Genomic DNA, 119,041 nt, shown 5'->3' on the forward strand with positions numbered 1-119,041 from the left:
CATTTGGTTTATTAAGCGAAAGTCTAGCTTGAGAGACACTCGCTGACAGAGGTTAGATTAAAAGGGCTATATAGGGGATCAGCTCCCATATATGTATTGTTTGACAGTGTTGGGTGTGTGAGTGCTCTAAATTGTCTTTTTACTGTTATGATATGAAAATTATGACGATGTTGCATTTAGATAGCTATAGAGATTATGGTTAAAATTGATATTTTACTCTCTGAGTTGAACGCTCACTCCTGTTCATCTATTTTTTCAGGCTACAGGAGGATTATTTGTTGTGGCTAACTTGTTTTTCTTTTTCACAGGTCCATTAATAATATTTAATGTATTTTGTACAATTGAGTTAAATTTTAGACTCCGCATATGTTAGAAGCACTTATTTTTATTTTGGGCCTGTATTATAAAAGTTATGTTGGACCTGTAAAATTATTAACTGTATGCATGATGAGATTGGATGAGGGAGCTGAGCTCCCATTTGAGTTATGACATTTTGAATATATGGAGGGTGAGCTGAGCTTCCCAATTGTCACGACCCAACCCATGGGCCGGACCGGCACTAGGACCTGGGCCAACCTAAAGCCCCCGAGACCCGTAGTAAGCCTAACTATTCACTTAACCCAACTCTAAGGCCCATTTGGGCCCAATTTCAAGAAATCAATCGGACAGAGTCCGGCCATAAAGTGGACCTTTCAACGGGGAGTTTTTGACTCACCCGACCTGTAAACAAAATATAACATTAATTGGGGAGCTCAACTCACCCTCCACATACTCATCATCATAAAAATAAATGGGAGCTCAGCTCCCTCATCCAATCCATCAATCATGCATAGAATATTTTTACAGGTCCACATAACAATTATATTACAGACCCGAATCATTTAAATATTTCTAACACATGCGGAAAATCTAGGAGTAAATAAAATTACACAAATATTGAATAACAACCTGCGAAGAAGAAAAGCAGGTTAACCACAATAAAATCCTCCTGTAGCCTGAAAAAAATATTGAACAGGAGTGAGCGTTCGACTCAGAGAGTAAAATATCAATTTTAACCATAATCTCTATAACTATCTAGAACTAGTGCACCCTGTAGAGTGAAATGCAGCATCAGCAATAAATTTACATCATAACATCAAAAAGGTAATTTAGAGCACTCACGCACCCAGCAATATCAATCATATATATATGGGAGCTGATCCCCTATACAGCTCTCTTTATTCCAACTGTGCCAGAAAAGAAATCAGCTCGGACTTCCACTTAATAACCAAATTGGGGTCCCAGCGAAGAACTCAAGCCGTGTCTACCCCGAAGGACCGGGTCCCAGCGAAGATCTCAAGCCGTGTCTACCCGTCCTATCCATAGTCCACACCACATCACACGCACGCCAACGCACGCACACTGCTCCAAATTACCACAACAACATACATGGCACTTTCACAGTTATGAATGCAACATAAATCGTGCCTAAAGTTTATCTACATAAATATATGCATATAAGTGATGCATGGGCATGCTTGAACATATAATAATAGTGAAATTACAATTAAAATTAATATTTTACTCACAGACTTGACAACGGTCACTGTGGCAGCTGGGAGGAGAAAGAAGGCGGTTCCGGCTCATCTGACAATTACATTACAATTATTTAATACAAATGACTCAATACAAATCAAGAAAAGACCAAGTACGTCCTAAGTCATGCTGAAAATCCGGCAGAGTCTCCCCTATACCTAGGACCTACCCAACCTGCAAAAGGGCTCAAAACGCACTTCTATATTCACAATCCATATATCCACAACTCAATCACATCACACAGCCCCTCCTGGGCCCATCAAATCAATCATCCATCACAATATGTAAAATTTCAATTTAGTCCTCATAATTGATCATTTTTGCAAGAACTGCCCAAATAAGCTCTAAAAATTCTAAAACATTTTCCCGCGGTCCTTAGCAATATTACTAGGCTATTGCAAAAAGAATCGTAATTTTCTGAGCTACCACGAATATTTTATGAATTTTTAATCCTATTTAAGCACTAGAAAATTACGAAAAAGCAAGGTTCGGGTTTACCTTTGCCGATTCCGACTTCGTGAACGTACTCGGGATGTCTGACAATGTGGGGTAGCCAAAACCTCGGTCTAATTCAGAGACTTTTTCGGTAACTGGTCTGTCTGGCCCGAAATTTGCAGACCTGGTTAACTGTCGAATTTCCGCGAATTGAGGATACCTACATGAAGCCCACAACACGGGGGTTAGTACATAAATTTTTCAGAATTTTCTAAGCTCATTTAATGCTCGGAAAAACACTGCGAAGTTCCGTGGGACCCACCGAAAAATGGTGTCGGAAAAATTCGAAATTTATGTCGCCGCGAAGCTCTCAACGAGTGGAGCGCTCTGGTACTCTCGGTTTTCTCGTGGGATTCACGGTTTGCGAGAAATCTAGCCCGAAAATCAAAATGGGCTAAAACTTCCTGGACAAAAATTGGACAAACCGCTATATAGATTTCGGTGTTCTTGGTGTCTATGGAAAGCTCTCGACGAGTAGATGATTTTAGACACAAGACCCGATCCAATTGGTGGCCGGATCGGCCGGATTTTGGCCGGAAAGTCGAAACGTCGCGCGCACGAGGGAGGGACGTTCGCGAGCATTTTCCGGCCGTTTGGGGCGGCGGCCGGGACAGTGGGGTCGGCCGAAATGGGAGGCAGGGAGGTGGTGGCCGTGGTCAAGGGAGGAGAGAGAAAATGGGAGAAAGAGAGAAGGGGGAGGAGACGCGCGCGGGAGGAAGAAAAAGGGGAGGGAGCCGGTCCGATTCGACAGGTCCGATCCGGTCCGGTTCGATTCAGCCGGTTAGATTCGAAATACAAAATTTTAAATTTTTACTCTGCCTCGGGACCGAAAACGAGGTCCAAAAATTTCGAAAAATTTTCAGAAAACTCAGAAAAATACGTAGACTCCAAATATATTTTTAGTTTTGCCACGTGGTCTTTACATTAATTTTTAAAAATCATCAAAGTTTATATTTTCAGAAAATCGAACCCGATTTTTAAAATTAGAAAAATCTCAAAAAAATTCCTAAAATTTAAATAAAATTAAAATACCAAAAATGCTCATAAAATAATAAAATTTAAAATTTTGGGGTGTTACACCAATTTATTATATATTGTGTTTACAGGTCAGATGAGTCAAAAAACTCTGTTAAATGGTCCATTTTATGGCCGGACTCTGTCTGGTTGAATTCTTGAAATTGGGCCCAAATGGGCCTTAGAGTTAGGTTGAGGAATAGTTAGGCTTACTACGGGGCCTCGGGGGCTTTAGGCTGGCCCAGGTCCTAGTGCTGGTCCGGCCCATAGGTTGGGTCGTGACACTTATAATAATAATTTTTTTAATTCCGATATAATATGTTACAGTTCTTCTATTTGGAACTTTCAAGAATTATGCACAGCGCTAGTTACAGCCACTATGTGATTGTGAGGCTCTCATGGCAACGAAATAAACCAAAATTTGTTGTGGAGAAAAATATCAAACTAAAACATGTAGTTTGAAAATCTGTCTTAAATTATTGGTCTGATCTACTAAGCAATTTCAATTTATCAGTTAATATTTACATTTTTATTATTAAAAAATAGAAATTATAATAGATTACATTTATCATATCATGTCACTTTTTTATATTATTTTTAAATTGAAAGAATATTAAAAGATTAGTTTAAATTTTATATTATTTTTAAATTAAAAGAATATTAAAGGATTAGTTCAAACGACAAGGGAAATTTATTCAACTTGAAAAGTTTGAAGCTTAAATCCATCTACAAATATATATGACACATTGAACTTTTAAAAAGCCTCATGACACACTTCAGCTCCTATAAATATCTCATGATATATATCAACTATTATAAAGTGAAATTAAGATACCTTTTGAATTCTAGTCATCAGACTGCCACATCAACAGATGAAAAGATATTTTAATTTTATATTATAAGAGTCAAAGCATATCATGGAACGTTTGCAGGAGTAAACGTGTGTCATATGACATTTTAAAAGTTTAAAACGCCACAAAAATTTTTTAGTAAAATTCAGGGATTAACTATATTATGCCTATCAAAATTAATAATCGTATACTTTATAGATTCATTCCTAAACTGAGTTAGGACCATTTAAAAAAATAAATAAATAAAAACAAGAGGCATGTGCATAGTCTTAGCTAGTCTGCATAGCCTCTCTAACTTGCTTTTCTGAGCTTTTCTACTCATAAACTTTACTAGCACTCGCAAACTTAGAAGCTCCTCAACACATGCTTGACCAAAATTAGCAATTAAATAAGGCCACTGAAATAAGTCCAAAGTTGGACTTTCAAAACCTTTCCAAGTCTAATTTAAATTTGGACGCCTCTTGCTATCGAAATTCTTTTTTTCTTTTTTTCTTTTTTTTTAATTCCAACTAAACTTCCACTATAAATATTAACAGCAAAATATTCAATTTAATTTATGTATTTATTAAAAATTTTAATTTAGTTAATTTTTAATTTTTTTATCTAATTTAATTTAACAATTTCAATTAAAGTTCAATTTAGCTTAAAAATTAGAATTTATAAACTAAATTTTTTAATTTTTTGATTTAAATAAAAGAAATCAAGAAGTTTAATTTCTTGATTTTAAAGCTAAATTTCTTGATTTAAGCCCCAAATTAAAAAGTTTAATTTATTTTCTTAATTTTTAAGCTAAAATAAGCTTAAATTAAAATTTATGGACTTAATTGGATAATAAATTAAAATTGGGCTAAATTAAACTTCACATTGGCTAAATTGAGCTTTAAGCCCAATATTAACTTCTAATTCTAATTGACTTAGGACTCTCATCTTTATTCCTATTCCAATAGGGAATGGGAATATTATATAAGGAGATAACTTTCATGATTCATTCTATTCATTTTTCTTCTACTTTTTATCAGGAACTGAGCGATCACTGCGAGATGGGGATTAGGCAAGTTTGGGCGTGTAATCTCATGGAAGAACTGCAAAAAATGGATGCGGCGTTGCACCACCACAAGGTGGTTTCCATGGACTCGGAGTTCCCTGGATTTCTTCGGAAAACGCCTCGCCTGTCTGATGAGTTATCGGCATTCGCTGATATGAAGTTCAACGTTGATAACATGAAAGTTATCCAACTGGGTATTACACTTTCCGATGAGAATGGAATTATCGCTGGAACTTGGGAGTTTAATTTCAAGTTCTTGATAGAAATGGAGGTTTTTTATGATCCTAAGTCCATTGAGTTTCTAAAGGAAAGTCGAATTGATTTTGAGGAGCTGAGGATTAATGGGATCGACCAGCTGTTTTTCTCAAACATGTTTACTCATGTTTTAAGCAGACATAGAGACTTGAAGTGGCTAACTTTTCATGGGCTATATGACTTGGCCTACATGGTGAAGCTGGTTACCAAGAAACCACTGCCCGTATCTATGTTGGATTTCACTGAGATTATTGCCACGGTATTTGGGTGCTGTGTGTTGGATGTCAAGTACATGGCCCGATTCTACGATGACCTGCACAGGGGTGAGCTTGGATTGGAGAAATTGGCTAAGATTCTAGGAGTCAAGCGAGTTGGAGGGTCTCATCAAGCAGGATCTGATAGTCTATTAACAGCTCGTGTGTTCGCCAGGATGAAGACGATGTATGGGATAGAGGAATCTAGATTTGTGGGGTTCTTGCATGGCGTCACCACTAGGATTTGCGAACCAGTGCGTACGCAAGTCCTTCCTACTTTTCCTCTCTACTGTGAACCAGGGATTCCTCAGCTATGTCAAGTGCTCCCAGCTTATCGCTATTGTCCGCCAATGATTCATGGTGTCTTCCTCCATCCACCGATCATTCAGCATCAGTATAAGGTTCTGTAGATTCCTTGTACAAGGATGTGATTTTTTCTTCCAGTAACAATATGTTATTTAGGAATTTGTTGTAGTTTTCTTTTATATATTTTTATCATAGCACATATATGATTGAAATGCTTACAAACACAATAAACAAAAATTCTTATTATGTAATAAATATAACATATTGACATATGTAAATACCAAAAAAATTTGATCATAAATGCAGTTTATGATCCATTGTTTGAGGGAATTGGTCTGCCTGTAGACCCACATCTGCGAATTCTAGAAAAGAAGGTATGTGGAAGAGAGAAGACATGCAGGCTCAGTATCCACATTGTTTACTCCACACGGTTTGTAAATTTCGGAGATGAAATTTCTTTTAAGGGAAGAGAATTGTAATATTAGGCCCATAAATCATGTTACGAAGAGCCCGTAAATCAATCTAATAAGGCCCATGAGTAGTCTCAAGAAAAAAATAATAATAATAAGATAAAAGAAGCTAATTGAGACAAATGGTTCTCGTTTTTCTTCCTTGAGCAGAAAAAGGGGAGAAGCAAATCAACTCCAATTTCTCTTTCCATCCCTTCACTCACACCTGTATAAAACCAACCCAAAAAACCCATAAAATCTTTAGTTAAACAATCAATTTCAACCAAAATTCTCACATCAAACCCATTATCTTCACCTTGTAAGAGCTTGTAAATTTTCTTTTACTTCAAATGGGTAAGTTTTTCCCTCCCTTCTTTTTTTAATTTATTAAAGTTCAAGTTGATATTCCATTTTCCTTATTGTGATTTATATGGCATAAAGATATAAGAGAGACAAGTTTTACATTAGATTAGAGGATGGGGTTTTATTTTGAAATAGTAGATTTCCTTGGGTTAGTAAATAGCTGATTCTAGCTAGGTAAGTTTCTTTAAGGAGATGAAAATTTAAAAAAATTGTGATTCCATAATATGAGAATTTGATTTAAGTCCTTTAAGTTAAATGTTTAAAAAAAATTAAAATTAATTAAAGTACCATGAGGTTGATTTTAGAGCTATTAATGAATATTTTTTTATGATAATAATAATAATAATAATAATAATAATAATAATAATAATAATAATAATAATAATAATAATAATAATAAAAGAAAAAATAAATTCCTACCTAGTAGTGTGCTTTCTTTAAAAGGGTGAAATTGGAGGTTGTTATATCTACAAGGGAGAATTAGATTCAAGGTTTTATATCTTAAATGCTAGGTTAAGAATGAAGAAATTAAATAGGATGTGGTTGATTTTTGGCACTATTGGTGTTTATTAATTGTATTTAAACTAAGAAGAACTTTGATGTAATATATCACTGAGTAGTTGTACTCACCCTTTCATTTTTTTTCAATATTTCAGATTTCTTTTGCTGACTCCACTACTATTAGCCTCTCTTTTAGTGTTGTACACTCATTCACTTCACCAACTCCAAAGTCTAGTGGAAGTCAGGCCAATATATTGTTTTTGGATATTTCTTTTATTTTTAATTTATTGCACATAAGTAAAGACAGTTAGGAGATCTGATCTATAAATATTTTATTTTGATTCTCACGGAGAGGATTCATGTACATTTGAGTATCTATTATTGTTTGATGGGCACAGAGCCATATTATATATATCATATGTATTTCAACAGGTTCCATGGTTTCTTTTAGTTATAAATTTAGGAGAAACTCTGTCAGTTTTCAAGGTTACACCAGTTTCTATAGGTTAGGGACGGGTGTGACACCATGTCCCTGAAAGTGTTTATGGTTGTGATAGAGTGTTTAGTTGTGATTCTGATTTGGCTTTAGCAATGAATTGAAATTGGAATAAATTTTTAATTTTTTGATTTTTGAAATCAAATTTGAAATTAAAATTTAGTTTTGATTTTGATTTAGTTCTAAGTAATTTCAATATGGTTAATTTGGTTTTGATTTTGATTTTGATTTAGTTCTAAGTAATTTCAATACGATTTTTGTTTCATTTCAATTTCAATTTTGGTTCTAGTTCTATTTTAAATCTTTATTTTTTTACTAAAAGTTATAATTTTTTAGATTCATTTTAAAATAGTAAAAATAATCTTAAATTTCTAATATCAAAACAACAATAAAAATAATAACTCTAATATTAAAATAAAAAATTAATATAAAAAATATATTATACATATTTCTTGATAAATAAAAATATTATATTGTTTTCTATATATTTCTTAATCATATATATCCTACTTAGATTACTTAGTCATATTGCTCGGTTAAAAGGTCAAACAGTCAACTTGAATTGGTCAAAGGGTGACACGGCTGGCCAAATGTCAGAGCAAGACATGACTCGGTCAACATAACCGAATAGTAGCTCAAACCAGCATAATGGTCTACATTGCCCTGATAGCTTGAACAAACTAACTAATAAGTATCATATATCTAACGTGAGTTATGTTCGTCAAGGATTTTGGGACCACAGTCAAATAAAACTAAGAATCTTGTAGCCACCTACAATAGTCAATAAACATTAGCCTATATATATGAGAGTAATGCCAAAAATCAAGTACACTTGCTTTGCTCATTTCATTACAACATTCTCTGCATACATTACTCTTAAATTCTTATCACTAACTTAGAGTTGGAATAGTTGTCCAAGGGCAACTGACCTCATATTTTGATTCACTTACAGACTTATATCATTCTTAAATCGGTCAAATTAAGGAGCTCACAGCAATATCATATACATTATAATCTTAATTACGTGTGCGCGCGCGCGCGTGTATATATATATATATATAATTTTATTAAAATTATAAATTATATATAAAAAATATATGTATAAAATTGATTTTTCAATTTGGTTTCATTTTTTCACGGTTTTGGTATGATATTGATTTGATTTTTAATGGAGAACCAAAACTAAATTAAAACAGTAAATATAAGTTTGGTATGATTTTCATAATAATAATTTTTTTAATTCCGATATAATATGTTACAATTCTTCTATTTGGAACTTCCAAGAACTACGCATGGCGCTAGTTACCGCCACTATGTGATTGTGAGGCTCTCATGGCAATGAAATAAACCAAAATTTGTTGTGGAGAAAAATATCAAACTAAAGCATGTAGTTTGAAAATCTGTCTTAATTTGTTGGTCTGATCTACTAAGCAATTTCAATTTATTAGTTAACATTTACAGTTTTATTATTAAAAATGGAAATTATAATAGATTATATTTATCATATCATGTCACTTTTTGTATTATTTTTAAATTAAAAGAATATTAAAAGATTAGTTCAAATTTCATATTATTTTTAAATTAAAAGAATATTAAAGGATTAATTCAAACGACAAGGTAGATTTATTCAACTTGAAAAGTTTGAAGCCTAAATCCATCTACAAATGTATCCTAAGCTTTATCCTCAACATAAGTGCAATAAGAGTGCTTGTAAATATGTGTGAGTGTGAAAAGTATAGTATTTATTATCGAGCGCGTGTGATTAGCCTATCTGAACATCCTTTTTAACCGCCAAACAAAGTTTATAATATAAGTTAATTATAAAATATCAAAATGGCCAAATGTACCATTTCACACCTAAATTTTGTAAAAAAAAATATCATGACATTTTGAATATTTAAAAAATTTCATGACACACTTTAGCTCCCATAAATATCTCAAGATACATATCAAAAATAAAATTAAGATATCGTTCGAATTCTAGTCAGTAAATTGCCACATCGGCAGACCAAAAGATATATAAATTCTACATTATAAGAGTCAAAGTGCATCATGGAACATTTGCAGCACTACAAAGATTTTTTAGTAAAATTCAGGGGTTAACTTACATATTATGCCTATCAAAATCAATAATCGTATACTTTATAGATACATTCCAAAATTGAGTTAGGACCATTTAAAAATAATAATAATAATAAAAACAAGAGGCATATGCATAGTCTTAGCTAGTCTGCATATAAAGCCTCTCTAACTTAGGAGCTCCTCAACACATGCTCGACCAAAATTAGCAATTAAATAAGGCCACTGAAATAAGTCCAAAGTTGGACTTTCGAAAGCATTCCACGTCTATTTTAAATTTGGACGCCTCTTGCGATCGAAATTCTTTCTTTTTTTTTTTTTTTAATTTTAATTCTAACTAAACTTCCTATATAAATATTAACAGCAAAATATTCAATTTAATCTTTGTATTTTTTAAAAATTTTATTTTGTTAATTTTTAATATTTTTATCTAATTTTATCTAACAATTTCAATTTCAATTAAAGTTCAATTTAACTTAAAAATTAGAATTTATAGACTAAATTTTTTAATTTTTTGATTTAAATAAAAAATAAAAAAATTTAATTTCTTGATTTTAAAGCTAAATTTCTTTATTTAAGCCCCAAATTAAAACGTTTAATTTATTTTCATAATTTTTAAGTTAAAATAAACTTAAATTAAAATTTATGAATTTATTTAGGTAATAAATTAAAATTAGGCTAAATTAAACCCCATCGTGAGCTAAATTGAGCTTTAAGCCCAATATTAACTTCTAATTTTAATTGACTTAGGACTCTCATCTTTATTCATATTCCAATCAGGAATGGGAATATTATATAAGGAGACAACTTTCATGATTCATTCTATTCATTTTTCTTCTACTTTTTATCAGGAACTGAGCGATCACTGCGAGATGGGGATTAGGCAAGTTTGGGCGTGTAATCTCATGGAAGAACTGCAAAAAATGGATGCGGCGTTGCACCACCACAAGGTGGTTTCCATGGACTCGGAGTTCCCTGGATTTCTTCGGAAAACCCCTCGCCGGTCTGATGAGTTATCGGCATTCGCTGATATGAAGTTCAACGTTGATAACATGAAAATTATCCAACTGGGTATTACACTTTCCGATGAGAATGGAATTATCGCTGGAACTTGGGAGTTTAATTTCAAGTTTTTGATAGAAACGGAGGTTTTTTATGATCCTAAGTCCATTGAGTTTCTAATGGAAAGTGGAATTGATTTTGAGGAGCTGAGGATTAATGGGATCGACCAGCTGTTTTTCTCAAACATGTTCACTCATGTTTTAAGCAGACATAGAGACTTGAAGTGGCTAACTTTTCATGGGCTATATGACTTGGCCTACATGGTGAAGCTGGTTACCAAGAAACCACTGCCCGTATCTATGTTGGATTTCACTGAGATTATTGCCACGGTATTTGGGTGCTGTGTGTTGGATGTCAAGTACATGGCACGATTGTACGATGACCTGCACAGGGGTGAGCTTGGATTGGAGAAATTGGCTAAGATTCTAGGAGTCAAGCGAGTTGGAGGGTCTCATCATGCAGGATCTGATAGTCTATTAACAGCTCGTGTGTTCGCCAGGATGAAGACGATGTATGGGATAGAGGAATCTAGATTTGCGGGGTTCTTGTATGGCGTCACCACTAGGATTTGCGAACCAGTGCGTACGCAAGTCCTTCCTACTTTTCCTGGCTACTGTCAACCAGGGATTCCTCAGCTATGTCAAGTGCTCCCAGCTTCTCGCTATTGTCGGCCAATGATTCATGGTGTCTTCCTTCATCCACCGATCATTCAACATCAGTACAGGGTTTTGTAGATTCCTTGTACAGGGTTTTGTAGATTCCTTGTACAAGGATGTGGTCTTTTCTTCGAGTAACTATATGTTATTTAGGATTTTGTTGTAGTTTTCCTTTATATATTTTTATCATAGCACATATATGATTGAAAGGCTTATAAGCACAATAAATAAAAATTCTCATCAAGTAATAAATATAACATATTGGCATGTTTAAATACCGAGAAAATTTAATCATAAATGCAGTGTATGATCCATTGTTTGAGGGAATTGGTCTGCCTGTAGACCAGCATCTGCGAATGCTTGCTTTGATCTGACTGCAAAGGCTAATTACTTGCATATAACTCCACCATTGTAGACAAATGCACTTGCAAGAGGCTCTGAAGGTTTTGCAGGTTGTTATATCTATTGATGGAAATTTGTAACAATACTTGCTTATTTTTTATACTAATAAAGTTAATTCTCTGTTTGGATACTAAGAAAATTGAATCTTTTTTCTAATTTTCTTTTGTAAATTTCTTCAATTTTATTTCATTTCATGGAATTTGATTTTATTCCTGGAAATGGGGCTTTGCTTGGAACAGCGGAGGGCATTATGAATGGATAGTGCCATAAAGGCCTTGACGAGTGTGATATGTTATATTGAGTGTGTATTATTATGGTTTTATATCGAGTTTTTAATTAATACTTAATCTTATAGTAATATGACTTTAGCATTAGTATAACTCAGCATCAGTATAGGGTTCTGTAGATTCCTCGCATAAGAATGTGGTCTTTTCTTCAAGTAACTATATGTTATTTAGGATTTTGTTGTATTTTTCTTTTATATATTTCTATCATAGCACATATATGATTGAAAAGTTTGGAAGCTCTTATGAAGAGTAGGATTTCTATTCAAGTAATAAATATAATATATTGGCATGTGTAAATGCCGAGAAAATTTAATCATTTTTCTGATTTTCTCTTGTTAGTTTCTTGAATTTTATTTTATTTAATAGAATTTTATAGAATTTTTGGGATTCTTGATTGGCGCAGCAATCATAGGTTTGAGGTATGTTTGTTATCCACAACAATCTTTATGTTTGCGTCTGTATACATAACAAACTTGTGTAACCTTGCTATTTCCAGCAAATCAAAAGGAATCTAGAGGAAATTCGGCTTAATTTGGTCAATGTCGAAAGGCAACTCAGATTAATTCTTTCAGCTCTAATCCTTACTGGCATGCACCACAGTTTTTTTACTTTTCTCTTCTTTGGGAAGTGTTCTTAATTCTTGAATTTTTATTGAGGCTACTTTTATCACTTCTTATAACCAAATAATTTTAAAAAGCCACGAAACAAGAGAGGAAAATTTGACAAAAATGATACCCAATTGCGATCACTAATCACGTTTGTATGATGGGTAATTTCAATATATGAAAGTAGCTCAAAACCCAACGAAGATGCAAGATGGGGAATGGAAAGAAGGGAAATCCAATCAATGCATTACATGTACTTCGTAGCTTTGCTTTGCTTTTCTTTTTTGACCTTTTCTTTCTACTGAGTCGATAACCGGGTCTGTCTCTAGCTAGCTAGTTTCCTCTGAACTATAATACAGTATTGGAAAGGACAGGGTAGTCGCGTTGAACGCATACTTGTCAAAAGAAGTTCTTTATTTTTAACTAGCCTTGTTCAGAAGAACCACCTAAAGAAATTCTTTCTCGGAAAACAAAAATCATGGCAACCGCTCAATGGTATTCCAAGGGAAGATATCAAATCATATTGCTTACCACTGATGCATACATTTTGCATAGTCATTTAGGTCTAATTTCATAGCTATTTTATTCTATTATTAGTTATTTTTAGCTAATTTCATTAGTTAATTAGTTAGTTTTTCATAATTATCGATTTTGGATTAATTTGTATCTTTTACTTTGTTTTGTAGGAAAAATGGTGTTTTTGAAGGACTGAAGAGAAATTTTGCCATTGAAGAGTGACTTCTACAGCCAAAGATGTCAAAAACAAGTTTTCAAGCTGAAATATGCATTGACCAAATTGTGCATAACTTGCCGCATAAGCTATGCAGATCTGCATAAGGAGAAAAATCACTGTTCCAATACCTGCCGAAATGTGCATAAGGAGACTACATAGCTTATGCACATTCTCGCCTCCCTTATGCACCTTCACGGAATTGTGCATAGCCTATGCACCAAGTCATGCAGTTTCGCATAGGTGAACCAGAATCAGCCGAAAACTGCATAAGGGACTGCATAACTTATGCAGTCCACTTATGCAGTCCCATAAAGAGTTCATTAATGAGCTGGCAGAAGATTCCCTCAGATAATTCCTCCTAGAACATACCATTTTAGGGCTCCATGTCAGAAAAATGCTATAAATAGTCTCATTTTCCCATTTTAGAGGGGGGGAGACAAGGAGCAGAAAAGGAAAGGAAGAGGAGAGGCAGAATTTGAAGAGTCACTTTCACCTTCCACACCATTTTCAACCAAGATTTGCAGATTTCTTTCTTCCCTTACATTTTTCTACATTTCTAGTGTTTAATTTCTTATTCCTTAGCTTAGATTAAAGCTTTATTTCCATTTAAACTCAATATATCTTGTAAGCATTATGGATAGTGAGTAGTTTTACTTTTGATTCTAGAGTAAAGGATGTAATATTTGAGATATTTTGTGGATTTTGATTGGGTAATCCATATTTTGTGGTCTTAATGAGTTTTATTCATTTCTTGTGTGCTTAATGACATGCTTAGTGTAGGATCCCATTAAGTGATGTTCTTAATCCATGGTTGAAGCACCGAAAGGAGAAGGCCCTGTGATAGATAATCAAGAAATTGGACTTAATTAACTTAGACCTAGAAATAGGCTAAGGATTAAGAGGATTCATAGATTAATTAAAGAACTTAATGGGTCTTAATTAACTCTAAGTCCACAAAAGTAGGATTAGATTGATTAAGACACTCTTAGTCTCACTCGAAAGGGAATTCAAAGGATTTAAGAATTAATCTCCTTAAAACCCATTAGTTTCATAAGATTGGATAACCAATTTAAAATCCCAAAATAGCTCGAATATGAAATCCCGAACTCCGGAATCGCCTTTTCATAATTGTTAATTTTTAATTGAATTTAATTACTTGCCATTTTAAATTTTGCCATATTTCACTTGCTTATTTTAAATTGATATAATTTTAGTTTAATTGATACATTGTTGGATAGATTATTAATTTTGCACATATAGATTTCATACTCCAATACCCATCAATTTGTCTCTTTAATTTCAAAAATAGTTCAATTTAGTCAACTTTTATATCAAAAATTCAATCATTAACTCAACTCCTCGTGGGAACGATATCTTTACTGTATTACTTGTACGACCCGTGCACTTGCGGTTGGCTCACATCAAGTTTTTGGCACCGTTGCCGGGGAGTTGTTTGTTTAAGATTGAATTCTTGATTATTTTAGTTGTTTTTAGTTTTATTTTGTTATATTTTCATTTTGTGTTTGTTTGTTCTTTTTCAGGTACTTTTAATCTTTTATGAGAAGAGCTAGAAGCACAAGTGACACATCCTTATTGTTCAATCCTGAAATTGAGAAATTTTGTAAGGCCAACAAGAAAGAAACCAGAAAAAGAAAAGAAGCTTTGAGAGAAACCGAAATTGAAGCAGACATGGCTGATGAAAGAATGAGAATTGGTGTTAATGCTGGAAATGATCGAAACAATGAAAATGCAGCCCAAGGTGAAGAGGTTGTTAATGCTAATGTGCCTAGGGGAAGTATGATGGATCATGCTTTTCCTCGTTTTGATGACTTGAGAGAGAGCATAGCAAGACCAAGAATTGATGCAAATAGCTACAATATGGATTTTGGAGTTCTTCAAATGATTCAAAGTTCTCAATTTGGAGGACATCCGTCTGAAAATCCACACACACACCTGAAGAAGTTTGCTATGATTTGCGACATGCAAAAACAACCTGGAGTGTCTGATGACGCAGCAAGATTGAAGCTATTCCCGTTCTCTTTGAAAGATAGAGCATTGGATTGGCTTGACTCTTTACCTCACAACTCCATTACAAATTGGGAGCAACTCACTGATGCATTTCTTGCACAATATTTTCCACCTGGAAAAACTCAAGAATTGAGGAATCAAATGATAGCTTTCAGACCAAGAGAGGATGAAACTCTTTATGAATCATGGATGAGATGGAAGGAATTAGAGAGACTATGCCCACATCATGCCATTCCGAAATGGATGATAAACCAGAATTTTTACACAAATGTCACTCCTGCAATCAGAGGAATTATTGATGCTCAAACAGGAGGAGAATTTATTATGAAGCATGAAGATGAAGCTTATGAGCTATTGGAGAAAATTGTAAAGAATACTCATCTTTGGAGTAGTCCAAGAGGACCAGCTCCAACTCAAAAAAGGCAAGCTGCTGGGATGTATGATCTTGATCCATTCAACATGATTAATGCAAAGTTTGATGCACTTACTAATGTTTTGGCTAAGAAGATGGAAGATTTGAGTATGTTGGTTAGTTCATCATCATCATCTGGAAGTTCACAACAAGTGGCTTATGCAGAGGGAACTACCAGCTGTGGAGTAGATTATGGAGAACAAGCTGCATATGTTAGTAATTATGGAAACAAGCAAATGGGGAATCCTTATTCTCAAACTTATAATCCAACTTGGAGGAATCATCCCAACTTTTCATGGGGAAATCAGCAAAGTCAAGTTCCAAATCAGAATTTTCAACCACAATAGCAGCAAGGAGTTCCATATCAGCAAAATAGGCAATCATTGCCTAATTTTCAGCAGAAAAATATGAATCCTCCTCCAAAACAGCAAGAACAAAGTTCCACCACAGAAGCTTTATTACAACAGATTCTTGCTAACCAAAATAAGCATGATGAGGAGATGAGAGAGATGAAAGCAAGGCTAGAACAGATGCAGACACATAACAGAATGCTGGAAATCAGATTGCACAACAAGCATCTTCCTCAGGTACCAAGTCTTTTGGAAAACTACCAAGTCAACCAGAAAACCCAAGAGAGCAATGTCATGCCATTACACTGAGAAGTGGTAAAATAGTACATAATGAGAAGAGTGAAAAAAGTGAGAAGAGAGAAAATCAGGAAGATGTTGATGAAAATGAAAAACAAGAGAGTGAAAAGAAAGAGAGTGCAAGAAAAGAGAAAGAAGAGAAATACATACCTCCAGAGCCTTACAAGCCACAGCTTCCCTTTCCACAGAGATTTCAAAAAGCCAAGCTTGATAAGCAATTTGGGAAGTTCTTAGAGGTTTTGAAGAAGCTATACATAAATGTGCCTTTTATTGATGCTCTTTCCCAAATGCCTTCTTATGCTAAGTTTCTAAAAGAAATTCTCTCAAATAAGAGGAGATTTGAAGATTATGAGACTGTAGCCTTAACTGAGGAATGTAGTGCTATCCTCCAAAGAAAACTTCCTCCAAAGCTCAAGGATCCAGGGAGTTTTTCAATTCCATGCCACATTGGGGAATCATGTTCTATAAAAGCTTTATGTGATTTAGGGGCTAGTGTAAGCCTTATGCCCCTCTCCATTTATGAGAAGCTCAACATGGGAGATCTTAAGCCAACCCACATTTCTCTTCAGTTAGCTGATAGATCAATTAAGTATCCTGAAGGGATTTTAGAGAATGTGCCTCTGAAGGTTGGGAAATTCTATATACCTGTTGACTTTGTCATCTTGGACATGGAAGAGGATTCTAATATCCCAATCATTTTGGGGAGGCCTTTCCTAGCTACAGCTGGTGCTTTGATTGACGTGAAAGGTGAGAAGCTTACTCTCAGAGTCGGAGAGGATCATTTAGTCTTCAATATTGGCAATGATAAGAAGAAGCAACATGAAGATGTAGACTCTTGTTTGAGAATTGATATAGTTGATGAGTTAGTAAAAGAGCACTTTAGAAAGAGCTATCTGAAGGCTTCTCTTGAAAGTTGTCTTATCCATGAAGGGAGTATCAATGATGAAAATCTAAAAGAGGCTGCATTTGCGCAACATTTAAAGGGTAATCCACCTTGTCATATGGCATCAATCTTTCAACTTGAGCAAGTGGAGAAAAGTGAGGTCAAGCAACCATCTCTCAAAGAAAAAGATACACCAAAGGTTGTCAAGAAAAAAATGGTCGGATTTTTAGACAAAGCAACAAGGATCTTCTCATGTGATGGAAAGAAAATGAAGTATAGATTCATTGAAGCACCTATTGGAAACAGAGGCAATAAATTCCAATTCCAGCCACCATGAAAAATGACAAAAGTCCAGCTAAGGACTATAAATTAGCCCTCTTGGGAGGCATCCCAAGTCCTTTTATTTTTATTTTGCTGATTTACTTTTACTTTCATTACTTTTGTTTTTATCTTGAATCTCCCCAAATTCAATTTTTGACATTTGTTGAATTTTGTCCCTTGTAGATGTATTTCAATGGAGGAAGGTTGGTGAACTGCTGGGGAGTGACCCTTAACCTGAAATTATGTTCTTTAAATCTCCTACAAATTGATTGATTTTTGCTTTGCATAACCGGTCACGAGTGCTACTGGTTTATGCAGAGAGGAAAAATGAAATCTGCAGCAAGGAAAGGTCTGCAGCAGATGAAGTATGTCCTTGGGTTGTTACCTGGTTTATGCAGAGCGAAAAAATGACATTCTGCAGCAAAGAGGGTGTCTGCAGTAGATGGCTTACGTTCTTGGTGAGGTTGGGTGTGTAACTTTTAAGTAAATGTGCTTTTAATGTTAATATGGTGGTAAGTGATCCATTTTTGCAGTTATGAAATTATTTGGGTTGTGGAATTCAAGGTGGACAATATTGCATTTTTCTTGGCATGACTTGGGGAGTTCATCATTTGTGAATAGATAAAACTTTATGCAGATTTTATTGAGTTTTAATGTGCTAAATGTTGATTTGCAGAATTTGAGTTAAAATGGCATGGGTCACAAATGCCTTTTATGCAGGATCCATCTTCTACAAGCTTGTGTGATGCATTTTTGATGAACTTTGTATATATTGATGTGTTTTTGGTGAAAATTTCTCATGGTTTATGCTTCATGGAATTATATTTCTTCATTCTAGAGTATTTTTCACACTTGCAATTCATGTTCCATTGCAATCTTAATCTTGTTGAATTGTGCATAAGCAACTGCATAGCTTATGCAATCCTGCATAACCACAATTCTTGCCATTTTTCACCCTTATTGCAAGTGCATAAGGAGAGTGCATAGCTTATGCAACTCTGCATAGCCTAATTTTGTCAAATTTCATATCTTTAGAAACTTGCATAAGCAGAGTGCATGACCTATGCACATTTGCATAACTTCAAATTCCTCATTTGCTCTCTCTGCCGAAGTCTGCATAAGGAGGGTGCATAACTTATGCACTTCCGCATGACCAAAAACTCTGAATCTCCAAACTTGCCGAGGGGTGCATAAGCAGAGTGCATAACTTATGCACTTTTGCATAACCAGAAACTCCAAAAATTCAAACCTGCCGAGGGGTGCATAAGCAGAGTGCATGACTTATGCACTTCTGCATGACCAGAAATCCGAAAATTCCAAACTTGCCGAGAGGTGCATAAGCAGAGTGCATAGCTTATGCACTTCTGCATGACCTCACACTCTGAATCTCAAAACCCACCGAAGAGTGCATAAGCAGAATGCATAGCTTATGCACAACTGCATGACCACCAACCCCAAACACCAAAATCTGCCGATACCTGCATGAGCAGAGTGCATGACCTATGCACTTCTGCATAACCACCTTCCATAACAATCAGAACCCACCGAAACATGCATAAGCAGAGTGCATGACTTATGCACTTCTACATAACCACATTTTCCAAACACCAAAACCCACCGAAATGTGCATAAGGAGAGTGCATGACTTATGCACAACTGCATGACCACCAACCCAAGATTTCAAAACTTGCCGAACAGTGCATGAGGACAGTGCATGACTTATGCACTTGTGCATGAGCTATTTCTCTGAAGTTCAAATCATTCTGAAACATGTATAAAAGAGTGCACAGGTTATGCATAAATCACTTTTCACTTATGCAGTTTCTACACAAACCCGATTCAATTCAAATTTCTTTTCGGCAATTCTCTCTTCCCTCCTCCACCTCCCGATATCCCTGCTCACCCCTTTTCCCCCACGACCTCAATTCTGGCATACCCTTTTTCTCCACTCGCATTTTCGTCGGATAAACCCTAACTTCTCCCTGCATTCTCATTTCCGCCCTCATCTCCTCCATCTTCACTATCAAGAACCATGGAGTCGCCTCCCCATTCCCGTCCAGCTTCTCCTCTCGAGGTCTCACCATTGTCAACGATACCTCCCAATCCTGATTCCCCTCCACAAGCGACACCCCCACCACCTCCCACAACCACGTACAAACGAAAAATCCGATCGAAATCTGTGTGACCCATGTCCTCTGCCCCTCCTCTATCCAAACGCAAAGAACCACCCACCCCATTGTCGGAACCACCACCCAAAAAGCCAAAAACTCCAGCCTCCACACCCTCTTCCAGCAAAAAGACAATTTCAGTAGCTTCACAGGTATCAAAGCTACCTTGGCCTCTTCCTGATACAATTCAAAAGGCAGCTTTTAAGAGACTCAAGGATAAGAGGGTACAACCCACTAGGTATATTTCTGCCGATTCTCTACAATCTCTTGGTTTATTTGACAATGTAGTTACATATCTTGATGGTATGGATTGGATGGAATTTGTGCATAAGTAGGAGATAGTTTATCCAACTCTAGTTTTGGAGTTTATTTCTTCATTCTCTACTACCCTCAAATTGCATGATGTAGACCATAAGCCAATTATGAAATTTAGATGTTTGGGGCAAAATAGAGAGCTATCATTGGACCAATTTCATAGCATTTTTGGTTTTGCAATTGATGGGTTATTTCGAGTGCCACATACTGGAGTAGAAGTAGCAAATAAGGGTATTTGGAATGCTGCCCAATTTTGGAGAATTATCACAAACCAACCTCAAACTTTCTCTGCTGGAAGATCAAAAACCTCCCAAATACTTGACCCTGCACTTAGGTTTATTCATAGGCTGATTGCTAGCACCATATTGGGCAGAGGGACTAGTTCTGGTGCGGTGGGGAAATCTGAATTATTTATGTTATGGTGTGCTTTCCACAAGGTCAAGGTTTCTCCTGGTTATTTCTTTTGTGAGCATGTGTTGCATATTGCCACTAAATCCATAGGTGACATTGTCCTGGGTGGGCTCATAACAGTTATAGCTAAGCATTTTGGTTTTAATCCTGAAGAGCACCCAATACCAGCACTTGTGGACACTTTATATTTTGATACTGCACACTTAACCAAAACAGGGTTCAGTTTGCCACATTCTGACATTGCACAACCTGCAGCAGAAACTGAGCCCATTGCACAACTAGAAGCCTAACCTTTTCCATCAGTCCCACAGCACTCCACTGAACCTACCCCACCCCCTCAGTCTGCACAGGAGACCCCAGCAGCTTCTGCTCAGCCCATACCTCCTACAGCTGAACCTTCCTCATCCACAGCCCCTCCTGCATTCAACACTAAAGCCTTATTCACCTATCTTGAAAGGCTTAGTGATGATATATACTTTGTGGATAGGAAGCTTGACACTGGTCTTGATACACTCAAGGATCGTCATGATCAACTATTTGACCTTGTCATGGAAACCAGGGACAAGCAGAAAGAATTGAAGGAGATAGTGAAGCAACTCATGATCTTTCTGGGCATGCCACCCCCACCTCCATCACCTCCTCCAGCACCATCATTTCGACAACAGGCAGCAGCCACCAGCCCCTTAGCAACATCTTTGGACAAGGGCAAAACAATAGAACTAGATTAGTTTTTGTTTTACTTTTGTTCCAACTTGTAGGACTTTTCCTTTGTAAATATGTTCAAACATTTATAGTTTGTTTTGAATTATGTTTGTTTGTTTTGAATTAGTTTGTTTTAAATTCTGTTTTTCTTGAAGTTTCCTTGGATAGCTATTACATTAGTTTTCTTTGATTTTCATTGCACTTATTGCCCTTCTGTACATATTTGCCCATACTCTGTATATATTTCAATGCTTTTACTGCTGGTTGTACATTTCCCCTTGCTAATCCTCATGCAGCAGCTTTTGTATACACTGCACAGGCTATGAATTTCCTTATGCAGATATTTTGCACAGCCTGTGCAACCCTTTCTGCTACTTATGCATAACTGCACAGGCTGTATTCCCCTTATGTAAATGTCCTGCATAGCCTATGCAACCCATATTGCCACTCATGCAGAACTGCACGGCTTATGCACCCTACTTATGCACCTGTTCTGGACAGCACTTTACTCTGCATAACCTGTGCAGCTTCTTATGCATCCCCATTATATCTTGAATTCTCATCTGCTCCATACCAGGTAACTCTTTCTTTTTGCTCTTAAATCTCACAATTCCTGGTAATTCCTGTTTACTTTGCGTTTTGATAATGCACTACTTGAGACATTGAGGACAATGTCCAATTTTGAGTTTGGGGGTGCACATTTTGATTCTTGGCTTTATTTTTCACATTTTGAGTATAGGAGCATCTCATCCCATTCCATTTACATATATTGTAAATATTTTACATATACATCCATACATACACACACATTACACATTTACATACACATTATACATCACATTGCACACAAACATACACAAATAGACAAATAGACTAATAGACTTCCTCCATTTAATTAATGCATTACTCATTTTAGAAATCATGCATCATGCATTAAAATCTTTTGCCAAATCCCTTGAGTATTGAAAATGTGCCTATGAGAGTAATTTGACTCACCTTTTAGTTGGGTTTGTGGATTGAAAGTTTCCTAAGAGGTGCAAGGTTTTGAAGTGTCTATCTCTTGCCTATATCTTCTTAGCCAAAAAGCCACCCAACTAGTCCTTTGGAGATTGGAATGCTTAAAGGGAGTTATTGGATATAAGGTAGTCAAATGATGTCTCACCAATCCTAGAACAAATTTTCTAAACCTTTCAAGGTGAAATACCAGCTTGTACTTGAAAAGAGAGATGATTAGGCATTCTTTGATTTAAACCTTCTTATTTTAAACCTTTGGCCCTTTTCCTAATTAAAATTGACCCTTGCAAACCCCTTTGAGCCTTTTTATTCCTGATTTTCCTTGAAACCCTTGTTGTTACCTAGCCAATGAACCAAACACTCCAACCCTTTTCATGAGGATAATTGAATATTAGGTACACTATATAAATATATATATATATATATATATATATATATATATATATATATATATATATATATATATATATACAATAAAAGGGAGAAGAAATGCTTGTCATCTTGTAAAAGTGCTAGTATATGTGCTTTTCATTATTGTCATTCAAATTGAAATAAATCCACCCAAAGTATTAAAAGAAATGAGTTTGGGGGTGGCAATTTTAGGGACAATCATCAAAAGAAAATGCAAAATACAAGTTAAAGTATCAAATTGTCCCTCCATCTTTATGTGTTTTGTAAAATATGCTAGCACTTGACAACTCTCATTGTGTATTTCTCTCCTCTATAAAAAAATATATATATATATATATATATATATATAAAATAATAATAATAATAATAATAAGTGTACCTTATGTTGTTAAGATTGGAAATATTCTCATGCTTTGAATTCTTTTTACCCATTTTTCTTCTTAGCCTCATTTTGAACCCCATAGCCCCATTACACCCCTAAAAAGACATTTGATCTCTTGATAGTGCTTGCTACATTAGTGGAGATAGGAGTAGGGAATTTGCCTATGGGATTGGGAAAATTATCCATTCATTCATTCAATTCCATTATTCCATATAGAGACACTTTGATTATTGATTATTCTAGAATTCCTTTTGAGCATGACTCTCTCTTTTGATTGGTTGTTTTGGGGATTTTGAACGATAATTGACTTGATGGCTAAGCGGTGAAAGCTTGGATAAGCATTAAATTCTTTGCATCTTGAAGGATGGGTATATGGATTGCTGGTATGACTAAAGGGGTGTTAAGTTACTTTAATAGGTAATTTTCATAGCTCTTTGGATAAGGCACCCCTAAAAATTTTGCATTACATTTTAAAGTTTGCTTGAGGACAAGCAAAAGCTTGAGTTTGGGGGTATTTGATGCATACATTTTGCATAGTCATTTAGGTCTAATTTCATAGCTATTTTATTCTATTATTAGTTATTTTTAGCTAATTTCATTAGTTAATTAGTTAGTTTTCCATAATTGTCGATTTTGGATTAAATTTGTATCTTTTACTTTGTTTTGTAGGAAAAATGGTGTTTTTGAAGGACTGAAGAGAAATTTTGCCATTGAGGAGTGACTTCTACAGCCAAAGATGTCAAAAACAAGTTTTCAAGCTGAAATATGCATTGACCAAATTGTGCATAACTTGCCGCATAAGCTATGCAGATCTGCATAAGGAGAAAAATCACTGTTCCAATACCTGCCGAAATGTGCATAAGGAGACTGCATAGCTTATGCACATTCTCGCCTCCCTTATGCACCTTCACGGAATTGTGCATAGCCTATGCACCAAGTCATGCAGTTTCGCATAGATGAACCAGAATCAGCCGAAAACTGCATAAGGGACTGCATAACTTATGCAGTCCACTTATGCAGTCCCATAAAGAGTTCATTAATGAGCTGGCAGAAGATTCCCTCAGATAATTCCTCCAAGAACATACCATTTTAGGGCTCCATGTCAGAAAAATGCTATAAATAGTCTCATTTTCCCATTTTAGAGGGGGAGACAAGGAGCAGAAAAGGAAAGGAAGAGGAGAGGCAGAATTTGAAGAGTCACTTTCACCTTCCACACCATTTTCAACCAAGATTTGCAGATTTCTTTCTTCCCTTACATTTTTCTACATTTCTAGTGTTTAATTTCTTATTCCTTAGCTTAGATTAAAGCTTTATTTCCATTTAAACTCAATATATCTTGTAAGCATTATGGATAGTGAGTAGTTTTACTTTTGATTCTGGAGTAAAGGATGTAATATTTGAGATATTTTGTGGATTTTGATTGGGTAATCCATATTTTGTGGTCTTAATGAGTTTTATTCATTTCTTGTGTGCTCAATGACATGCTTAGTGTAGGATCCCATTAAGTGATGTTCTTAATCCATGGTTGAAGCACCGAAAGGAGAAGGCCCTGTGATAGATAATCAAGAAATTGGACTTAATTAACTTAGACCTAGAAATAGGCTAAGGATTAAGAGGATTCACAGATTAATTAAAGAACTTAATGGGTCTTAATTAACTCTAAGTCCACGAAAGTAGGATTAGATTGATTAAGACACTCTTAGTCTCACTCGAAAGGGAATTCAAAGGATTTAAGAATTAATCTCCTTAAAACCCATTAGTTTCATAAGATTGGATAACCAATTTAAAATCCCAAAATAGCTCGAATATGAAATCCCGAACTCCGGAATCGCCTTTTCATAATTGTTAATTTTTAATTGAATTTAATTACTTGCCATTTTAAATTTTGCCATATTTCACTTGCTTATTTTAAATTGATATAATTTTAGTTTAATTGATACATTGTTGGATAGATTATTAATTTTGCACATATAGATTTCATACTCCAATACCCATCAATTTGTCTCTTTAATTTCAAAAATATTTCAATTTAGTCAACTTTTATATCAAAAATTCTATCATTAACTCAACTCCTCGTGGGAACGATATCTTTACTGTATTACTTGTACGACCCGTGCACTTGCGGTTGGCCCACATCAACCACCAGGTTGATCATGTTATTAAACAACGAGTGTTGAATAACTCAATTGATAATTTATACAAGCAAGAGGAAGACAAATCAATTGAGTTATAGATTATCATGTAACTGATATCAGCGAAACAAGCTCTTTTCTCATAAAAGATCAATAATATTCTTCTGTTTTGGCGTCACAACCACAACAGTTTCAGATTAAGGACCTGTTGAAAACAAACATATCACTGCGATTGGTAATTCATGAATGCTGGAATTCAATTCAATTGAATTCTTGTGTTAATTACATGAATGCAACATAAGATTTGACCAAAACGACGAATGTTAAGTCGAACAAGCAAGAATGTTGAAGGAATAAGCCTGTATATTTTGCCTCTAAAATAGCTTGATGCGTTCTTGAACCAAAACTAACCTTCAATATTGAGAGTTATCAAACACCCACGGCTCAGGAACAACATCTCCCGCCCATTCATTTGCACCGTCCCAGCAGCTATATCTTCTGCATGTTTCCTAGCTGCTTCAGCTTTTCTAGCTGAGGCATCTGCATCCTGCAAGTGCAAAGTATATTACAATATTGCTATACTTGTACATGGAAAAGTACATGATGCCCAGGTTGTCTCTGCAAGACCAAGTTGCCCCTCTTCTCAGAAGTATTCAAGATTAATCTTCCAAATATCAATTTTCCACAAAGCGAATTGCTAAATTAGGATTCTATCGAGTGACTCTTAATCATATAAATGGATATTAGAGGAAAAATGAATCGATTGGCTAATTTCTTCGCAATCACTTCAAGTGCTTTCTTCAGAATCCATTACCACAGGACAACCCACTCTCCCAGTAGTTAAAAGAATTTCTTTGAAATAGATATGAACTCAAAGAAAAATAGACAAATGGACGCATCACAGAAAGAGAAACCCTAGAAAGAGAGAGAGAGAATTGAGAAGGGCAAAAATAAGACCTTTCGGCGTTTCCAGGTGAGGAACTCTGTCTCTGTTATGGGATGAGACCTTGGCTGCTCATTTGCTTGCTTTCCCTTCTGCTCTTCTTCTGCTCCCATGATCTTCTTTAGGTTTTCTTATCTACCCTAACCCAAACAGATTGTTGGCGGGTGGGGCGGTCTTCTTACGCACTAAAGTCTGAAAACCAGGGACAAACGACTTCATTCAAACCTAGGCCCCGTCATCCTTCGTGGGCCCCCCTGTAAATTAAAAAAAAAAAGCTCAATATTACAAAAAATTTAAAACTTTATGCATTTTTATAATTATAGTAAAAAATTTTTTACTAATTTTGATCTGATTTAAGAGTTTAGTTTTTATTATGACCGCTCAAAATGGAGATTGAAGGGTGCTGACAAAGTGGTTGACATGGCAAAATAATATTTAAATTTAATAATTAAAAAATCTAAATTTTTTTATTTTTATTAATTATAAACAATTTTGTAAGTTTATTTTATTTATAATCAATTGACTAATTTTTATTTAATTTGGTCAAGATTAATATTTTATTACTTAATACAATTATCAAAAATAAATATTTATATTATTTAGTAAAACAAAAAAATAATATTCTCCTATTTCTCTCCTTTTTGTTTGGGTATTTATAGAACTTATTTATTAAAATAGATAAATTTTTATTTATTTAAAATTAAAAATATTCCTCCACTCATCTCTCTCCTCCTATCCATTGTTATCTAATAATATGTATGTATACACCCTCTCTCTCTCTCTCTCTCTCTCTCTCTCTCTCTCTCTCCTTCCACCTACTATCAACCAATAATATATAAACATTCAACCACCTGTTTTTTATTATTATTATTTGCTAAAATGATGAATACTGTTATTATTGACATTTTTTGCATGAATTTTTTTATTTTTAAATAAAAAAATGAGGGGAGAGAAAGAGGAAAATTATTTTTTTTACTATACTAAGTAATATAAATATTATTTTTACAATTTTGTTAAGGTAATAAAATATTAATTTTGATCAAGTTAGATCAAAATTAGTCAATTGTTTATAAACGAAACAAACTTATAGAATTTACTATAATCGATAAAATTCAAAAAATTTTAGATATTTTAAATTATAAAAGTTATGCCACATCAGTAATAGCATATAAAATAATAATACTTTTGTCACGTCAGCTACCACGTCAAAAGTTTCTACTACATCACTTGCCACATTAGCAACAACATATTAAAAAGTGATATTTTTGCCACGTCAGCTGCCATGTCAGTGTTTCCAGATCTACAATTTTGACCGAGCTATAATAAATTGTAAATTTTAAAATTAGGCCAAAATTGATAAAGAAAAATAGCTATAATTGCAAAAAAGAGTAAAGTTTTAGATTTTTTTAAATATTAAGCCATAAAAATAATAAAGATGAAGTTAGTCAATTACTTTTATTTAAATAATATCAGAATTATCATTCATGATCTTAACCATGTCCCTGAAAGTGTTTATGGTTGTGATTTTGATATGGGTTTAGCAATGAATCGAAATTGGAATAAATTTTTTATTTTTTGATTTTTGAAATCAAATTTGAAATTAAATTTTGGTTTTGGTTTTGGTTTTGATTTTGATTTTGTTCTAAGTAATTTCAACACGATTTTTGTTTCATTTTAATTTCAATTTTTGTTCTAGTTCTATTTTAAAACTTGATTTTTATACTAAAAATTATAATTTTTTTATTCATTTTAAAATAGTAAAAATAATCTTAAATTTCTAATATCAAAACAACAATAAAAATAACAACTCTAATATTAAAGTAAAAAATTAATATAAAAAATATATTATACATATTTCTTAAAAATATTATATTATTTTTTATATATTGTTTAATCATATACATCCTATTTAGATTGCTTAGTCATATTGCTTGATTAAAAGGTCAAACAATCTACTTGACTTGGTCAAAGAATGACGCGGGTGGCCAAATGTTAGAGCAAGACATGACTCCATCAACATAACCGACTAGCAGCTTAAACCAGCATAATGGTCCATATTGCCTTGATAGCTTGAATAAACTAACTATTAAGGATCATATATCTAACATGAGACATGTTCGTAAAGAATTTTGGGACCACAACCAAACAATACCAAGAATCTTGCAGCCACCTACAATAGTCAATAAACATTAGCCTATATATATATCAAAGTAATACCGAAAATCAAGAACGCTTATTTTGCTCATTTCATTACAACATTCTATGCATACATTACTCTTAAATTCTTATCACTAACTTAGCGTTGGAATAGTTGTCCAAGGGCAACTAACCTCACATTTTGGTTCACTTACGGAGTTATATCGTTCTTAAATCGGTCAAATTAAGGAGCTCACAACAATATCATATATATTATAATCTTAATTACGTGTGTATGTGCATGTATATATATATTTATTAAAATTATAAATTATATATAAAAAAATAAAAAATTATACGTATAAAATTAGTTTTTCAATTTGGTTTCATTTTTTTTTGGTTTTGGTATGATATTTATTCAGTTTTTAATAGAGAACCAAAACTAAATCAAAACAGTAAATATAAGTTTGGTTCAATCATTTTTTTTTTAATTCCGATATAATATATTACAGTTTTACTATTTGGAACTTCCAAGAACTATGCACGGTGATAGTTATAGCCACTGTGTGATTGTGAGGATCTCATGGCAATGAAATAAACCAAAATTTGCGGTGGAGAAAAATATCAAACTAAAACATGTAGTTTGAAAATCCGTCTTAAATTGTGAAAATTCATCTTAAATTGTTAGTCTGATCTGTCAAGCAATTTCAATTTATCAGTTAATATTTACAGTTTTATTATTGAAAGATGGAAATTATAATAGATTATATTTATCATATTATGTCACTTTTTTATATTATTTTTAAATTAAAAGAGTATTAAAGGTTTAGTTCAAATTTTATATTATTTTTAAATTAAAAGACTATTAAAGGATTAGTTCAAATGACAAGGGAGATTTATTCAACTTGAAAAGTTTGAAGTTTAAATCCATCTACAAACATATCCTAAGCTTTATACTCGACATAAGTGCAAAAAGAGTGCTTCTAAATATGTGTGAGTGTGAAAGGTGTTATATTTACTATCGAGAGCGTGCGATCAGCTTATTTGAACATTCATTTTAATAGCAAAAAAAAGTTATAATATAATTTAATTATAAAATATCAAAATGGCCAAATATACCATTTCACCCCTAAACTTTGGCAAAAAAAATATCATGACATTTTGAACTTTTAAAAAGTCCTATGACACACTTTAGCTCCTATAAATATATCATGATACATATCAACTCTTGTAAAGAAAAATTAAGATACCCTTTGAATTCTAGTCAACAGATTGCCACATCAGCAGACCAAAAGATATCTTAAATCTACATTGTAAGAGTCAAAGTGCATCATGGAACGTTTGCAGCGGTTGGAATGTGTCATATGACGTTTTAAAAGTTCAATACGCCACAAAGATTTTTTAATAAAATTCAGGGGTTAACTTGCATATTATGCCTATCAAAATCAATAATCGTATACTTTATAGATACATTCTAAAACTGAGTTAGGTCCATTTAAAAATAATAATAATAATAAAAATAAGAGGCATATGCATAGTCTTAGCTAGTCTGCATATAAAGCCTCTCTAACCTGTTTTTCTGACCTTTTCTGCTCACAAACTTTATCAGTACTAACAAACTTAGGAGCTCCTCAACACATGCTCGACCAAAATTAGCAATTAAATAAGGCCACTGAAATAAGTCCAAAGTTGGACTTTCGAAAGCATTCCACGTCTATTTTAAATTTGGACGCCTCTTGCGATCGAAATTCTTTCTTTTTTTTTTTTTTTTTAATTTTAATTCTAACTAAACTTCCTATATAAATATTAACAGCAAAATATTCAATTTAATCTTTGTATTTTTTAAAAATTTTATTTTGTTAATTTTTAATATTTTTATCTAATTTTATCTAACAATTTCAATTAAAGTTCAATTTAACTTAAAAATTAGAATTTACAAACTAAATTTTTTAATTTTTTGATTTAAATAAAAAAATCAAGAAGTTTAATTTCTTGATTTTAAAGCTAAATTTCTTGATTTAAGTCTCAAATTAAAAAGTTTAATTTATTTTCATAATTTTTAGGCTAAAATAAGTTTAAATTAAAATTTATGAATTTAATTGAATAATAAATTAAAATTATGCTAAATTAAACTCCACGTGGGTTAAATTGAGCTTTAAGCCCAATATTAACTTCTAATTCTAATTGACTTAGGACTCTCATCTTTATTCCTAGTCCAATCGGGAATGGGAATATTATATAAGGAGACAACTTTCATGATTCATTCTATTCATTTTTCTTCTACTTTTTATCAGAAACTGAGCGATCACTGCGAGATGGGGATTAGGCAAGTTTGGGCGTGTAATCTCATGGAAGAACTGCAAAAAATGGATGCGGCGTTGCACCACCACAAGGTGGTTTCCATGGACTCGGAGTTCCCTGGATTTCTTCGGAAAACCCCTCGCCGGTCTGATGAGTTATCGGCATTCGCTGATATGAAGTTCAACGTTGATAACATGAAAATTATCCAACTGGGTATTACACTTTCCGATGAGAATGGAATTATCGCTGGAACTTGGGAGTTTAATTTCAAGTTCTTGATAGAAACGGAGGTTTTTTATGATCCTAAGTCCATTGAGTTTCTAAAGGAAAGTGGAATTGATTTTGAGGAGCTGAGGATTAATGGGATCGACCAGCTGTTTTTCTCAAACATGTTCACTCATGTTTTAAGCAGACATAGAGACTTGAAGTGGCTAACTTTTCATGGGCTATATGACTTGGCCTACATGGTGAAGCTGGTTACCAAGAAACCACTGCCCGTATCTATGTTGGATTTCACTGAGATTATTGCCACGGTGTTTGGGTGCTGTGTGTTGGATGTCAAGTACATGGCACGATTCTACGATGACCTGCACAGGGGTGAGCTTGGATTGGAGAAATTGGCTAAGATTCTAGGAGTCAAGCGAGTTGGAGGGTGTCATCATGCAGGATCTGATAGTCTATTAACAGCTCGTGTGTTCGCCAGGATGAAGACGATGTATGGGATAGAGGAATCTAGATTTGTGGGGTTCTTGTATGGCGTCACCACTAGGATTTGCGAACCAGTGCGTACGCAAGTCCTTCCTACTTTTCCTGGCTACTGTCAACCAGGGATTCCTCAGCTATGTCAAGTGCTCCCAGCTTCTCGCTATTGTTGCCAATGATTCATGGTGTCTTCCTTCATCCACCGATCATTCAGCATCAGTACAGGGTTCTGTAGATTCTTTGTACAAGGATGTGGTCTTTTCTTCAAATAACTATATGTTATTTAGGATTTTATTGTAGTTTTCCTTTATATATTTTTATCATAGGACATAGATGATTGAAAAATTTACAAGCTCTTATAAAGAGTAGGATTTCTATTCAAGTAATAAATATAATATATTGGCATGTGTAAATGCCCAGAAAATTTATTCATTTTTCTTATATTCTCTTGTTAGTTTCTTGAATTTTATTTCATTTAATAGAATTTTATAGAGGATCATGTCACAATGTATTGGCATATGTTAAATTAAATATCAAACATGTACTAGAGTTCGAGGTCTTACATCCCTGTATCAAAAGTATAATAGGAAGATCATGAGCTTTGAGTCTCTTTTTTAAAAGCAAAATGGTGAGTTCTAATGAACCAAAGCTAACCGCATAGCGCTTCATCAAGCACCTGCCAATTATACGTCTATCACTCTAGTATCATGCATGGACTGGTTATTTCTCTATCATTCTAGTATCTCCTTTCCTTGAATACATCTGATCAACTATAATAATCAGCTCCCATTTCTGATTCGCATATACGCTTCTTCTGCATGTGACTAGATTCTTGATTAGCGCAGCAATCATAGGTTTGAGGTATGTTTGATATCCACAACAATCTTTACGTTTGCGTCTGTATACATAACAATTTTGCGTAACCTTGGCTATTTCCAGAAAATCAAAAGGAATCTAGAGGAAATTCGGCTTAATGTGGTCAATGTCGAAAGGCAATTCAGGTTATTTCTTTCAGCTCTAATCCTTATTGGCATGCACCACAGTTTTTTTCCTTTTCTCTTCTTTGGGACGTGTTCTCAATTATTGAATTTTTATTGAATTTTTACTGAGGCTACTTTTATCACTTCTTATAGCCAGAAAATTTTAAAGAGACATGAAACAAGAGAGGAAAATTTGACAAAATGATACCCAATTGCGATCACTAATCATTTTTGTATGACGGGTTATTTCAATATATGAAAGCAGCTCAGAGCCCAACGAAGACGCATGATGGGGAATGGAAAGAAGGAAAATCCAATCAATGCATTACATGTATTTCGTAGCGTTGCTTTTCTTTTCTTTTTCGACCTTTTCTTTCCCTGAGTCAATACTGGGTCTATTTCGAGCTAGCTGTGGCATAGAGAGAAGGAAGAAAAATAATTGTATGATCAATGAATTGTGCATAGGACCATTTCGTAGAAATTGTGATAAAGATAAGACGAGTATTGGAAAGGACAGGGCAGTCACGTTGCATATTTGTCGAAAGAGGCTCTTTATTTTTAACCGTCCTTTGTTCAGAAGAGCCAGGGAAATTGACCGTACAAGGATAATGTGAAAATAAAAATTACTAAAATCGGGTGGAATGTGAAAAATTTACTTGATCAGGGTAAAAAAAAGTTAGAAATGTAAAAACGCTAGTACTAGTAGCGTTTTAATATCCAAAACGCTATTAATAATAGTGTTCAAATAAAACGCTACTCTTAATAGCGTGCGGACACTATCCAAATTTTAAAAATAAAAAACAAAAACTGGACGCTACTTAGTGTGCGGAGACTATCCAAATTTTAAAAATAAAAAAAAAACTGAACGCTACTTATAGTAGCGTCCCGCTTTTGTTTTAATTTTTTTAATATTTTAAATAAAATATAAATATTATTTTAATAAATAATATTATAATAATTAATATTATATATCATAATATTTTTATTATGAAAAAGTATTTTTTTAATTTAAAATTAAATTAAATTTTAATTAAATAAAAAATTAAAATATAAAATATTATTATAATAAAAAAATTAAATAAATACCTAGACACTACTATAAGTAGCGTCCAGCTTCTTATTTAATTTTTTAATTATTTTATTTTTATATTTTAAATAAAAATATAAATATTATTTTAATAAATAATAGTATAATAATTAAAATTATATATTATAATTTTTTATTATAAAAATTTATTTTTTAATTTAAAATTAAATTAAATTTTAATTAAATAAAAAATTAAAATTATTTTCAATTAAAAATTAAATTTTAATTTAATTTTAAATTAAAAAATAATTTTTATAATAAAAAATTATAATATATAATTTTAATTATTATACTATTATTTATTAAAATAATATTTATATTTTTATTTAAAATATAAAAATAAAATAATTAAAAAATTAAATAAGAAGCTGGCGCTATTTATAGTAGCGTCCAGGTATTTATTTAATTTTTTATTATAATAATATTTTATATTTAAAATTTTTATTTAATTAAAATTTAATTTAATTTTAAATTAAAAAATATTTTTTTATAATAAAAATATTATAATATATAATATTAATTATTATAATATTATTTATTAAAATAATATTTATATTTTATTTAAAATATTAAAATAAAATAATTAAAAAAATTAAATAAGAAGTTAGGCGTACCTCCAGATTTTTTTTTATTTTTTAATTTTTTTATTATAATAATATTTTATTTTTAAATTTTTTATTTAATTAAAATTTAATTTAATTTTAAATTAAAAAATAATTTTTTATAATAAAAATATTATAATATATAATATTAATTATTATAATATTATTTATTAAAATAATATTTATATTTTATTTAAAATATTAAAATAAAACAATTAAAAAAATTAAATAAAAAGGTAAACCTGCGTCCAGATTTTCTTTAATTTTTTTAATTCTTTTATTATAATAATATTTTATATTTTAATTTTTTATTTAATTAAAATTTAATTTAATTTTAAATTAAAAAATAATTTTTTATAATAAAAATATTATAATATATAATATTAATTATTATAATATTATTTATTAAAATAATATTTATATTTTATTTAAAATATTAAAAAAAATTAAAACAAAAGCCGGACGCTACTATAAGTAGCGTCCCGCTTTCTTTTTTTTTTCTGGGATGCTGTTAAAAATAGCGTCCCGAATCCTTCACCTCTGAACACTATCTTTAATAGCGTCCCAATTAAAAATATTATTTTGACTCTCGTCCGTATTTTCAACTCACCTCTTCTTGTAATTTTTAATTTTTTAACCCCTTTTTTGTATTTTTTTTTCTCGTGACACCCTGTGGTGTCACGGTAATTAACCCGAAGAGCCATCTAAAGAAATTCTTTCTCAGAAAATAAAAATCATGGCAACAGCTCAACGGTAGTCCGAGGGAAGATATCAAATCATACTGCTAACCACCAGATTGATCATGTTATTGAACAACTAGTGTTGAATAACTCAATTGATAATTATACAAGTAAGAGGAAGACAAATCAATTTAGTTATAGACTATCATGTAACTGATACAGCAAAACAAAAAACTCTTTTCTCATAAAGATTAATAATATTCTTCTGTTTGGTGTCACAACCACAGTAGTTTCAGCTTCGGGACCTGCTGGAAACAAACATATCACTGCTTTATATATATATAAATCACTATGATTTTGATGATCTAGGTATCAAGCCCAGCTGCAAACGACTTTAATGTATTTAGCCGCAATTGCTGGTGCACAAAGACAGGCATCAACAATGCCTCCCCAGGCATGCAGTTCATCTTTTAGTAGTTTAGTGACACTCGCACTTCTTGCTCTTGTGCACCTACACTTTCAGATGGCCCCACAGCCTGCAATGCAACAAGGAGCATATTACATGCAACATCCTCAGGCAGCAGCAATGGCTCAGCAGTTGGGGATTTTCCCCCAAAGATGACATTACAATTCAATCGCAAATGCAGGATCCTCAGCAGTTACACCAAGCAGCCATTCATGAATGCTGGAATTCAATTCAATTGAATTCTTGGGTTAATTACATGAACGCAACATCAAATTTAACCAAAACGACGAATGTTGAGTCAAAACCTGCAAGAATGTTGAAGGAATAAGCCTGTATATTTTGCCTCTAAAATAGCTTGATGCGTTCTTGAACCAAAACTAACCTTCAATATTGAGAGTTATCAAACACCCAGGGCTCAAGCAAGAACAGCTCCAGCCCATTCATTTGCACTGTCCCTGCAGCTAATATCTTCTGCACGTTTCCTAGCTGCTTCAGCTTTTCAAGCTGAGGCATCTGCATCCTGCAAGTGCAAAATATATCAATACATATTGCTATACTTGTATATGGAAAAGTACATGATGCACAACCAAATAGCCCCCCTTCTCAGAAATATTCACAACTTCCCTAAAGCGAATTGCTCGAAATTAGGATTTTATCGAGCGACTCTTAGTCATATCAATGGGTATTAGAAGGAAAATGAATCGATTGGCTAATTTCTTCGCAATCACTTCAAGTGCTTTCTTCAGAATCCATTACAACAGGACAACCCACCCTCCCAGCACTTAAAAGAATTTATTTTGAAATACACTTGAACTGAAAGAAAAACAGACAAATGGACGTATCACAGAAAGAGAAACCCTAGAAAGAGAAAGAGAGAGAGAGAGAGAGATAGAGAGAGAGAATTAAGAAGGTTAAAAAAAAAAGACCTTTCGGCGTTTCCAGGCGAGGAACTGTGCCTCTGTCATGGGATGAGACCTTGGCTGCTCATTTGCTTGTTTTCCCTTGGGCTCTTCTTCTGCTCCTATGATCGATCTTCTTTAGCCTTTTCTATCTGCGCCAACCCAAACATATTGTTGGTGGGTGGGAGGCGGCCTTTTTACGTACCGAAAACCAGAGACGAACGACTTCATTGAAACCCAGGCCACGTCATCCTTCGTGAGCCGCCCTGTTTGGTAAATTGAAAAAAAAATAATAATAATGACGAAGTTAGTCAATTACTTTTATTTAAACGACGACAGATTTATCACGGACGATCTTAATCATACTCTTGAAAGTGTTTATGGTTGTGGTTGATAGAGTATAATTATTAAATTATTAAAAAATTAATTAAATATTTCATTTATTAATATAATTAAATAAAATTAAAGAATTGGTATTTCAACTTATATCAAGTTATATTTATATATATCTTAATAATACTTTTAAATTTTATATGAAAATATTAAGAATATTTAAATTTTAAATATTTTATTCTTAAAATTTATAATTAATATATAAAATATAAATAATTTTTTATATAAAATATAAATAATTTTTTAAATAAATAACTACCTTCTTAATAATATTTATGAAATATTAATTATATATTAAAAATAAAAATAAAAATATATCATTTTATAATTAAATTTTTTATATTGCTATAAATAAAAAGATATTATGTAAATAATATCTTATTCATTGACTTAATATGAATATAAATTTTAAAATATTCATTGACTTATTATGATTATAGGTAAATATCAATATCATTGACATTTTTAAAAGTTTTCGATCTAAAAATTTTAAATTAATCGAATCAATGGTTTATGGTGTTAATGGGCAACTAATTCAATTATCGGGTTCTCTAAATATTTTTGGGTCAACTTCTTATTTGGTTCAATGATAGAATCAACCCAATTTTACACCGGAGTCACTAGTTCATCGAGTTAAAACACTAGGTCGATCTAGGTTTTACAACATTGAGCTAAAGTGTTTAGTTTTGATTCTGATATGACTTTAACTAAGAATTTGTAACAACCCAGAAAAAAAAAATGATTTGAGTTTGGCGTGTGACAGTGGATTTCCACTGTCACTGTCAACATTAAAAAAAAAAAAAGGTTCAAAAAAAAAAAACGAGAGGAGGAACCCCCCATTTTCTCTTCTCTCCTCTCCTCCCCTCTCTTCTTCTTCTTTCTTTCTCCGGTGACCGGCCGGTAACCTCCCAAGCGGCTCCCCACCCGGCCGGCGACCCTCCGGCGATGGCCAGAACCACCAGAAACGGCGGCAAGAGAGGGAGAAGAGAGAGAAAATGCGCGCACAGTGGGCAGCGGCTTTCCAACGCTATTCCGGCTTCATCCGACGTCCGATCGAGGCGATTCAGGTAGCGTTGGAAAGCTTGTTCCGAGAGCTTTCTTTTGATACCAATTTTGTAGCAAATGGAGGTCAGATGAGTGAGATATGGAGGAGAGAAGTTTCGGGTTTTTTCAAGCTTTTTCATGAGATCTAGGACGATCCGACCGTTGGATCGATGATCCGAGACCACATATGGACTGAGGAAGAGGAGAGAAACATGATGGTATGATCAGATCCGGCAAATATCGCCGGCGACCGGCGACCGGCCATCGTGCGCGGTGGTTCCGGTGGCCTATGGAGATTATTCAACTTCCAGAGGCTTCCTCGTAAATTTTTGAAATTTTTGAGACACAGATAAACTTCGGGTAAGACAATTTTTATTATTTCTCTGTCTATGGAGCATAAATACAGTGTTTCTTAAACAGGAAAAATTGGAGAAAAATTCTAAGAAAAATATATGATGAAAGTAAAATTATTTGGAGATATTCTATGGTGTTTGTTGAATTTTTGAATGATTGTAGAATATTTTTGAAAAAAAATATATAGATGGATTTTAGTTAGATTTTTAGCATATGGGCATATAAGATTATTTGAAATTAAGATAATTAAATTTTCTATAATTGGTTGAAGCTTGAGGATGGAGGTTTAAATATGTGAATATTGAATTGGGTTGAATTAAGAATATGTTAGATATTGGAAACTTATGGAATCGAGTAAAATTCTTGAATAAAATATTCATGGGTAATTAGAAAATTACAATTCATTTTGCAATAGCCTTATAATATTATTAAGGACTGCGGGACAAAATTTTAGAATTTTTAGAGCATGTTTGAGTGGATTTTTACAAAATGTCAATTATAGGGACTAAAACGTAATTTTTAAGGTTTTGAGTATTGCTTGGTTTGGTGGGCCCAGGAGGGGCCATATAATATTGATGAGATGTGATTGTGGAAATTGAGAATCTAGAAGTGTTATTTGAGCCTTTTTGCAGGTTGGGTAGGTCCCGGGTATAGGGAAAACTCTGCCGGATTTCCGGCATAAATTAGGCTGTCTATTGCCTCTTTAGAGTTTTATTCTAACTTAGTACTAATAATTTATAATTTAATTATTAGGTGATCGAGGTCAGCTATTTTTCTGCATCCAGCAGCCACAATAGTCATCGGTGTACTGTGAGTAAAATATTAATTTTAATTGTAATTTCACTATTATTATATGTTCAAGCATGCCCATGCATCACTTATATGTATGTATCTAGGTAGTTAAACTCTAGGCATGTTTTATGTTGCATTCATAACTGTTAAAGTGCCTTGGATGTTGTTGTGGTAATTTGGAGCAGTGTGCGTGCGTTGGCGTGCGTGTGATGTGGTGTGGACTATGGATAGGACGGGTAGACACGGCTTGAGATCTTCGCTGGGACCCGGTCCTTCGGGGTAAACACGGCTTGAGTTCTTCGCTGGGACCCCGATTTGGTTATTAAGTGGAAGTCCGAGCTGAGTTTTTCGCTGACACAGGTTAGATTTAAGAGAGTTGTATAAGGGATCAGCTCCCATATATTATGATTGCTATTATTGAGTGTGTGAGTACTTCAAATTACCTTTTTGCTGTTATGATGTGAAATTATTGTTGATGTTGCATTTCACTCTACAGGGTGCATTAGCTTTAGATAGTTATAGAGATTATGGTTAAAATTGATATTTTACTCTCTGAGTCGAACGCTCACTCCTGTTTAATATTTTTCCAGGCCACAGGAAGAGTTATTTTACAGAGCAACCTGTTTTCTTCCTCGCAGGTTTAACGTCGATTATTTAATTGTTTTACTATCTTTTCTAAATTTAAAATCTAGAACTCCGCATGTGTTAGTAATATGTGGACCTTGTTAGAAATTGTGTTAATTTAAATTTTTGAGATTAATAAATGAAGATTTGTATGGTATTTAAACAGTTTGTAAATGAGGTAACAGGGTTGAGCTGGGCTCTCCTGATTTTAGTTTCTGAAAATTTCTGGGCTAAGTTGGTCCGAAATGAAATTATAACAGTTTGATTTAAATTATCTTATATGCATATTGGGCCTAAATTGTGGGCCTGGTTATGGATTTGAGGAATAGTTAGGCTTACTACGGGCCTCGGGGGTTTTAAGCTGGCCCAGGTCCTAGTGCCGGTCCGGTCCATAGGTTGGGTCGTGACAGAATTAAAATAGAAATAAATATTTATTTTTTTTTATTTTTGAAATCAAATTTGAAACTAAATTTCAACTTTGGTTTCGATTTAATTCTAAATGATTTTACTACAAATCCAATTCTAATTTTAGTTCTATTTCAATTTCAATTTTAATTTTAATTCATTTCAAATCTCGATTTTTATCTTAAAACTATAATATTTTTTATTCATTTTAAAATATTAAAAATAATCTTAAATTTCTAATATCAAAATACAAATAAAAATAATAATTCTAACATTAAAATAGTAAAATTAATATATAAAAATAGATTATTCATATTTCATACTAAATACAAATATTATGTTTTTTTTTTATCATGTTTTTTTAATTATATATATTCTACCCATATTACTTACTCATATAGCTCAACCAAAAGGTTAAACGGTCTGCTTGACTCAATCAAAGAGTCAAGTGGCTTGGTCAAATGTTAAGGCAAGACATGACTCGGTTAACATAACTAATAGCAGCTCAAACCAACACAATAGTCCACATTGATCAAATAACTTGGATAAATTAACTCATAAAAATCATATACCTAACATATGATATGCCCACTAAGAATCTTAGGTCCACAACCGAAAAATACCAAAAATTTCAGAACCATCTACAATGGTCAATAAACATTAGCCTATATATTTTATATATAAGAGCAATACTAAAAATCAAGTACACTTACTCTGCTCATTTCACTGGAGTATTATGATCATTAACATGAACGTTATAGTGGTTTTCCAAAGACAACCAATCTCACCTTTTAGTTAAAATTGCAAACATATTATTCTCAAATTGGTATCATATGTATTATAATATTAATTACATACATATATATATATAATTTTATTAAAACTATAAACTATATCTAAAAAATTAAAAAATATATGTATAGAATTGATTTGTCAAATTGGTTTCATTTTTTTACGATTTTGATATGATTTTGATTCAATATTTAATAAAAAATTAAATTACAATAATAAATATAAATTTCATTCTATTTTTATAGAAATATATATATATATATATATATTTTTTTTTTTTTTTTTTTTTTTTGATGCGCTATGCTGCGGTTCTTCCATCAGGAGCTTCCGAGAACTGTGCGCGGCACTAATGATATCCACTATATGTGATTGTGAGGCTCCTCATAGCAACGGTATAAACCAAAATTAGTTGCAGAGAAAAATATTAAACTGAAACATGTAGTTTGAAAATCCATCTTAAATTGTTGATCCGATCTGCCAAGCAATTCCAATTTATCAGTTAATATTTATAATTTTTTAAACAAAAATTATAATAGACAATATTTATCATATCATGTCATTTTTTTATATTATTTTCAAATTAAAAGAATATTAAAAGATTAGTTGAAGTGATATAAGGGAGATTTATTAAACTTGAAATGTCTCAAGTTTAAATTCTTCACTATTATTTTGGTATGCTCATATATCTACATCTAATTAACTATATATACAAAAATATTTTAAACTTTATCATCGACATAAGTGCAGTAAAAGTGTTTCTAGATGTATGAGAATGTGAAAGGCGCAACATTCACCGTTGAATGTGTGATCAGCCTATCTAAACATTCATTCTAACTAAAAAAAAAATGTTGATTATATTATTTTATTATAAAATATCAAAAATAATAAATGTATATTTTGTAGGTACATTCCTAAACTGGGTTAGGACCATTTAAAAAAAGGGCATGTCATATGCATTGTATGAGCTAGTTTGCATATAAAGCCTCTATTAAGGGGAAATTACCGTAGAAGTGTGCCGTGAGAACGAAAATACGGAAAAAGGGTCGATAATCCAAATTTTACCGAAACGGGGTGGGGAGAAAATAAAAACGCTAGTCAAGAAAGCGTTTTAGAGTGGGCTGCTATCAACAATCGCGTGCAGAGAGCCAGCAAGCCCGGACGCTAGTCAAAGACGCGTCCCACTGCCAACACGCTAACAACAGAAGCGTCCCAGCCTGCACTCCCAGCCAACACGCTAACAACAAAAGCGTCCCAGCCTGCACGCTAACAATAGAAGCGTCCCAGCCTGCACGCGTCCAACTCTCCTGCACGCTAACAATAGAAGCGTCCAGCAGCAACAGAAACCGTCCAGCAATATTCTCTGCATCAACCAGCCCCGTCGCCTGCGTGTTGGTCATGCAGCCCCGTCTCCTGCATCGCGTGCCCGTGGCGTCCCGTCGTGTCCTGTCAAGGCAGAACCACAGTGGACGCTTCTCAAACTAGCATCCCAAGCTCCCACTGATTTAAGCACCACTGCCTCTCTCGTCTCTCTCATTCGTCCCTCTCTTTTACTCCCTTTCTTCTCCCATGTTCAAGCTGCTTCTCCCTTCTCGCGGAACTGGTTGTTGAAGCAGGTGGTGGAGGTGTTCGGTGGTGTGCTTGCATCCTGGTACGTATTTTTATTTTTTAAGGAAATAAATATATATTATATTTAAATATTTGAGTGTTTATATTTGTTTAAATATGCATGTCTTGTTTAAATATTTGAGTATTTATATTTGTTTAAATATGTATATATTTATATGTAGTTGTTGAGTAATATTTTACAAATGTTAGGTGATATTGTCATATATTAGAAGAAAAATGAGTGATTTATTATTAATATTTTGAAATGAATTTTTTTGAATAATATATATTTAATTTTTATAATTTTTAACTAGTTTATAGATAATCTTAAAAATTAAAGGAAATATTTTTAACAAAATATATATATATATATATATATATATATATATATATATATATATATATATATCAATAATAGTATAATATTTTAATAAATGATGAAATTTATTAAAAATATAAAATTTTATATAAAAGAATAAATGAATAGGAAAATTGTTTTATGATATATTATATAAAAGAATGAAATGAAATAGATAAGATAATAGTATATATTCTTAAGAAAAAGTTTAATTATGAAAGAAAATAAATTTAATGTAAATTAGAAATTTAAGGATAATAGGAAAAGTTAATTTAATCTAAATAGTGGTTTAATTGAAAAAAAAATTTAGTAGTAAGTTAAGATTCAAAAGGAATATATATATATATATATATATATATATATATATATATATATATATATATATATATATATATACTTTGAAAAATTGTAAAAGTTAGTGAAAAATTTGAAAAATTGTAAAAGTTAGTGAAAAAAGAGAAAAATAATAGGAAATTTAGTTTATAATATATTATATTAAAGAATAAAATAAAAGAGATAATATAATATTATATTCTTAATATAATTAAAAAATTTAATAAATATCATAAATACCCGAAATAAAGTTTATATTAGTTAAAACATAAAAGATATATTTTTTTTTAAAATATAGTAGTTGAATATGTAGATTAGAAATATTTAATGTTAAAATTATAGAAAGAAGAAAAAATCTCAAGCAAAATAGTGTTTATAATATTTTATAATAAATAATGTAGAGAATATATAATATAAATGAATATTATTAAGTTGATAGTTCAAACAAAAATAAAAAAATAAAAGAAATTAAAATAATTGAATATTTATGGTTATCCTAATCGATTATGAGAATTCAGAAAATCAAAAAATAATTAAATGAATCGAACCAGAAAACCAAAGTGGTTCGATTCATTTTATTATTTTTTTTCAACACATTTAGTTGAATATATGATGTGAACCGAATAGTTTATCCGAGTACTTATAGAATTTCTTAGGTGAACCGAATCAAACCGCAGCAGCATTAGGTTTGATTTTTTTAAAAAATTTTAGATTTGAATTAAAATTTTAATAGGTTTGGCCGAAATAAAGAACCAAACTGCATATTTATTTGAATTCCTTTTTTTTTTTTACAAAGTTAGGCAATACTATTAATTATAATTTTTCTTATGTGTCATTCAAATAACTAGGATTCTTATTTAATCAGAAAAATGTCAATTTCATCGTTTGCTACCTTATATTGGGATGGAGAAATTATTATTGATGATGAAGGCTGCGACTATTGTGGGGGTTCATCAACAGTCATTACCATTGGTAGACGCATGGATTTTGGTACTTTAGGTATGAAAATAGTACGTGCAATTGATCTTGAAGCTGGGTGTGAATTTATATCGAATATCTTTTTCAGACAACCCATTGAAGGAGATGGTTCAGTGAAATGGGACTGTATGGGTTTGACTAACGATGATGATGTAAATATTATGTTTAATTTTATTGATGAAATTGGAGGTATGTCATCGATAGAATTATATATTGATATTTTTCGACCGGATGCATCTAGAAATGTTGTTGATGAAGCGGGACCATCAAATGTTGGTACTACTGATGAGGTAGTTGTTCGCTATCAATCGTCTGAACTTGATAGTAGTACGTTTGAGGATAAAGTTTTGGGGGTTATCAATGAATCTGAAGATATTTGTGAACGTCGATGGGTGTACGAATCAAACGAATCATACTTTTCTGATAGTCATTATTGCCCCAATAATGGTGTCGATGAAGAGGATTCTGATGAACAATGGATTGATAGTGATGAGGCAGACTTCAATCAGGATGTTGAGCATGATAATGAGGTAGTAGTCAACTTGCCTTCATACTATAACACTCATGTTGCAAACCCAATAATGCCTATTGTCCATCCTCCACCTTACTGTGAGTTAGATTTTTCATTGCTAACAGTTGATCCATGGTCAAAACCGCAATATAGTTCAATGTGGGATCCATCGAATGAGTTTGAAGTTGGAATGACATTTCCGTCTAAAGAGGCTGTCCAAAGAGCTGCCAAAGAATATCATTTACTTAGGCACCATGACTTTTCTTATGATGAGACAAAGAGCAAAACATATGCTATAAGGTGCAAATATAGAAACAACAATTGTAAGTGGAGAATGCGTGCGTCTCGTCGGGAAGGTTCTGATATATGGAAAATTACTCGATATAACGGACCCCATACATGTGTTAATCCATCAATCTCACAAGATCATAGGCAATTGGATAGCAAATTTTTATCTGATTTCATCCTAGTAATTGTACGAGAACAGCCAAATGTGAAGATATCTGCGTTACAAGCAGAAATCAAAGATAAGGTTGGATATATGCCGAGTTATCGGAAGATGTGGAAGGCTAGACACGATGCAGTTGTTAAGATATTTGGTGGTTGGGAGGAATCTTTTACAAGATTGCGTCAATTCATGCTTGCGTTGTGCAAACACAACCCCGATTCTTCGTTCTTGATTGAAGATGACCCTCTGTTTGTTAATAATAAATTAAAACCTGAGAATCGGGTTTTCGATAGGATGTTTTGGGCATTCAAACAAACAATTGAAGGTTTCAAGCACTGTCGGCCAGTTATTTTTATAGACTCCACATTTTTATATGGAAAGTACAAAGGGTGTTTATTTTGTGCTACGGGACTGGACGGCAATAACCATATTTTTCCTATTGCATGGGCAATAGTTGATTGTGAAAATACAAGGAACTGGGATTGGTTCATGTCTTGTTTACGGGTGTTTGTGACTGATCGTTCTGATATTTGTGTTATATCAGACAGACATATTGCCATTAAAAAAGCAATGCAGCAAGATTGGTGGCAGCCTCCTAATGGACATCATCGATACTGCTTAAGACACGTACTGAGCAATTATAACACGAAGTTTAAAAATCCTGACATGAAAGAAGCTCTTCGAAAGGCAGGTTAGTTTTTGCCAAAAAATATTATTTTTGCAAGCATTAATTGCATTTTCAATGTTATATAATACAAAAAATGTCAATTTTTTTTTAACAGCTCACCAAATTCAGAAAAAGAAATTTTATGATGCCATGGACACAATCAAGAGCGAGCATCCAGATACATTTGAATGGGCCAGAAATATACCATTGGAGAAATGGACACGTTCTCATGATGGAGGAAAAAGGTATGGCTCTATGACAACCAATACCGTTGAGTCAGTTAATGGAATGCTGAAGGGGATTCGTGCACTACCAATAATTACAATGGTAGAGAAAATATTTTTCCAATGTGTCCAATATTTTGACACACGCCGCACGACCTTCCGCGAACAATTGCAGTTGGGCTTCAACTTAACACCGGCATGTCGTCAAATTTTGAATGAAAATTTGAATGAAGCAAACTCACTTAATGTTCGATTATTTAATCGCGATTGTGGTGAATTTGAAGTTTGGAAGGATAGAACTGGGGACAACCACATCGTCAAACTTTATGAGAGGACATGCACATGCGAGAAGTTTCAAGAGATACGTATTCCATGTTCTCCTGTCATAGCAGCATGCCAATCAATCTCAATTAATTATGAGCAATACGTTTCAAATTATTATACATTGGAACGAACGCTTAAGTGCTATGAGTGGCAGTTTCATGCACTTGGACATCATGATGATTGGCCAACAGACAATGATCCAATCCTTGTACCTGACCCAAATCGGAAAAGGTCTAAAGGAAGACCAACTTCTTTAAGGAAGATGAATGAAATGGATTGGATGGTGATTCAAAAGAGAGGGGATCCGTCTAAAATCCATTGAAGGACACTATTTTCAAATACTTTGTATTATTATCATAAATTGTTGGACATAGTTTTCATTATTATGTTTTCATTTTATGTGTATTATTACCCCCCCATTGTTAGGTTACGTACTTTTTAATTTTATCTTAAATTATTGCATTATTTAATATAATTACTGCATTATGATTTATTTCGTATATATTTATTTATGCTCTCTTTTGTTTATGACTTAGATAAAATAATGGCTCATATAATGCGCACTCTGAAAAGAATTGTCAGTCAACAACAGCGAGCAAGAGTACATGATTTAATTAGGAATTTGATTAATCTACCTATGGAAGTAACACCATCAACTACAGGAGATTACCTACTCTGCATTGTTAAGCATATGAGAAGGGTGAATGGGCTAATTCAACAGATCATATGGGAAGGAGAGCTATTAATAGATAAACCTAGATATTTGGCTTTAAAGTCAGCTTTTAGTTGTGTCCAGGATAAAGGCATACTTGACAGTGTATGGCGAAAATTAGAAGCTAACCGTATCCCATCATATTTACTACTTCTTAAAGGATTTGTCAAAGAATATGCTAATTGGGTCGCTACAAGGACAATGTGTCGGGCGAGTGGTATAAAAATGCGTGATAGGAAGAAACATACTCTGGTAAAGCCCTGTTTACCTAAAATCGACTACACATTGGAGAAAGATATTTATGACGAGCTAATTAGATCATGTCCTGTAAATCAAATAGTCAGACTGACCTAATTAGTTGATGTAGTAAACAATGTTGATGTAGTAAACAATGATGTACTTTTATATTTGCATTGACTATGTAATGTAGACTTATTAATTAATGCATTGAATGAGAAATTTTTATTTATACCATTTTATACGTGTATTAAATATTTTTGTAACACCCCGTTGCATAGCCTAGTATATTTCACTATTCAGGTGACCGGTGTCGGTCTGGACAATTAAGGAGATTAGAGCCACATTTAAGACAACTTGAGAAGCTATAAACACAAATAATTAGTAATGTTTAATTAGTTAACTATAAATAAGAAAAACAGAACATAAGAGGTTAAACAAGCCAAGAGTCACAGCGATGAGTGACCTCCTCGGGAACGACTGCGAAGTCGTTTTAAACTCAAATTTCGAACCGTAAAAAGTGATGCTGCGGTCCTTAGGACCCTTATGAACACAGTAGAAAAGAGAAATCACGAAAAAGAACTGTTAAGCTAGTCAAATATTTAGGTCAGAGAGCCGGAAGAAATATTGGATTATTTGCAAACCGGGATGAACCGGCGAGGGGCAATTTGGTCAATTGACCCCGAGAGCTGACTCCTGACCTAACTGTCAAATAAAATCGGAGAAAAGAAAATTTTGAAATCGAGAATTAAATTAAAGAACTAATAGAAAAATAAAAAAAAAAAGAGAAAAAGAGATGAAAATGAAAAAAAGTCAAAAGTTATGACATCATGCATGATGTCATAACTAAATTAATAAATTGAATTAATTAATTTGGATTTAGGGGTCTTTCATAAGCAAAAAAACGTGTAAAGGAAAACAAAAGGAAAAAAATTAGGATTTTCTTCTTCTTCTTCCATCAAGTGCCGCCCCACCTTCCTCCATAAATTCTCCATGAAAGTTTTTCCCTTAAGCTTACACTAAGCTTAATTTCTCCTTACCCAACCTTAATAAACCTCATAAAAACTTCATTAGAGCTTGATATTGTAACTTGGGAAGAAGACTACAAGAAGAAAGAAGGGCTAAGAGAGAGGTTTGAAGCTTTAAGTTGAGGTTAGTATGTTAAACTCCTTATTCTTCCATTTAAATGCATGTGTGATAATTGAAATGAGCTTAGAAATTATGAAATGAAATAAAAACATGGGAGAAGGACCAAACTAAAATTCGGGCAGCTTGAGAGGAGTATGATTTACATGAATTTGATGCATTAGAATAAGTTTAAAAGCTTTGATTAGTTGAATGGTTAAGGTTAAGTGCACTAGTTGTGATTTAATGCATGAGATGGAAGAGCTAGGGTTTGAATGTTAGGGTTTTGAGGTAAAATTTTGGAGAAATGCATAAATGGCATGTTTAACCTATTGTGACATGAAATAATGGTCAATTATGACCAAATAAGTTGTGTGGGAATGGTAGGAAATTAAACCAAATTCGTAGGTCAATGGTCATGCTGCTGGCAGCATGACCAAACCCACTTTGAAGGACCAAAACTCAAATTTTACAAGTCCCATTGATATGCCACCAATTGGAGATGAAAATAGACATAAAAGAGCACAATTTTCATTAAGGAACCATGGCCAAAAACTGACCAAAACTTGGTGAAACAATTGACCAAAGTGAATTGATTGCAGGCTGCCACTGCACTAAACTGACCAAAAGAATAGTAACTATTCATTTGGTCATAACTCAAGTTAGACAGGTCAAATTGACCTGAAATTTTGCCAGGGGTTAGAGGGCATATAGATCTAAAACTTTCATGAAGAACATCACCCCAAATTATGCCATTAACCCATTCAAATTATTGAGCAAAGTTAGGTTATCAAACCTGCAACTCTGCAGAATTTTCATTGAGCAGCAATGTTTGGATGGCTATAATTCCCTCTAGAAAACTCGGATTTAGGAGATTCTTGAACCGATGGAAACCTAAGACATAGTAGAACATTTCATATGAAGAAAGTGAGACCAAATTATGAACTTAACTTGATCAAATTATTGATCAAAGTTGGATCAAAATCTGCCAGAATCCAAAATTGCAGCATGAACAGTGCACGTGAACAGTAAGCTTATTTTGGCCATAACTTGAGCTACAAAACTCCGATTGAGGTGATCCAAAAATGAGAATACACTTAAGACAATAAGGAACATTTTCTATGAAAGAAGTTTTGTTAAATTCCAACAGTAGATTGACCAATGGAATAGTGTAACTTCGAAAAACCAAAACCGAAAATTGGCAATTTTGCCAAAAAGACCTAAGCTTTAAACAAATGACCAAAACCAACAAGTTTGGTGACCAAAATGTGGTATGTGGGTGAAGTTGGAGTTCCCATACCTATTAAGCCTTAGAAAGTCAATAATTTGACTTGAATAGTGTAGTGAATAGTAACCTGAAACACAAAATTTCGAGAACGTCGAATTTAACACGTTAGAGCTAGGTAAATGTGAAGTTAAGTTTATTTTGGATTTATGTTAAGTTCTAGTACTGAAACATTATTAAATTGTGTGTTTCAGTTGAAAAGAATATCGGGAAGGGACCCGAGGAACCGAGTCGAGGCTAAGGGACAACTCGTTTGAGGTTTGTGCACAACATATACTTTTATAATCATCTTTTGCATATCGTTTTGAATAATATGAATATTGGATTATGGCATTCTTATGATGTTTGATCTAAATTATTGAAAGTTATTATGTATATTTGAAAAGATAATATTTAGCAAATTGTTAAGATAAGTTTTGAAACCACAGTGTCATGACCACATATTTGAACACCTCACTAGCACGACTAGTGGGGGTAATTAGTTTCGAATTATGATTCCTTCTCTGGAGAAGTGTTGAGGTGTGCCAGTAGAAGAGGATGTGAATGGATATCCATATATTTGAGCTAACTAGCCTTGTGATATGATTTCTCTTTAGCTTCTGGCTATTGAGATTCATGTGATTTCTCTTTAGCCTCTGGTTATTGAGATTCTATTTGTTTCGAATGGCGTGATCTAACTGTGGGTTTTATGAAATGTGTTTTGATACTTTGAAATGAACTTGGTTTACATGTAAAATCTTACAATGCATGATTGTATTTAATTTTCATGTTTAGCCAAATTTTGAATGAATGTGTTTTAAGTTTTGCATAAAGATTATTTTAGTATATTGTGCACCACTGAGTCCTAGTACTCAGCGATAGCTTTTATTGCTGTCGCAGATACAGAGACTAGAGGAGCAGCAGATCGAGTCATTGAGGTGTGTGAAGACATCACTGAAGCCTTCGGGTATAATTTATACCCTAATCAGAAATACTTCTTTTGATGTATATATTGCACATAAATGTATGGACATGTAAAAATGGGTCTTGAGCAGCTTGTACACAAATTTGTATGAAGTTTGTAATAAAGTTTAGTTTGTGTTTCTTTTGATATAAATTTGTAAGGTTGTGTATAAATTATTTTGTTTTTAATGAAATATGAATGATATTGATTGACAGTATTTTGAGAAATTGATTGAGTTTGATTGTGAAACCGAAGTAGTGGTTGAGAAAAACTTTTAGAAGTGCTTTTTACAGATATTCGAAGAACGGTTTTCTCAAAATACAGAGGAAACTCTGTCAAAATTTTTATAAAATTTGCGAAAAACTAAAATGGCCAAAAATATTAATTAGTTTTAATTTCAACTAAATGTTTTTAATACTTATTAGAAATGCTCACCACTTGTCAAAGATAAGAAAATTGTTTTAAAATCCCTTGTAGGGTACTTAATGAATTATCTGTAGGTGAAGTTCGGTAGTTCATTAGGTATTCTACGGGATCATGTTATGCCTTACAGAGGGGTAAGGTGTGACAATTTTTGTTACCATTCATGTTTTATTTACTGTATAAGGAAAATATGTGTATTGTTTTACCTGTCACAAATACAAAATGAAAATGTATATTTAATATAATGAATAGGTATGGCTAATCAACAAACAAGAAGAGATTACATTGTGCCAGGTCCAATTGATCCAGAGCTTCTACGACTCCAGTCACAACACCGTTCTGAAGGGATTTGGACTGGTACAATGGAGCATGAGGTGCTTACGTGTAGAAGGCAGGGGAACATATTGCATGCTGACATTGATGACCGAATTATTCCTCATCTCCATGATTCTAGATTTATTGGAATTGCTAGATTAGGATTTTTTCCCCTTGACTGGCACCTTATTAGTGCCTTTGTAGAGCGATGGCGACCGGAAACTCATACATTTATGATGCCAATTGGGGAGTGCACAATCAGTCTTCAAGATGTTGGCATTATCACCGGATTGCCAATACATGGTTCTGCAGTAACTGGAATGTCATGAGCCGAATGGCCAGAAGTTTTTGAGCTCTTGTTGGGAGCTAGACCACCTCCAGAAATGATTCGAGGACATACATTAAAATTATCATGGCTAACTGATGAGTTTGGAGCTATTCCACATGAAGCTGATGATTTAACAGTGTTATGGCATGCAAGAGCATTCATATTACGACTCATCAGTTCGATATTTCCCGACAAGACAAACTCACGTGTGAACTTGATGTTCCTACCCCTATTAGAAGACTTGAGGCAAGCTGCGACATACAATTGGGGTGGAGCTTGCTTAGCCTTCCTTTATCGTGAGCTTTGTCGTGTTACAGTTACTGAAGCAAAGGAGATTTCAGGACCCCTGTTCATATTGCAAATCTGGGCTTGGGAGAGATTTAAAATAATCTCTCCATCAATAAGAGATCCATCGGCACCTCATGATGCACCCTTAAGTGCTAGGTATGTAACTAAATTTATATTTTTTTCATTAAACAATCAAAAAATTGATTTTTATTGCATTATATTTTAAATTTTCTTATCAACTAACAGGTGGAGTAGAGCTCGACAAATCACTGAAGTTACAACCCATGTACTACAACAAATTCGACACAATCTTGATCGAATGCGACCTGAAGATGTAAATCAAAATTCGCAAAATCTGACTTAAAATAGTGTTATATTTTTTTCCTATATTAATCACTTTATGTTTTGCAAATTTAGTACTTCATGTTTTGCTCATTTTCACTTGCAGATTACATGGGAACCATATAATGAGGAATTGTTGGATGAGCTGCCCGACATGTGCATACAGGGTCGTCCCATATGGAAGGCAGTGGTGCCATTAATTTGCTTCCATATTATTGAATGGCACCAGCCTGATAGAGTGATGAGGCAGTTTGGTTTGGCCAACCTATTCCACGACAACCGATGCAAACAGATGAGTTACATGAGATTACTCTCCGATTTAGTGAGAGTAATTGGGCGCACCACCATGCGACGTACATTAATCGTTGGAATAGGCGAGAACATTACATTGTTCAAGGGCAAGAAATGGCACAACCACTCCACCATCATTCTGAATATATGGAGTGGTATCATCGAGTTGCAAGACGTTGGATCTCAATAAGTGGAGCTGCCATTGGTTGTGTGGTAATCATTTACAATACATATTTTTTCATTATTAAATACTTAGTAATAATAATTTTTAATTACAGTGTTTAACACAAACTGTAACATAATACATGGACTTCATATTTTTACAGGAGGATGCAATTGAGGATTGTTTGCTAAAATTACAGAACCCATCAACAGAAAATGTGGCTGAAGTTAAACGTACATTAAGAAAAATGATGATTGCTCTAAAGGAAGAAAGTCGGCTTTGCCAAATGCCACATCCTCAATCCACACCTCAAGCAACAACCTTTAATGATGAATTAGAAGAGGACCAACCCATCAACCAGCCTGAGCCCTCACAAAGAGCTGCACGACGCCAATCACGTCCTACTCGAAGTCGTCAACATCCAGTGCGTCCAGCCTCTCCTCCCAATGATGCTTTGCCCCACCGCCGATTCCACCCTTATCGCATCACATCGCTGATCATTATGATCCTATTCCTCGGCTCGCACTATCTCGACCGCTCATTACATCGTTGGATGGCTAACCCATCAATGCCCGCCCATCGACCATGGATGTCATATCAAACTCAAATGCAAAACAGAAGCACATTCGACTTTACTGAGAGTCAACAGCCGCAAACACCATTCGGCGGCTTATTTGCTCCATTTGGCAGACCCTCAAGCATTAGGCCATCACAGAATACGTCAGGTCAATTTAGTGGATATGGGTCAGAACAATACTTTGCACCATATCATTCTGGTGCCTTAGGCCATATTCCATCTGCTGCGGGTCTATTTGGATACCATGAACAAAGTGTTATGCATTATACTGCAGGGGGGGAATCATCGGGACAACATCAAGGGTAAGCTAGCCAACCCAAAGATGCACAAGGTCATCCAGCAGAACATCAAGAAGGGGGAGAACATCGAGTTCTTCAACCGAGACGACATATACGAAGACCTGGTTGTGGCACATGATTGATTTAAATATTTGTTATCATTTATATATTAATTATGAAAACTTCTCTCAAGTTATTTATCGCTTTAAGTCAATTGCTACAATATGTTAGTGACAATTTTTATATTTTTTGCACAATTAAATTTCCTACAAATTTTTAATAACTTAATTTGACACTAACTGAAAATCAATTACAGTATTTAAATTTTATATTGTTATACATGCCAACACATAATAAATAATAATTTCATTTCTTTTAAAATTTAAATTTATTAATTGCTATCAACAAAATAAATTATTCTAATTATAATAAGAATAAAATTTAATATTAAAGCAATGAATTTTACTTAATTTATTATAAATTTCAATTTTAATGTTTTTAACTTGTATTAATTATTGCAAATTTTTATATGAGTATGATGCTAAATACTTTCCATTCAATTGTATAACATTTAATTTATTTAAATCTATAAAATTAATTATTCTTTTAATAATTACAATTTAAATTTTTATTCAAAAAATTTAGTTCAAATAATATTGTTATTTTATAAAACTAACATATTTTTTAAAAAAATTATAGTATATATTTTTTTCTTTTTTTCACATAAAATTTATAGTAATTTGAAATTACACAATACCCTTTTACATTTAACATTTAATTTCCTTAAATATATAAAAATAATTATTTACACTTTAATAAAAATTATACTACATATTTTTTGTTAATTTAATACAATTACAATTTTACACTTTAATATTTTAAATTTATAAAACTATTATATTTAAAAAAAAAAATTTTTTTTGGCAGAATGCTTTGTGAAAATCGCTACTCATAGTAGCGTTTTCACACTTTAATATTTTAAGAAAAAAAAATTATTTTGGCAGAAATTCGTTACTCATAGTAGCGTTTTCACACTTTAATATTTAAAAGAAAAAATTTTTTTGGACAAAAATGTTTTATGAAATTCGCTACTTACAGTAGCGTTTTGATAGAAAATTGTGACAGAGACGCTGGCCTGGCTAGCATATTCATATTTTGTTTTGGAACGCTATTTTTAATAGTGTTTTGGACATTAAAACGCTACTAATAATAGCGTTTTTAACTCTCTGACTTTTCTCACCCATTTCTGGTAAATTTTACGCATCACACCCATTTTTAGTAATTTTAGTTTCCAATTCACCCTTCTACGGTCATTTCCCCCTGTCATTTCCCCCTCTATTAACTTGTTTTCCTGAGCCATCAAGCAGCTACAAACGTGAGCTCAGAATGCTTACAATCACAATCCTTCAAAACCATATCTAGAAATAGGATCTTACAAAATTTTACACAAAAAAATTCTCCATATAAGCAAAAAGCCCACAAAAATCCATCAACAGTTATTGGGAGTGCTAATGCTTGCAGCCACGGCTTCAGCAACTGTGAAGAAAATCCTTCCACTTCCTACTTTATCCGTGAATTTCGCCAACTTTAGCTTGTGAATTACTTGCCATCTTGGGTTGGCTATGGCCAACTGCAAACAAGAACAAGAAAAAAAAAAGCCCTGTCATTTTGGTTTGTACCCAAAATCGAAATTAGAAGAATTTTTACGTCTCATTTTCTCACCTCTGTTTCATGTGAGAGCAACTTCTTGTGCAGCTCTTCTAGTGCAAGAATTCCTGCAATGTCTACGTTTGTTACATCTGCAATGACAAAAATTTGATCTGTCACTGAGATCAATAGAGCAGAATATACGGTTTGATCTCTTTGTTTTGAAGCAGCAAAAACTTACTGGACATGTCAAGAATTACTGCTTGAATCCCTTCCTTTGTGTTTTCATTAGATACATGATCCTCTTCTTCTGTCACCCACCTCAGTATCCTAGAATAGACAACGTTAACTGGATTGTTAAATTAAAGAATCAACTCCTGTAGAGTCCTTTGGGTATAAATACCTAAAAACTAATACCTTTCTCTTACAAAGTTGGCATTAGCAAAGCAAAGTAGGGCAGAGTTGACACGGACTACTAAAATTCCTGGAGTTCTGATGGCCATGGGATATTGATTTATCTCACAATAGGTATCTGTTCTTGGAAGTCTTCCAAGTTCTTCTATGCCTGGTCGAATGGAGTTTAGCAATATCTTGGCAAATGAGATGGTTACCTACATTAATCCACCCAAAATCATGCACGATAAGAAGCATATACGATATATAGACTATTAATTGATCTTTAGAACTAATTGAAAGTAGATACTAGATATCCAAATCCAACTCCCAAGTCCTACCATACCCCACAAAGCAAATGCTGGGTACAAAGCTGTGAAAATGACTGTTGACTAGCTGTTCTGGAAGTCAACAGGTCCTAAAGATGTGAGTACCCACTCATCAGAACCTAACTTGTTTGCTGAATTATCAAGTTCAATTATGGGATGGAACCCACCAATTTGAATGCTTCCAAATTAAGCTCGGAATATCCACAAGTCATCCAGAAATAGTTCTATTGAAAACGCAACTTGATTGTTGATAAAGTTTGGTACAAGTTGCTCTTGATCGGGATTATAGATGATATGCTAAGTGATTCTTGGCCAAAAGTGAAGAAGATAATTATGTGATTTACCGCAGCTAGAAGCCCGATTTCCACTGATGCAAACAAGACGCCAACGAAAGCACCGACGCAGGCAAGGAAGTCTAGCTTGTCAACCTTCCAGATGTAGTAAGCTTCATGAATATCAAGAACTCCAGGAAGAGCTGATAGAATGATTGAAGCCAGGATTGCAATGGGAGTGTAATACAGGAGCCTAGTGAAAAATTCCAGTGACAAAAACACCGTAATAGCCATCACTATATTGGATAATACAGTTTCGCACCCTGCACTGAAATTCACAGCAGTTCTTGAAAATGAACCTGCAGAAATTAATATACCAAAACCCATTGGATTGATATTTGTAATATTTATATTGATAACTTAGTTAATGAGTTGAAATGATCGGAGGGGCTCACCAGTTGCCACATAACAGGAAGTCAGAGATCCTGCAATGTTCATGAAGCCCATAGCTAACATCTCTTTGTTCCCATCAAGGTGATAGCCTTTTATGGAAGCGAAAGACCGGCCAACAGCAATAGCTTCCTGAGGAAAATATTCAAATTATATTAAGATAATTACTTCAAAGTTAAAAAAGCTAGAGATAATGAGATAAAATTTGCATACGCACGGTAAGAGCAACAATGGCAGAAATGAGGCCAATTTTGGCTGCTTGTCCAACATGTGGTCTTTTGAGTTGTATTTCACCGACTGAACTTGGATTCAAGCCTCCTTTGACTTGTTCTACAATCTTTACTCCGTGCTTATCAGCTTTTGTCAAGAACACTATCAAAGTGGATAATATCACAGATATGAGAGGAGCAATGACTGGAAACCAGAAGAGCTTCTTGTTTCTCCTGCCCTGCAAATGGAACAGGCAGTTGAGGTTTGCTTGAAGAAACAGAAAAGATTGCCAAAATGTGGAAATAGTAATGGCAGTTTTGAATTACTCACGATAAACCTGGCAATTAGAAGGAAGATAAGGAATGAGCAGCCCAGGACGAAATTCAGAGGGGACCACTGTCATGAACACAGAACATGGGAGAAAGAGGAATATCAAATTTGTGAAAATCTATCAAATTTACATAACTTGAACGACATGTTTAAAAACTCTGTTTAACAATATGAAAAAAAGCGCTAGGAAAATAATGAAGAAGATAAGATTTCTTCATGTTTCTCTGAATTGTCAATGAAAGTCTCCTGGATTGATGAACTGTTAACTAGAGCAGCAGAACTTACCGGATGGTCTATTGATGTGAAAACAGACTCCAGGACAGAGACTAAATCAGTTTTATTGGTGAAATGATTGATCCCAAGTAGCCCTTTCAGTTGCTGAAGACCAATAACAATGGCTGCACCCCCCATAAATCCAACAATGGCAGCATGTGAAAGAAAATCCACAAGAAATCCCAACCTGTACATATTATGAACTATTAGTTAGAAGTAGCAACAAGCAAAAACTATTGATGTTCTCAATTAAAAAGAAAAAAACCTTCATTTAAAAGTATATATTTATAGGGTACCTAAACAATCCAAATACGGCTTGGAAGATTCCAGCAAAGAAGGTAACAGTTAGAACCATCTTTCTATATGCAGCAGGGTCAGTTGCAGGATCTTCTATCTCCTGAATCATAGAGGAAAGCAGCATAGATACCACAGCTACGGGCCCAATGGCAATTTCTCTTGAACTCCCCATTAGAGCATAAATCAGAGGGGGAATAAAACTGGTGTCTAAGTCCAAGGATTCCAATGTTACGGGATAATATTAATATTCTAGATTTCTGTATGTATACCGTGAAAAAATTGAATTCAGCAACTTACATAGGCCGTATTGAGGATCGAGTTTTGCTAAAGTAGCATATCCGATACTCTGCAGAAAATTGTAAGAGAAATACAATCATTACCTTGTACTCATTAAGCAACTATGAGTAGACATGTATGCATACCTGAGGAATGCTAAGGCTTGCAAGTGCTAAACCTGCCATTAGGTCGTTTTTAAACTTAGAAAATCTGTAATCCCTACCCCAGCTAAGGATTGGAAACAGGCCTTTCAAGAATGATACGGCACGTCTACTGGTAGTTTGCTTTGCAGTTGTGTGTCCAAGAGGGAAGGCAACGTCCTTAACTGAACTGATAATATCGTGCAATAGACCTGGTGGATCAGGAGAATTCAGCACCCACTGTGCCCTCTCTCGCCGTCCGGTAACGTCTGCGTCCAGCTGCTGCAGCTCCTCTACAGTGTAGGTCTCTCTTGTCTTTGAACCCATGGTATAGTCTGAAGTGTTTGGTTGAACTCCTAGTGAATATATCCAAAAATTGTAAATATAAAGATTAAAAGTGAAATTTGGGGAATATTTTTTGTTTAAAAAGAAAAAAAGTCTTTTTATTAAAGTAGTCACTTTAATAAATTGCTTCAATTGTGCTTCCACTCTTTAAGTATCCAACGATAATAGTAACAATGTCATGAATATCATTCTCATAATGTGTATATAGTACACCAACATGTCTCCTTTTCCTCTTCTTTTCTATCAAAACATGTCTACAACTTTTCTTTGGTCAAAAGTTTTGATCTTTCTTTACAAGTATGCCAAACGATTTCATTTTAATTTGTACATACATCATTACCTGCAATCGATCTCACAACCACTAAATTGGGATTAACCCATCTCTAACCAATGCCATTTCTAGTTTTCTACCTCCAGAGACTCTTTTGAGAATCATGTGGGACAAAGCATTAATATTAGTTTTAATTAAAAACAATATTTTCTTAAATTTATTAATTTAAAATTATTGAAAGTAAATGCAATATATTTTAATTATTAAAATTCAAAAATAATTAATAATATTTTTAAAATACTTTTTTATCATTTAAAAATGATATATCAAATTCTCAATATCTTAAAAGTAAAAAATAAAAAAAAAATAGCCAGATTGATTTACACCTAACTAATTCCAAAAATTTGTTAGTAAGTAACAACTTTTCCCTTTCTCTCGGTTTTCTTTTGTATGGTTTTCTCTTAGTTTAATTAAGCATCATGTTCTCTAGTGGGCCATCTTCTGCTCTCTGAGTAGGCGAAGGCCCTCCCCTAATTAGGATTGTGGATAGAATCTATAACATCCTAAATTTTTAAATATATAAATTATAATATTTTACTTTATTAAATATTATAAAAATTAAATTTAAATTTTTTAGATTTTTAAAATCAAGTTTGATTGAGATAATAAATTTTATTGATTTTTAAAAATTTATTTAAAGACCATGTGGTAAATCTAAAAATATATTTGGACTCTACAATTTTTTTTTAGTTTTCTATAATTTTTTTAAAATTTTCGGGCCTCATTTTGAGTCCCAGAATAAAGTAAAAAATTGAATTTTAGGTGCTTTGAATCGAACCAAACTGAATCAAACCTATGAATAGAACCAGTCCATTTCTCTTTTACTTTCTCTTCCCCCGAGCGTTCGACTCCCTCCATTCTCCTCCTATTTTCTCTCTCCTCTACCCTTCCCCACACCGGTTGACCACCCTCCCCCGCTCCCCCCTGGCCAGCGCTCCCTCAGGCAGCTACCTCGCCATCAACCGCTGCTCCCTTGGCAGGAAAAACGCCCCAAAAGTCCATTCCTCACGCGCGTACCGTTTCATCTTCCCGGTGTGATTTCAGCCAATCCGACTACCAATTGGACCGGGTCTTGTGTCCATTTTATTCTACTCTTCGAAAACTTTCCAAAGACATTTAGAATGCTCATTTTCATCTAGTAGTTGGTCTGATTTAAACCTAAGAAGTTTTATCTTATTTCGACTTTTGGGCTAAATTTCTCCCAAACCAGAAACCTCAAGGAAATTTCGAATATACCAGCGTACTCCACTAGGTGAGAGCTTCGTCGTGATATAAATTTTAAATTTTTTTGACACCGAAAATCCAGCGAGTCCCACAAACTTCAAGTATTTTTTCAAGTCTTAAATGTGCTTATTTAATTTCATAAAAATTATATTCTAACTCTTAGTATTGTGGGCTTCGCGTAGGTACCTTCGTTTCGCGGAAATTTAACCAGCAACTGGATTAGCATTTTCAGGCTGGACAGATGAGCTGTCGAAGACGCTTCAGATATGGGTCGAAATTATAGTTCTTGCCACCATTTTCAGATGCTCCGGACATGTTCCAACTGTCAGAATTGGCACAGATAAATCCGAACTCTAAATTTCCTTATTTACCTAGTGAAGAGTTTAGAATAAAAATTCATAAAATATTTGTGAGTAGTTTGATGTCCCAAAATATGTCTAAGAGGGGGGTGAGTTGGACTTTAAAAACAATTTTCGGTTCTTGCTCAAAACCTTTGAAAATTGCAGCTAGGTTCAACTCAATTGACAAATGTAAAAAATGAACAATACAGCTCTATTGACAAGTTGATTCAAAGTTAGGCTATATGCAATCAGTATACTGATCTAACAAATTATATTAGCATTCATCAGAAATATCAGTAATCTGGATAAGTTTTTAACACGGAACTGAAGCGATATACGGATATACTAAGCGAGAGCGGATCAAACAACAAGCGATTAAACCGGATATCGATGGATTTAGCGATGGCCGATTTTCTCAGATAGCAGCAAGATCAACAGCAAATGGCCTCAACTTTCATATCAGCAAAAGTATATCAATCATAAAGTTAAAATGCATAAATGTAAAGAGCAAGGGTTGAGAAAATGAACACTAAAATTTTTATAGTGGTTCGGCTCAACTAGCCTACATCCACTCTCTCAAAGATCCCACTTTGAGTCTTCACTTCACTATTCTTCTCTTTTAAAGGCAAGAGACAAAAGCCCTTTACAAATCTTCTCACCAAAGCTTTTACAAGTAGCTTCACACTTCTACCAAGTGTTATCCCAAACACTTTATCACAATCAAGCTTCAATAGGTGCTTGAATGACCTCTCATAAATGATAATAATGTGTTTAAAACTCACTCTCACTCAATACAACAGAATCTATAAAGAAGAGTTGAGTAAATAAGCCAATGATGAGCAATAAAAACACTTTGAGCACTTTGAATGAAAGCTTTTATGATTTTGAACAGTGGAGAGACTTTCATTAAGTGTAAAATGGCCAAAGGTAGGTGTATTTATAGCTTTGGAACATTTTTTACTGTTTGAGAACTCATTTAAACATTACAGTTATGAATTTCAAGAAAATAGCCATTATTTTGTCTTTTTCTACGATGTTGTGCAGAGTTGAGATAGTTAGCATACTGGAGAAAATAGCAAACCAGTTAGCATACTAAAATAAGTAGCAAACCAATTAGCATACCAGGAAGACTTTTCTGCATAACTTTCAAAACTATAAAACTTTACACCAAATCATAGTCAAATACTTTTTAGGCCAATAATGATATTTAAAAGAAAAATCTTTTAAGGGATTGAAAATAAGCATCATTGACTTTTACTCCTCAATTCTTTTCACAAGTAATCCTAAAAATAAAACTTAACTTCTATACTATATGTACCTTCAATTCTGATTTTCAATGCAGCCTTAGAAGGTAACATTTTCTTCTTTTATCTCCTTTGATTCGTCCTGTGTTATCCTTAGAATGTCATCCTTTCTTCAGAAGCACGAATCCATCATGAAATCCTTGTGTCTTTTTCTTTGAGATGCACAACACTTAAAACAATGTTAGTTTGATTCTAGTTGAGTTTTGGTATCATCAAAATCTATGCTCCTTTGAGCTTGTGGGGTCAACATAGTTAGAAAATTATAATTGCTTTTGCAATAGCTTTATAGCACTGTTAAGGACCGCGTGACAAAATTTTAGAATTTTTAGAGTTAGTTTGTTTGGTTTTTGAAAATTATTAGTTTCACAGCTTATAGCTAAATTTTCTGATTTACTTGAGTTTTCCTAGTTTAGCAAGCCCAGGAGGGGCCATATGATATTGTTTAGATATGGATTTAAGACATGTCATTTTAGAAGCGTTATTTGAATCACTTTATAGGTTGGGTAGGTTCTGGGTACAAGGAAAACTCTACCGGATTTTTGATATAAATTAAGATGTGTTTGACTCTTTAAAGTCTTGTTTTGAGTTGATTATGATAAATTTGTAATATAATTGTTTAGGTGAGCCGGGTCAGCCTTTCTCTTCCGCCCAATCATCACAATTGCTTCTGGTGTACTGTGAGTAGATATTGATTTTATTTATAATTTCAATATTATTTTATGATTCAAGGCATGCCCATGTATCACTTATACATATATGTATGTAGTTAAATATTAGGCACGCCTTGTGTTGTATTTTAATTGATAAAATTATTATGAATGTCGCCTTAGGGTAATTTGAAGCTCTGTGTGTGTCGGCGTGTGTGTGATGTAATGGTATTGGATATGGATAGGACAGGCAGATCGGCTTAATCTAGTCTCGCTTGGGGCTCGATTTTTTTTGTGATAAGTCGGGGCAAGTATGGCTTTGAGTTGATCTCACTAACCCTTGCATTTAGATTATTAAGAAAAAGTCTGACTCGAGTTGATCTCGTTGGCAGGCATTGGATTAAGAGAGCTGTATAGAGGATCAGCTCCCATATGTATATATTTTGAAGTGACATTTGAGTGTGTGAGTACTCTAAATTATTCTTTGTGCGATTATTATTTGAGTTGAGTTGAATATGTTAATTTGTGTTGCATTTCATCCTTAGGGATGCATTAGTACTAGGTAGTTATAGAAATTGTACTTAAAATTAATATCTTACTCAATAAGTTGAATGCTCACTCCTATTCACCCCATTTTTCTATCTCACATGAGGACTTTTTCCTTGTGATTAACCTACTTTCTTCCTCGTAGGTCTATAGTTGCAGTATCCACATTTTATGTTGTTAATTTAAAATCTAAAACTCAGCATGTATTAGGAGTATTTTATTTAGCTTGAGACTGTAAAAGATTATTTATTTTGAAATTGTAAACTTGTTAACTATGCATGTGTGAATGTGTGGGATGGATGTTTATTTTGGATGAGGGAGCTGAGCTCCTATTTGATTAAATTGATTGATTAAGGATTGTGAGGGTGAGCTGAGCTCCCCAAATGGATACATTTTGTTATTACAGGTCGGGTGAGTTAAGAACTCTCTGTTGGATGGTCCAAGTTATAGCCCTACTTTGTCCGATTGTTTTCTTAAAAAAAGGCTCAAAACATGGGCTTTATGGTAAGGTTAGAAAATAATTAGGCTTACTATGGGCTTTGGGGGCCTTATGCTGACCCAAGTCCTAGTACCGGTCTGGCCTATAGTTTGGGTCATGACAAAGTTGGTATCAGAGCTTAGGCTCTAGATTCATGGGAAATACATGTCTAAGGCTTTAAGAAGAGTCTCGTTAGGAGGTCACATGCGGAGTATAGGATCCATGTTCGTCCTTGCACTGTCATCCTTGCATCTAGTTTCTGCTTTATGTGCCTGTATGTAGTTATGAGTTAGTAGAGATACTTAGTATTATGTTTTGGATTTTTATGAGCTAATACTGTTGAATTTCAAGAAAATGCGTATAAGTAAAAGAGCTACCATAGCGCCAGAACAGGAAGTGCTGGATGAAGTATCGGCACAAGATGAGGGGCCTGCCCTAAGGAGATGGGGCAGGAGACTTAGAGCTGCTCAAGTAGAAAAGCAGAAGCTACCAGTACAGGAACAGTCTTTCATGGCTTAGGGTCCTATGGATCTAATGGCAGCTACCTTAGCTGGTCTACAAAGAACCATTAACATAATGGCGCAATATATGGTCTGCCCTCCACAACAGCAACAGCCCTCAATACAGAGAGTGGAACCTTATAAACATATTATAAATTTTAAGAAGTTGCTGCCGGGTACTTATGATCCTACAGATGATACATATTGGTTTTTAGATTCTTACAAATAGGCAAGGGTAGAGCAGTCATTAACTGACAGGAGACTAATAGAGTGTGTACAGCATGTAATGGGACATGTTCCTAAGCAGTGGATGACAGATTATGTGCTTCCTTGCATTGAAGGATTATCCTGGGTACAATTTATAGAAGTGTTCATAAATAGGTTTGTGCCAAAAAGCTTTAGAGATCAGAAGTAGTGGGCCTTTAAGGCTTTAAGACAAAATACTAGATCAGTGGATGAATATACCTTTGAGTTTTTGGAGTTAAGCAGGTATGCCTAATGTGGCCCAACCTCAAATACATAGGTCGTACAAGTAGTATAGATAAGATATTGTTCTCTCGAAGAGTTGTATTGATAATTGAATGGTTGATGTAAGTTAACTGATTATAACTAAATTTAAACTAAAAAGGCAATAAAAGGAAGAGAATGGGAATTAAAGATTATAATTGCAATTTCAATTAAGAATAACCTAAATGGGAATCCAACTATGTTTATAAGAAATAAACCCTCTAAAATTAAGTGTGGCAAAAATTAAATTATTAATCAATCAAACCCAACTAACAATCAATGATAATAAAATGATTCCGGAGTTTAGGGGTTCATATTCAAGCTATTTTAGGATTTTAAATTGGTTATCTAAACAAATGGGAATTATGGGTTTCAAGGAGATTAATTCTTAAATCCTTTGAACACCCTTTCGAGTGAGACAAAGAGTATTCTAACTAACTCAATCCTACTTTTGTGGAGTTGAAATTAATTAAAACCCATTAGGTTCCTTAATCAATCTGTTAATCTTCTTAATCCTTAGTCTATTTTTAGATCTAAGTTAATTAAGTCCAATTTTATGATTATCTATCTCAAGGTTTTCTCCTTTCGGTGCTTTAACCAAGGATTATGAACAATACTTAATGGGATCCTACACTAAGCATGTCATTAAGCACACAAGAAATGAATGAAACCTCAAAAAAACATAAAATATGGATTACCCAACTAAAATCCATAAAATATCTTAAATATTACATGCCCAAACTCCAGAATCCTTGAAAACTACTCACTACCCATATTTAATACAAAAGATTCTAAGCAAATATAGAAATAAATCTGGAAAATAAACTAAAAACTAAGAAACCTAGTAAAATACAGGTAGAAAATGGTGAAGAAAAGAAGAAGTTTTCATATCTAATGCAGGAATGAAAGCAAATGTCGGCTGCTTCCTCTCTCTTCCATTTTCTATGTCTTTCTTTTCCTCCTCTGTTTTTCTGTGTTGTTGTTTAAATGAGGTAAAAAAAAATTCTCTATTTATATTCTCTGCCAAAAAAGAAAACTAGAATGGTGTGTAAGGTAATCAATTTACGTGGGAGAATCTTTTCTTTCGAGCTCATTTATGAAGAAATGCACAGGTTGTACAAGATCTTGTGCAAATCTGGCAATTATAGAGACTTCTCATGAGGTTGCACAAGTTATGCGGGCTGCCTGTGCAAGTTTCTGCATGCTTTGAAGCTTCCGTGAAAGTGCATAACTAGACTGCACAGGTTATGCGACAAGTTATGCAAGTTTTGGCTATCTATGAATTCCTTCCGTGAAGCTGCATGAGGAGTTGCGCAAGTTGTGTAGTCAGTTGTGCAAGTTTCAGTAAGTGTAGAGTCTCTTCCGTTAAGCTGCATGAGAGAAGGCATGAAAGTACACAAGTTATACAGCCGATTGTGCAAGTTTCGGCAGGTGTAGGGTCTCTTCCATGAAGCTGTATAAGGAACCTACACAAGCTGTGTAGCAAGTTGTGCACTTTTTGGCAGATATTCAATTCCTTCTAATTCCTATAAAAAAACTGCATAGTTGTGCAGCAAGTCATGTGGATTTTGGTAACTTCACAATCTTCAATTTCCAAGCTTCATTTTAGCACTTTTGGATCTAAAAATTACTCCTCACTTATACAATTAATTTTTAGTCCCTTAAAAATACCATTTTATCTACAAAACAAAAGCAAAATTACAAATTAGTCCAGAAATTGACAATTATACAAAATTAACAAAATGACTAATAAAATTAATTAAAAATGACTAACAAATCAATAAAATGACCATGAAATCTAACTTAATTAACTATGTAAAATGTATGCATCAATGCCCCTACTGCAGTGGCGACAAAAAGTATAAAAGTGAAAAGATTCCTGAACGAGCTAACAGGAAGTATGCAAACTTGGCTATATTGTCATACTAGCCATTTGATGTGGTTGTTGATCGGGCCCGACAGATTGAAATTAGTTATATGGGAGATGATGGAAGCAGAACAAAGAAAAATAGAGTTGAAGGCTCATCAGGTGTGCCATACATGAGTACCATGGGTGGTGGTAGTCAGAGTCACCACAGTGGAAAGGCCAAAGGAAACAAGAAAGCAGGTTTTAGACACAGAACCAGAGAGTTTAGGCTAGGCTATGGTTCTAACAGTGGTCAGAGTTTAGGTTACAGTAGTTCTGAGTCTAGTTCAGGATCTTCCTTGGAGCTATGCACACAATGTGGCAGAGTATACTCAGGGCCTTGTTTGATGATCTCTGGTGGATGTTTAAGATGCAGCTAGCAGGACCACTTTGCCAGGGAATGTCTCATGTTCAGTGAGCACTTGATGGGGTCATAAGGTTCTGTTGCTAATGTACCCCGTCAGTTACACCCTGGTACTTCCAGCATGGCAGGCATCCAGTTCAGTAGCCAACAGGGTCGTGGTTAGGGAGAACACAGCTTTGGAGGTAGATCTGGAGGTAGGAGCCAGATCCAGAGTTCTGCATCTCAAGGCAGAGGACAGGCTCGAGTTTTCACTCTAACAAACTAGGATGCTCAAGCTTCAAATGTAATGGTGGCAGGTATTCTTTCAATCTGTTCTTTTGAGGCATGTGTTTTGATAGATCCGAGTGCTACGCAGTTATTTGTTTCCCCTGTATTTGCCTTAGGATTGGGTAGGAATCCTATAGCTGTAGAGTGTCCTTTGTCTATAGCTACCTTCTTAATGACATCATAGATGTAAATATAGTTTTTATGGGTAGCCCAGTAGTAGTGGATGAAAAGATCCTCCCGGCAGACTTGGTTCCTTTGCCAGTGATGGATTTTAATGTGATCTTAGGGATGGATTAACTGTTAACTCATTATGCCACCATAAATTGCAGAAATAAAAAGGTGTATTTTCATATACTAGAGTAGAAGAGTTTAGCTTCGATGGTGACAGAAGCATGGCTTCGTACAACCTAGTGTCAACCATTAGCACCAGGAAAATGTTGAGGCGTGGATGTCAGGGTTATTTGGCACTAGTAAGGGATACATCTATTAAAGGTGCCAGTGTTGAAGATGTTTTTGTTCTTAGGGAATTTGTGGATGTGTTTCCTGAGGAACTTCCAGGGTTGCCACTAGACTGGGAGATAGAGTTCTGCATAGACATTGTACTGGGTACAAACTCTATTTCTATGCCACCCTACAGGATGGCACCAGCAGAGTTAAAGGAACTGAAGGAACAACTACAAGAACTTCTAGATAAGGGTTTCATTTGGCCAAGCACATCACCTTGGGGTGCTCTTGTTCTGTTCATGAGGAAGAAGGATGGATCTTTAAGGTTATGTATTGACTATAGACGGTTGAATAAACTGACAGTTAAGAACAAATATCCACTTCCTCATATTGATAACCTGTTTGACCAGATAAGAAGCAGGGTACTTTTCAAAAATAGAATTACGGTTAGGTTATCACTAGCTAAGGATCAGAAGTAAGGATGTGCCAAAGATAGCATTCAAGACTAGGTATGATCATTATGAGTTTCTGGTGATGTCTTTTGGACTCACTAATGCATCAGCGGCCTTTATGAATTTAATGAACAGAGTGTTTGTATTGTTCCTAAACTGTTTCATCATTATCTTTATAGATGATATTTTAGTGTATTCTCAAACAGAGGAAGAGTATGTATGGCATATGAGGATGGTGTTGCAGACATTAAGGGAGAATCAGTTGTATGCTAAGTTTTCAAAATATGAGTTTTGGCTAGAAACATTTCATTTTTGGGACATGTAGTTTCTAGTGTAGGAATCCAAGTGGATCCCAAGAAAATTGTAGTAACTGATTGGCTTACGCCTACTACAGTCACAGAAGTGCAGAGTTTTCTAGGCCTAGCAGGCTATTACAGGTGCTCTGTGCAGAATTTCTCCAGAATAGCAACTCCTCTAACCAAGTTGACTCTAAAGAATGTCCTGTTCTTCTGGTCGGAAGAGTGTGAGAAAAGTTTCCAAAAGCTTAAGGAATGTTTAACTACAGCTCCTGTATTGACATTGCCAATGAGTGGAGATAGGGGTGGCCACGGTTGAGGAACCGTCGGTTACGGTTCCTGAACCGCCGGTTCAGGTTCAATAAAATCATGAACCTAAACCAAACCATCATGAGACGGTTTGGAAGATGGTTCCGGAACCGCCGATTCCAGTTCGAGCTCCGGTTTAAAACAATTTAAGAGACGGTTCAAAAAATGACAGTTCAAAACAGTTTGAATGACGATTTGGAAGCGATTTTAGAGCGACTTAAAGGAAAAAATTAGAGGAAAATTTTATTGATTTATAATTTAAGTTATATTTGTAAAAATATTTTAATTTTTCTTAGAAATCTTTTAATCAAAATAAAATAAGAATAAAAAGAATAAAATTAACTTATTTTTAAGAAAAATTTAATAAGCAAAGACTTGAACTTATTAAAAACTAGAGATGAAATTAATTTTAAAAAAAATTAGAAAAAGGTGTATGAACTTAATTTTGCCTATGTATCCCTTTAGGATTTAGATGAATCAAAATTTTCAGTTATAGGTTGAGAGAAGGGAGATTGAGGTGGTTTGGTAATGTGAAGCATAGACATAGGAAAACTCTAGTTAGACATGTAGAGCACATTGGGTTAGAGAATAGAAAGAAAAGAATAGGTAGATCTAAACTAACTTAAAGGAGAATAGTATAATATGACCTAAAAGTATTACAAATTTCTGATGATTTAACCCAAAATCATTTAGAGTGGAGAAAGAGAATCCATATCGCCGACCCCAATAAATTTTTAGGATAAAAGCTTAGTTGAATTGAGAGTTGAGTATTACTTGCCCTTTTTTAAAAAATTATATGATAATTGATAATTAAAAAAATATAAAAGAAAAAAAATCAAAATAAAGGGTATTGAAAATTTTATTGAATATATAAAATAATAACAGAGTAATTGATATAGCATTAAAAATTTTAGTGAGCATATAAAATAATAAAGTAGGAGAATTATGAAAGTATTGAGAATTAAAAGGAGTGTAGAAAATAATTATTTAGAAAATTTGAGAGAAATTAAAAGAGTATTGAGAATTAAAGAGAGTGTAGAAAATAATTATGTAGAGAATTAATTTTATATATATATATATATATATATATATATATATATATATATATATATAAATGAATTAGGAGTGAAGTGAGGTATTTATTGAATTTTTTTGTATTTAAATCACTAGTTTGGTCTGGTTCAGAACTGTCGGTTCAATCCGGTTCGGAACCGCCGGTTCACGGTTTCTAAAAAATATGAACCTGAACCAAACCGTAGAAGGGCGGTTTAGGTCCGGTTCGAAACCGGTTCCGGTTTTAACCGGTTTCGGTCCGGTTTTGATCGAACCGGTTCCGGTTCGAAACCGAACCGTGGCCACCCCTAAGTGGAGAAGGATACACAGTGTACTGTGATGCCTCTAGAATTGGGTTGGGATGTGTTTTAATGCAATACTGCAAAGTAATGGCTTATGCTTCAAGGCAGTTAAAGAGGTACGAGCAAAACTATCCCACTCATGACCTAGATATGGCGGCTATAATTTTTGTATTAAAGATTTGGAGACACTATCTATATAGTGAGGTATGCAAGATCTAAATCGACCATAAAAGTTTGCAGTACATCTTCCAGCAGAGAGATTTAAATTTAAGGCAGAGGAGATGGATGGAGCTTCTAAAAGATTATGACTGCACCATTCACTACCACCTAGGTAAGGTGAATGTGGTGACAAATGCCTTGAGCAGAAAATCTTCTGGCAGCTTAGTGCATATATCAGTGGAAAGGAGATCGTTAGTTTGAGAGATACATGAGTTGATAGATCAGGGTTTGATTTTAGATATATCAGATGATGGTGCATTATTAGCACATTTTAAAGTAATGCTAGATGTGCAGGACAAGATTAGAGTTGTTCAACACTGAAATCCACAATTAATAAGGATTGTGGAAAGGGTACCACAGGGAGAAACTTATGAATCTGGGTTTGGTGTAGATGGTGCTCTTATGCAAGGTTCTAGGATATGTGTACTAGATGTGGACAACCACAGACATGAGATTATGCAGGAGGCACACCATGCACCCTATAATGTCCACCCAGGCTCTACCAAGATATACCTTGATATGAAAGATAGGTACTGGTAGAATGGCATGAAGAGAGACATAACAGATTTTATGTCCATGTACTTAACTTGTCAGAAGGTGAAGTTTGAACATCAGAGGCCATCGGGGAAGTTGCAGGAGATTCCCATTTCAAAGTGAAAATGGGAAATAATTACTATGAACTTTGTAACTGGGTTAGCCATACCACACGGGGATATGACTCTATTTGGGTGATAGTGGATTATTTAACCAAGTCAGCTCACTTCTTACCAATACAAACCACTTATTCAGTATGCAAGGGTATACATTCATGAAATAATAAGTTTGCATAGAGTTCCTGCTTCCATAATATCAGATAGAGGGCCTCAGTTTACTTCTTGATTTTGGAGGAAACTCCAGGAGGCACTTGGCACACAATTGAACTTTAGTACAGCCTCCTACCATTAGACAAATGGGCAATCTAAGAGAACAATTCAAACATTGGAGGATATGCTTCGTATGTGTGCCTTGGATTTTGGAGGACAGTGGGATGATCAGCTATTATTAGTGGAGTTTGCTTACAATAACAGCTATCATTCCAACATTGGGATGGTGCCCTATAAGGCATTATATAGCAGGAAATATAAGTCCCTTTTGTGTTGGACACAAGTTGGGGAAGCAAAGGTACATGATGTCGACCAAGTGCGGTATACTTTAGAGATGAGATAGTCCCTTTTAATCAAGGAATGTTTGAAAACAGCCTTCAGCAGGCGGAACAATTATATAAACCTTAGGTGAAAGGATGTAGAGTTTATAATGGCTGACTATGTGTTCCTAAAGGTCTCTCCTATGAAAGAAGTCATGAGATTTGGGAAGAAAGGCAAACTGGCACCCCGATACATAGGGCCTTTTGAGATCACAGACAGAGTAGGAGCAGTTGCTTTTCGACTGAAGTTACCACTAAGCCTTTCTCATGTCCATCCAGTGTTTCACATCTCTATGCTTAGAAAGTACATTCCTAATCTTTCTCATATGCTGCAGCCAGATATGATGGAGTTGAATGAAGACTTAACCTTCAAGGAGTAGCCAATAGCCATAGTAAACTATCAGAAGTAGCAGCTAAGGTCAAAACAGATCCCTATGGTTAACTATCAGATATATCCATATTACATAGTACTTGTTCAATATGTAATTCTATTTTTTTATTCTGCCTTATGTAAAATTCGAGGATAAATTTTCTGTAAGGGGAGAAAAATGCAACACCCTAAATTTTTAAATAATTATTTTATATGTAAATTATAATATTTTACTTTATTAAATATTGTGACAATTAATTTGAATTTTCTAGATTTTTAAAATCAGATTTGATTTTCTTAAGATAATAAATTTTATCGATTTCTAAAAATTTATTTAAAGACCACATAGTAAATTTAAAAATATATTTGGATTCTATAAATTTTTCTGAGTTTTCTATAATTTTTTTGAAATTTTCGGGGCTCATTTTGGATCTCAGGGCAGAGTAAAAATCAAATTTCAGGTGCCTCAAATCAAACTGGTTGAATCAAACTGGATCGAATCAAACCAATCAAATCGAACTAGTCTATTTCTCTTTTTCTTCCCATTCCCCTAGGCGTACGACACCCTCCTTTCTACTTCCATTTTCTCTCCTCTTCCCTTCCCCACGCTGGCCGGCCACCCTCCCCTGCTCCCCCCTCGCCAACGCTCCCTCATGCAACCTCCCTACTATCGGCCACCACTCCACTGGCTAAAAAATTGCGCTAAAAGTCCCCTCCTCACACACGTGCCGTTTCATCTTCTTGGCATGATTCCAGCTGATCCGGCTATCAATCGGATTAGGTCTTGTGTCCATTTTATTCTACTTTTTGAGAGCTTTCCAAAGACACCTAAAACGCTTGTTTTCATCAAGTAGTTTGTCTGATTTAAGCCTGAGAAGTTTAGCCCATTTCGACTTTTGGGCTAAATTTCTCCCAAACTGGGAACCCTACGGAGATTCTGAGAGTATCGGCATGCTCCATTCAGCAAGAGCTTTGCAGTGATATAAATTTCAAAATTTTCATACTCTGAAAATCTGATGGGTCCCACAAATTTCACTGTATTTTTCAAGTCTTAAATGAGCTTATTTAATTTCATAAAAATTATATTCTAACTCCTAGTGTTGTGGGCTTCGCGTAAGTACCTTTATTTTATGAAAATTTTACTACCGATCGGATCTGTATTTTCGGGCCGGACAGATGCGTTGCTAGAGTCGCTTTAGATACATGTCAATATTATAGTCCTCGTCACCGTTTTTGGATGCCCCGGACGCATTCTAAGCATCAGAATTGGCATAGGTAAACCTGAACTCTAAATTTCCTTATTTACCTAATATTGAATTTAGAATAAAAATTTATAAAATATTCATGAGTAGTTAAAAAATTATAATTCCTTTTGCAATAGCTTTACATCATTGTTAAGGACTGTAGGATAAAATTTTAGAATTTTTAGAGCTAGTTTGGTTAGTTTTTGAAAAATGGTAGTTTTAAAGCTTATAGTTGAATTTTCTAATTTGCTTGAGTTTGCCTGGTTTAGCGAACCCAAGAGGCATCATATGGTGTTGTTGAGATGTGAATTTGAAATGTATAATTTTAGAAGGTTTATTTGAACCACTTTGCAGGTTGAGTAGGAAAAACTCTACTGGATTTTCTGCATAAATTAGGGTGTGTTTGACTCTTTAAAGTCTTTTTTTGAGTTGATTATGATAAATTTGTAATATAATTGTTTAGGTGAACTGAGTCAACCTTCCTCCTCCGCCCAGTCGCCACAGTAGCTTCTGCTATACTATAAGTAAATATTAATTTTATTTATAATTTTAATATTATTTTATGATTCAAGGCATGCCCATGCATCACTTATACATATATGTTTATAGTTAGATATTAGGCATGCCTTGTGTTGCATTTTAATTGATGAAATTATAGTGAATGTTGCCTTAGGGTAATTTAGAACTGTGTGTGTGTCTCGGCATACGTGTGGTGTAATGGTATTAGATATGGATAGGACGGGCAAATTGGCTTGAGCTAGTCTCACCTAGGGCCTGGTCCTTTTTGTGATAAGTCGGAGTGAGTACGGCTTCGAGTTGATATCGCTGACCCCCGCAATTGGATTATTAAGAGAAAGTCCGACTCGAGTTGATCATTGGCAGGCATTGGATTAAGAGAGCTATATAAGAGATCAGCTCCCATATGTACATATTTTGATGTGACATTTAGATATATGAGTGCTCCAAATTATTTTTTGTGCGATTATTGTTTGAGTTGGGTTGAATATGTTGATCTGTGTTGCATTTTATCCTTAAGGATGCATTAGTGCTAGGTAGTTATAGAAATTATACTTAAAATCAATATCTTACTCTATGAGTCGAATACTCACTCTTGTTTACCCCATTTTTCCAGGTTACAGGAGGACTTTTTCCTTGTGATTAACCTATTTTCTTTCTCGTAGGTCTATAGTTATAGTATCCACATTTTATGTTATTAATTTGAAATCTAAAACTCTACATGTGTTAGGAGTATTTTATTTGGCTTGGGACCATAAAAGATTATTTATTTTGAAATTGTAAACTTATTAACTATGCATGTGTGAATGTGTGGGATGAATGTTTATTTTGGATGAGGGAGCTAAGCTCCCATTTGATTAAATTGATTGATTGAGGATTGTGAGGGTGAGCTGAGTTCCCCAAATGGATATATTTTGTGATTACAGGCCAAGTGAGTTAAAAACTCTCCATTGGATGGTCCAAGTTATAGCCGGACTTTATTCGGTTATTTTCTTAAAAATGGGCTCAAAACATGGGCTTATGATTGGGCTAGAAAATAGTTAAGCTTACTACGAGCTTTGGGGGTCTTATGCTAACCAAAATCCTAATGTCGGTCTAACCCATAGTTTGGGTCGTGATAGAATCCTCCTAATCTCTAGATTGGGGTGTGCATATTTCTTATTTTGGTTTGTGGCAGATCTGTGTGCTTACTTTGAGGATTTATGTGGAAGATATATTTGTGGTTGGTTGAAGTTGGCCATGTTAAGTGAAAAAAACCTGGACGAAAGTACACCCAAACTAGATGCCACATGTTAAGTGAAAATATCTGGACCAAAGTACAAAAAACACAAACCAAAGTAGACAAACCAAGCAATACATTTACATAACCTTACCATAATAAAGACAAGCATTTTATTTACAGGTTCTTAAAATGAACAAATTAGCATAATTGCTACCAAATCAAAATAGAGGCACAAATCATCCATGAAACTTAAGCCGAATACACAAAGCATGTTCCTATTTAACTAACCCAAAATGCAATTACGCATAACAACCACACCACAACTAAAAGTAGCAAATGCAAGGATCCAGTAGTTTGAGAGTTCTAAATCTCCTAAAGATGCAACCACAACAAAGCAAATAGGAAGCAACAAAGCAAATAGGAAGCCTAGACCAATAATAGAACCTCTCATGATCAGCAGTTACAATGCTTATCTGATACCATCTCTATAGAAAAAATTCACACAAAATTCCACAAAAAACCAACTATCACATCTGTGAAACTAGAATAAAGCAATAAGTTTATTCACTCTTGTGACAACTTGCTTAGCAAGAGAGTTTGCCACATTATTGCATTCACACAATACATGCTGAATAGAAATGATAGGGAAAACAACTTGCAAATTGTCAATTTTGTTAAAATTTGTTGTAATCTCCATGGTCTAAGATCATTATTTGAGCAATTGACCCAAGACATTGCATTGAAGGAATCTGATTTGAAGATGATACCATATGGCAGGCCATTGGGAAAATTTGCAAATAGCTGAAGGACTCTCCTAATAGCTATCACCTCAACATCGTTTGAATCAGACACCCCACATGATCTAGAAAAGATGCACATGAAGTAACCAGATGAATTCCTAAGTACCACACTGATTCTAGCTAGTCTAGGTTTTCCAATAATAGAAGCGTCCACATTCCACTTTACAACATTAAAGGTAGGGCGTTGCCATGACAAGGAAAGCTGAATAGGATTTGGATCCTTAGCTCGTTTAATCCCATCAACTACAAGAATAAGATCTTGGTGAAGATGAGAAAAATTAACATTGGAAGAATTCAACCATAAGGAAGCTCTATTAAAGATTGTGAAAAAGTCATAGTAAGCTCCTTCAAAAATCACCTTATTTCTACGTTACTAAATGGACCAGATGACTGAATAAAATAGAGTCATCCAAACTTGCTTTTGCAAATGGCCAGATACAAGACCTTCCCAATGTAAGAAAAGTTGTCTTAAATTTTTTAGTGCTCACCAAAACAATCCCACCAACTTGTTAAATGACACCAAATGCCCCAAGAACAATGACACAACACAAATAAGTGGTCAATAAATTTAGTTACAGAGTTACAAAAAAGGCAAAAAGAGTCAACATCTTGGATAATAACTCTATGCAAAAGAAGATCATTGGCGCTTAGCCTTCCTAATAAAGCTAACCAAGAGAAAACCTCAATCTTTGGTAAAGCCAAACTTTTTCATACACTTGTTACAAAACTATGAGACGAAGGTAATTGGGGCTGATACATGATAGAACATGTAGACTTCATAGTATAAGTGCCTTTATCATCAAATCTCCAATTCATTTATCACAATGAAAGAGACAAATAATGATTTTCGCAATAAGATTGAGCAAGTTGTCTCTTTGAGTGAGCTCCCATTCTCTTAGACTTCTTCTCTAATGCAGACACTAATGCCATTGTTTACCATCACATAAACCCACGTTATTGATTACTACCTCTTGATCAATTGAAATGGAGAAAAGATTAGGAAACAATTTTTCCAAGGAATCATTCCCAAGCCATTTATCTTTCCAAAATTTTCATCTTTCTTCTTTACCTAATTCGACTCTAATGCCTTCATTAAAAGGAAATACAACTCTAAGATCAATAATGTCTTTCCAAATTTGGGAACAACCTTGAAAGTTGACTGATTCCCAATTATTGTCATTGTTAACCTTGTATTTTTAACAAATCACTTTGGACCAAAGAGTTTGTTTTTCTAATGCCAAGCACCAAATCCATTTAAATAAGAGAGCTTTGTTTTTAACTAGCAATGAACCCACACCTAAACCACCATGTTTTAAGGTTGCCTGAATTAAGTTCCAATGGAGTTAAAAAAGCAAAAGGTAGTCCAGCGATTCAGATTATGTCCATACTTCTTTTTGTTGTGGCTAGAGCTTTGGTGTTTTGTCCTTTTTAACTGTGTTGCAAAGTCATTAGTTGTGGTTTGTGCTTGTGGAGCGTGCCTTTGGTTGTTGATTATGCATCTACGGTGGGATTAAGGTGAGAATCTCTGAAATCTTTCTTCTAGTCAAGCTTTTAGAGAAGCCCTAGGTTTCTACTGAGTCGGTTCTTTTGATGAATTGGTTATTCATTTGTTTATTTGGGCCTAAACCTCACCAAAATCCACCTTTCGTAATCTCTCTCAAATTAATGAAAATTTTATTTTAGTTTTAAAAAAAAACTAGATGATCTATCAAATATATATGTACTTGCTACTGTCATGTGGCATTCTAAATTTTGGTGCTGCCATGTGGCATTATAAAGTAAGAAGATTTCCCCTCGCTACTGCCACGTGGCATTCTAAATTTTAGTGCTGCTATGTGGCACTTACCATATAAAATTATTATATTTAATAATTATAGCAATTAATGCAAGTAATTATTACCATTACTATTATCATTAAATATTTTTACTATTAACATTATTACCACAATTTTTATGGCTAATTAATTAAAAATATTAGACATATTTCAGTAATTTTATAAATTTCTCATTTAATATTATTAAATTTTTAATTATTTTATTTAATTATAAAAATTTAAAAATTATATATCTTAAAATTAATAAATAATTTAAAATTATACTATAAACGAAGTTGTATGGAGTTAAAACACTTTGCATTCTCTCTATTTTTATATATTTAATCATTTTTAATTTATTTTAATGTTATTTTATTTTTATTTATCTTATTTTAGTATGTGTTTAATAAAGATATATTTTCAATTATATATTGAATGCTATATATATAATGAATTATAAAAAAATGAAATGAAATAAAATTTTATTTTCATAGTTATGGAAACAAGAAATTTATATTAATATTCAATTTTTATTATTTTTTTTATAATTTTTATGGTATAATTAATAAATAATTAATATTATTACTTTGGTTAATATTAATAATATTATTTTATTTTATTTTATTATTATTTAGAAAAAATTTTAAATTATATATATATGCGCTAAGTAATTTAATTAAATTCTCCATTTTTTTGTTAATTAATTATATAATTTCTTTAATTTATTATTAAGTTATTAATTCCTTAATTATGTATATATAAGTTATAAATTATTTAATTATTACACTTTAATATTATAATAAGTAGCTACTATTATTATTATTTAATTATTGTAAATGTTTAAAAAGATCAATTTAATTAGAGATAGAAAAATTAAGAGTTAATCAAATTAATTTATTAATTATACTTGATAAATAGATATGCTAATTTTATATGTTTTATTTTCACTTTCTGATGAAGAGGTGGTTCAGATTTAGTAAAACAAATTCAAGAAAAGATATGATTTTAAATCTGTCACATTTATATTAAATAGTAGTTTTTAATTGAATTTATTGATAATAATTTTTTATGTATTTCTTAAAGAGTTAGTAATATATAATTATTATATAGTTTAGTTTTTCTACATACAATTCTTAATTATTTTGATTTTCTAAATTTAAATAATGAAAGATATTGATTATTAAATATAATTGTCATTCATTATGAGTTTCATAATTTTTAATTTAAAAACGTCAATGGTAATTATTTTAAAGGAAAGTTAAATATTTTTAAATATATTTACTGCAATTAAATTTAGTATTTAATTATTGATAATTTGACAACTCAATACATTTAATTTTAAAATTCAATGAATATTATCATGACTATCTAATTATTACCACAACTAAAAGTTTAATTTTTTTTAAAATATCTGCTTCAAATTAGAACCAAGCATATTTAAATTTTTATGATAAATTAATGATTGAATTTTCTTTTAAATATATTTAATTATTAAAGGTAATGTCTATCCATTAATTTTTAATTTTTTTAAAATAAAAAAGTTCACATTAAATTTTTTCTGTATTTTCTGAATAGCTGTAATATATAATTACTAAATATAATTATTACACGTTATCATGTTTCTAGTTTTTAATTTAAAAACGTCAATCCCAGTAAAATCAAGACTCATATTTACTTTCAAGAAAAATCAATATTTAAAAATTTTTTCTATCTCTTTTATACATTTAATAAATTTTAATTATTTTAATATTATTTTATTTTTATTATTTTAAAATGATTTTATTATTATTATTATTATTATTATATACTAAGAATAACTTATAGCCATTAAAAAAAATTATTGCTATATTAAGTTTATTAATTTAAAATTATTGTTAATTTATTTAGTCAAAATTTATTATTAATATTTTAATATTTTAAATAATAATATTAAAATTTTTTAATTAAAAAATAATTTTTTAATTAATAATAATTTAATTAAATTTGATATATATATATATATATATATATATATATATATATATATATATATATTACTATACATGGCACATGTATTCTACTGGTTAATAATATAATCGTATGGTGGAATTCTCTGATCTGGTATTTGCCGGTACACTTGTCAAGGTGTTAAACGAACCTTGTAGACCAGTGCGTTTATGCTTTTCGATGTTTTGTCTTCTTTATTGCGAAGCAATCACCTCCTAGCCGACTGGCTCCTATACCTACCATGCTTTATCTAAAAAGGAGAAAAACATTCAAAAGCATGCACATGGCACATGTATTCTACTGGTTAATAATATAATCGTATGGTGGAATTCTCTGATCTGGTATTTGCCGGTAGTCAAGGTATTAAACGAACCTTGTAGACCAGTGCGTTTATGCTTTTCGATGTTTTGTCTTCTTTATTGCGAAGCAATCACCTCCTAGCCGACTGGCTCCTATACCTACCATGCTTTATCTAAAAAGGAGAAAAACATTCAAAAGCATGCACAGATTTGTGGTTGTACAATTCTGGGCAATAAGATTTGGAGCAACCTCTACCCACTATAATATAAACCATAAATATATATGATATCTTGATCTATAAACCAAATTACTTTCGGTGAAAAAAAATCTATACCAAATCATAAAAAAAAAAAGAAAAAAAGAAAAACGAGAGAGAGATATATAATGATCTCCTGCCTACAAGAAAGTGCTGGTCAAGTGATAAATTTGCATATCAAACTCGAATTCTTACTCAAACTCGAAAAAAAATCCAGGTAGGCAAGATTCCCCTTATATATAATTAAGCAGGGACTAAAAAGAAATTATTTATAGAGAAAAGAAAAGAAAAACCCTTACAGGTATGGAAGGCCAATCCTCCCCATTTGAGACCTGGAGCTAAACATATAGTAAGCCTAAATAGTTGTTTTCCTTGCATGGATGCAGCTGTTAAGTTTCTATGTCGTAGTATTTAAACAGCAAAGAGTTAGATCCAGTTAGAGAACTCATTCCAGTTCTAAAGTCTAAACAAGTTTCTTACTTGCAAATTATGTACCTCTAATATCAACGAATCGCTGCAGTCGTGCCACGCCTAGTACTCTATCCAAGAGAAAGAAGAAGAAAAGGACATGGGGTAGCATTTTGGTTTCTGGAAGAATAAGCTAATAAGTGATCTCTCTCTTCCCAAAGCATATATGAGGGAATATAGTGTATGGAGGAGGATTGGGGTTAAGTGGCCTCCTTTTCGTTTCAACCAAAACATCTATTGGGTTGAGATTAATTCTGAGTGTAGTGCTGCTCCATCTAAAGTAAAGGCATTCACCACAACCATCCCTCCATCACCTTTAAGGCCGACCCACTAACTCATTAGATTCCAAAAATGTTTATCTGCTCTTAGAAACTCTTCTTCGCCAATTCCTTTGTAGCCATAGTCATTAATGTCATGTCATTTTGAAAGCTCAAGCTCACTTTTTCTACGGCAAAATTAAGTTTTTGCAGTGCAGAATATGCCAGAATCCACTACACATATGTCCCCTTTTTAGTTTTTCCCGTTTTGAGAAGCTAGCTTGCACGTTGCATTATGCCTGCACCTGACCATGGTTGGATCAGAATCGGGATCAAACCGATTAAATTTGGATTCAAAACCATTACTCGAACCATGATTCTAATCCGGCCCGACTAAGGGAGGGTCAAGTTCAATATTCTCTCCGACCTTTAACAAGATCAGATCAAACTAGCAGTTCAGTCTCAAAAGCTGTATAAAATTATTTTTATATAAATAATATATATTTTAATTAATATAATTCGTTATAATATAATTATTCAAATATAAAATATTATTTAAATATTTAATTAACTCTTCATAATATTTAATTATTTAAATTTAATTACTTAATATATAATTTTTTATTAAATAATAATTTTTAATTAATTATTTTTAATATTTTTATTTAAATAATTATTTATTATTTAAAAATTATATATTTATTTATAATATATATTTAATTCTTGATTATTTATAATTATTTTAATATTTCAAATATAAAATAAATATTTACATAAACATAAAATTTGGATGAAAAGATCACTTAATCAAGAAAGAAATTAAATAAATGCACAAAGAGAAAAAAAAAAAAAAAGTCCGCACTAAAGAATTGGAGTTTTTTTTATTCTTCAAAGGCATATATATGCACTCAGGTAATTCGATAATTAGTCGTGTCTTTTGATAAAATTATGAAAATTTTATCAAGATATACTAAATGGATCACGTGTATATGATTTATGTGTTGAGGTTAAGCCCATGCGCATACCAGCTCACTCTTTTGAGCACTTTAATTTTTTTTCTCTAAAGACATATATATACACTCAAGTGATTCAGTGACAAAATATATTTATTAATAAAACTATAATAATTTTATTAATACATGATGATTTATATAAATCACTAACATATATTATTCACGATGAATATAAAATTTGGAAGGATTATATTGAAATTTAGGAAGAGAGAAAGAAATTGAAAAAATACTAATCATTATCTTAAAATTATTAAATATAAAATGTATTACGTGTGAATATTATTACTGACAAATTAGGATATAAAATTATTTGTTTTTTTATAATTTCCAGTTCAGTCATTGTCAATCTCAATCATTGAAACACCAATCAATCCACTGTACGTATTAAAATTATAGAATAAAAACACAATTTCCAGCTGACTATTTTGCCTTTTGAGCCAATTAAATATTGCAAATGTCATAAAAGAGTTAACATAAAATACACAACTTAACATAAAATACAATATAATGTTTCAAAAAATAAACTTAATAAACTATTCTATTATTTATAAAAAACAAAAAAAATGTTTGCTGGGGGTGGAACATAAGCATAAGCATTTACAAAGAAAAGATGAAAAACAATTTGGAGTTTTTTTTTTTTTTTTTTAAGAATAAGGTTTATTTTCCATCACTAAATAGCCTTTAAATTTGTTCCTTACCTTATTGTTTTTATTCTTTTATTAAATTTCGTCCAAATTTAAAAATTTTTACATTGATTACTCATTTTATTCATATTTTTTAATTTTAAATAATTTAATCATATTTTTTTAAAATTAAAAAAAAAAATATCTAATTAGTAAATTCTTAATTGAGGATTCTAAATTGTGTCACATGAGATATCAGATGATTTAATAAGTCATAATTTTTTGTTCTTTAATTGACTCATCCCTCTTTCCAGTAAAAGAAAATAAAAACATTATCCATTTTCTCCTAACCAACAACCTATTTCCTTAACCAGCAACCGATTTCCCAATTTCTATCTCTAACCATTTTCTTGGTCTTGTTCATATACTCTTCTCAACCTTTTTCTGATTTATTTTTTAAGTTTTTCATTGTGAATAAAATTAATGTCTTTAATTTTTCATGGGAAAAGAGAGAAATAAATCAAATGAAAAGAATAAAATAAAATTGTAACTTATCAAGTCATTTGGCATCTCACGTGACAAAGTTAAAATTCTCAAATTAAAATTTTAATTTTAATTTTTTTTTTAATTTTAAAAATTAAGATTAAATTATTTAAAATTAAAGATTTAAATAAAATAAGCAACCAACCTAAATCTTTGAATTTATTTAGTCAATAACCTATTATTATTATTATCTAATGAAGGGAGTTATTATATTGAATATGCTATTATGTTTGGTAGGCCAACTAGTTTCATTAATATTGAACAAGATAGGCGTCCATGATGAAGGCAATTGGGCAAGCAGATATGTCCTTACACAACCATTTCATTGACTTCCACATTCTCATTATCAATTTATCATAAAGTCAACATTTCTTAGAAAATAATAATAATAATATGTCAACTTAATTTAAAAAATAAAATCATCCCAAATAAAAATGGAGAAGGTTCCTTTCTTAATTTTATATTCAAAGATTTTTTTTTTAATTATTTGTTTGAATATATTAATTTTATAATCACATATATATTCTCAGTTCCCATCCATGCATAATCAAATAAATAATATCACACACATATGTAAATTGAAAAGAAGCAAAAGACTAGATTGTTATTACTTATTTATAAAAATAATGAAAATCATTCTTTACAATTGAAATATAATTCAATATCATATAAAATTATTTCTCCAATCAATTATTTCTTTGATAAAATTATTTTATAATATTTTATAAAATCTCAATAGGAAAAAATTAATCATAAATAATACCATAATGTAATATCAGAATTTAAAAAATTCTCAGTTTTCACAGGGTAATCTCACTTGTTTCTAGAAAATAAAATACAAAAATTGAATATTATAGAATTTCATATTGATTTGAGATAGGGCTAATGTGCCTCTTACATGGTTTTGGACACTCTTCTTTCCTTAAATTAGTTTTTGAGGTGATTAGACCCGATCCATTTTCTTAATATAATCTATGGGTCTATTTAATTATGAAAAATATATTTTTTCTATTTTTTATTTTTAAGAAAATTCAAATTTTTTAGTTTTAGGCAAAATAAAAAAAAAATGAAAACATTTTAATCTGTTAATAATAAAAAAATAATTTAAAATTAGAATTATTCATATATTTCATAATTAAAAATAACTAATTATAAATATATTTTAAAACTTATTTTTTAAAATTTAAAAATTTTTAATATCTGTTATTATTTATATGTTTTATAATAATATGATAATTCTTATTTTTACAAATGAATATTTTTTTAAACAATTATTTAATTTTAATATAAAAATCACATTTTATTTTATTATAAAAATTATTATTTTTAATAATAAAAAAATATTTTTCAAACTTTAACAAAATTTTAAAAAATCAATATATATATATATAATGAATAATAAAATTTAATTAGTTAAAATTACTATATTATAATAAAAAATTTAAAACTAATAATTTTTTAATTTTTAATTAAATTTAGTTCTTCAATTTAACAATATTAAACTTAGCTAGAGGAGTTGAGTGGCCACGTTTTCTTGGCAGTAACATTGCGATTAAACTTTTTTTTTTCCTATGGTAGAAGAAAAATGGTAATTATATGTATACATATTTTTTTTTTATCTATTTAGTTTATATAAGAGGAAAGAGAGGAATCATGGAATTCATAAAAGAAATACATAATTATTTTATATTATGTCAATTAATGAATGATTAAATTTTTTTATAAGTTTAAAAAAAAATTTTAATAATGGATGAAATTTGATTAATTATTAAAAATTAGTATATTTTAATTAAAATAAGGATAATAAATTATTAATTATAAAATTCTTAACACGATAAAGTCAAGAAATAAAAAAAAAAATTTAGCTTACAATATCCACTCTAGATAGATTATAATACTTATATTTATATTAAAAATAATTTAAAAAATAAAATTATTTTGACAAATTTTTTTAAATAATAAATTTTAATTTATAAAATCAAAATATTGATCATATTCTCATACTATTTTATAATTTATAATATTTTAATTGAGTAAAGTAATATATTTTTATTAATTTCACTTATTTATGACACTTTTAAATTAATTTTAATTATAATAAAATGCAGTCATGATAATTCAATATTATGACAATTCTATAAGAAATGTTAGATTTAACTGTAACGATTTTTATAGTCAAATTTGACTCCATAAATTTATTACAATAATATATAAATTATTATATTTTGCTGTTATAAAATTATAGTCATTAATATTTTATAATAAAATTATGGTTTTTCTAAAAATATTTATTGACAACAATGATTATTGTTGTAAAAAATTTTTAAGGATAACAATAATTATTGTCACATCTTTTTGTGTACCATTAATGATAATTATTTATGTTACTTATATATATTAGATTTTTAGATAGTAAAATTAATGTTGCTATAAAATTTTTGTTGCTAATTTAATATTTATTATAGTGCAATAAAAAATTTAATTTAATGACTATTAAAAATCAACATATTATCATAATATTATATATAGTTAGTATAAACAACGTACAATACATATAAATATAAAACTCTATATTTTATCTCTCATAAAAATTGATTTTTAATTTTTTAAAAAATTACTAATTTTTTACATATCCTAAGCCATTAAAAGAAAATTCTTACCTACATTAAGTTATTTGTATACTCAATCAATAAAAAAATTACTATCATATATTTATGCATAGAATTTATTATAATTTTAATTAAAATAATATTTATTGATTAGTCGGGTGTATATACATTTCAATGTAAGTAAAATTTAACTTAATTGAGGGACTAAAATTATTATTTTTTAAAATATTATTATTAATTATTAAAAATAATTTAAAAAATATTTTATTATTTTAGTGTTTTAATAAATAAAATTTGCAGTTATATCGACAAAGACAAATAAACCCTTACTCGCCATCCAAAATTGAAAAAAAACCTCTGCCAGAGGAACCTTGAACCTGACCAAAGATACGGCCAAGTTCAATTTTGACGCCATCGTGTGAAACCATGTCACTCCACGTGGGGTCCACTAAACCCGACCTAAAAAACCCCGCGAAATTCCACTCCACAATTAGTCACATTGACTTTGACTTTTCATTGCCACAGTGCCACGTGATTCACTTCCCCGCATCCAGGGCATTTGCGAAAATTACAATCAACCTAATTTCCTCAACAGCACACTCACACACTCATCATTCTGCAACACCAAACTTACATTCGAGATGCGACGCCATAAAGTAGAGATCAAATTTTTTATTTTTAATGCTGGAGTTTCTTTGTTTGGTGGAGAGCCAATGCTTTTTTTTTTTTTCTTTTTTCCTTCCCTGGGCAATCAAACAGAGCAGACACACAATTTTTTTCTTTTTTTCTTTGAGTTTTCCTTTTTTAGAGGCGTAGGAAATTTCAATGAATCTGGACGGCATTTGGATTTCTATTATTTGAAGGATAGGTTCATTTATATATTCATCAATGATGATTATGGATATTTGGAAACGTAAGGACCATCAAGTGTGGCGTAAGTGATGGTTTAAGAAATTATATTATAGAATTTCTCCTGTTTTTGGGTTTTAATTTCATGTCATTTATTCTTTTTTAACGCTTTCTATTTTGTACAGAGATTGAGTGCCAGGTTTTGACGAGGGAAGATCTTTTTGGTGTGAGAGGGTAATCCTGTTGTCCACTATCAACGGCTTTCATGAGAAGTGCATGAAGATAGGGGTGAGATATGGAGACTTTATTCCCCCAATAAAAGACTTGCAATTTGACAGATACCCATATGCTTAGATGAAAAGAAACATTTGAATTCTGGTTTTGATTATTACATTGTTTTCATGCCTGTAAATGAAAGGAATGTGGTGAAAGTTGCTCACCCTCATCCTATTAATTTTCTTGATAGAACAATGTGAGTTCAAAGTAACACTTCTTTTGAAAAGGGTCAGAGTGAAATAAGATTTTATAAAGTAAAATTTTTTAAGGTTGAGTTTTTTTATGGTTTTTAAATTTTTGTATCTTTTTAATATTTAGAAAGAAGAAAAATTTTTTTAAAAGTATTTTAAAAAAAAACCTATAGATTGAAAAATATAGGTAAATTTTTAATCTTCCATCGAATCAAACACAAATTCAAGTCTGTTACTTTAAAAATTTTCTTTTCAAATAAAGGCTAAGTGCATATAGAGCAGCGAATTAGAGATATTATTAAACAATAATATAATATAATTAATTTAATAAAAAATAATTATATTATATTATATTATATTACAACTTATTAAACATAGTTTTAATGTTATGAAGGGACTGCTTTGAATTAGTCAAGTTGGCCTTCAACATTTTCAGAAGGGCATAATAGCTAGATTCTTTAAATTCATTTTAAAAATTTGAATTTTTATTTCCTCTTGGAGTATAGCATTTTTTTTAAATTTTTTTTTTGGCTTTACTTGTAGCGTGAAAGGATTTGGATGCTTATCCTTTTTATGTCATTTTCTTTTTGACTAAAATAATGATTAAAATTCCAGTGCCAACTGCTGCAAAATAATTTATGATGCTCTGCATATATATGAACATCAGTTGTTTTCTTTTGAATATGAATATTGTACAAGAAGGAAGTGATGCTAAAGCCTTTTTGTTATTTGCTTTGTTCTTTTTCATCTTAATTAACTTTTGATGCGAATAAATCATAGATATAGAGGTCACAAGCAAACCAAATCAGTTCTAGCGGGTGCAATATCAACCCAACAAAACTTTGCATGACCTTTGATGAAGACATTACACCGAATTAATTTCTTACCCAAAACTCCAGTTCGAATTATCAAAAAGAATAATGCTACTTTTGATGGCTGGTTGTGATGAACTGGGCTTTCGTTTTTAGTTTTTTCACTTTTCTGACTGAATATATAGGCAACTAGCATCAATTCAACCTCCATTTACATTGTCTATGAGCTTTTGATGGCATGAGGGAAAAAAAAAAAGTATACAGGAAAAAGAAATTATATATAAATGCCACTTTGAGTTTCATAGCTACTGCCACCTGTGCCCCCGAGTCAACACCTTCTCCTGCAATTTTTTTCCCCTCATCTATAACCACCACAACTATGGAGGAGATGATCGCCTGCTGACCTCAATCTTTATGTGTAGAATAACCCACGCTCTAGTCGGTCCAATCTTAAAAAAATTTAAGTTCACTTTGTTTTGTGTCATGTATGTGACATGTAAGAGAGATCTAGATTCATACCTTACTAATTCATGATAATTCCTCTCCCCCCCACCCCCCCACCTTTCAACTAGGAAGGTTTGACCTGTAATCCTTTCATAACTTATATAAGCAGGAGCCGCTATGCACCATTTCATGATCAAGAAAGCTTTGCATCTTCCTACACTTGTTGCCTAGCCTCCTCTTTCCAGTAGCTTCCTTCATTTTGTTGTGGTTAGCTTCACTTTCTTTACCTATGACTACTCCATGTTGTTCCCTTAATTCAGTTGCCTTTTCTTTTCCAGAATTCCATGAAAAATGAGCTTTTCTATGGGTAGAATTTTCAGTGAACATAGCTTTATAGGGTTGATTTTGTATGTTAACAAAATATGAAACAAAAGAAAGACAGACTAAAAGGGCAATCTTTAACATGGTTTGGTGCAGCATACAAGGCCTTTGCTTTTTTTTTTTTTTTTTTCTCTGCATGCTTAGAATCAGAATTGTCTTCCTTCTGACGATGGTTGCCTTGTAAACAATTCTTCATTACAGGTGAATTCAACTATCAATGTCTTCAACAGTACATTCAACTGACGAGGATCACGAAACCAAAGAGATGGACATTAGAAGCCTGTCATCCTCTCGCCGTCAACCTCAAAACGCGCCACATATACACAAGGTTGGAGTTCCTCCTAAGCAAAACTTCTTGAAAGAATTCAAAGCTACTGTGAAAGAGACATTATTTGCAGATGATCCTCTGCGTCCTTTCAAGGACCAACCAGGGTCGAAAAAGTTCATCCTGGGCATGCAAACCATCTTCCCCATCCTTGAATGGGGTAGAAGTTACAATTTCACTAAATTTCGAGGGGACATCATTGCTGGACTGACCATTGCTAGTCTTTGCATTCCTCAGGTAGATTTGCTTTGGCTGCTTAAGTGAAGAAACTCAACATATTATTCCTTCTACCACTTTTGAACTATTTCAGAACTTTCTTTTTATTGGCAAAACAGGATATTGGGTATGCAAAACTTGCAAATTTGGATCCCCAGTATGGATTGTGTAAGTTTGCCTTAGTTTGTACTTCTTGAATTGCCTTGGCATTTCTTGTGTTTGACATTTACACATACCGTTGTTTTTGTTTGAAACGTTTGTCAGACTCCAGCTTTGTTCCACCACTTATATATGCTTTCATGGGTAGTTCTAGAGATATAGCAATAGGACCAGTAGCCGTGGTTTCTCTCTTGCTAGGGACTCTGCTTCAGAATGAAGTTGATTCGAAAAAAGATGCAGAAGCATATCGGCGGCTAGCATTCACAGCCACCTTTTTTGCAGGAATCACCCAGGCAACCCTCGGGGTTTTCAGGTAATCAAATACCCTTACCCATGTAAGTTTCAATAGGCAATTGAAGCTTTAATGGGTTTTCCATCTGGATTTTCTTTTCTCATGTTCATATTTTGGCTTTGTTAACATCATAATCGTTGGGTCATCTGGTAGGCTGGGCTTCTTGATTGACTTCTTATCACATGCTGCTGTTGTTGGTTTCATGGGTGGAGCTGCCATCACAATTGCACTACAGCAGCTTAAGGGTCTTTTTGGAATACAAAATTTTACGAAGAAAACTGATATAGTTTCTGTATTGCACTCAGTGTTTGGTTCCGCCCACCATGGAGTAAGTTCTATCTCATTTTCCTTTTCTTTTAGGGGTTTTTTTTTTTTTTTATGCTTGTGCTCACTTTTAAAGTTTTGAGCCACGATATTGGAATTGTACAAAATCAAGAAGACACTGAATTCCGTGCAACAAATTTTTTGCAGTGGAACTGGCAGACTATAGTCATTGGTGTGAGCTTTTTAGCTTTCCTCATATTTGCCAAGTACATTGTAAGTCTCTAAATTTAGCCACATTCTCCTAAAATAAATGTTTTCATATAATTTCCTAATTCTCACATTAATTGTGGTGCAGGGGAAAAAGAACAAGAAATTCTTCTGGGTGCCTGCAATTGCACCACTGATATCTGTTATTCTGTCGACCTTTTTTGTGTTCATAACCCGTGCAGATAAGCATGGGGTTCAGATTGTAAGCATTTCTTTTGGGATATAATTTTGAATATGGTAGGAACTTCATAAGTAAGATACTAACTGTTTTATTGTTGTCTGAAGGTGAAACACATAGAAAAAGGAATTAATCCCTCCTCTGTGAAGAAAATATATTTCAGTGGTGAATTTCTTCTGAAAGGTTTTAGGATTGGTGTTGTGGCTGGAATGATAGGATTAACGGTGAGATAGCTTTGGAACCCATCTTCTCTAATTTATCAATAGAATTTTATGATCAATTCTTAAACTATACTATTTCTTTTTCATCTTTTTATTGTTTCAATAATGGATTTGTTAGGAAGCCATAGCAATCGGAAGAACATTTGCTTCCATGAAGGACTATCAACTAGATGGAAACAAGGAAATGGTGGCACTAGGAACCATGAATGTTGTCGGTTCAATGACTTCTTGCTATGTGGCAACAGGTGAGAAATATGCACATATCAATCTTATTAATCTACCTGCTTCTGAATAATGATGACAATGTGTAAATGATAGTGAATGAATGCATGATTGTTGTACATCAAATACTCAAACTAATGACCTTCCCTTCTTCCAGTAAGCCATAAAAACTAATGCATGTATACCCAAGAAAATCCCAACACAAAATTTAACTTTCGATCATACAACTAATAATGATGATTTGAAGCATAAGCCAGAGTAAATGCATATAATGGCTCCTAACAATTGTTTTGTCAAGTGTAGCTTTAACTACCTCTGTGGATTGAGTTTACCACTGAAAGGTTCTTATGCCTAACCTGTGGAGATATATTCTATGAGCAGTGTGGAATACTTAAAATTGACCTTTTGTTTTATCTGTTACTTGCAGGTTCATTTTCTCGTTCAGCTGTGAATTACATGGCTGGCTGCCAAACTGCAGTCTCCAACATTGTTATGTCTTTTATTGTATTTCTGACCTTGCAATTTATTACACCACTTTTCAAGTATACCCCAAACGCCATTCTTGCTGCTATTATTATATCAGCTGTTGTTGGCCTAGTTGACTTTGAGGCAGCAATTTTGATATGGAAAATAGATAAATTTGATTTCATTGCTTGCATGGGAGCCTTCTTTGGTGTAGTTTTTTCATCTGTGGAGATAGGCCTCTTGATTGCGGTAAGACATAGGATGCATGCTTTATATTCCCTATATCTAATAATTATGATTGCCACTTGCCAGGATATATTATACTTTCACCGTGCCATGACAGGTCTCAATATCCTTTGCCAAAATTCTCCTACAAGTTACCAGGCCCCGGACTGCAATTCTTGGGAAGCTACCTGGGACAAATGCTTACAGAAACATTCAACAGTATCCAGGAGCAACCAAGGTTCACGGTGTTTTGATTGTGAGAGTTGATTCAGCAATTTACTTTTCCAATTCCAATTACATTAAAGAAAGGTAAAGACATCTTCGATATCGATTCATCTGTATTGTTTAAGCAATCATATCTAGGACCTAAAACCTGTATAGAGGCGTTTGTTCGTTTGTTTTCTTAGTCAGAGCTGTAATACTAAGGATCTATTATTTTGAGTTCTACTTAACTCTAGGTTATGTGAAGACTTGTTTTGACCTCCAATCCCCTACTCAAAAAAAAAAAAAAAAAAAAAAAAATCCGAAGTCTTTATGGATTAATAGTTATAATTTATATCACATAACAATGCTTTGATGCAATGGTAAGATTGCTTTTTTGCGACTGGAAGGTCACAGATTTGAGTCATCAAACGCCATTTTATTTTCATAAAGTAGGGGAAAAGCAGCATAGGACAGATGATCCTCCACTGACCCTTGTAAAGCAGGGAGTCTTGTGGATTGGGGATGCCCATTTTTACTGTTTAACAGTGATAAATAAATTTGAAATATTAATCTGATTAAGTAGTTTCCTTATCCCTAGCATATCGAAAGTTTTGAACTCAAATTAAAACCTCCAATAAATACCTTCGAACATTTAGGATCTTCATATAAGTGTTGCTTTAAAAAATGATTTCTAGGATTTTGGAGCTCGGCTAGATTTCCAACAATTTTGGGGATGGCTAAAAACAAAAAATTCTTGCAGAATATTGAGATGGTTGACGGATGAGGAAGAACAGTTAAAAGCATCATACCAACCAAAAATCCAGTTTTTGATAGTGGAGATGTCACGTAAGTTGATTTTATATACTGTTGAACGAGAAAAGCACACATTAGGATTGTTTGTTTCCATCTCATTTTTTCTAATGTTTTCGCAGCTGTCACTGATATTGACACCAGCGGCATCCATGCCCTGGAAGAGTTATACAAGAGCCTCCAGAAGAGAGATGTTCAGGTAAAATTAAAAAGAAAAACTTCTACACCAGTGTAACCATCTTATGAAATCTGTTTCTTAAACTAGTATATCACATGCTTCACAAGTGATAATCACATGCAGAATCGTCAAAAAAAAAAAAAAAAAAAAAAAGGAAGCAAGCTTTGAGATTAGCCAAGTTGCATATGCCTTACCAGGAGTTTCTCAATGTCTGTTGCGCAGCTTATTCTGGCAAATCCTGGACCAGTGGTGATTGACAAGCTCCATGCTTCCAATTTTGCAACTACAATCGGCGAGGACAAAATCTTCCTTACAGTTGCAGATGCTGTCGCTTCATGTTCTCCAAAATTGGTGACAGAAGTTTGAGAAAAATCAGAATAAGGTTGGTGCGTTTGCAATGTTAATGTATGATATAGTAGGTTGATGGTGGGGTTCATTATCCAGCTCCAGGCCAAAACACAGGAAAAGGGGCAAGCGTCAACGGGAAAAAAGTTTCTTTTTCAAAAATGCAACTGTAGTAAGCTTTTTGTATATGAAGGCTCATTTCCCCTGACTCCACATTCCTTGTCTTACAAGCGCGTTTTATGCTACTTCATCTTCTCTCTCAATCTCTCTCTCTCTCTCTCTCTCTCTTCATGGAAAATAAATCATAATGAATTACTTTGCTCTGGAATTATTATAGTGAAATCCCATATTAATCAAACTTAATTATATGTAATTTCGTTACTCAATCATGCAATGCAAGGCAAAAACTAAGAGATAATTTGGTTGGGAATTAGCGGTTTAAGTTTTAGAAAGAGGTAAGGGAGGGACAGCATCAGCATGATTGTTGGGGTGAACATGGCCGTGAAGGAAGCTAGATTCATTCAGACTTTGAAATCTGCAAAAGGTTTCGAATAATATCTATTGAATAAAAAAAAAAAGCACCTTTGATTTTTTTCTTTATTATTATTATTTTTTTATAATTACTTTTGGAGTTGAAGATAAGATTATGGCAGCAGCAACTCAGCAACTAGCTAGTGGATCTGGATTCAGTGTTTAATATATTTATTATATTTTAATCACTCACCTTTAATTAATATAATTTTTTGGTCACTGATAATGAAGTAACATTTTTCTTAGATAAATGAATTTAATTCTTCAACTTTTTAGGAAATCAAAAACTGTTTATTTTTAAATGTAACAATTAAAATATTATTTAAAATAAATTTAAAATTAATTTTATGAAATTGAAGGTCTATTTATGTATAAACTTGAATAAGTGATCCATTGAATAATTTGGTTAATTTAAAATTTAATTATAATTAAAATTAAAGAAATTAAATATATAATAAAAATATAAAATAAAACATAAAAAATGATAATCTAACTTTTCATCAAACTAACCTAACACCCTCTCTCTCTATATATATTCATAAGTATTAAAAAGGAAAAGTTAGAAACAGGAGGAAAAAGATGTGTAATTTCTTTTATTAAAATAATGTGTTTATTTGTAATAAACATAAAAGTTTTTATAATTTTCAATTCACGTTGACACTTTCAGTTACCAAAATATAAGGATATTTAATTGTAAATTTTTACTCTATGTAGACATTTAATTACAAAAAAAATAATAATTTAAACACTCTAACAAAAAATGTTCAAAAAATTGGGACACCCAAAACGTGAATATCCCTAACTGGCCATATTACTATTGCAGAGATAATAGACGTGGAACCTTTCGAAGGCTGTATTCTTCCATCATTGACTGTTATCTCAACTAGAGAGAGTCAAAACTCTGAAACAAGACAAATTGTTGAACGTTAGTAGGTGAATCAGCTAAGGAAAAGAGGTTATGACGCTGGAAAATGTACTAAAAATGAGGTTATGAAGTTGAAAAATGAGCTCAAACATGAAATTATGAAGTTGAAAGAAGATCACATATTGATGACAAGAAAGCATAAACAAATTGATTTGATTTTTGGATTGTTGAAGACAACTATGTTGTTCATTTTGATAGTGTTTTTTATTTTGTTGCACCGAAAAGCAAGTAGAAAATGGATAAAAATAAATTGTAAGTGATAATGTATTTTGGATATTTTGCTTTTGGATATTTTATATCTGTCTAACGGCTTCTCTTATAGAAGGGTAATAAAAGGACTAAGTAGTTCTATTGTAAATTAACAAGGAATTTTTTAATTGGTTCTAAAAATTTTAGGGACTAAACTGAAAATTTTGAGCAAAATTCAGGGATCTTGTAGTAATTTATCACATAATAAAAAGTTTTTGAGAGGGTTTTGGACTTTGGGTTTCTAATTTGTTGAAATTTTCTTGAAATGGCCCAAGGCCCCCAAATCCCTTAAACCCTATCTTCCAAACCATTCTACCTCCAAATTCCAAAGCCTTGACATTTTTCAGATTGTCCTCAAATCAATGGCTCAGTCTCTTCTCCCAGCAGTTCGCACCATTATCACCCATTTCTTCACGCAGAAAAACTTGCCACCCCTTATATCACCCAAACTCTCGATCTCCACCACCACTGGTAAAACCCTTTTTTTCCTCTCCCCTCTAAAAACCGACAAACCAAAAACCCTTGCAAAACCGCATGCTATTCTCAATCAAAGTTCAAAATCAAAGCACACTTTGTTTCTCAAGAACAGAGACCAGCGCTTGCTCGGCCCAAATTCTGCTTTTCCGAATGAGAATTCATCTACCACAATTGCTGCCATCGTCACCTCCATAGGTGGCCCGCCTGCCGCCGTGGGGATTGTGCGATTGTCCGGTCCTTCGGCGGTGGATATTGCTTCACGTGTGTTTAGACCAATGAAGAAAAGGAAGAAGAATCAAAAGAAGAGTGGAGGATTCTGCGCGTGGCAGCCTACCAGTCATGTTGTGGATTATGGCGTGGTTTTCGATCATGAAGGAAATATAATTGATGAGGTATTATCATTTCATTATCTTTATATGTGAAATGAGCATGCTTAAAAGTTAGCAAATTTGAAGGGGATTTTGTTGTTTTCAGGTCTAATTTAAGTTAAGAATTTTTGAGTTATCATTCTAGCTATAGTAGAAAAACTCACCAAATGTAAAACTGCGCATCTACGGGCATGTTGCTAAGTTATAAGTTTCAAATTGTCATTTTTTCAGTGTATGAGTAAGAGCACTGGTTCATTTTTTTAGAGGCACATTTTTGCCGTCCTCATTAACTGGGATGCAAATAGGCTAAGTGTATTGCCTGAATGTGCAGCCTATGCTCCGATGGTGCCCCTTGTTATTTGTTTTACTTTCGGGGTATAATGGTGTATGAAATGGGCTTTCTTTTACCATTCAGGTTTTAGCTCTACCAATGTTGGCTCCTAGATCTTTCACTTGTGAAGACGTGATTGAGCTTCAGTGTCATGGGAGTGAAGTATGTCTTACTCGTGTGCTGAGAGCTTGTATTGAAGCTGGAGCTAGGCTTGCAGAGCCAGGTTGGATTCTTATTTAATCTTGTACTTGCATGCGTGAATTTTTTGAGAATTATGCTAATTGTTCGAAATTGAGCATCAATAACGTTCATGTAAAATTTGTAATTCAGGAAAGGGATTAAAAAAAAAGCTGATTGGTATGTGTTAAGTGACCTCAATTATATGTTACTTTTGATTCCATCTTATTGCTGAAACAGAGATTTGGCTCTGCCCCTGTCACCAGATGAAGTCTACACTTTCTTCCTTTTCTTGTTGGTCATTGGTTAATATATACAACGTGAGATGAACTGTTGAATTGATAGTATGTTGTCTTCTTTCAGGTGAGTTCACTCTCCGTGCGTTTCTGAATGGCCGTTTGGACCTGTCCCAAGCTGAAAGCGTTGGAAAATTAGTTTCGGCAAAGTCTGTGGCAGCTGCAGATGCAGCACTGGCTGGACTGCAGGCTTGTCTCCTTATAGGCACTCAATTTTTTTTTGTCATCTATGTATTTCCATAATAATAATACTCTTGTGCTTCAAGTAACTATGGATTTTTAATAACTAAACAAGTTTTACATCTGATTACATAAGGCCTGTTCAAAGCATGAATAGAAAGCACTGAACTCATTTTCTAACAGGGAGGCTTTGCTTCTTTGGTCAAATCACTAAGAAGACAGTGTATTGAGTTGCTGACTGAGATTGAAGCTCGTTTAGACTTTGATGATGAGATGCCACCACTAGATTTGAACCTAATTATGGACAGAATACATGTCATGTCACAAGATGTGGAGAATGCACTGGAGACAGCTAATTATGACAAACTTCTGCAATCTGGGTTACAGGTACAATCTGCAAGGCAGCTCTATAACTTTTTCACTGCTTTGCATATTTAGCTCAAGGAATCATAAACCGCTTGCATCCATTGGTAGTATTGAATTGCTAATTGTAGGATGCCTATACATTTAAATTTATGTTATAATCTTTCTCTAAGTTACTGAAGGTGCAACAGGCATGATGTAATCCAAATCATGATAAATCAGTTTTTTCCCTCTTATAACTTTACTGCATCATAACAATCACTTATAATCCTGCAAATTTAGGTATTTTTATGGGCTTGCTGGAATGCTAATTAACTTGTTTTAGTGGATTTTTCTCCATTATGCTGAAATTTTGTATCTATGCAAAGACAACTTATTATATTTATTGAAGATAGTGCCTTTTCTGATCTGTGCATATTTTGCTTTATTCTCAATTGGTGACATTTTTCTTTAAAATCTTGTAGATAGCTATTGTTGGACGTCCGAATGTCGGAAAGTCTAGCCTTCTTAATGCATGGAGCAAAGTATTTTGCGACAACCTTGTTCTGTTTGCTTCTTGATTACCAATAAAATCAACATTGTTTGAGTGTCGTTTTTTGTTTAGCATGCAGAGTGAGAGGGCAATAGTTACAGAAATTGCTGGAACCACCCGAGATGTTGTTGAAGCTAGTGTTACAGTTTGTGGTATTCCAGTGACCCTTCTTGATACAGCGGGCATCAGGGTGACTGACGACATTGTTGAGAAGATTGGTAAGACTTACTAACAAAATCATCAATGGTTATTCAGATTTTTTTTGCTTTCCTGTTTGCTTCCATGGTCCTTGAAGCATAATAATTTGAGTTGATCTTCTGGGGAATTCAGACAAGTCTTAAAACTTTCCCTCGATTTTATTTAATTTCATTTTATTTTTAGATGTTTTGATGGAACTACAGTAATTAGAAAAAATTAAAGAAATTGGAACCGCGCTTGATGGTCTTGATCTGGTGGTGAATAAATGAGTACAAGAATTTTTTTTACAGGTGTAGAGAGATCTGAAGCAGTTGCTATGGGTGCTGATGTCATTATCATGACAGTAAGTGCTTTTGATGGATGGACTCCAGAAGATACTGAACTTCTGAGTAGGATTGAATCTAATAAGGTCTTAGAAGCCTACTCCACTCTCACAATTTTAAGTGTTAAAAATGTAGCATTCTTGCATGAATTTCTTGAGATGCACTTGTCTGTCCATTGTTGCACAATTCATTAATTGAACTTTCTGTGGAGTTACAATTTTTTCCCTTCCTTTTGGAATTTACAGAAATCAGTTGAAGCTTCAGCACCAATGGTCCTTGCAATTAACAAAATAGATACTACTTCATCTTTGCACATGGAATGGGTCGATAAATGCAGGAATTCTTTTAGTAAACTTGTTTTTACTTCTGCTGTTACTGGTCAAGGAATCCGAGATCTAGAGATGGCAATTTCCGAGATTATGGGTCTGAACAGAATACCTGCAGGGGGGCGGAAATGGACAGTTAACCAGGTTTAGCTACTCATTGTGAATTGAGTTTTTCACTTATACCTTTTCTGTCTTTTGGTTGTTGGTTTATGTCACCCTTTTCAGTTCTTATACCTAAACAACTACAGTTTCAAACATCAATTGTAGCCATCACTCACAGCAGTGAACAAATTCTTTGTATAATAAATCTGCTTGGTTTAATTCTAGTCATTTTTTTTTTATAAGAACTTTGATTGGTTTCCTTTTCATTGAATGATGAAATGCAGAGACAATGCGAGCAGCTCGTGCGGACCAAGGAGGCACTCGCAAGGTTGAAATCATCAATAGAGGATGAAATGCCTCCGGACTTTTGGACAATTGATTTACGGGATGCGGCTTTAGCCCTTGGGCAGATAACTGGAGAAGACATATCTGAAGAGGTCTTGTCCAACATTTTCGGCAAATTCTGTATCGGTAAATAGATGATATCATTGCACGTATGCACTGGTAACACAATGATTTGTCTACTGTAATTTTCGGACATTTTTCATATGAGACTTGTGTAAAATATGTCTTTAATTCATTTCTGAAATCAAACAATGGCTGGCACCTGAGTTGCAATTTGCCAATTGGAGTTGCAATTTCCCAATTGGAGTCTTTGTTAGGTTAAGACCAGTTGGATATGGATGCAGTAGCTGTTCAGCCGCGAAACAGGGATAAATATCAGTATTTTGTGGCTGCATTTGCTAAAGCCGCTTCGTGCTTTTGTAATTTTATTACCTTGGTCGGTCATAAATAATAATGATGACTAGAGAAGTGAGGATATTGAAAATGGACAATTGAAGGCCAGGAGGGTTAACCACAATGTAAAATATGTTTCACCTTGGAAAGATAATTGACAAGGGAAGAATTCTGGAAGAAAGAGAAGAGAAAGAAAGAAAAGCAGGAGATGGAGAGGAAGGCCCTAGAAAAGAAGAAAAGGGTAAAAGCCGGGGCTGACTGCGAAAAACATTTTTGATATTTAAAGAACCATGGAGTAACAAAATTACAAAGATGTACGAAAATGAATAATTTGGATAAAGTAATTATTAAGTTCAAATAGAGATGGCAACGAGAAGGGTACGTGAGAAAATTATACTACTCGAATTCGATCCGAATCTGTTATGGGTATTAAATTTTAAATTTTAATTTGTCTCAAATTTGATTATATACTATAAAATTTCGTCCTATTAGAGTTTGATCGAATCGAGTTCACGTAAAAATCCTATCTGTTGTCATTCCTAAGCTCAAACTGCTGTTTATATTCCAGATCAAATAATTTTACTGTTTATTAACAATTCTAATACCCTGAAAATGAATAATTTGGCCGAATTAATGACTCTTTTGATCAATAAAACTTGATAATTTTATATTTCTTTAATATTCTAGCAGAGTTGAACACCAAGAAAAAGCCGCGTGTATTGCTCCCACCTCAAAATCCGCTTTGTTACGTTGGGAACAATCAAAGCAGCAATCAGGGAAATTGTTAACAGTCCTTCAAGTCTATCGTCATTATTATTCAAAAACTATGCGTGTTGGACAGGGTAGACTTACAAACTTAGCGCCTATAAAAATATTCCACAACATCCTAAAAGACAGCAACTGCAAAAGATGGCCTCTTCAAGGTTTCTGTCCTTCCTATGCTGTCTCCTTTCCACACAAACTGTGCCTCTGATCACTCTAGCCCAGCCTGCCATGTTGTACCATGACTGTTTACCAGGAAAGGGTAACTACTCAGCCAATAGTTCCTACCAGGAAAACCTGAATCAACTTCTCACTTCCATCTATACTAACACCGAAATAGATTCCGGGTTCTACAATCTCTCTCATGGACAAGACCCTGACAAAGTTTATGCGAATGGTCTTTGTAGGCCAGATATTACGCCTGAATCATGCCGTGCCTGCTTAAAAAGTGCTAGTGAAAACCTCACTACGCTCTGTCCAAACTCTACGGAGGCTATTGGAGGTTCTGATAACTGCATGTTGCGGTACACGTATCGCTCCATATTTGGGATAATGGAAGGACTACCTTACTTTTTTGTGTATAGCTTGAATAATGTCTCAGATTTAATTGTGTTCAAGCAGTCTCGAAGGACCTTGTTAGATAGGCTGAGAGATCAAGCTGCAGCGGGCAATTCTCGTTACAAGTATGCAACGGGAGACACAGATGTATCCAACTCCTCTCAAAAAATCTATGCACTCGTGCAGTGTACTCCTGACTTGTCTAAGCAGCAGTGCAGCGACTGCTTGAGTCAGGCCACTGGGTTGCTTTCACAATGTTGCGATGAGAGGCAGGGAGGAAGAATTATTACACCCAGCTGTAATTTTCGGTATGAGATAAACCTTTTCTACGACCCTGCTGCACTTGGGAAGCCTGAGAAGCTGCCAACATTACCAGTACCTGCAGCCCAACCATCTCCACCTCCAACCAGTACTGGAAGAACTGGTACATATCCTTAATTACAATTAATTAGATAGTGTCGCTTTTTGGTCTAAAATTAAAGATTCAATGAAATCACACACAAAATTTTTATCTGCTGATTCATTGAGGATTAATTACAATTAATGACATTTTATTTACTGTTTTTGCAGGAAAGGCAAGCAATATAGCTCCAACTCTCATTATCGGCTCTTTTCCCATGTTGTTTTTTTTTTATGCTTTAGCTCGCCATCCCTCCATGATTTTCACTATTTTCTTCTGAATACCACCCTGAAAGTTAAGAGGAGGGGACGGCTGAACCTATTTATGTGATTCCATTTTTAAAATTGAGGAAATGTAATTGTGCTCTCTTCCATTTACTTTGAAACGAAGTTTAAAATTAGAAGTTACTTATAAATTAAGAATTTTTTATAATTAAAGAGAAATTCTTATTTAGATTTGAATTATTGTAGACCTAAAATATAAATTCTTAAGATTTATATATTTATTTTTTATATAAAAATTTATTACAGTGCATTTAGAATAAATAAATTACCCTATCAATTTACTTAAAATAATATTTTATAAAACTAAAAAAAAAGTGATTTATAAAATATAAGTTTTTAAAATTACTTTATAATCTTTTAAAATCAATCAAAAAGGAAATATAATTTTAATATATATAAATTAATTTAAAAATATTCTTCATAGGACTACATTATGGCACGTATTAAAATAAAATTAGGGTTGGGATCTTATTAATATATTTATCCTCTTCAATATTAAAAATAAATATTAAAATATTAATGATAAAAAAATATTTTATCATTAATTTATTTTATGAAAAATATTATTTTTCATAAAAATATTTTATTTAAGGTTTAATTTTTTTTTATGAAAGTAAATGATAAAATATTTAATTAGATGGACAATTATCACTACTTTTAGAAAATAGCCAGAATTTATCCAACTGTACGTCAACCTTTATTTGAGAAATGACCTTCTCCATTTAGACCTGATCGATTTAAACCGTGAATTGAATCAGATCAAATCGAGTTACAATTTTGTTTGATGGATTTATATGAAATTGGGTTATTAAAGGGTCAGTTTTGGTCTCTTAAACCTAAATTAGAACTTACTTGATTCAATTTTTCTTTTTAAAAATAATTATATTAAATTTATATTTAGATTCTTTAAATAAATATAAAAATTAAACTAAAATTGAATCAAAATTATATAAAATTATAGCAAGCTAAAATTATTTAACCCAAAATTATTATAAACTGAAATTGTTTTGAATTAAAAAAATCGATTCAAATTGTATATCAGCCATACCAGCGTTTCCGGCTCAAATTTAGACGGGAGCCGGCTTTCGACCAGGTCTTCGTCCACGCGAGTCAAGTGGTAGGAACTGTCAGTGTGAAACAGAGAAAATATGAAATGGAAAATGATTGTTCTTTGCCCACTCTCCACGCTAGAGCCATAAAGTCCTGATAGATAAGGACATGAACTAGTCCAACGTGGACCACCCCCTTTAGTGTTAAAAAAAAAACTTTTATTTTATCTATTTAATCATCTTATAAAAAATATATATTTTATTTATAATATGTTATTTTTTGTGGCTTTAAATTCTAGGATATGTTTTTTTATAGACTCAAATTGTGACATAACCCAAAAGTTTCGCGTTTGAAACCCGATTAGGATTAAAAGTAAGATATGTGGTGGTAGCGGAGGGCACAGACCGATAGGCCCAGGCTCGAAACCCACCACTGATCTCCTTAGGGATGTGGGAGCAACGCCCTCGCGGTATAGACCAGTATAAATATTGTAATATTTTACCTTTTGCGGTAGAGTTGTGAGATATTTGGAAAATACATTATGGTTAGGATTTGAGAGTTTTGATTGATTGTATCTTACTCTTTTTCATCATAGTGAAGTTTTTTCTCTTGTCTTGCCCGTGGACGTAGACTTTACGGTTGAACTACGTTAAATCCTGTGTTATTCTTTTTTTTTTTTTCAATACTGTGTGATTGTGCGATTTGTGTGTGTGCTTTAGATTTGCGTGCTTATTATAACAAAGCGATTTGTGTGTGTGCTTTAGATTTGCGTGCTTGTTATAACAAACTGGCATCAGAACTTTGTGCGCAAAACCTAGAGTTTACAAATGGCGTTGTCTTCAATAAAGTATGAGATGGAGAAGTTTGATGGTGGATCGAGTTTCAATTTGTGGAAGATTAAAATTAAATCTTCCTTGATCCTACAAGGTCTATGGAAGGCAATCGAAGATAACTTTCCAGAAGGTATAAAAGAGGCGGAGAAGGCTGATCTAAAGGAGAGAGCTTTGAGTGTGATTTTCATAGGCATAACTGATAATGTCCTACGTGAGATTGCTGGTGAAAGCTCAGTATCTGCGGCATGGAAGAAATTAGAGGAGTTGTATTCTGCCAAATCGATGACCAACCGCCTGTATCTGAAGAAAAGGCTTTACAATATGAGAATGAGCGAAGGTACACCCATTAAATAACGTTTGGATGAATTCAATTTAATCATTATGGACCTGAAGAATATTGATATTGAGATTGATAGTGAGGATCAAGCCCTTATTGTGTTATGTTCTTTGCCACCCTCCTATGAAACTTTTGTTGATACTCTGTCGTATGAGAAAGACAGTGTTTCACTAGACGATGTTAGTAATTCTCTAAAATCAAAGGAGTTAAGAAAGAAATTTCCAGATAACAGAGAAAGATTTGAGGGGAAAGGTTTGGTAAGCAAGGAAAGAACACATTCAAGGGAGGGTTCTTCCAGTAGGAAGAAATCTAAGGTCAGATCTAAGTCAAGAATGAAAAAAGCCAATTGTTTTAAGTGTAGGGAGCAAGGTCACTACAGGAGAGACTGTCTCAAGTAGAAAAATAAAAAGGGAAAGCAACCAGAAAGTTATGCGAATGTGGTTGATAATTTTATTGATTCTGATGGTGATGACAGTGTTGGAGAAATTTTATCCGTGAGTTCAGATCATAGACAAAATTCTTGGATTCTTGATACTGGTGTTAGTTATAACATGTGTCCACACAGAAACTAGTTTGTCACTTACAAACAGATGAGTGGCAAGGTGTTTCTGGGAAATGATTGTGCATTATCTGTTGAAGGAATTGATAACATCAGATTGAGGATGTTTGATGGCGTTGTCAGAACTATAGAGTGTTGGCATATTCTAGGACTAAAAAAGAACCTGATTTCTCTTGGGACACTTGACTCTCATGGATTCAGATACCATGCAGAGAATGGAGTTCTCAAAGTATGCAAGGGCTCTATGGTACTCATGAAGAGCAGTTTGATTTTAGGATTGTATTTTTTTTAGGGCAGTACAGTTTCATGGAAAGCTACAGTAGCATCCGAAAGTAATAATCAAAATCAAACTCAATTGTGGCATATGCATCTTGGTCATATGAGTGAAAGATGATTATTTGTGTTAAGCAAGCGAGATTTATTGGACGGGCAGAAAATAGCATCTATGTACTTTTATGAACACTGTGTGTTTGGCAAACAGATTAGGGTGAAGTTCGATAAAAAGGCAATGCGCAAAACCAGAGGAACGGTGGATTATATCCACTCAAATCTATGGGGTTCTAACAGAATTCGTTCCAACAGCGGTGCCAGGTACTTCATGACTTTGATTGATGATTACTCTCGGATGGTGTGGGTGTATTTTCTGAAAACAAAAGATGAGGCATTTTTAACCTTTGCAAAGTGAAAGACGATGATTGAGAAGTAAACAGAAAAGAAGGTCAAGCGTCTTAGAACTGATAACAGGTTGGAATTTTGCAATTGTGAGTTCGATGCATTTTGCAGCAATGAAGAGATAGTTAGACATCGCACTTGTACAAGGACACCACAACAGAATGGTATTGCAGAACGCATAAACAGAACACTTTGTGATAAAGTAGGAAAGCATGCTCTCACATTCAGGATTGAGAAAGGATTTCTGGGCTGAATAAATTAATACAACCTGTTTCTTGGTTAATAGATCTCCATCTACAGCTATTGAGTGTAAATCTCTTTTTGAGATCTGGTCAGATTCACCTGCTGATTACTCTCAGCTGAGAGTATTTGGTTGCCCTGCTTATGCTTATGTGAGAGATGGTAAGCTTGAGCTAAGGGCAAGAAAATGCATATTTCTAGGGTATGCATCTGGAGTGAAAGGCTACAGGTAGTGGTGCAATGATCCAAAGTCTCCAGGATTAATTATCAGTAGGGATGTGACATTTAATGAGTCTGCTTCATTGGATAGTCAGAGGGAGAAGTCAATAGCAGAATCAGATCACAGTGTCAGAGAACAGGTGGAGCTTGATATTAATACTTCAGCAGTTCAGTCCAGTGATTCAGAGAATGAGGTGCAAGATCCCGATCAACAAGAGGATGCACCTGAGTAACAGCAACAGGAACCATATAGCATTGCAACTAATAGAGAGAGAAGACAGATTAGACTACCACAGAGATATACATATACAGATCTAGTTGCGTTTGCCTTGTCAGTTGCTGAAAGAGTTGATGTGTATGAACCCAACAATTATAGAGAAGCTATTTCTTGTTCAAATACAGATCAGTGGGTCGGTGCTATGAGTGAAAAAATTGAATATCTTTATAAAAATCAGACTTAGGAGCTTGTAACATTGCCTAAGGGACAAAAAGTGGTAGGTTGCAAATGGGTGTTCAAGAAAAAGAAAGGCACTCTAGGGGTTGAAGCACCCCGATATAAGGCACAGTTGATAGCAAAAGGCTTTACTCAGAGGGAGGGGATTGACTTTAATGAAGTGCTTTCTCCAGTTGTGAAGCACAGTTCTATCAGAGTCTTACTTGCTATGGTTGCTCTTCATAATCTAGAGCTTGAGCAACTAGATGTGAAGACAACATTTTTGCATGGTGAGTTGGAGGAGCAAATTTATATGAGTCAGCCTGAGGTATTTGTCATTCTAGGTATGGAAAACCATGTTTGCTTGCTTAAGAAATCTTTATATGGTCTGAAACAGTCTCCTAGGTAGTGGTACATAAGATTTGATACATTCATGGTTCGTAATGGCTTTAATAGTAGTTCATATGACAGTTGTGTGTATCATAAGAAGCTTTCAAATGATTCTTTTATTTATTTGCTATTGTATGTAGATGACATGCTTATTGCTACTAAAAGCATGTCACAAATTAACATTCTGAAAAAGCAATTGAGTGATGAGTTTCAGATGAAAGATTTGGGTGTTGCAAAGAAGATATTGGGAATGGAAATTACCAGGGATAGAAGTGTTGGGAAGCTTTTCTTGTCTTAATAAGCCTATGTTGAGAAAGTGCTTAAGCATTTCAACATGAATAATGCTAAGTCTATGACTGTTCCTTTTGCTGCCCATTTCAAGTTATCTGTGACAAGTCACCAAAAACAGATAAGGAGACGGAGCACATGTCTAGTGTTCCTTATTCGAGTGCCATTGGTGGCATCATGTATGCTATGGTATGCATCCAACCTGACATTTCACATGCTATTAGTGTTGTGAGTAGATACATGGCATATCCTGGGAAAGAGCATTGGCAGGCAGTGAAATGGATTTTGAGGTATTTGAAGGGTACTACAGATGTTGGTCTGACATTTGACAGGGCCAAGATGAGTGATTCAGTTGTTGGCTATGTGGATTTAGATTTTTCAAAGGACTTAGACAAGAGGAGATATTTGACAGGTTATTTGTTTATTCTTTTCTGGAAGTGCTATCAGTTGGAAGGCAATATTGCAAGCTACAGTTACTTTGTCTACCACAGAGGCTGAATATATGGCCTTAGCAGAGGCAGTAAAGGAAGTTTTATGGGTACAAGGTTTGGTGGTTGATCTTGGGTTGATACAGAACAAGACAACAATATTTTGTGACAGCCAGAGTGCAATACATCTCACAAAGAATCAGATGTACCATGAGCGAACTAAGCATATTGATGTCAGATATCACTTCATTCGGGACATTGTATCTCAGGAGTTGTAGTTGTGTAGAAAGTCTCTACACATGATAATCCAGCAGATATGATGACCAAGGGAGTCTCAATCAGCAAGTTTAGACATTGCCTAGACTTGGTTGGTGTTTGTAGTGATCAATAATGCCCTTGCGAGGGCATATGGCAAGACAGAATGTTTGTGGGTATTTTATTGATGATAGAAAAAATTTAAGCCAAAGGGAAGAATTGTTATTTTTTATGACTTTGAAATTTAGGATATATTTTTTCATGAATCCGAATTATGACCCGACCCGAAAGTTTTCACGTTACAACCAGATTGGGATAAAAAGTGAGATTTGTTGTGGTAGCAGAGGGCATGGATTGATAGGCCCGGGCCCGAAGCCCACTACTGATCTCCTTGAGGGTGCGAGGGCAACGCCCCCGCGGTATGGACTAGTATAAATATTATAATATTCTACCATTTACGGTAGAGTTGTGAGATATTAGGAAAATACACTAGAGTTAGTGTTTAAGAGTTTTGATTAATTGTATCTTGCTCTTTTTCATCATAGTGGAACTTTTTCTCTTGTCTTACCCGTGGATGTAGATCTTATTGTTGAACCACATTAAATCCTGTGTTATTATTCTCTTTTTTTTTAATACTGTGTGATTGTGGGATTTGTGTGTGCCTTAGATTTACGTGCTTATTATAACATAAAATAAATTTTTAAAAATTAAATTATTTTAAATGAAAAACAGTTAATTATAATGAGTTAGCTCGTCATCTCTCCATTACTTTTACTATTTTCTTCTAAATAAGACTCTAAAAGCTAAGACGAGGGGACGGCTGAACCTATTTTTGTCATTCCATTTTTAAAATTGTGGAATTGTCATTGTGCTTTGTGCCATTTACTTCGAAACTAAAATTATAATTAGAAGAAGATTTAAATTTTGCTTCATTTTTTTTTTAATCTTCATTTCCTTACAAATTAGAAATCTTCTTATAATTAAGATTAATTGATTACCTCTCAAGTATTACTTCAAATATAAAAGTTCTTTATTGTCACATGGCATTCAGCTTAAAATAATGGGTAAATTATAATTTAGTATGTAAGATTTCATAATATATATAATTTAGTCTACATATTTTTAAAATCAAATAATTTAGTCTCTAAAATTTTAAAATTAAACAATTTAGTTATTGACATTATATATATATATATATTAAAATAATAATGAAATAAATAGAATTTATAAAGTTATAAAGGCTTACTTATACATAGTTATGATATTTAAGAAATAATTTATAAAATATATAGATAATTTTACAAATTAATTAAAATTTTTAAAGACTTTAAAGTAATAAATAAATATTTAATCATTTAAATTTAAAAATTTTTAATTTAATAGAACGTATTAAAATAAAATTAGGGTTGGAATCTTATTAATATAGTTTTCCTTTTCAATATTAAAAATAAATATTAGACATATTAAACTATTAAAAAATATTAATAACAAAATTAATGGCATTATACGTTATGATCAAGGTTAAAAGATATCTTTTGTTATGAAAATAAGTTATAAAATATTTAATTGGATGGAAAATTATCACTACTTTTAGAAAATAGCAAGAGTTTGCCTACTGTACGTTAACCTTTAATTGGGAGATGGCCTCTCCCATCTAGACCTGGCCGACTTAAATTGTGAATTAAGTCAGATCAAATCGAGTTATCGTTTTGTTTGGTTAATTTATATGAAATCGGATTGTAAGAGGGTCAAGTTTGATCTCTTGAACTTAACTAGAGTTGATTCGATTCAATTTTTTTAAAATAATAATATATTAAATTTATATTTAAAAAAATTAAAATAAATATAAAAATTAAATTACAATTAAATTAAAATTATTTCAAATAAATTCATTATAAATTGAAATTATTTTGAATTGAATAGAAATAGATTAAAATTATGATATCAGCCATACCAGCTTAACCGGCATTTGGACGGGAGCCGACTTTCGGTCAGGCCTTCGTCCACGCGAGTCTGTTAGTATGAAAAAGGGGAAATATAAAAAGAAAAATAATTTGGTTGCCTTTTTGACATTGACACGAACTTGACATTGAATGTGGAGCACTCGGAGGTGGAAAAAGAAAAAAAAGAAAAATTCCACATGGCCCATTAACCAGATAGTGCTGATAGCGAAAAGCACGAAATAGTCCAACGTGCCCCAGTCCCCTTAATGCTCATCTTATAAAATGTATAATATTTAAATATAAAATAAATAATTTTTTAAATATAAGCTTTGGATATATAAATTATTTTATTGATAAAATAAATGAAATGCAGTTAATGGTGATAACTTATTTATTAATATTATTTAAATTTAAAAATTAAATTGTTATTAGAAAAATTAAAGATTGATACGTGAGTTTTATTGTACTTTAAAACTTAATTATGTATTATTTTTCATTTAACTAAAGTTAAAACTATTATAAATTTAATTTTATATAAAAATAAGTTAATAATCATTAAATTAAATATATTTTTATATATATATATTTTAATTAATTTTACTTAAATTTAATATAAATATTTAATTTAATAATAATTAAATTTATTCTCATATAAAATAAAATTTATATTAAAAGCTTTCCTTAACTAAAATTTAAATTGAATATTTTACAATCTTAAAAATGACTTTAATATAATCAAAATAAAGTATCCTAATAAATATTAAATATTAATTTAATAAAATAAAACATTCTATTACAGGCTTGATAAAAGTAGAGAAGAAGTCTAAATGGTGCCTGGTTTGGTCCGGTAATTTAAGTATATCCAAGTTGAGTTTATACTCTTCCAATAAGACATCTAAATGACTTTGTTAGAATTTCAAATGTATAATTAAAATCAAACACTAAAATAGTAGACGTGCCAATCTGAACTAGGAATGTTAACGAGACGTTGTTGAAGCTAGTGTTACAGTTTGTGGTATTCCAGTGACCCTTCTTGATACAGCGGGCATCAGGGTGACTGACGACATTGTTGAGAAGATTGGTAAGACTTACTAACAAAATCATCAATGGTTATTCAGATTTTTTTGCTTTCCTGTTTGCTTCCATGGTCCTTGAAGCATAATAATTTGAGTTGATCTTCTGGGGAATTCAGACAAGTCTTAAAACTTTCCCTCTCTTTTATTTAATTTCATTTTATTTTTAGTTGTTTTGATGGAACTACAGTAATTAGAAAAAGTTTAAGAAATTGGAACCGTGCTTGATGGTCTTGATCTGGTGGTGAATAAATGAGTACAAGAATTTTTTTTGACAGGTGTAGAGAGATCCGAAGCAGTTGCTATGGGTGCTGATGTCATTATCATGACAGTAAGTGCTTTTGATGGATGGACTCCAGAAGATACTGAACCTCTGAGTAGGATTGAATCTAATAAGGTCTTAGAAGCCTACTCCACTCTCACAATTTTAAGTGTTAAAAGTGTAGCATTCTTTCATGAATTTCTTGAGATGCACTAGTCTGTCCATTGTTGCACAATTCATTAATTGAACTTTCTGTGGAGTTACAATTTTTTCCTTTCCTTTTGGAATTTACTGAAATCAGTTGAAGCTTCAGCTCCAATGGTCCTTGCAATTAACAAAATAGATACTACTTCATCTTTGCACATGGAATGGGTCGATAAATGCAGGAATTCTTTTAGTAAACTTGTTTTTACTTCTGCTGTTACTGGTCAAGGAATCCGAGATCTAGAGATGGCAACTTCTGAGATTATGGGTCTGAACAGAATTCCTACAGGGGGGCGGAAATGGACAGTTAACCAGGTTTAGCTACTCATTGTGAATTGAGTTTTTCACTTTTACCTTTTCTGTCTTTTGGTTGTTGGTTTATGTCACCCTTTTCAGTTCTTATACCTAAACAACTACAGTTTCAAACATCAATTGTAGCCATCACTCACAGCAGTGAACAAATTCTTTGTATAATAAATCTGCTTGGTTTAATTCTAGTCATTTTTTTTTTATAAGAACTTTGATTGGTTTCCTTTTCATTGAATGATGAAATGCAGAGACAATGCGAGCAGCTCGTGCGGACCAAGGAGGCACTCGCAAGGTTGAAATCATCAATACAGGATGAAATGCCTCTGGACTTTTGGACAATTGATTTACGGGATGCAGCTTTAGTCCTTGGGCAGATAACTGGAGAAGACATATCTGAAGAGGTCTTGTCCAACATTTTCGGCAAATTCTGTATCGGTAAATAGATGATACCATTGCACGTATGCACTGGTAACACAATGATTTGTCTACTGTAATTTTCGGACATTTTTCATATGAGACTTGTGTAAAATATGTCTTTAATTCATTTCTGAAATCAGACAATGGCTGGCACCTGAGTTGCAATTTCCCAATTGGAGTCTTTGTTAGGTTAAGACCAGTTGGATATGGATGCAGTAGCTGTTCAGCCGCGAAACAGGGATAAATATCAGTATTTTGTGGCTGCATTTGCTAAAGCCGCTTCGTGCTTTTGTAATTTTATTACCTTGGTCGGTCATGAATAATAATGATGACTAGGGAAGTGAGGATATTGAAAATGGACAAATGTAGGCCAGGAGGGTTAACCAGAATGTAAAATATGTTTCTCCTTCGAAAGATAATTGATAAGGGAAGAATTCAGGAAGAAAGAGAAGAGAAAGAAAGCAAAGCAGGAGATGGAGAGGAAGGCCCTAGAGAAGAAGAAAAGGGTAAAAGAGGGGGATGACTGCGAAAAACATTTTGGATATTTAAAGAACCATGGAGTAATAAAATTACAAAGACGTACGAAAATGAATAATTTGGATAAAGTAATTATTAGGCTCAAACTGCTGTTTACATTCCAGATCCAAAAATTTTACTGTTTAGTAACGATTCTAATACCCTGAAAATGAATAATTGAGCCGAATTTATGACTGTTTTGATCAATAAAACTTGACAATTTTATATTTCTTTAATATTCTGGCAGAGTTGAACACCAAGAAAAAGCCGCGTGTATTGCTTCCACCTCAAAATCCACTTTGTTACGTTGGGAACAATCAAAGCAACCAATCAGGGAAATTGTTAACAGTCCTTCAAGTCTATCGTCATTATTATTCAAATATTATGCGTGTTGGGCATGGTAGACTCACAAACTTAGCGCATATAAAAATATTCCACAACATCCTAAAAGACAGCAACTGCAAAAGATGGCCTCTTCAAGGTTTCTGTTCTTTCTATGCTGTCTCCTTTCCACACAAGTTGTGCCTCTGATCACTCTAGCCCAGCCTGAGATGTTGTACCATGACTGTTTACCCGGAAAGGGCAACTACTCAGCCAATAGTTCCTACCAGGAAAACCTGAATCAACTCCTCACTTCCATCTATAACAACACCGAAATAGATTCCGGGTTCTACAATCTCTCTTATGGACAAGACCCTGACAAAGTTTATGCGAATGGTCTTTGTAGGCCAGATATTACGCCTGAATCATGCCGTGCCTGCCTAAAAGGTGCTAGTGAACACCTCACTACGCTCTGTCCAAACTCTAAGGAGGCTATTGGAGGTTCTGATAACTGCATGTTGCGCTACACGTATCGCTCCATATTTGGGATGATGGAAGGAGGACCTTACTTTTTTGTGTATAGCTTGAATATTGTCTCAGATTTAATTGTGTTCAAGCAGTCTCGAAGGACCTTGTTAGATAGGCTGAGAGATCAAGCTGCAGCGGGCAATTCTCGTTACAAGTATGCAACGGGAGACACAGATGTATCCAACTCCTCTCAAAAAATCTATGCACTCGTGCAGTGTACTCCTGACTTGTCTAAGCAGCAGTGCAGCGACTGCTTGAGTCAGGCCACTGGGTTGCTTTCACAATGTTGCGATGAGAGGCAGGGAGGAAGAATTATTACACCCAGCTGTAATTTTCGGTATGAGATAAACCTTTTCTACGACCCTGCTGCACTTGGGAAGCCTGAGAAGCTGCCAACATTACCAGTACCTGCAGCCCAACCATCTCCACCACCAACCAGTACTGGAAGAACTGGTACATATCCTTAATTACAATTAATTAGATAGTGTCGCTTTTTGGTCTAAAATTAAAGATTCAATGAAATCACACACAAAATTTTTATCTGCTGATTCATTAAGGATTAATTACAATTAATGACATTTTATTTACTGTTTTTGCAGGAAAGGTAAGCAATATAGCTCCAACTCTCATTATCGGCTCTTTTCCCATGTTGTTTTTTTTTATGCTTTAGCTTGCCATCCCTCCATGATTTTCTCTATTTTCCTCTGAATAACACCCTGAAAGTTAAGAGGAGGGGACGGCTGAACCTATTTATATGATTCCATTTTTAAACTTCAGGAAATGTAATTGTGCTCTCTTCCATTTACTTTGAAACGAAGTTTATAATTAGAAGGAGATTGAAATTTTGCTTCTATTTCCTTATAAATTAGGAATTTTTTATAATTAAAAAGAAATTCTTATTTAGATTTGAATTATTATAGACTTAAAATATAAACACGTAAGATTCATATATTTATTTTTTATATAAAAATTTATTACAGTGCATTTAGAATAAATAAATTATCCCATCAATTTATTTAAAATAATAATTTATAAAAATAAAAAAAAGTGATTTATAAAATATAAGTTTTTAAAATTACTTTATAATTTTTAAAATCAATCAAAAAGGAAATATAATTTTAATATATATAAATTAATTTAAAAATATTCTTCATAGGACTACATTATGGCGCGTATTAAAATAAAATTAGGGTTGGGATCTTATTAATATAATTATCCTCTTCAATATTAAAAATAAATATTAAAATATTAATGATAAAAAATATTTTATTATTAATTTATTTTATGAAAAATATTATTTTTCATAAAAATATTTTATTTAAGGTTAAAAATTTTTTTTTATGAAAGTAAATGATAAAATATTTAATTAGATGGACAATTATTACTACTTTTAGAAAATAGCCAGAATTTATCCAACTGTATGTCAACCTTTATTTGAGAAATGACCTTCTCCATTTAGACCTGGTCGATTTAAACCGTGAATTGAATCAAATCAAATCGAGTTATAATTTTATTTGATGGATTTATATGAAATCGGGTTATTAGAGGGTCAGTTTTGGTCTCTTAAACCTAAATTAGAACTTACTTGATTCAATTTTTTTTTAAAAATAATTATATTAAATTTATATTTAGATTCTTTATTTTTTTTATTAAAAATTAAATAACTATAAAAACTAAACTAAAATTGAATCAAAATTATATAAAATTATAGCACGCTAAAATTATTTAAATCAAAATTATTATAAACTGAAATTGTTTTGAATTAAAAAAATCGATTTAAATTGTACATCAGCCATATCAGCGTTTCCGGCTCAAATTTAGACGGGAGACGGCTTTCGACCAGGTCTTCGTCCACGCGAGTCAAGTGGTAGGAACTGCCAGTGTGAAACAGAGAAAATATGAAATGGAAAATGATTATTCTTTGCCCACTCTACGCTAGAAAAAAAAAAAAGAAAAAAAAAATTGCACACGGCCCATAAAGTCCTGATAGATGAGGGCATGAACTAGTCCAACGTGGACCAACCCCTTTAATATTTAAAAAAAAAAACTTTTATTTTATCTATTTAATCATCTTATAAAATATATATATTTTATTTATAATATGTTATTTTTTGTGGCCTTAAATTTTAAGATATGTTTTTTCATGAACTCGAATTATGACCCGACCCGAAAGTTTCGCGTTTGAGTCCCGATTAAGATAAAAAGTAAGATCTGTAGTGGTAGCGGAGGGCATGCACTGATAGGCTGGGGCTCGAAGCTCACCACTGATCTCCTTAGGGGTGTGAGGGCAACTCCTTCGCGGTATGAACCAGTATAAATATTGTAATATTCTACTTTTTACGGTAGAATTGTGAGATATTCAAGAAACACACTATGGTTAGGGTTTGAGAGTTCTGATTGATTGTATCTTGCTCTTTTTCATCATAGTGGAGCTTTTTTTCTTGTCTTGCCCGTGGACGTAGACTTTACGGTTGAACCACATTAAATCATGTGTTATTCTTTTTCTTTTTTCAATACTGTGTGATTGTACAATTTGTGTGTGTGCCTTAGATTTGCGTGCTTGTTATAACAAATTGGTATCAGAACTTTGTGCGCAATATCTTCAACAAAGTATGAGATGGAAAAGTTTGATGGTGAATCGAGTTTCAGTTTGTGGAAGATTAAAATTAAATCTTCTTTGATCCTACAAGGTCTATGAAAGGCAATCGAGGATAACTTTTCAGAAGGTATGAAAGAGGCGGAGAAGGCTGATCTAAAGGAGAGAGCCTTGAGTGCGATTTTCATGAGTATAACTGATAATGTCCTACGCGAGATTGCTGGTGAAAGCTCAGCATCTGCGGCATGGAAGAAATTAGAGGAGTTGTACTCTGCCAAATCGCTGACCAACTGCATGTATCTGAAGAAAAGGCTTTACAATCTGAGAATGAGCGAAGGTACGCCCATTAAAGAACGTCTGGATGAATTCAATTCAATCATTATGGACCTGAAGACTATTGATATTGAGATTGATAATGAGGATCAAGCCCTTATTGTGTTATGTTCTTTGTCACCCTCCTATGAAACTTTTGTTGATACTCTGTTGTATGGGAAAGACAGTATTTCACTAGACGATGTTAGTAATTCTCTAAAATCGAAGGAGTTAAAAAAGAAATTTCCAGATTATAGAGAAAGATTTGAGGGGGAAGGTTTGGTGAGCAGGGGAAGAACACATTCAAGGGAGGGTTCTTCTAGTAGGAAGAAATCTAAGGCTAGATCTAAGTCAAGAATGAAAAAAGCCAACTGTTTTGAGTGCGGGGAGTAAGGTCACTACAGGAGAGACTGTCCCAAGTAGAAAAATAAAAAGGGAAAGCAACCAGAAAGTTCTACGAATGTGGTTGATAGTTTTATTGATTCTGATGGTGATGACAGTGCTGGAGAAATTTTATCCGTGAGTTCAGATCATGGACAAAATTCTTGCATTCTTGATACTGGTGTTACTTATAACATGTGTCCACACAGAAACTGGTTTGTCACTTACAAACAGATGAGTGGCAAGGTGTTTCTGGAAAATGATTGTGTATTATCTGTTGAAGGAATTGATAACATCAGATTGAGGATGTTTGATGGCGTTGTCAGAACTATAGAGTGTTGGCATATTCTAGGACTAAAGAAGAACCTGATTTCTCTTGGGACACTTGACTCTCATGGATTCAGAAACCATGCAGAGCATGGAGTTCTCAAAGTATTCAAGGGCTCTATGGTACTTATGAAGAGCAATTTGATTTCAGGATTGTATTTTTTTCAAGGAAGTACAGTTTCAAGGAAAGCTGCAGTAGCATCCGAAAGCAATAATCAGAATCAGACTCAATTGTGGCATATGCGTCTTGGTCATATGAGTGAAAGATGATTATCTATGTTAAGCAAGCGAGATTTATTGGACGGGCAGAAAACAGAATCTATGGACTTTTGTGAACACTGTGTGTTTGGAAAACAGATTAGGGTGAAGTTCGATAAAAAGGTAGTGTGCAAGACCAGAGGAACGGTGGATTATATCCACTCAGATTTATGGGATTCTAATAGAATTCCTTCCAAGAGTGGTGCCAGGTACTTCATGACTTTGATTGATGATTACTCTCTGATGGTGTGGGTGTATTTTCTGAAACAAAAGATGAGGCATTTTCAACCTTTGCAAAGTGAAAGATGATAATTGAGAAGCAAACAGAAAAGAAGGTCAAGCGTCTTAGAACTGATAACAGGTTAAAATTTTGCAATTGTGAGTTCGATGCATTCTGCAGCAATGAAGAGATATTGAGACATCGCACTTGTACAAGGACACCACAACATAATGGTATTGCAGAACGTATAAATAGAACGCTTTGTGACAAAGCATGAAGCATGCTCTCACATTCAGGATTGAGAAAGGATTTATGGGCTAAAGCAATTAATACAACATATTTCTTGGTTAATAGATCTCCATATCTACAGCTATTGAGTGCAAAACTCCTTTTAAGATCTGGTCAGGTTCACCTGCTGATTACTCTCAGCTGAGAGTATTTGGTTGCCCTGCTTATGCTCATGTGAGAGATGGTAAGCTTGAGCCGAAGGCAAGAAAATGCATATTTCTAGGGTATGCATCTGGAGTAAAGGCTATAAGTTGTGGTACAATGATCCAAAGTCTCCAGGATTAATTATCAGCAGGGATGTGACATTTAATGAGTCTGCTTCTTTGGATAGTCAAAGGGAGAAGTTAATAGCAGAATCAGATCACGATGTCAGAGAACAGGTGGAGCTTGATATTAATACTTCAGGAGTTCAGTCCAGTGATTCAGAGGATGAGGTGCAAGATCCTGATCAACAAGAGGATGCACTTGAGCAACAGCAACAGGATCCATATAGCATTGCAACTAGTAGAGAGAGAAGACAGATTAGACCATCGCAGAGATATACATATACAGATCTAGTTGTGTTTGCCTTGTCAGTTGCTGAAACAGTTGATGTGCATGAACTCAACAATTATAGAGAAGCTATTTCTTGTTCAAATGCAGATCAGTGGGTCGGTGCTATGAGTGAAGAAATTGAATATCTTCACAAGAATCAGACTTAGGAGCTTGTAACATTGCCTAAGGGACAAAAAGTGGTAGGTTGCAAATGGGTGTTCAAGAAAAAGAAAGACACTCCAGGGGTTGAAGCACCCCGATATAAGGCATAGTTGGTAGCAAAAGACTTTACTCAGAGGGAGGGGATTGACTTTAATGAAGTGCTTTCTCTAGTTGTGAAGCACAGTTCTATCAGAGTCTTACTTGCTATGGTTGCTCTTCATAATCTAGAGCTTGAGCAACTACATGTGAAAATAGCATTTTTGCGTGGTGAGTTGGAGGAGCAAATTATATGAGTCAACCTGAGGTATTTGTCATTCTAGGTATGGAAAACTGTGTTTGCTTGCTTAAGAAATCTTTATATGGTCTAAAACAGTCTCCTAGGCAGTGGTACGTAAGATTTGATACATTCATGGTTCGTAATGGCTTTAATCATAGTTCATATGATAGTTGTGTGTATCATAAGAAGCTTTCAGATGATTCTTTTATTTATTTGCTATTGTATGTAGATGACATGCTTATTGCTGCTAAAAGCATGTCACAAATTAACATTCTGAAAAAGCAATTGAGTGATGAGTTTAAGATGAAGGATTTGGGTGCTGCAAAGAAGATATTGGGAATGGAAATTACCAGGGATAGAAGTGTTGGGAAACTTTTCTTGTCTCAATAGGCCTATGTTCAAAAAATGCTTAAGCGTTTCAACATGAATAATGCTAAGTCTGTGACTGTTCCGTTTGCTGCCCATTTCAAGTTAACTGCAAACATGTCACCAAAAACAAATAAGGAGACGGAGCACATGTCTAGTGTTCCTTATTCGAGTGCTATTGGTAGCATCGTGTATGCTATGGTATGCATCCAACCTGACATTTCACATGCTATTAGTGTTGTGAGTAGATACATGGTTTATCTTGGGAAAGAGCATTGGCAGGCAGTGAAATGGATTTTGAGGTATTTGAAGGGTACTACAGATGTTGGTCTGATATTTAACAGGGCCAAAATGAGTGATTCATTTGTTGGCTATGTGGATTTAGATTTTGCAAGGGACTTAGACAATAGGAGATATTTGACAAGTTATTTGTTTACTCTTTTCTGGAAGTGCTATCAGTTAGAAGGCAATATTGCAAGCTACAGTTGCTTTGTCTACCACAGAGGCTGAATATATGGCCTTAGCAGAGGCAGTAAAAGATGTTTTATGGTTATAAGGTTTGGTGGGTGATCTTGGGTTGATACAGAACAAGGCAATAGTATTTTGTAACAGCTAGAGTGCAATACATCTCACAAAGAATCAGATGTATCATGAGCGAACTAAGCACATTGATGTCAGATATCACTTCATTCGGGACATTGTATCTCAGGGGCTGTAGTTGTGTAGAAAGTCTCTACACATGATAATCCAGCAAATATGATGACCATGGGAGTCTCAATCAGCAAGTTTAAGCATTGCCTAGATTTGGTTTGGTGTTTGTAGTGCTCAGTAATGCCCTTGCGAGGGCATATGGCAAGACAGAATGTTTGTGGTTATTTTATTGATGATAGAAAAAATTTAAGCCAAAGGGAAGAATTGTTATTTTTTGTGGCTTTGAAATTTAGGATATGTTTTTTCATGGACCCGAATTGTGACCCGACCTTAAAGTTTTTGTGTTGCAACCTGATTGGGATAAAAAGTGAGATTTATGGTAGTTGCAGAAGGCATGGACCGATAGGCCCGGGCCCGAAGCCCACTATTGATCTCTTTGAGGGTTCAGGGGCAACGCTCCCGCGGTATGGACTAGTATAAATATTGTAATATTCTACTCTTTGCTGTAGAGTTGTGAGATATTAAGAAAATACACTAGAGTTAGGATTTAAAAGTTCTGATTAATTGTATCTTGCTCTTTTTCATCATTGTGAAATTTTTTCTCTTGTTTTACCCGTGGATGTAGACTTTACAGTTGAACTAAATTAAATCATGCGTTATTCTTCTTTTTTTTTTAATATTGTGTGATTATGCGATTTGTGTGTATACTTTAAGTTTGCGTGCTTATTATAACATAAAATAAAATTTTAGAAATTAAATTATTTTAAATGAAAAACAGTTAATTATAATGAGTTAGCTCGTCATCTCTCCGTGACTTTTACTATTTTCTTCTAAATAAGACCCTAAAAGCTAAGACGAGGGGACGGCTGAACCTATTTTTGTCATTCCATTTTTAAAATTGTGGAATTGTCATTGTGCTCTGTACCATTTACTTTGAAACTAAAATTATAATTAGTAGAAGATTTAAATTTTGCTTCATTTTTTTTTTAATCTTCATTTCCTTACAAATTAGAAATCTTCTTATAATTAAGATTAATTGATTACCTCTCAAGTATTACTTCAAATATAAAAGTTCTTTATTGT

At 33.2% G+C, this 119,041-nt stretch overlaps 7 protein-coding genes, 3 long non-coding RNA genes, 1 other non-coding gene and 3 pseudogenes across 14 annotated transcripts; 10 read left to right on the forward strand and 4 right to left on the reverse strand.

Moving 5' to 3' along the window:
• Window positions 1-4,858: 4,858 nt before the first annotated feature.
• Window positions 4,859-6,001, forward strand: LOC110672758 (putative CCR4-associated factor 1 homolog 8; annotated as a pseudogene).
• Window positions 6,002-10,472: 4,471 nt separating this feature from the next.
• LOC110672761 (putative CCR4-associated factor 1 homolog 8) lies at window positions 10,473-11,423 on the forward strand (annotated as a pseudogene).
• Window positions 11,424-15,582: 4,159 nt separating this feature from the next.
• On the reverse strand, window positions 15,583-15,689 carry LOC131175164 (small nucleolar RNA R71). Its single transcript, XR_009145326.1, has one exon. It is a non-coding gene; the product is annotated as a small nucleolar RNA R71 (small nucleolar RNA).
• Window positions 15,690-30,577: 14,888 nt separating this feature from the next.
• Window positions 30,578-31,657, forward strand: LOC110672757 (putative CCR4-associated factor 1 homolog 8; annotated as a pseudogene).
• Window positions 31,658-34,774: 3,117 nt separating this feature from the next.
• Window positions 34,775-36,243, reverse strand: LOC131174473 (uncharacterized). Of its 2 annotated transcripts, none has more exons than XR_009144787.1 (3): window positions 36,078-36,243; window positions 35,534-35,671; window positions 34,775-35,370 (listed from the first exon to the last, which is right to left on the reverse strand). It is a non-coding gene; the product is annotated as an uncharacterized LOC131174473 (long non-coding RNA). The 2 variants fall into 2 exon arrangements; XR_009144786.1 differs by having other exon boundaries at window positions 34,775-35,456.
• A 1,536-nt stretch (window positions 36,244-37,779) lies between these two features.
• Window positions 37,780-39,414, forward strand: LOC131174566 (uncharacterized). Its single transcript, XR_009144928.1, has 2 exons — window positions 37,780-37,847; window positions 38,595-39,414. It is a non-coding gene; the product is annotated as an uncharacterized LOC131174566 (long non-coding RNA).
• A 3,784-nt stretch (window positions 39,415-43,198) lies between these two features.
• LOC131174661 (uncharacterized) lies at window positions 43,199-46,224 on the forward strand. The gene is made up of 2 exons (XM_058138410.1): window positions 43,199-45,378; window positions 45,470-46,224. The coding sequence occupies exons 1-2, from the start codon at window positions 43,620-43,622 to the stop codon at window positions 46,222-46,224; spliced, it is 2,514 nt and encodes an 837-aa protein (XP_057994393.1). The 5' UTR covers window positions 43,199-43,619.
• An 8,375-nt stretch (window positions 46,225-54,599) lies between these two features.
• On the reverse strand, window positions 54,600-58,182 carry LOC110670476 (low affinity sulfate transporter 3). Its single transcript, XM_021832538.2, has 12 exons — window positions 57,833-58,182; window positions 57,708-57,756; window positions 57,410-57,617; window positions 57,126-57,300; window positions 56,841-56,906; window positions 56,518-56,748; window positions 56,306-56,432; window positions 55,923-56,209; window positions 55,274-55,467; window positions 55,098-55,186; window positions 54,932-55,008; window positions 54,600-54,839 (listed from the first exon to the last, which is right to left on the reverse strand). The coding sequence occupies exons 1-12, from the start codon at window positions 58,151-58,153 to the stop codon at window positions 54,699-54,701; spliced, it is 1,965 nt and encodes a 654-aa protein (XP_021688230.2). The 5' UTR covers window positions 58,154-58,182; the 3' UTR covers window positions 54,600-54,698.
• Window positions 58,183-79,104: 20,922 nt separating this feature from the next.
• On the reverse strand, window positions 79,105-80,460 carry LOC110670486 (uncharacterized). Of its 2 annotated transcripts, XR_009144930.1 has the most exons (3): window positions 79,848-80,460; window positions 79,652-79,749; window positions 79,105-79,268 (listed from the first exon to the last, which is right to left on the reverse strand). It is a non-coding gene; the product is annotated as an uncharacterized LOC110670486 (long non-coding RNA). The 2 variants fall into 2 exon arrangements; XR_009144929.1 differs by having other exon boundaries at window positions 79,652-80,460.
• Window positions 80,461-87,171: 6,711 nt separating this feature from the next.
• Window positions 87,172-92,452, forward strand: LOC110646115 (sulfate transporter 1.3). Its single transcript, XM_021799458.2, has 14 exons — window positions 87,172-87,704; window positions 88,020-88,380; window positions 88,479-88,527; window positions 88,624-88,831; window positions 88,964-89,138; window positions 89,282-89,347; window positions 89,430-89,543; window positions 89,627-89,743; window positions 89,859-89,985; window positions 90,390-90,676; window positions 90,771-90,961; window positions 91,617-91,702; window positions 91,789-91,865; window positions 92,067-92,452. Exons 2-14 carry the CDS (start codon window positions 88,036-88,038, stop codon window positions 92,208-92,210), a joined length of 1,986 nt encoding a protein of 661 aa, XP_021655150.2. The 5' UTR covers window positions 87,172-87,704; window positions 88,020-88,035; the 3' UTR covers window positions 92,211-92,452.
• A 1,757-nt stretch (window positions 92,453-94,209) lies between these two features.
• Window positions 94,210-98,193, forward strand: LOC110646120 (uncharacterized). 2 transcript variants are annotated; one of them, XM_058137775.1, is made up of 9 exons: window positions 94,210-94,763; window positions 95,155-95,293; window positions 95,611-95,736; window positions 95,911-96,110; window positions 96,551-96,610; window positions 96,698-96,836; window positions 97,107-97,225; window positions 97,385-97,609; window positions 97,852-98,193. In XM_058137775.1, the coding sequence occupies exons 1-9, from the start codon at window positions 94,257-94,259 to the stop codon at window positions 98,044-98,046; spliced, it is 1,710 nt and encodes a 569-aa protein (XP_057993758.1). In that variant the 5' UTR covers window positions 94,210-94,256; the 3' UTR covers window positions 98,047-98,193. The 2 variants fall into 2 exon arrangements, with proteins under 2 accessions (XP_057993758.1, XP_057993759.1); XM_058137776.1 differs by having other exon boundaries at window positions 97,107-97,159.
• Window positions 98,194-99,084: 891 nt separating this feature from the next.
• LOC110646122 (cysteine-rich repeat secretory protein 38) lies at window positions 99,085-100,429 on the forward strand. Its single transcript, XM_021799468.2, has 2 exons — window positions 99,085-100,049; window positions 100,196-100,429. The coding sequence occupies exons 1-2, from the start codon at window positions 99,215-99,217 to the stop codon at window positions 100,303-100,305; spliced, it is 945 nt and encodes a 314-aa protein (XP_021655160.2). The 5' UTR covers window positions 99,085-99,214; the 3' UTR covers window positions 100,306-100,429.
• Window positions 100,430-109,590: 9,161 nt separating this feature from the next.
• Window positions 109,591-110,350, forward strand: LOC131174426 (uncharacterized). Its single transcript, XM_058137670.1, has 2 exons — window positions 109,591-109,810; window positions 110,053-110,350. The coding sequence occupies exons 1-2, from the start codon at window positions 109,610-109,612 to the stop codon at window positions 110,245-110,247; spliced, it is 396 nt and encodes a 131-aa protein (XP_057993653.1). The 5' UTR covers window positions 109,591-109,609; the 3' UTR covers window positions 110,248-110,350.
• An 839-nt stretch (window positions 110,351-111,189) lies between these two features.
• Window positions 111,190-112,439, forward strand: LOC131174425 (cysteine-rich repeat secretory protein 38-like). Its single transcript, XM_058137669.1, has 2 exons — window positions 111,190-112,039; window positions 112,186-112,439. Exons 1-2 carry the CDS (start codon window positions 111,205-111,207, stop codon window positions 112,254-112,256), a joined length of 906 nt encoding a protein of 301 aa, XP_057993652.1. The 5' UTR covers window positions 111,190-111,204; the 3' UTR covers window positions 112,257-112,439.
• Window positions 112,440-119,041: the final 6,602 nt, after the last annotated feature.

The sequence above is a fragment of the Hevea brasiliensis genome, chromosome 16 (genome assembly GCF_030052815.1).
Source record: "Hevea brasiliensis isolate MT/VB/25A 57/8 chromosome 16, ASM3005281v1, whole genome shotgun sequence".
NCBI lineage: Eukaryota > Viridiplantae > Streptophyta > Magnoliopsida > Malpighiales > Euphorbiaceae > Hevea > Hevea brasiliensis.

What these genes read in the sequence shown, in the direction of transcription:
- LOC131174661 (XM_058138410.1), top strand. Translation starts at nt 43,620, where the DNA reads ATGTCAATTTCATCGTTTGCTACCTTATATTGGGATGGAGAAATTATT. An exon ending in AGAAGCTCTTCGAAAGGCAG is followed by an intron (nt 45,379 to 45,469) that starts GTTAGTTTTTGC and finishes TTTTTTTAACAG; the next exon opens with CTCACCAAATTCAGAAAAAG.
- LOC110670476 (XM_021832538.2), bottom strand. Translation starts at nt 58,153, where the DNA reads ATGGGTTCAAAGACAAGAGAGACCTACACTGTAGAGGAGCTGCAGCAG. An exon ending in CGATCCTCAATACGGCCTAT is followed by an intron (nt 57,618 to 57,707) that starts GTAAGTTGCTGA and finishes CCTTGGACTTAG; the next exon opens with ACACCAGTTTTATTCCCCCT. An exon ending in TGCTCTCACATGAAACAGAG is followed by an intron (nt 54,840 to 54,931) that starts GTGAGAAAATGA and finishes TCTTGTTTGCAG; the next exon opens with TTGGCCATAGCCAACCCAAG.
- LOC110646115 (XM_021799458.2), top strand. Translation starts at nt 88,036, where the DNA reads ATGTCTTCAACAGTACATTCAACTGACGAGGATCACGAAACCAAAGAG. An exon ending in CTAGTCTTTGCATTCCTCAG is followed by an intron (nt 88,381 to 88,478) that starts GTAGATTTGCTT and finishes TTGGCAAAACAG; the next exon opens with GATATTGGGTATGCAAAACT. An exon ending in TCATATTTGCCAAGTACATT is followed by an intron (nt 89,348 to 89,429) that starts GTAAGTCTCTAA and finishes ATTGTGGTGCAG; the next exon opens with GGGAAAAAGAACAAGAAATT.
- LOC110646120 (XM_058137775.1), top strand. Translation starts at nt 94,257, where the DNA reads ATGGCTCAGTCTCTTCTCCCAGCAGTTCGCACCATTATCACCCATTTC. An exon ending in AGCTAGGCTTGCAGAGCCAG is followed by an intron (nt 95,294 to 95,610) that starts GTTGGATTCTTA and finishes GTCTTCTTTCAG; the next exon opens with GTGAGTTCACTCTCCGTGCG. An exon ending in GGAAATGGACAGTTAACCAG is followed by an intron (nt 97,610 to 97,851) that starts GTTTAGCTACTC and finishes GATGAAATGCAG; the next exon opens with AGACAATGCGAGCAGCTCGT.
- LOC110646122 (XM_021799468.2), top strand. Translation starts at nt 99,215, where the DNA reads ATGGCCTCTTCAAGGTTTCTGTCCTTCCTATGCTGTCTCCTTTCCACA. An exon ending in AACCAGTACTGGAAGAACTG is followed by an intron (nt 100,050 to 100,195) that starts GTACATATCCTT and finishes CTGTTTTTGCAG; the next exon opens with GAAAGGCAAGCAATATAGCT.
- LOC131174426 (XM_058137670.1), top strand. Translation starts at nt 109,610, where the DNA reads ATGGTCCTTGCAATTAACAAAATAGATACTACTTCATCTTTGCACATG. An exon ending in GGAAATGGACAGTTAACCAG is followed by an intron (nt 109,811 to 110,052) that starts GTTTAGCTACTC and finishes GATGAAATGCAG; the next exon opens with AGACAATGCGAGCAGCTCGT.
- LOC131174425 (XM_058137669.1), top strand. Translation starts at nt 111,205, where the DNA reads ATGGCCTCTTCAAGGTTTCTGTTCTTTCTATGCTGTCTCCTTTCCACA. An exon ending in AACCAGTACTGGAAGAACTG is followed by an intron (nt 112,040 to 112,185) that starts GTACATATCCTT and finishes CTGTTTTTGCAG; the next exon opens with GAAAGGTAAGCAATATAGCT.